Source organism: Ziziphus jujuba, chromosome 1 (genome assembly GCF_031755915.1).
Source record: "Ziziphus jujuba cultivar Dongzao chromosome 1, ASM3175591v1".
NCBI lineage: Eukaryota > Viridiplantae > Streptophyta > Magnoliopsida > Rosales > Rhamnaceae > Ziziphus > Ziziphus jujuba.
The window spans coordinates 29,962,102-30,106,280 of record NC_083379.1 but is presented as its reverse complement, the minus strand read 5'-3'; the positions used below and the strand labels follow the sequence as shown (position 1 = coordinate 30,106,280).

Genomic DNA, 144,179 nt, shown 5'->3' with positions numbered 1-144,179 from the left:
TACTTTCAAAGACCAAAAACAGTCCTTGCATTGTGAAACCTATTGCAAAAATTTTTCAGAATCAAATTGCGAAAGCTGTATTATAAGTTTGTATCCTTTGTATTGAACCCGACTGGGCCCTAAGCCAATTATCAACTTCAATTCTATCCCTTTACATTTTTCTTTTTTCTTTTTCTTTTTGTGTGTGTTTAAATCTACCCAATTCTCTTTGAGGGCATTTATAAAGTATTTCCTTTTTCCTTTAAGTCATTGAATTTTCGATTTTGCCGTTTTCCCAATATTCCAATGATCCACTCCAGCAAAATAAATAAATAAATATCAAAATAACTAGGAATTTTTAAAAAAAGATATATATATATATATAGTCCGTCTATGGTGCGGATGATCCTCATGCGGACCACAGTATTGGTGACAGTTTTTCATAGTATTAGTGACGATTTTCTAAGAAAACGTCGTTAATACTATGAAAAACCGTCACTAATACTGCGGTTTTCATGCGGACCATCCTCACTATAGAATTTCCGTATATATATATATATATATATATAAAGAGAGATACACAATGAAAAAAATCATTGGGCTCGCAGACATTAAGGGAGGGCGAAAAGGCATATCAGAGAAAAACCCTCACCTTTCCCCAAGAGCAGACCCTCATTCTTTCGTCCGTAGAATATCCTCCTCAACTGCTTTTATATATGGCCCAAAAATTCACTGCCCTAACTTAAAAAATATCAAATTTTACTCATACATAAGTTTTTTTTTTGGGGGGGGAAAAATATATCGTAAAATTAAAATTGTTAATTGGTCTTCTAACAACACAACAGATCCACTATTTTTTTATTACTTTAGTTTTCATACTAATTAATATTTGTCTCAAAATATTAGAATAATATATTGTTGTTGTAGAATTTTTTTTTTTTTATAAAACTTATCTATAGTCTCAATCATACTATAATTTAGTTTTAATATTGACCAATTTTTAATGAAATTTAGTGGTATATATATATATATATATAACATAAAAAAAATGAAATGATAAGTATATCAAATTGGTAATAGCGGAAAAAAGGAATTATCAAATCAGTATTTGTTAATTAATTTTTAATTAAAATTAATTAAAAATTATAGATAGTTTTTAAATTACAAAATTATCATTAAGGTTGAATATGTAACATGCTAGTACAGTTTATAAAGGGTTATTTATTATTTTTATAGTTTGAGTTTTGCCTTCAAAATTATATCCATAACCCTCATTTTTTTTCTTTTTTTTTTTTGGGGGATAACCATACCTCTCAATTTTATGCCTTACAAAAAATAAATAAATAATATAGTAAAAATAATAAGTATGCATTATGTTTAAGATTTGGAACACACTTTTATAATGGGTGATAGAAATTGCTTTTAAAATATTTTGTTTAAGAGAACAAACATGGATTATACTAAACAAATAAATAAACTCGGACGTAATGTGTATTGTTGTGCAAAATAATTGTACAGTGCATCATAATATATAGTCCATTGTAAGATATACTTAAAATTTTCGATTTTAAGCTTATATATATATAGTGCATCATAATATGTAGTTCATTATAAGATGCATTTAAATTTTTCAATTTTAAATTTATATATATGTATATATAACACTATGTTTATATATATATATATATATATATATATCATATATAACATATATTGGTATAATTTTTTTTTTTGAAAAATATATTGGTATAATTTATGATATCTGATATGTACTCAAGTCAAATAATGTAGATTATATATATAAATATATATATATATATATATATTTAAAAATACTACAACTCGTTTCCGATCCAACCATGCGAGTTGAATCGTTTTGGCCGTAATTCGGATGATTTCCTAAAATAAAATAAAAAAACGCGTGAAATTGGAAATTCAAAAAACAAGGGTTCAGCGGGGGAGGGAGCCGTAACGGTAAAGCGCGTGATAAAGGTGGGACGTTGGAGGCTATAAAAAGGCCTTTCAACCAAATTTAGCTCTCTCTCTCTTACTTGCTCTTTTTCGTCTCTCTCTCTCCCTGTGATTTTGTCTCTTGTTCTGAATCTTCAACTAACGAAACCAAGCGATCTTCGTTCTGTGTCTCTCCGATTTGCTCCGAATTATTCCTCCAATTGAAACAGAAAATGTCTCGCTCGAATCAGTATTCTAGGACACTGGGGAGTCTGATGGATCTGGTATTTCATCAACATGAAAATATATGCCCGGATGTTCCGCCGGAGAGACTTCTCAGCCGCTACTTGAACTACGGAATGTGGAAGATTTTGACAGAAGAGTTGGAGGAACTGAAGGAAACACCCCCCGCCATGGCCGCCGAGAGACGCAGAAAGATCCAAAATCTCATGGCCATGAGGTAGTTGTAGTTCATGGCGGTGGCGGTTGAAATTTAAGCAACCCATCTGACTAACGCAAAACCCTCCCTCTGCAGTGCCTCAACTGAAGCAACCTCTTGCTGCTAAACCCCATTATATTCTTTCTTTTTTTCTTTTTAATTTAATTTTTCTATTTTTATTTCTTATTGATGCAGGCACATGAAGGGGGTGGATTAAAAGGTTTTGCAGACTTAATTAGCTCCGTTAATGGAAACTAAAAAGGAAGCGTATGGGTTTAGGGCTTCACCGCACGATCTGTTCCACCGTAGGTAAATTCTTTCTCAACGATTAGCGGCGGAGAAGATCGACGATTTGCCATAGCCGCCTGAGAGACGCAGAAATTTAGATGCGCACTCTGATATCGATGGCGGTTGATGAAGCAACCGAGTCGCTCAAACCCTTGCCCTCTTTGCGGTACCTGAATGCCTTGGAGCTCAAGGAATTGCAAAACAGCAAAAGCCTTTTTTTTTTTTTTGATAATATTCCCCTTTTTTTTTATAGTAAATAAATCTTAATTCTTAAGTTCCTGTTTATTTAATCTTCATTCTTCTCATTATTTTTTTTTTCATTACTTAGTTTAATGAAATTGTTTTTGTTTAGCATAAAATGCTATAATCCAAGCTAAAAAATGCTATAATCCAAGCTAAAAAATGCTTCTGTTCGAAACAGCAGTGACTTAAAATTTTGATTTCCAATTGATCATCTAAAAACAAAGGAAAAAAAAAAAAAAAGCCTTAAATGATTTGATTTCCTCTCGGTTTGTGTACTTTGTCATCTGTTAATAAAGTAATTTCGGAGACCAAGAGTAAATGGTAATTTGTAAGTAAGGTGAAGGTGATGCACAAGTTTGAATTACTTGTATATCATATTTGTATTAAAACATAAATATAATATTAAGGACTAAGTATCTTCCTCTCTTTTCAAAATAATGATTGCTTTTTTTCCTAAATTCAAAATGATAAATTTCATTCATTTCATTATTTGAACCCGTTTGAGCCCCAGGTTCTGACAGCCTCAACCCCACCAATAATCTCTACAAGAATAGAGTGCACTAACAATATCCATGTAAAATTGAAGGTCGGGAATCAATGGAAGCATATAATAAGAATGTTCACGTAGTTCCTCCATAGCACGAAAGAATGTATATACTTTTTGATCTGCTTCGTGAGCATTTATACGACCTCCCTACCTCTCTGTTGGAGTACAGTTCTGTGCACAACTTCTCCAGCTGAGCTAACAAAGTAGGTTACCTGCCAGAAACAGAAGTATAACTTGGAGCTTATGCAGGAACTAATGAGCATTGCAACATCACTTGGATATTTAACTAGTCTACCATCACAGATGATAATGAAAAATTGCTTTGTTAAACTGCAGAAAACACTGTTGAGAAATTGGAACCCAGTTATTGTCCAAAGGACCCCATATTTCTCCGCAAACTCAATAATTGATAACCAATTGCAGAAACCAAGAAACACTCACAATCTCTAGCGAGCTAACCCTATGAAGAAGGAAGCCATTGTCCAATTCCCTAACCAAAGAAGAGAAAATCAGTAGACAGTTGCAAGGTATAAGCATAATAAGGCTCAAGAAAGGGAATACGACAGAGGCACACCTTCTAAATACTGATCTTCCATTTGCAAGAGCTAGGTAAGGTCCTTTTGCTATTGGGCCAGGGTTCCCAATGTAAGCAATGCCACCTTGATGCACATTGCTGGTGCAACCTTGCCCACTTATGTATGCATTCTGGATAAATACATTGATTAAGAGTCTGCATTTTAATCTCAATTTACATTTATGCAGATCTTAATTTTCAAAACGTAGAGTAACCATAGAATTTCTCCAATAAGTATCGAATATAAAGAAGCACTACCCCCTTACCACTTCAAACTTCATGAAAGTCTGGTGTAGAGTCTCAAAAACTTGCTTTGCTTCCTTTCCCTCGTCCGTTTCTTCACAAACAACCAGCGGATGGAATCCAACAGCAATGCGCCTGATTTACACAAAAACCTATACAGCCAATTAGCCATTGGAAAAATTAATTCATTTGACAAGTATCAAGCTAAGGAAGATGAATGGTTCGGCAACCTATCACCTTGCACACCAAACATTGTGTGCAACAGCTAAAATAAGATTGTAAACGTCAGGAGTTCTTCATGTCAAGATAAAGTAATTCTTGAAACAGAACCCCTTAAGATTGGAAAATTGAAATCTTATGAAAGGAGCAAAAAATAATTACTAAATTTTTTTACCAGTTACTAATGGTCGTTTCTAGTGTACTTCTTAACCAATTTAACTGATTGTTTCCGGTTTCACCTATTGATCCACCATGCACAGAATCCTTCAAGTTCAAAAAAGGTTCAAATAAGATAAAATAAATAAATAAATACATATGGAACAGGGCATACTGCAGTTGTTTTTATATTATCAACCTTCAACACTGCAACATTCAAACGATAAAGAAAGTCTCTATAGAGTGCATTTTTATTTATCTGTTACATAATCTGAATTCTGAAGCTCATCATCCAAAACTAGGTAGAAAAGACCCCTCTTGAATAGACCCATTGTCTAAAATCACAAACTAATTAATACATACCTGCAATAACCCAGTATTCACCCCAATTATGTCTAAGGTTTTCCCATAAGGCATCTTGACCTGCTTTAGGAAGTAACCCCTATCATGTTCCTTTGAAACTCTTGTAGTGTACCTGCATAAATTACTCTCATGACTACTGACTGAAGTAATAGAACCAGAAATGAAATTTGTAATGCAATTGGGCACTGAACTAAGCATAATAACTCAAGGAAGATGTTATACCAGGGAATCTTCAGCGATGAGAACTGCCGAGTAGCCTGAAAAGAATATATGAAGCATTGTTTGTCAGTAGTCAATAATCAAGACTCAAAACCAATGAAACCAAATGGATAACAAAAGAAATATTCAAGCATTTTGTAAGTTATTCGTAATTGCTAGGAAGTGCACCGAAACATGTATATAAAGCCAACAAATACATAGCATAACATTATCGATTGTTGCTATCCAGAATAATCGAGGTATGATATCCATTTCTTCAGAATAACATAAATGCATAGCTATCTATTAAATATTTTCCCCATTAACGGTTCCATGTTCCAATAAAACACAATAGAGTTGCTTTTCACTTCAAAAATAACGATCTTACATTCTTCATAAGTGGATCATCTACCCCAAGCTCACTAATGCTCACCACGAACCTTGCCTTGTAAGCCTTTGCTACCATGTCCACCTAACATCAACAGAAACCAAACCAAATAAGTTAGCAATTAATGAAAAGACCGATGGGGAAACAAGATGGAGGATGTGGAAATTGGAACAAAATCCAAGTTACGAGCAAGGAACAAGAAACAGACCCACTAAATTGAGAAACAGAAAATTAACCACAAAAAAAAAAAAAAAAAAAAAAGTCAAGTCAATGAACATTAAAACTCTTGATTGACATAACCATATACCCAAAGGGTAGCTTTTATTCTGGTTAACAATACAAATGAATCACAAGACCATACTAAAGCTCTAAATTGACATATTACAAATCTAATTTGACTTGAACTTGTCTGAAAAACTTAAGCAGAAAATTAAGCTACTAAGAAAATGATCCTGAACTTGAATGCTCAAAAGTCACAAAGTTATATTGTATACTCAACATCAGAACTACCCCTATAAAAGAAAATAAATCCACATGATAACCAAATATTATAAAGATTAGCTTGCAAGCAAAAATCATCTCCAATGAAGATTCAAAATTTCAAATCTTCTCAAATGTAAATGTCTGAGATCCTTTCCTCAAGCTTAAACTGAGCTTCAAACAAACCGTCATGTTTTGAATTCATTCATGCCCCAAGTACCACACCCTGATAATAACTCGTGATAAATATTGGATCCAGTTGTAACAAAGCCAGTTAGCCTGGTATAAGACTAAGGAGATGAAAAATCCAATTTCGTTAATCATCACAGAACATACCTATTTATATCGGCTTTGAACCATAGAAATAGAATTCATTCTATCATTAACACTTATCAGAGTGACATTCTAACCCAATCGAAGGACAATAGCCCCCTTTCTTTCTCCGACAAAAGTAAAAGAACAGAGATTCTTTCCAATACCATGTCACAGACACAGAATCTCAGAATTAAAGGGACCCAGGAAAGTAGCCTATGCAAACTGGCTAATATGGTGTTCTTTATATTTTTGGATTTTCTCAAGCCGCATAAAACTAACATAATTTTCTTTTCTTTTTTTTCTGTCTCAAAGTTGCTTCACATTTCCAAGCAATCGAAGGGTATGAACAAAACCTCGAATCCACCAAGATAGCATACAAATAAAATTATATTAAAAATACATCCCAAATAACCAAACCCACGAGCACCCAAAAACAAAAAGGAAATAGCATAGGACAGAAAACAGATAAAATATTTGCAAGAAACACAAGTAAACATGGAAGACAGTTGAGAAACCGACCTGTTTTAGAAGGTGGGTCTGTTGATTGAAAGGTCTGAAGCCTCCTCTAATACTTATAAAATAAAGATCAAGAGGTCTACTCTCACTTGTCTTATTGTACAGGAACTTCTTCTGAGGCTGACCCAGTTTAAGGGCAAGGAAAAGAGCAAAAACCAGAGACAGCTGTGCAACCAAAGTAGGAAGCCAAGATGGTTTATCCATTCCAACACACAAATATGTCAATCTCCCCTAAAACTCCCTCTGTTCTGCTGGTAGTGAGTTCTTCAACTGACAGATCTGAATGTGTATATAATCTAATACCCATACAAGATTTCCAAGTGCACATTATTGTTATACGACAAGAGTTTCCAAGTTTTAATTATTTATTTTCACTTGGCCACACCCCAAATGACAATATTGCGAATTTACGACCAAGCCAAATGAAGCCAAAAACTGCAAAATGCATCAAATCACTGAACATCAAGATTATAATAAAATGAATTTCAGCCTAAAAGTTTGATTAATATAATATATATATATATATATATATTTGGTGGATATATATATCTACAGACGGTGTTGGTTGGATGCGTTATAAAAGTAACATTATCTGTCCCTTTCTCGTCTGATGAATAAATAAACAATTAATTAAAATCTAGGTCTTCTCGTCTTATGAATAAATAAACAATTAATTAAAATCTAAGTCTTTCTTTTCTCTGATTGGTGTGCAAGGTGACAGCGCTTAAACGTGACATCAGTCTCCCTACTTTTCATCAAATTTGTAAGAGAATAAATGAAGATCGTCACTTACACTTTGAATGTCCATTTGCTAACTTCCGATTTTAAATTATGCAATAACATGAATTTTGATTCCAAAGTTAAAAGAAAAATACCAGAAAAATCGAGCTTAATATGTTGGTTTATGACTTGATAATGCTCATTTTTCTAACAATGTTTTTGAACAGCACAAAAACAGATCAATAAAGCAACCCGTCAATCTGATTTCTTCTCTTCAAGTGCCGTTTCAGGGCCTTGACATATCAGTCAGGGAAAAAAAAAAAAAAAAAAAAGAGAGAGATAGAGAGAGAGCTTTCTCCATGAAAGTAAAGGCCTTTTCTACAAAAACCAGACGCTGTAAATGGTAACGTTGAGTTCATATGAGCAACTGATACGATTTTTTATTTTTACATTCCACACACTAAATACTAATTTCACTTTGTGATCAGTAATGTAACATTGCGTTCACAGTAAAATGAATCATTTTGTGCTGCATCTCATACATTTTCACCCATTCTTTGGTTATTTTGTGGAGCAATGAAAACACCTACATCAGATGATCGAGGCACAAATCCACTCAACCCAACCTTGCTTCTCTTCTTAGTACCTGTGAGGGGAAAATAGAAATAACCAATATAAGAGAAAATATTACAAAAAGAGAAATTTGCAAAATATATTTAGAAAAACCGTTGACTTTTGTTATGTAGAAACATGTTTAACGGTTTTTCCTCAACCAAAAAAATAAATAAATAAATAAATAGGAAATGAAATAATGCTGGATATCATGGCTTTTAGATTTACTTGAAAGCGTAAAAATGTATATTATTAATGCCAAAACCTACACAGGCATCAGATACGTAAACGAAAGAGGGGCAAGGAATACAGCTTGGACATAATATGTTTTTAGATTAGTAAGCACATTGAGCTCAATAGATTAATCTATCAAGGCAACAAAATGTTGGAACATCTTTGATACTCGTTCCAGCCAAAAAAATCAAAAATGAAATTGGACAATCCCAACAAATATGATTCCTTATGCCAATTACTAAACTCAAAATAACAAATAAAGGTAAGATTTGATTACACAAAAAAATAAAACATCATATCAGATGCTTATCTTTTTTTATTCTGCACTCCTGCTGTTGGCTCACCCTAACATAAATCAAGATTTAAAAGGCCCTAGTATCAAAATCTAAGAAGCTTGTTCAATGGTATTTGGATACAAAGGTTTTCCTAGATTCAAGTTGAAATGACACAGCCACAGGGTTTCTTAGACCTTAGTCCATAAGGAATCTAATTGGAAATCCATTGAACTACGCAATAAGTCAGCATAAACTCAAGCACACCTAACCATATTCCGCAAAGCTCTTTTAAAAATATGGCATGGCATCTTTATCACATCTAAGAGCATAAGAGGTAGAAAGTCATGCGATGCATAATGGCATGAAAACTAAGGCAACAGTCAAATATGATACTACAGGCTTTGTTGTTGTTGTTGTTGTTGCTGTTGTTATTTTAATTTTAATTTTTTTCCCTTTAAATATAATTACTTCACTGAATCTTTTATGAGTCCAATGAAGAAAGGATAAAGAATGGGATCCCCTTAAGCTTAAGTAAAAAATTTATACTCTGACAAATAATAAAAAATCGATCCCCTTGAGCATTATAACGTTGCCTTTCCAGCATGCTGAACTCGTTACCCAAAGTGACAAGGTGAACCTTGAACGAAAGTTCATCCCTTTTTCTTTTCCGGGCACGATTGCAGAAAAACATCGCAAAGGCATCAATAATCATTAAATTATCAGCTGGATGTTAGAACTTAAAGATAAATAAGACAATACTATCTAGAGAGCTTGAAGATACCATTATGGGTTGACAGATAAAATTGCAAGGATTCTTGGTTTACAAGTTCCTAAAACATCATATGGATACTAAAGCTCTAACGTTTGATCGAAGGGGGATAAAACCAACCATGGAGGAAAAACCTAGTATATAGTAATCAAACTTTAATCATGTAATCAATACTCTAAAATATTGATCGAGTAATTGATACAAATAGGACCTAAAATTCTGAAAATCTGACACAACAAATAGGTTGATAAGTTGAGGAATGAAGCTAATTCTACAATAGTCCTCTTGGATTGGCGATGACTGAAGAACTACAATAGTAAAGAAGTTCAATGTTCAACTACCATGCCTTTGAAAGAAATAAAACCATCGCTAATAAAAAGTATTATTTACCTCTTCAGCAAATTTTATTAGAATGGTTGTGCGAGGTCGCTGCTGACCCTCCACAGGTACAAAATGTGCTGTTACCACAGCTGGAAAGCCAGCACCATCCAAAACACCCTTCAAAGGACAAGGACATTCTCATCAGAGCTTCGAACCACCAGATTGTGAATTACAAAGAAAAGAGAAAATGAGACACTCACCCTTACAATTCCAGCAACAAATGCCCCACAATTAAATGTCCCCATGTCTTTTGGGATTGAAATAAATCTACAACCCATAATTGGTATCAGTCGGACTAGCATTAAACTATGCCTTCAGACCAAGCTCATTGTAAACTTGTAATAGTTATAACTCATTATCATCACTCCAGAAAATTCGTTACCTGTTCACAAGGAGCTCCTTCTCACTAATCATGTACTCATCTTCATGTTCAGTGCCTTTCTCAAGTGAGTCAGCTACCTAACATAGTGACAAAAGAGAAGGTAAGGTAATTGCAGAATTTTCATACTTTATGCTTGTACAAACACCAAAGAAGTTAAAAAGTAATGACTTACAAATAAACAATTGCTTACCTGTTTGTTAAAAATAAAGGAATATGTTTATAATTCGTAACATCAACAATCAATGTCTGGGTATGGTTCATAATGTTCATAAATACTTTCCTATTTTCCTGATGATATCTCAATATATTTTGGGGAATGTTAATTGCCAGATTCTGAAGTGTTCCAGAATTGGGGAAAAAAACATTTATGACAGCACTAATGCACCAAAATCAGAAGATTATGAAAACGAGGAGCTTAAAAACATGATCACATCTACTTATGTAGAGATAAATCTTCCAAGCATTATTACCTCTAAAACTTGAAGGCAATCTCTACTGAAGTTACCAAAGTCGAGATAACAGAAGGTAAATGGAGGCAGAAGCTTGATTAAACAGAAAAATAACCAAAATCATGACACACTGTTTCCAGTAAATAAGCTGTCTTTACAGACTCCTTTAATACATATTAGATCCACACACATAATATTAATTTATGAGTAATACGCCCCTTGTGATCATTCCATAACCTTCTTTATGCTACCATTGCCTGGCCAACAACTCTTATAGTAGTATAGATTAATGAAAATTATACTCATAAAAGTCTCTCAAAAGGTAAACATAGCTAAAGCTTTTTGAATGCACAAGTAGCGATTCTGACAAGGGACAAGGCAATTATAGATTGTTTTTAAGGTTTTAGTGAAGTAAACTAAACATGGCGAACAGCTACTTGAACCTCAACCAAGTCTTAAAGATAAATTTAGCAACTTCTAACAAGCCCACCAAATAAAATGCAGAATTTTCCTCTACAAACTATAAACAACAGATTAACATCAGTAAGCACAATACCCAATTCAGTTATGTGTATGTATGCTTGCCTCCATATTACAACCATTGGTCATCTCTTTAACAAACAATTAATGAAAAAAAGGAAAAGGCAAAACAGAAGCTTTTACCTTCCCAAATAACACCTTCCACACTGTGCTGTGTACAAAAGATAGAATACCCAACAACCGTGTCTCCCTTCTGTTTCCCTGTGGTGTCAAAAAAGCATCACCATAGCATTTGAGTCAACATCATTTATAATACATAAAAGAGTTCCACACGAATTCAGTACAAGCATTCCTCAAACCCAATAAAAAAACATTAAGGTTTAAGTTTCTGGACTTCTAAAAGAATGCCCTAATCCAATCAGGTAACCATGCATCCAACATGAAAAAAATAATAGAAAAATGGATTATAGGCATCTGTTCATTTTTATTGTATGCATACTTATGCTATCACATCAACACTCGCATAAAGAACAAAACATTAAGTGGGACAGCGCAAAAACTCAACAATGACATCTGCATTGCATTCCTAAAATTGCTAAAATGGAGTTAAAAGAATCTCATGTTTAACCAAAAGCCGGACAATGTTAAAAGTAAAACTACAGGCAAAAAAGTTTTTTCCACTACCAATTGTTGTGTATAATATAATAAGATAATTTAATCCACTAAAATTATGTTTATGAAGAAGATTATGCATCAAATTGTAGCTGGTAGAAGCATCATCATAAAATATCAGCATTAAAACACAGATGAAAAAAAAAACCTTTTTTTGCCCATAGTAATAACAATAGCTCAAAAAGTCATGATTGACTTATGAGGAAGTCCATACCTTATCTCGATGGCAAAGGAGTTCCAGAACTCGAGCACCAACAGCATAGCCTGCATCCTCGAGCCTGCTCAATTTCCCTCAAATATTAATGAATTTTGACAATTCAAAGCGGTCAACATACAGAAAGTAAATACTGTTGTCACTGAATGTTTTTGACTCGTAATTTTGAGTCCATAAGTGCATATAACTAAAAACAAACATCATGGCAATTCAAATCACCTCCTTTCTAGCTCTGAAATATTGTCAACTTGTGTCTGATTGTACTGCACAAGCTCTGAAAACAAGAATGCAAAAGCACTCAAACTGACCTGCAATAAGCATTACACCAAATAGAGTCAACAATTATGTACCCAACCCCCAATTAAAAATATCCGAAATGATTTCATTGTAATTTAGAAGAGCAAAAAAATAAATAAATAAATAAAATAAAAAACCTAACGTCCAAATCCTAGCCTTAGTTAAGTTTAGTCCTGTACAATTTTCTAACATAATGCACCCAAGTGAATGGATCTATATACTTTGCTTGTGCTCTCTCATTTCTCAGTACTCAATAAACCAATAAAATGTGATCCAATACATGCAGTCATTTATTTTCAAACAGAAAAGAATGTGGGGAAAGAACAAATATGTAAATAAGAGCGCAAAACTCAGTCGGATTCCGATAACTATGTAAGGAAACATAATATTCAAATGAATGGCAACAGTGCATAGAGATACATTACCTCCTGTTTGCCCTTGCTGAGGGGCTTGTCAAGTACATTGGAGTATTGCTTGATCTTCCCAACCCCAATCATAGTTCACCTCTAATTTCTTCTTTGTCTAGCTCTCGTCCTTCTCAAAGGAGGAGGACCTGGTTTGGTTCAAGCGCCTGTGCAGAGATTAATAAAAAAAAAGAAAAATCAGATAAAATCATTTAGACCCCTTGAACAACCCAGTCTCATTACAATCCTTGATAAGCATTAAATTGGTCTTGGATTGGACAGGGCAAGGCAAACTTTAACATTCTGATGTGTTTGGCATAATGTTCAATGGACAGACACAACAATCTATATAATTCCTTCTTCTAGATAACATGTTATATTAAAAAAATTATCGGACAATTTTATAATTAAATAAGTAAAGAGTACAAGTTCATCATCTCAGTCGTGTAATAAATACTTGATTTATCAAATAGTTACTTTCACCGTTCCCCTCTTTAATAATCTTTGTCAAAACATCCCAATGGTTATATCGTTGTTTAGATCTTGGGTATCTCCTATTCTGCTTGATCTTGTCCCAAAACTCATATTCATCAACCAAAAAAAAAAGAAAATAACCTAAAGTCCATAATAATCAAAAGCAATCTAAAAAAGAGGAGTGATAAGCAAATCGCAATGCATAATAATAACAAGCAAACCTACGCCAAACCAACTTAAATCAAAGACACATCATAAATAACTAAATCATAAACCCCTTCCGCTTGGAAAATTATGATCAATACACAAGGAATCAATCTACAAGGAAAAATTTAGGGAATTCCTAGAGGAACCCAACATAAAGCAACATTTTACATCAAACCCAAATTACGAGTAAATCAGAGCTTTTTCAAGATAAACAAACTGACCAAATACGAACACAAAATTAACAAACTCCAAATTTATCTTAGAACGGCGAACACGAAAATATATATATATATACATACATATACATGATATACACATAAATACACACACACACACACACACACACACACACACACACACATATATATATATATATATACATATATACATATATACATATACATGATATAGACATATGAAACCATAAAAATGAAAGTTAAAAATAACACACAGAAGCGGCAAAATCACATCATGACAGCCATAACCAAGTATCAGCAACCTTAACCCCATAAACCCAGAAACCCCAATCCGTAAAAAAAAAGTTACCTGAAACCCAGAAGAAGAAATGGGTAGATCAGAAAAAGAAGTCAGTCGATAATGGAGGAACAGTCAGAACAAATGGTAGATCGGGAAGTGGGATGGTTGCGAAACGAAGGAAAAGAGTGCGGGTGAAGACCCAATAAGACTCATAAGAGGCGAAGATGAACCACTCCGACGACTGTAGCTTGTGACGCCCTCACGACTGTCGTACGGATGTCCGGTGCTTCACTGTCTTCGCCGAACCTTGTTGCGGGTTCACATAAAAAGACATGAGCTTGGTAAATATTGGTTTACCTCATGATTTACTTGTCGAATATTTTTATTTCTTTAATTGTGTCCGTGTGTATATATATATATATATATATATATATATATATCTTTTGTAATGTGAGCATATATCTTTACCACATAAATTTAATTTATACTTTCTTTTTTGAACAATAAATTTAATTGTTACTTGAAAATATAATTAATTGTGAATGTTTGTTTTTATTGTTTTTTAAATGCTTTATGTGTGATCACAAATTTTATACATTTATTTTTCAATTAAAACTTGAAATATATATTTGTTTATTAAAAGAAAATAAAAATATAGGAATATAGAATTGGTGAAAAAAAAAAGAAATGGAAAAAGAATAATGCGTCATTTCATCAAAAAAAACAAAAAACAAAAAACAATGATGAGCCGTTTTCTTCTTATTTATTTACTTTTATTGTTTTTGGATTTCCTTCATCTTTGAAATAAAGAAAAATACACTTGCGGTTGCGGTTACACTTTATTTGCATGGTTAAATGAAATATATGATAATATTTTTCATCATCTATTATTAACTTTTTAGTTGTATAATTTTTTTTTTTTAAATCTAGGTCTAGTAAAATATTATATAACTTATTAATATGATACGAATTCATAAAATAATTTATAAATTTTGATCTATAATATTGAATTGATTTCGTATCAATATCATCTAATAAGACTCATTAAAAAAATAGATAACGTTTATCCAATAAACTTGTCACACCCATTAATATAGGATACTTTTGTAATTATGTATTATATAATAATTTTATATGAAAATTTAAATAATGATATATTGTTTTAGATTTAATATTTTATAATAGTTATTTTGGATTTTAAATATTGATTCAGTTTGTAATTTTTGAACATTTTAAATTGACAATATATTTTTTAGCTATCATGAATGTTTAATATGGGTTTAATTTGTAAAATATTGAATTGACAATTATTAATACATACGGAATTTTATAATGTGGATGCTATTCTTTTTTTTTTCTTTTTTTTTTTTTAAATGTTTAACTTATCAATAAACATGTCCATTTGATCCCTTTTTTTTAAAATAATAAAAAGGTTCATTTTATAATTTTGGTATCTAACCTAAATTTATCATGTATGCTGAACGGATTAATAAGTTAGGTGATTGGTTATACAAAAACTTAGTAAATAAATTTAAATCTGCATATCTCAATATGAAAGTTTAATGGATCATATTTAGGTCAAGAAAATCTAATACGAAAATGATACGAAATGATCTGAACAAGGTTCAATATGATATGTTTTACCAGGCGCACTCGAATCCAAAGGACCTTTCAAGCTACATGAACAGAACTTTTTAAACTATTTTATAGGTGAACCCTAGAAGGTAATATATTTAAAAATAGCTAACCTTCTTTTAGTAAAGATCTCGGATCCAATTAATAGGCTTATTCTTGTATATTAGTTAAATGGGATTTATCGTTAAATGAGCTAATTTGGGTATCTAATGGTCCATTGTTACACAACGCTTCTGTCTTGCTCCAATAGCATAAATCCAATAATTTTTACTTACTCTAAAGCAAGTTTAGGTTCAATACTACTCCACTAAAAGCCCAAATTTGAATTTTAAAATTAATAATATTCATATTAAATATATTTTTTCTTTTGTAAAATATCAATAATTAATTGGTAATATCTTATGTTGATTAATTAATTATTTATTCTTTAATGAATCCAATCCATTAGCCAGGTTGAGTCTCAAAATCACTTCTTAGGGCGAAAAAAGCCTTTTAAAAAAATAACATATTCAATATTGCCTAAGATTTAATTCTTTTTCATAAAAAAATATTCTTAATTAAATCTCACATGATCCTCTCAAAAATGATCATAATACATTCCATTATTTTATAATAAATAAGACAAATTATTTAATAAAATATTACAATATAAATAAAGTGTCCAACTTTATTTATCAATTGTGAGATAATTTTTTAATTATGAGAACTTAGGATCATATCTTTTATGGACTTATCCATATAATTACATATTACATAAATGGATTTTATACATAAAATCTAATGTACACAAATATTTGTAAAAATAATTCAATAGAAAATATCAATACAACTTATCTTGCTCCTAGAGCACAAATGTAACAAATTCTTAATCATTCTAAAGTAAATTTGGGACTCTTTTAAAATCCATAGAATTTACTTCTTGAAATACTTAGGTTTTTTGTACTGGGCTATAGCGTTATTGTTGTCACAATTTAAGGTAATAGGTTGACTTGCATGAGATATAATTTGTAAATCATAAATAATTTTCAAGCCATATAGGCAGCCTTAAAGGTCGAGTTAAAGACACGAGTCTTCTTATTACTCTTCTAACTAGTTGCTCATCTATTCTTGATAAACATATGACCTAATGTTGATCTACTAGAATCAATACTCTATTGAAAATCTGTATAACCAATGATTTTCAAACTTCCACTAAAATACACCAACATATAATCTTTCATTATCTTTAAATGCTTGAGTACATACTCCACTGTAGTCTAAGATTCCACTCCAAGGTCTGTTTGGAATTGGCGCACTATTTCCATTGATTAACAAATATCTAACCTATTACACAACATGGAATACATGAGATTACTATGTGATTAATTTTTAGAAAAATTAATTCTACATTTGAAGGGTAAGATACTCCTTTTGGAGTTCTCCAAGCACAAACTGATTATTATTTTGTCAATGTAGGAAGGTTGTGATAAAGTTGACATCTTATTATTTCAGTCACAAAATTTTAAACCCGAATCTTTCATATCAAAATAATTTTCAAATATCTCTTTATCATTGATAACAATTTCACGTTGTTTATGTTTAGAAAGACATCATCTATATAAAGAACTAAAAAAAAATCTATTATTGCTCCTTGAATCTTTTTGTGCACTTAGTCCATCAAGTGATTGTATCATTGAAAATATATTTTTAGGTCTAAGAATCCCCCCTCCCCTTGTAATGAAAAAATAGTTACACTTTATTTCTTAAATTTTTTATGTTGATACTTTGGTTTTTAAAGTTCAATTTTTGATACATTTTGGCTATTAATGTATTTTGATCTTTAAATAATTTTTTTTATCTACTTTTTAGCAATTTTGACAGTAAAAATACGTAAATGGTACATAAATGTATAAACCATTTTATTTATTTAAAAATTCAGCTAAAAAAATACATAAATGAAGAGTTTATAAATTCAATATGTATATATATATATATACATATATACACACACACACACAAGCGCATATACACATTATATTAAAAATACAGATTGAAAATATAGATATTAAATATATATTGAAATTAGTTATTTTATATATGCATAATAAAATATAATTATTAGTAAGTTTATAATAATTTAATATATTAAAAAATCAAAAATAGTAAATAATTAAAAAAAGAATAAATTGAAAAAGAATTTTTTATACACAGATTTTTTTATTTTTTTTAATAAAAAGGAGGAAAACAATAGCTGAATTTTTTTTTCCCCAAAAATGCTTATGTTTTTCATTTATATGATAAGTACATACGTAAATACATATATTATATGTGAAGTTGAGAGTGTTTTCAATGAATATATTGTCTAAAGTGTATTTAAATTTTATATGACATTTTTCCCTAATACATACCATAAAAAAAAAAGTAAATAAACCATATGACCATTTTGCCTTGCATAGATATTGAACTGAAACAATTAAGGCCATCGATATGTTTTTATAGTTCATCTATTTTTTTCAGAGGACACGTTGCTCAAGGAGAAAAATTCTATGCTGCTTGGGCCACCTAGCTCTACAAAGACCTCTATTCTTTCGACCAAAATAAGTATGATTTTTTTTTTTTTTTTGATAAAAGAGTAAGGGAGAGTTACTGTCACAAAAAAAAAAATTTTGAAAAATCAAAATATTGAACTCGAAAAAATTATTTTACATCGTAAAAATGGAAATAATAAAAGATTAAATTTTGAAAAAAAAAATTTAACAAAAAGAATTTTTTGCATAGCAAAAATGGAATGAAAGCATTAATGGAAAAAAAAATTCTTTACAATAGTTGGTGTTTATCTCTTGGAAAGCGTTGTATCCCCCAATAAATAGACATATTTTTTTTTGGTAGTTTTTGCAGCATTTGCTACACTGCCACTCGAACTGGGGCAGGGAAGGGACAGAAGCATGGGCTGCAACAGCCACGCCAATAAATAGACATATTGTATCCTTGAGTTTTCAGAATCTTTCATCCTTGAAACGTGATGTAGATGTGATATTGCAAGCATGGTAAATCAACTAAATGATAACAAAATATTTAACTTACTGAGATATAAAGTATAAAATTACAACTCCATTGATGGTATCAAGTTGCCAAACTTGCAACCCTATACTTCTTAGGTAAGGTGTTAGTTGTAACACTACCATCTCAACAACACTTCATCATCCAAATTAAATATTTCAATTTAATTGCCAGCATAGGCATTGCAGATTGAATTTGACATACATTTCGGATAATTTGAAGCTAAAACTTGCATAGAATTACATAGAATTGTTATTTTTCGAAAACAAACAATCACCATCCAAATTCAAAATTGGAATAAATATAAGTTTCGCATCTGAATAGATTATTAATTTTCGCATCTAAATCGATTATTAATTCGTACATTTTATATGCGATTACATGTTTAAATCCCAAATATCTATGAACCATAAAAAGTTCACAATTTATGGTTTCCACTAAATATGATATATGTGATCTATAATAATTAGGATCCCCTAAATTTTGTATAAGTTCCTTACACTTGATTCATTGAGAAGACTTGTTAGGATGAATATCATAAACATCACCGCTGCTGATTACATCTAAAGACATGATATTCCATCATGGGTGACACCAATAATGCAATCTTTTATAAAATATAGTGTTCATAAAATAACCATACTTACCTATTTCTAAATAGGTCTAAAATTCATCACCAAATTCCAGATATTTCAGATAGGCTATTGCATCCCAAAATTCTGAAATTGCAAGGACTTCAAAAGATCCAGGGGAAGGTTCCTTGACAACACAAACTTGGTAACCAGTCTATCGAATCTACTATTGGTGAACTTGGGAAGACGAAAGATGGTGCCGGAGAGTGGGCTTACTACTTTTAATAAAGAGTTGTTTAAAAAGAATAAACAACCATATGAAGATCAAGCATGTTAGCTTAAAAAATAAATAAATAAATAAATGAAGATCAAGCTAGTTAGAAAAGGTTGCATGGATTGTAAGGATGAGTGAAAGTTGGAGATTTCATTGGTGATGATATTGTATAAAAGCTTTTCTGCGCTAAATAGTATAGTGTGGTGTGAGGACTTACAAGTAAGCAAGGAAGTTGGTGGTTGATTTGCAGGGTTCGACTTTCTTCAAAATGATTCAAAGTGAAGGAATTCTGTAATTCCATGACTTACAGACAACACTCAACCAAATATAATCAGAAATCGAAACCAGCCTGTCTGAGATTGATTGTAAGAGATCTATAGGAATTGAGGTCCAATCTGATGATGAGGTTGAAGAAGAGGGTGCCCTTTTTGCCATTACAGAAACTTAAAAATCCAAGATAGAAATTTCTATAAACAAATTGGTCATACATATTTTCATATATATTGTTCTTATGCTGATAAACAAATGAGGTTAACGCAGTCACACCCCCATTTATAATAAAATTAAAATTAAAATGCTTACGATGAGATGAAAATTAAAAGGTTTCTTATCGGGACAGAATTTATTAATGCTCAGTTATAAGTATTTTTTCTTTCATAACACCTTTAGTAGATCAATAGCTTTTATTAAAGTTTATGAGGTAAAAGAAGATCTTTGATCCAAAAAAAAAAAAGAAGTAATAGAAATTCCATACACCATGTGCGTAATAATAACACAAGAGATGGTTGTTAAATATACACATATTTACAAATTACAAAATCTGAACAAAAAACTATATAAGGAAATTATAAACTTTTGACTATTGTTTTCCATAAAATTCCTCATATATATGGCCAAGTGTACATGGTAAATGCGCAATATATATATTCTCCAACAGTGTAGACGTAATTAAATTCATTGCACCATCTAATTATAATATATTGATTAATTTGGAAGATGAGCATTGCTTTTTTTTCCCCAAAAAATTAACTAAATTGAAAAATATGTGATTTACTATAAGATTTATTGATTATCCTCAATGTAAATGAGAATTATTATTTATGTGATATATAATTTTGAATGGTTAGCTGAGCTGTATATATATAATGTTTTTATTTTCTTTGAAATAAATTAATAGTAAGAAGAATAATATTTGTATTTTTTTAAAAATGTTTGAGAAATAAAATAAATAAGATAATTTTTTTTAAGGAAATCAAATATATTAATAAATCCATATTAAAAGAATTAATTTTTTTTAAATGAAATATTAAAGAAAGTTGATTTGTTAACAAATAACTTACCAATTTAAAGTTTAATTATGTATAATTTTAAAATAACATAAATAATGTGTCATATTTGATTAATTTGCATATATAATTGGACGAGTCTACAAATGACATGGTAGGCCAAGCCTATCATGTAAACAAACTCTTTCAAAATAGATAGCCATCCTATGTCTATTTTTATATTAGCTCGACAATGTGTTTGACAACCATTGGAGTGTTTTTCTTTCTTTCTATTTTCATTTTTTTTTTAATGGCACTTTTCTGGATGTGTTAAAAGAATTTTAGCAATGCTCATAATGCATTGAAAATGCTCTTTCAAACATTGACGTGGGATCCACACACCAAATTTTGCACAATAGATATACAAAGAATTCTGCAAATAAAAGTGCTATAGCTGAGCTCATGAGCCTGGACTTCAGTTTATGTTTTATCAAAAGGTTAATGTATTTTGATAGTCTCAACTTATAGAATTTTACAATTAAGGCTATAAGCTTTCAAAATAAGCAATTTAAGCTTTCAATTTTTCAATTTGTTGCATATTGGTCAATCAACACTAATGAGGGAAAGTGACATATAATTGATGTTGTATTGTGATGCAACATCCTTTGGATTTGTTTGATATTATAATTTCATTCCATATCTCAAAACCACTAAAAGTTAAACTTAAAAAACAGTTGAATGACTAAAATTCTTTACAGTGGACTAAAAAATAAAGTTTAACAACTAAAATGCCAAAAAACAGAAAGAAAAAAAAGTTTAAAAGTTCAAAATATAATTGTGGATATAATCTAGAGATTGAATAAACCCATTTATATTCTCAACTATATAAATGCTGTTGATTAATTTTAGCATATGAATACCTGGATTAACAAGTAAGCACAACTGACTAAATCCAATTTTGAAGGGAAAATAGAACTGTAGCACAAGTGCATTAGAACTAGTCTGGGAAAATAGAACTAAATAATCCAAAATTTTACAGGTTCAAAATTGTTTTGAGAAATTGTTTTAAAATTCCCTTATTCCCATTATTTATATCAAAACACCACAAATAAAAAACTCAGTACGATGATATAAAATTAAACACCTAAACTAAAAACCTAGCAAAAGAAATCAAACACAAAATAGCAAAAGAAATTGAAGAAAGGATTAAAAAAAGGAACAAAAATCATGTAACCAAGAAAAATTTATAAAAAATAATCCGAAAAATATTGAACAAAGCATGGGATTGGAAGATGAGAAGAGCAAGTTGAAAAAACAGGGGAAAAAAAATTCTTAGACTTACTTGTGCAAAGGAGAAGAGATGATTGATGCTTCTTTGAGAAAGGTTGGAGACAGATCGAAGATGAATGAGAAAACAAAAAACTGTTAGGAAAAAAAATGACTATAAAAGAAAGCTGATACAAAGAAAAAATAATAAAAAATAATTAAGAAAAAAGAAACAAAAGCACCTTTGCAGATCAGTTTGAAAGATTCATAAGAGATTCTAGAGTTGGAATCGATATGCTCTTCTCTAATATGTTACAAGATTGTGGCCTTGTCTATATGTGTGAAAGCTTCTCTTGGATTTTGGCATTGAGTGGAACGTTGCGATGTATTAGCTAACACAACAGATTTATGATGTATTGCTAATAGAGGGTAGGCCGTATAAAAACTTATTGAGGGTATTAAGATATACAATCCCTTTGCAATGCTAAACATAGTGGTGAATTAAACAATCCAAAATAAGGCTCTAATACGAAGCACTAAAAAAGGCTTAGGAGTAATATCTTGAGTGCCAATGAATTTCCCACATCTTACCCATGCCACTATGTATCTCGTCCATAATAAATTTGCAACATGCTTCCACAGACATTGTAAGTATGGCTACGAGTGACCTCACTTGTAAAGAAATCCCCTCTATCTTGTAGCTATTAGTGGCTCGATATTTAATTTTATTGGCCTTTATTTTGTCTTCAGGCAAGGTACCATGTTAGACATATGATATGGTGGGCTAATCCACTCTCTATTTTCCTCTAGAAGCACATAGTTGAGTTCTTCCTCTTTAATACTTAGGGTTTTCAAATGCTCTCAATTGGTATCATGCTAAGCAGTGAATTTGGTGGTGAAGTTGCAAGCTTTTCTACCACATCAGCGAATGTAATTTTTTCACAGGTTATTTACTCTAATTTCCATTGCTTGAACTTGGCCAAGTGTACTTTCTTTATGAAAGCTTGAAGTTTCTCTTACGGACCAATCTGGTTTTCAGGTTTATTCTGTACAATATATATTTATGTTTTTGGGGGTTGGTTGTATTATGTTTTTAGCTGCTCTATCTGCTTACCTCTTGTATCAATCTTGATCAATAAGATTTTGCCTCTCCTTTCTCGTGATTTTTTCCCGTCAAGGGTTTTCCACATAAATCTATGTGTTTTGTTTTCATTCTCGTTCTTCTATTGCTATTATTTCTGTCTTATTTTTGTAATAAGTGGCATCAAAACAAGGTTTGATTTCGATAATGGCAACTATGAAGTATTATGGCAGGTCAAGCTGTGGGCTGCTCTTACGCAGATGGATTTGGAAGATGCGCTATTAGGGTTTGATAAGATACCTTCGTCTTGAACTATGGAGGAGAAACAGCGTAAGGATCGTAAAGCCCTAACTCAAATTCAACATCATCTCTCTAATCAGATTTTGCAGGATGTCTTGAAGGAGAAAACGGTCATTGCATTATGGCTAAAATTGGAGCAATTGTGCATGACAAAAAGTTTGACTAGCAAATTGCATCTAAGACAACGATTGTATTCTCATCATATGTCTGAAGGTACATTTTTGGCTGACCACTTAACTGTCTTTAAGGAAATTGTTGCTGATTTAGAGGCTATGGAGGTCAAGTATGATGACGATGATTTAGGGTTGATTTTGCTATGTTTGCTGCCTTATTCATATTCGACCTTTAGAGATACAATTTTGTATAGTCGTGATTCTCTTATTCTGGAAGAAGTTTATAACTCTTTATTCTCAAAGGAAAAGATGAAATAGCTTGTAGTAGGATCTGAGACTTAGGCAAAAGGTCTCGTTGTTCGAGGCAGGACGTAAGAGAGGAATTTTGGTGGTGATGAGAGAGGCAGATCAAAATCTATCAATAAGGGAAAGGTGTGTAAGTACTGCAAGAAGAAAGGGCACATTAAATCACAGTGTTATAAATTACAGAATAAGAATAAGAATAAGAGGGCTGTTGCTAATCAAAAGGGAATACAACCGGACAATTTTGATCAAGCCAGTGTTGTAGAAGATAATTACAATGATGGAGAGCTCATTGTTGTTTCTGATAATGACTCTAAACCTTGTGATGAATGGATTCTAGATTCTGGCTGTACGTTTCATATATGTCCCAATCGAAATTGGATTTCAACATATGAAACTGTGTCTAAGGGTGCTGTGTTGATGGGAAATAATGCATCTTGTAAACTAACAGGTGTTGGAACAATCAGGATTAAGATGTTTAATGGAGTTGTCAGGACATTAGGGGATGTGAAACACCTCCCAAATCTGAAAATGAATCTCATCTCATTGAGTACTCTTGACTCGAAAGGGTACAAATACACTGGTGAAGGTGGAGTTCTAAAGGTTAGCAAAGGTGATCTCGTTGTGATGAAAGGGCAGAGAAAATCTGCCAAGTTATATGTCTTGCAGGGCTCTACTTTTATAGATGATGCAGCTGTTGCTACGCGTTCTTTGTCAGATAGTGATGTCACTAGACTTGGCATATGCGTCTTAGTCACATCAGTGAGAATGGTATGGTTAAGTTGAGCATAAGAGGACTTATTGGTGGCTAGAGTATTAGTAAACTGAAATTTTGTGAGCACTGTGTCTTTGGGAAGCAGAAAAAAGTCAGATTTGCAAAAGGCATTCATGACACCAATAGGATATTTGATTATATACTTTCTGACCTATGGGGACCATCTAGAGTGCTTTCTAAAAGAGGTGCTAGTTATATGTTGACCATTATTGATGATTTTTCTAGAAGACTTTAGGGGTTCTCTCTAAAACAGAAGAGTGAAGTATTTGCTACGTTTAAGGATTGGAAGACTGTGATAGAGAAGCAAATAGGGAAGCAGATAAAATGTCTTCGCACTAACAGTGGCTTGGAGTTTTATTCTGATGAGTTTAATGTCCTATGCAAGTCAGAAGGAATTGTGAGACATCATACGGTTAGTAAAACCTCACAACAAAATGGTGTTGTAAAGCGGATGAATAGGACTATAATGGATAAAGTACGGTGTATGCTTTCTAATGCTGATTTACTAAAGTTGTTTTTCTCATTAATCAGTCTCCTTCGACTATTATTGACAAAAGGAATCCTCTAGAGGTATGGTCTGGTACTCTCGCAGATTACTCTGGTTTGAAGATTTTTGGATGTCCTGCATATGCTCATATTGATAATGGAAAACTAGAACCTAGATCTGTTAAGTGTGTTTTTCTGGGTTATAAGTCTAGTGTTAAAGGATATAAATTGTGGTGTCCTGAAACCAATAAAAACATAATTGGTAGAGATGTTGTGTTTGATGAAAATGCTATCCTACGAGATTTACCTTCTAGTGACTATTGTGATACAAGTCATCAGAAATCAAGTACACAGGTGGAGTTTCAACTTGGGTCAGAATTTACATAAGAGTTTTCACCTCAGCTTAGTTTAGAGATACATGATGATATTCTTTCTACACCAACACCTCTAGCACCGCAATATTCTATTGCTAAAGACAGGCCTAGAAGTGATATTCGACCTCCACAAAGGTATGTTGAGGCTGATTTGGTTGCCTATGCTTTAAATGTAGCAGAGAATATTGATTCAAGTGAAAAACCTTCTACTTATTCAAAGGTAGTTAGTTGTGATGATTCTGGCATGGGGATGATTGCTATGCAGGACGAGATAGAGTCTCTTTATAAAAATAGCACATGGGAATTGGTGAGATTGCCCAAGGGTAAGAAAACTGTTCATTGCAAATGGGTGTTCAAAAGGAAGGAAGGGACACTTGGAGTTGAAGAAGCTAGATATAAGGCAAGACTAGTTGCAAAGGGTTATAGTCAGGTTTTGGGTGTTGACTCCATAGATGTGTTTTCACCAATTATAAAGCACAATTCAATTAGAGCTTTGCTTGGTGTTGTGGCTACGTATGATTTTGAGCTTGAGCAGTTAGATGTGAAGACAACATTTTTACATGGAAGACTTGAGGAGGACATCTACATGCAACAACCAGAGGGCTTTGTAGTTTCAGATAAAGAGGACTATGTGTGCCTATTGAAAAAGTCCATTTATGGCTGAAATAGTCTCCCAGGCAATGGTACAAGAGGTTTGACTCATTTATGATCTCTAACGGTTTTAAGAGATGCTATTATGATAGTTATGTTTATTTTAAGAGGAATGATGATGGGTCATTTGTTTACTTATTTTTGTATGTGTATGATATGTTGATAGCAGCCAAGGATAAAAGGGAGATAAGAAAAGTTAAAGCCCAACTTATAAAGATTTTGAGAAGAAAGATTTGGGAGCGGCAAAGAAGATTCTTGGAATGGAGATTCTTAAAGATAGACAGGCAGACAAATTGTATCTAAGTCAGAAAGGGTATATTGAAAAAGTTCTTAATAGGTTCAATATGCAGAATGCCAAACCTGTTAGTACACCATTAGCAGCTCATTTCACGCTTTCATCTGCTTTATCTCCACAATCAGATGATGATGTTGACTATATGTCTCGAGTTCCATATCCAAGTACAGTGGGATCTCTCATGTATGCTATGGTTTGTTCACGTCTAGATTTGGGATATGCAGTGAGTGCGGTTAGTGGATTCATGGCGAACCCTGATAAAGAACATTGGAAAGCAGTTCAGTAGATTTTCAAATACTTGCATGACTCTTTTGATGTTTGTTTGCAGTTTGAAAGGACTAGAGATGGAGTCATTGGGTATGTAGATTCTGATTTTGCTGGAGACTTGGATAAAAGAAGATCTCTCACAGGGTATGCATTTACTGTTGGTGGTTGTGCTATTAGTTGGAAAGCTACTTTGCATAATACAGTTATGTTATCGACTACTGAGGCAGAGTCCATAGCTATTACTGAGGCTTGTAAGGAAGCTATTTGGTTGAAAGGACTATTTGGTGAGCTTAGTGATGATTTGCATATTACCACAGTTTTTTGTGACAGTCAGAGTGCAATTGTTCTCATGAAAGATTAAATGTTTCACGAAAGGACAAAACATATAGATGTTCGGAATCATTTTGTGCATGATGTTATTACTCGTGGTGATATTGTTGTCAGCAAGGTGAGTACTCATGATAATCCTGCTGACATGATGACCAAGACACTTCCAGTAGCCAAGTTTGAGCATTGCTTGGACTTGGTGTTTGTTGCTTAGCTTTGGCTTGAGAGGCTTTTGGGGAAGAGGATTGCATCTTTTGTTGAAGATTGGATTTTTGTATTTTTTCATTCCTTGTATGGAATTCATGTTAAGGTGGAGATTATTAGACTTGGTGATCTTAATTCTTATTGAGCCCAACCGATCTGGTTTTTAGGGTTATTACGTACAATATACATTTATGTTTTTAGGGGGTCGATTGTATTATGTTTTTAGCCGCTATATTTGCTCTCCCCTTGTAGCAATCTTGATCAATAAGATTTTGCCTCTCTTTGTCCGTAGTTTTTTCCCATTAAGTGCTTTCCACATAAATATGTGTGTTTTGTTTTCATTCTCATTCTTCTATTACTATTGTTTTTGTCTTATTTTTATAACAGTTTCTTTTGCTTAGTTTGGTAGATTGATTTTACTTGATTTCCAACAAGTTGCAAATCACTAAAAATATGGATTTCTTGAATACACATGGTGTGAGCTAATCGCAAACTCGCTATCAAAGCTGCATATGTTGACTTATTGTTTGAGGTCTAAAAAAAAACCTCAAAGCATGTTCAGTCTTTGCCATATCTTGATTGGAGGATGTAAAAATGATCCTAGCTTCACATCCTTGTCCTTTAGCGACATCATCAACATGAAGAGTTCAAATGCCTTGCTTCACCAATCCCTCAGGATATGTTTTTTGGAAGGTAAATTTAACCACAAAGTCAACTAGTACTTACCCTTTATAAGCAGAGTGGAGAAGTTAGTTAATGTCAAATTCTCCTAAAGTTATAGACCATTTAATCAATTTTCCTTAGAAGTATGATTGTATAAGATTTGTTTTAATGGGTAAGTGATCAAAATGTGTATTTTCATGAGCTTGAAAGTATGATTTTAACTTCTTTGTTAACATTACTAATGTCAATACAAATCTCTCAACCTTTATGTATCTTTGTTCAATGCTCATGATTGCTTCGCTAACATAGTATATTGGCTTTTGTACTCCCCTTGCTTTTTTACCAAGGTTACATTAACTACATTATTTGACATAGCTAAATATAACATAAGCATTTCTCCCAATTATACCTTTAATAATAATGGTAAGCTAGAAAGGTATTGCTTTATTTCTGAAAATGCTCTTTCGCATTCCAATGTCCAATGAAAGTCTTTAACGTTGTGTAATGCCTTGGAAAATGGCTAGTATATGTCAGTCAATCTGGATATAAATCTGTTCAAGGCTGTCAATCTCCCAGTCAAACGCTGCATTTCCTTTATATTTTGAAGAGGTCTCATATTGATGTCAGATTGAATCTTTACAGAGTTGGCTATTGTACGTCAGTTATGTACCCCGAATCCTAAGAATTTCTCTAATACAACTCTAAAGTCACATTTTCTTATATTCAACTTCAATTGTATTTTGGAAGGATGGTAAAAGTCTTTTTAAGGTGTTGGATATGGTCTTCAACTTGACAATTCTTCGTTAACATATTTTCAATGTAAGCTTGCATAGTTACACAAAAAACAAGGTTGCAAACATCTTGTTGACCGACATGGATACGTTACACTAGCATTTTTAGACCAAAAGGCAATGATCCTATGATAGTAAAGACCCCTAATTGTGACAAAAGGCAGTTTTGTCTTTGTCATCTAGGGACATCCTAACTTAGTGGTACTATTTACAAATGTTATAAGTGCATTCTTAGCAGTTGAATCAATAAGTTAGTCAATTTATGGTAATCGATAACTATACCTGGGATAGGTCTACTTGAGATTGAGGTAGTCCATGCTCATTCTCCACTTTCCATTTTCCTTTTTCACTAGCATCACATTTGCTATTTAGAGAGGATAGTAAATTTCCTTGATGAATCCCACCTTTAATAGTTTATTTACTTCTTGTTGAATCACTTTATCTCATTCCTAGTTAAAGGCCCTTCATTTTTGTCCCCCTAAAGTATGATTTGAATCCACTTATAAGTAATGTACCATCATTTCATGACTGATTCTTGGCATGTCAACTTGCATATTCTAGATCAAGTTAAACTAATTGCAATTCCTCGGTAAGTTCGATTTTCACTTTTAGATATTGCTTGGTTGCCTTGGACTCTCCTTCTTAACTAATGTTAAGGTGAATTTGGGAACATATGGCTTCTTGAAGGCCAATGCACAACAACTTTTTTAATCATATTGACCGCCTCTTTGCAACTCCCACATAGGCTCCCATAAAAAATTTAATAAGGAGATGGTACGTGGAGGCTATTGTTTTGAGATTGTTTAAGGTGGTTCACCCCAATATCAAGTAGTAAAGATGACGTCCCTACTACTAAGAAATTTACCATCCTAATAGCTTGGATCACCTTACTTCCTATTGATATAAGCAATATTATGGTCCCTCGGGGCTTGACATTACCTCTCACAAACCCAATAAATTGAGCATGTGTTGGCTTAAGTGTAGTAGTTTTCAAATTTTTTTTTCTTTTTTTAATACTTTTAGAAACAATATGTCAGCAGAACGACCACTATCCACCAAAACCCTATGCATTTTATAGTTGGCTGGTATCATAGTAATCACCAACATATAATAGGACTCATTTTCAATAATAGAAATGGTTGGAACTTGGGCACTGTAGACTTTATCAAGAAGTGGGCTTTGGTTTACTATGAAAATTTCTCCATAACGAGCTCTTTGGCTTTAGTCTTTCTGGCATTATGGGTATTTTCCCTTTCTCGTCCACAAAATATAACTTTTATCTCATTGTAGATTAGTTAAGATGGTTGAGAATGAGATAGACCTAGTGGTGGCAAAGTCATTATTGCCTGGAATATTTATCAAACCCATGTTAATGCCTAAATGCTTATAGTGCATATTGGCAACATATGTTTTCAAATTCTTTGTCCTAACCAAAGCTTCTAGCTAATTTTTCAATGTAACACATAGATCGGTGGTATGCCTGTAATCACAATGAAAAGAACAGTATTATGATTTATCCCTATTTAATGATGGATTCCTAAATAAGAGTGGCCATTTTAATATATTCATGCATCGGGTAGCAAATAACAGTCTTTCTGGAGGAACTTTTAATTGTGCGTACGCATCAAATTTGCTCAAAGGTACAAAGCTTTCATTCTGCTACATATTTGCTTCCTCATTTCTTTTTTTTAGTTAAGTCTTTTTGTTTCACCTTACTGGCAACTTGATAATCGTTATGGCACAACATTATTTTTGCACTAGTCTATTTTTTAATTAAGGGAATATTTCACTTAGAGCCCTTGAGGTTTTGGATAATTTCAAAATCATCCCTTAAGTTTTATAAATATTAACCACACCCCTAGTATATAACATTGTCATTCTCTCTCCTACATGGTTGTTTAATTTACTATTATACCCTTAAAAGTTACATTTTAAAATTAAATAAAAATTACAAATATAATTTTTATCATATATAGTTATTTTGTTAAAGTTTTTTTTTTTTCCTTTTTTTCTCTCTCTTATCTTTTCTTTGCTATCCTTCGTATTCTTTCCTTTTTGTTTTCTTTTGTGTTTTCTTCCTTTCTTCTTCTGTGTCTATTTGGCAGAGCTTTTTTTTGGTTCAAAAGCTCTATTTGAAGGCCAAAAATTTTTTTGTTAAAAAATAAAGGTGTTTGGCAAAAGTCAACAAGCACTTGTTAATAAAAAAAAAAAACTTTTTTAAACTGTTTTAAAGAAACCCAAATTAGAATTTATATGTTTTTTTAGAAAAATTCTTTTTTTTTTTTAACTTATATGGAAACTAATGAGCATTTAATACAACTATTTTAGCTTATATAGAAATTCATTGAGCATTTAATATAGTTTTTTTATTTATAGCCAAATACTTATTAACTTTTTAATAATAATTCTTTTTCAAAAATATCTATTATACAAAACTCTATATACTAAAGTTTTATTTTCATCAGCTATACCAAACGGACCCTAAGTCTTACAAAAACTCATTATGTATATTAATTTTTCTATATTCATCTATCTTTTTTTTTCTTTTTTAATTTTCATATATATTTTTTTTCAATCTCCTTTTTATACAAATAGAGGTGTTGGATTGTGAAGCAATAGAGGATCTGTGCCAAGGAGGTCTGAGATGGGTTTGAGGATGGAAGAGGTTTAGGGAGACCAGATCATGTGAAGTTTTGATGATGGATTTGAGGAAGACAACGAGGAAGGAATCATGCTAGACTTGGAGAAGATGAAAAAGTAAATCTATAGGAGCGATTCTGACTAGGTATAATTGAGTGTAGACAATTCGGCATCAAATTAAGGTTTTGATGTCTGATATTGAGTTAAAGATGAGGATCAGTCAATCAGATTTAGCTAAGTTTAAACTTTTCTTTTTTTTTTTTTTTGGTAAATAGATTTAATGGTTTTGTGTTTATGGATTTAATAGGATAAGTATTAATATTTGTGTGGATTTTGATTGAAGAAAATACTGAGATCTAGAGAACTCTCTACTGAGTTTTTATTTTTTTAATCTGTTTTTTACAAGAGTTAAGGTCAAGGCAGTTTTTTTTTTCTCCTTTTCTCTAGTTTTTGAAATTGCTAAAGTGAAAGAGGCGAGAATTAATGAAGAAAAAGCTAAAAAATTCCTTTTTTTATTGCACATTTTTCAATATTATTATCAAATCATATTTTAATTGTAATCAGTGTGCAATTACAAATATGTCCATCCTCCATTAAGTTTAACAGATTGTAACTAACAGTAAGAGGTGTAATTAATTTTTGTAAAATATGAGGATTGTTTTTGAAATTATCCTAAACCACAAGCAATCTAAGTGAAATGTTCCCTTGAATTAACCAACTCTTCAGTGTTGATGTACTCCTCTACATGGTTCCATAACTCAACATAGGCGACTTCTTCCCCATGTATTTATCAACTTTTTGGATTGTGATCAACCTATCATGGTTGACATTACTATAGGATTAGCTGGATTCTCGACCTGTACTGGTTTTCTGTTGAAACTGGTCACGTATTCCTTTAACCTTTCATTCTCTACTTGTTATAGTGACATTAAATGAGTCATTCGCTTCCTGGCAATCTTGTTCCTAGAGAAGTGATCTAGAAAAATTGATAGTAACTATGCAAAGGAGAAAACTGATTCAAGTTCAAAGCTCTATAACCACCTTCTGGTAAAACCTGTTAAGGTCAAATGAAAGGCTCTTCACAGAATCAATCGGAAATCTCTTAAGCTTCAAACAATCCACATAATTCTCCAAATACTCCATTGGATCTCTTTCATTGTCACACATCTCCATGTGCAGGATCGTAATCCACTTATCATGGTTGACACTATCATAAGATCAGCTGGATTCTTATCTTGTACTAATTCTCTATTGAAGTGCGTCACAAATTCCTTCAACCTTTCATTCTTTGCATGTTACAATGAAATCAGATGAGTTATTGGCTTCCTTGCAATCTTATTCTCGACAAAGTAGGCTAAGAAAATTGATTGTGGCTATGCAAAGGAGGAGATGGATTTAAGCTCAAAAGCTCTAAAACCACCTTCTTGCAAAATTTGTGAAGGTCAAAGGAAAGGCTTTGCATAAAATCAAGTTAAGAAATCCCTTAAGCTCTAAATGATCCACGTAATTCTCCAAATACTTCATTGGATCTCCTTCACTATCAAACATCTCCATGTGCAAAATTTCCATATGACTTTAAGTTATTGCCATAAGTATTTCTTATAAGAAAGGTGATGAATTGCTGTCATATCGCTCTTCTTTGTACTCAGCATCCTACTCTTCACTCCCCTAGCAATCTGTTTTAAATGTTTTGACTTCTTGGTGCTCACCTTTCCTTTCTTGTTGGATTGTAGCAAATTTTGTGTGAGATGATTCTGATTCTTCTTCCCTTAGGGTTTTATGGCTTCAATCATACTCTACTTACCTTAATGAAGGCCTAATTTCACTTTATGGTGGCATCATGTCCCAATTTCTCCATAAATCGTATTCCATCAACTGGCAGATCTCCTTCAAACCTTTCCCATCTTACTTTTGCTTACATTTATGCACCGACGTGACCCGATATAAGAGCCTTGCTCCCTCAAGGTTTGGAGAATGACTTCAAGTATGCACTTCATTTGATTAACTCTACACTTTTTCACGTCGGACTTTGTTCATCCTTGCTATAGCTAGGATCTGCAATGCATTCTTTTGTGAACGATCATTTTTACTTCTTCCATTAGGACGTTGATTCTTCTCTTCCTTCTAATAACTCATTTTACTACAGTATCCTCATCTCCTTTTATAAGATGCCTATCTCTTTACTCTCTCTTTGTTTAGAAACCATGTAGAAAAGGTTCCCACAAACGTCACCAAATTGTTAACACTCAAAAAATTATCTCCTCATTTATTCCACATTTCCTCTTAAATATCATTTCTAAATTTATCTTAGCTGTTGGACTTTTATCTTTTTTTCTTTCGGGCATAAATCTAATCTCATTTAGCCCATTTTTTCCTTTAGGGTTGTAATTTAAACTGGGATCTGATGACAATGAAGATTCATAATATTTCTACTTGTCATAAGATTAATATAACGTGGCAAGCTCATTCTTAACCTCCTAGAATCGCGCTGTCCTCTTTCCGTGTTTTCTTTTGACTATACCTCCCACAACAGAATACATGGAATACCCAACCTAGTTATTCATATCAACACACCTTTATATATATATATATATATATATATACATTTTTTTTTTCAATTTTCATGTTGCTACAAATAGAAAATATAAATTAATAATTAATAACATTGTTTACCAAATAAATATATAGATTTCACGTTTATGTCACTTTCATTCATCAATTTTCTTCATGTTGTATTTATTTTATTTTCCTTATCCTTCTAAAATTCTAGTTCAGCTTTATTTGGAAAAAATATGTTTGATCCTATTCTTTTTCCTCATTATAGGTTCTTAAACAAACAATTTAGTAAAATAACAACATAATAATAATAATAATAATAATTTATAATATCTATATATATATATATATATATATATTTAGGATCTTAAATGTGTACATACCAAAGTGTAAAAAACTTGCTATTTGTATTGAAAGAAGGTCAGTTGCTTCTACTTATTATTAATTTTTTTTTTTTAATACTTATGCTTAGTATGTACATAAAGTAAAATGGTATTTTGTATCTTTATGAATTTTTACTGCTATTTTCATAACTAGTTTTTCATTTTTGAGGTTACGTTTTCTAGCCTTTTAGTGACAATATTTATATTGCAACGAGAAATATAATTTTGTTACTATAAATTTTATATTATATTTACAAGCCAATGAAAGTCTATGAATGTAATCAAAATCCTTTAAAATGAAAATTAAATCTATAAAAGTCAATGAAAGTCTTTCATAATTTATTTTGTAAAACTCTATAAAAGTCTATCAACTTTAAAAAAATCAGTTATTTAAAAAAACCTATAAAAAAATTTTAAAATCTAGATTGAATATACTCTATTAATAATGTGACAACATTAGAAGTCAATTATTTTACAAATGAATTTATTATTAAGAGTTTATGAAATAATTTTTCTAAAAATTCATCGTTCTCGCTCTTTTTTTTTTTTTTTTTTTCCCTCTTCATATGGCATCTTTATTTTTTCAATTTAGAGAGGCTATTATAAAGTTACGAAAACAAATATATGACTTTTTCAAATAGAAAAGAAAATATTTTTAAAAAACTTGTTAGAGATGGTGTTTGATCATAAATTTTGTTGAAGAATATTTTCTAGAAAAATTTTTGGATACTCATTATGTGCCAAGCTGGATTATATGATGGCACTTTGAGAAACACTGTATCTCATTCAATCTCATCATTTAAAAAAAATCACCTCAATCTCTTCATATATTTGAAGCAGTTCTAAGACTTCACTCATTTATATATATATATGTATTTATATATAGTATTTTTACTGTGTGGACCATATAAAAAATATATGCTTTTTGGAAAAAAAAAAAAGTGTCGGCTTTACTGTGTACGTGTTTATACACAGTAAAACCGATTTTTTTTTTCAAAAAGTATCGAATTTTGTTACGGTCCGCATAAAAAAAATCCATACCGTAGAATATCCCTATATATATATATATATATATATTTCTTTTTCTTTTATCTTCTTCCTATTGGCTTTGTCATTTTCTTCCATAACAAAAAACCGAAGATCTAACTTCAATACTAGATTCTCTCCTTCAAAATAATTGCCAGCAAGAGAATATCTCTCCAAATTCTAGATTGAAGATCATCTACAAAATTGTTAATTCCTTTTGCATGCCCTTTCTTATTTAGGGTTTTCAAATCGTGCCTTTCTTTATGGTGTATTACTCTTTATCAACATGAGAAATCTTTTAGAAAAGCATGACAAGACTTAAAAAATGATTTACAATGGATCAATTTTAGAGCGTGTATATTAAAAGAGGAGAATCATTAATTGAATGTAGAGTTTAGTTTTTTATTAAAGTAAATATTATTTATGACAGTTCTGCTTCTTGTAAATGATTTTTTGAAAGGATGAGAAAATTACTTACTATTTGTCAACCTTCTCCATTGTGGGAGGAGGTAGAGTTTAGTTTATTCTTCGAAAGAGTTCTCAATTATGCATCGACCAGTAGAAAGAAGATAAATTAAAATAGGACTGAAGAATAGAAAAACGATGTTAAAAAGTGTAGACAGATTGAGGTGGATTCCTTTAAATGATAGTGTGACACATGGCGCTACGGCTTCGCACACAACGTGTACCAAGAATTTCTTCATTTTCTAAATTTAAATAATAAATAGCTCAAAAAAATCAAAGATATAAAAATTTAAAGGTTTAAAATTATTTAATAGTAACATTTAAATATCATGATTATTTGGCACCAATTAAGGAATATAAGAGTAAAATAATACTATTTTAATTTTTCAAAATATTTTCTAATTTAAATGCTCAAGAAAGTCAAAGATGTAAAAATTTAAAGGCTAAAAATTATTTAATAGTAATTTTACATTTAAATATAATGATTATTTGGCACCAATTAAGGAATGTAAGAGTACATTAATATTTTAATTTTTTAAAATATTTTCTAATTTAAAAACCATAATTTGGTGTATATCTTAACTATTATAATTTATTATATTGATATAATAATAAAATAATGAAATTGTTTATTGAAAATATGTTCTCCACATAAAATGAGAATGTTGACGAGAATGTTGACGTGCCAAATATTGAAATGTCATCTTAATTAATCAGTTAATTAACACTAAAATTCTAGTTAGGCAAATACCTTTAACACCTATCATATCATTATATATCTAATATAATATGGCAACTTTTATTCTAAAGAGATCAAAGTTGAATAAAATAATAAAGGCACATTTAAATATTAAAAAAAGAAAATCTAAATCCTCAATTTTTGTTTCTTGATGGGGGACCAACGAACCAAAAAGAAAAAGGTACACATCCAAAAATTGAACTCATAAAAATTGAAAAGCTTATGGCTTATCTTCTATCATTTTACAAATCTTTTTTTATTTTACAAATTTAACGTAATTAAAAATGCATTCGATAGCTAATTTAAAATATAGGACTTGAAAAAGTAGTAAACATTTCTTAAAATATTAATAAATTTAGAAAATATCCGAAAATAATTAATATATATATATATATTTATATTTATATATAGAAATATTTTATCATAAAAGAGAGCCTAATGTCTTTTGAGAAACTCTCTTGATTGGTTATGCAAAACCTCAAATTGGTATCATGGATAGTACCTATTATGGAACACCTTATATTGGACCAACTGATAATCAAGTCTTTAATGCTATCTAACAAGTTTTGGGAAGAGGTCAAATGAATTATCAAAGAGGTAGAGGTCGTGGACCTTTTGGAAGATTAATGGTTAAGGTTCCAAACCTACACATCAACTTTGTAGTATCTTTGGTCATACAGTTGCTTATTGTTAGCATCGATTTGACATCAAATACATGGGTGTGCCCTCTAATGCTTCTCAATTTGATATAGCTCCACAATTTAATCCTCATCCTCACCAGTCTTCACCAAATTTTGCTGTACAATCAATTACTTCTCACCATTTTAACACATCCTCTCAAATTTCATCTTTTTCGCCACCTACTACACACTATCGTGGTTTTTTACCTGTTTTTCAACCTTCTAGTTCATTTTCTCAACCTCAGTTGACAACTTCAATACATTCATCACCACTTCCAGCATCACAACTACACTTTGACTACTCTTGACCACCCACAATACAACATACTTCTTAAGGTCACATGTCCTATCGGCATCCAATTCTTTGTACATCACCAGTTGCTATGATTTCTTAAAAGTTTACTGGAAGTCACCCTACTGCTTTAATGGCATTCTCAGATTTAGCATGGTATCTTGATATTGGTGTTACTGATTTCTATTGATAGCGATCTTTACTATAGCAAATAGATTACAAAGGTCAAAACAAATTGATGGCTAGAAGTGGTCAACTTCTTGACATCACACATATTGGTGACTCTTTTGTACCAACTTCTTCCAATACTTTCAAGCTTCTGAAGGTGTTAATTGTGCCATAACTGGCTAAGATATTGTTAATTATTTCAAAGTTAACTAAAGATAATGATTTAGTTGTTGAATTCACTACTTCATATTGTGTACTCAAAGACAAACTAAGGAAACCAATACTCAAGGGTATGCTTGAAAGAAGGCTGTACAAGTTGTTGCTTCTCTCTTTCCTTCTTCTTGTCCATTTTCAGCATTTGCTTCTTCAATACTTAAAAGAATTCATCTACTTTCCCCATCCTTTCCACACATATATTTTGTATCTATATTGGACAAGCACTTCTCCAATTCAACAGCTATTGCAGTTCTCACACTCTCTCCAAGCACAACCTCTATTGTTTCTACTCTAATAAAAGGTGTAGTTGATTTTAATATACCGGCTAGAAATACTGAAACTTTCTCAAGATAATCAACAACTATTCTCTCTTCTATTTTGTTAAATTGTTCTTTCACTTTTCATTCTTGTTCTCAATGTACACATTGTACTCAACTCAATAATAATAAAATCCAATTTAGTTCTATTCTCTATATTGTTTCTCCTCATTTTTTATGTTCTAACTATTTCACTTCTACTATACTTACTACTAATTATAATGTTCATTTTGGATCACTTCCAAATATTTTTTCTTAAAATTCTTCTATTCTTTCTTCTTCTACTATAAAAGAGAAATCCAACTTACTTCCTAATGTTGTTGTTTCAGGTTTTCTTGCTTCATCTGATTCTATATCATCTTGAACTTCTCCAAAATCTATTGTTGATGTTAATATTTTACATTGTAGATTAGGACATCCTCTGATTCAGTTTTACATAAAATTCTTACTCTATGCAATTTATCATCTTCTAGGCCAATTCTTTTACTTTTTGTGATGCTTGCCAATGTAGTAAGCAACATTTAGTTCATTTTTCAGCTTCTCATTCTTGAAGTTCAGCTCTTCTTGATTTTATTCATACTGATTTATGGGTGCCTATTCCACAAGTTTTCAAAGATGCTTCTCGTTATTATATTCAATTTTAGATGATCATACTCGTTATATGTGGGTTTATCCTTTGAAACTTAAATCTGAAGCTTTTTTGCTTTTCTTAAGTTCCCCACAATGGTTGAGAGAGCTTTTGATAGGAAAATTAGAATCTTACAATCTGACTGGTGAGGTGAGTACCGATTAATAAGCTTGGTAATCAATTTAGGCATCCTTGTCCTTATTTTCACCCTCAAAATGGTCAAGTTGGCTATAAACATAGGCAAATTGTTGACATTGCTCTAAATTTACTAGCTTATGCGAAAATGCCTTTTGTATATTGGTGGGATACTTTTCAATATGCTGTTTTTCTTGTGAATGATTACCAATTCAAGCTTTAAATAATTAGATTCCCTTTTAGCTCTTATTTAACAAGCTTCTTGATTTGATTCTTTTTGAGTTTTTGGTTGCTCTTGCTATCCATATCATTACGATGATTATAAACTTCAATTTTATACAACAAATTGTGTATTCTTAGGATATAGTCCAGATCACAAAGGACACAAGTGCCTATACCATAACAGTCGCATTTATATTTCAAATAGTATCAAATTCAATGAACTTGATTTTTCTTTTGCGATGATCCAAAACTTACTTATGTTGACATTAAATCTACTTTTTTTTCCATATATTCTCACTCTTCTTTGTCATCAGATTCTATTTCTATTTAGCCACTGTTTATTGCTACTAAAAAACCTTCAATCACTGTTACTTCATCTCTTCCATCTTCCACTATTCCTCCCTTAGTTATTCAGCTTCCTATAGACCACTTACCTTCTTCCTTATCTCCGACTCCATCTCAACCTACTCCTTCTCTTCCAACTGTTTCCCAATCATTCCTTATTTCTCTTCACCACCTAGTTTACCTTTACCTTCTTTTCGACCTTCTGCTTCTATCACTCTTTCTTTTGTACGTCCTATGATAACAAGATCTAAAGCAGAAATTTTTAAATCTAAATTTTTTTCAGCTACCAAGCATCCTCTTCTTACTTGCTTTGTCTCCACTATCATTGAACTTACTTCAGCTACTCAAGCCTTAAAAGATCCTCAATAAACAATAGTTATAAATTTATAATATGTAGCCCTTATTCACAATAAAGTTTAGACCTTGGTTTCCTATGTTCTTGGTATGCATTGGTTGGCAATAAGTGGGTTTTTCAAATTAAATATAAAATTGATGTGTTTGTTGAAAGATTGAAAGCTCGTCTTGTAGCTAAGGGATTTCATCAAACTTCGAGACTTGATTATAATGGAACTTTTATTCTTGCCATCAAACTTGCCACCGCTCAGATTGTTTTGACTCTTATTCTCTTTGATCATTGGTCAGTTCATCAATTTGATTTCAATAAGACTTTTCTAAATGGTAATTTAACTGAAGATGTTTATATGGTTCAACCTGAAAGGTTTGTTAATCTTCAAGCTTGAACTCATGTATGCAAGCTGACTAAAGCCTTGTATGGACTTACATAGGTTCCTTGAGCTTGGTTTGATAAGTTCAAAAGTATTCTTACTGGTTTCGAAATCCATAATTTGCAGTCAGACACCTATTTATTCATTCTCAAGTTCAATACAACTTATATTGATCTTCGTTTATGTTGATGACATTTTAATTACCGATAACAACATATTACATTGCTCAACCAATTGCTCAATTGAATAGCATTTTTAGTCTTAAAGATTTAGGTGAAGTTCATTACTTTCTCGAGATTGAAGTTGATAGAACAACCATTAATTTTGTTCTCACAAAAAGGAAATACATTATAGACTTGCTTAAGAAAACAAGGATGAATGGATCCCTACCAATATCAACACCATTGTCTACAAGTAAAAAGTTATTTTAATATGGTAGTGATCATTTTCTTAAACCAATGCTGTATTGCAATACTATAAGAGCTCTCCAGTATCTTTCTTTTACCAGACCAGATATCTCCTTTACCATTAACTCTTTAAGTTAGTTTTCACATTCTCCAACAGTGCATCATTGGGAAGCTTGTAAGAGGGTTCTTAGGTATCTTCAAGGCTCTCTTCATTTGAGTCTTAAGTTGACAGGTAATAACAGGTTATGGGTTCAAAGCTTTGCTAATGTAGATTGGGTGAGTAATTTGGATGACAAACGATTTGTAAGTGGCTATTGTGTTTATTTTAGCATAAACTTAGTGTTGTGGAGTAGTAAAAAGCAACATGCAGTAGCTCAATCTAGTACAGAGGCTGAATATCAAGCTTTGGCTCACATTACTGCTGAAATTTTTAGGCTACAAAACCTGACTTCAAAGCTTTAGTACAATATTGATTGTCTTATCATATGGAATGATAATACAGGGGCAACCTCTCTTGCAATTAATGCAGTTTTGCATACTAGTGTAAACCACATTGAGCTTGATCTTCACTTTGTGAAAGATAAAGTTATCCAAAAATCTCTTGAAGTTAGGTATATACCAATTGAGGAGCAATTTGCAGATATCTTAACAAAACCTTTGGGCAAAGCGAGATTTCTCTCAGACAAAAACTAAATGTCGTTGATCATATTTTTTCTATTAAAGATAATTAGCTCCCTTTCCAGTTCTTCTATGTTTGATAGTTCTTCAGCAGTGGAGGAATTTGGGCAAAGAGCTCAAATAGGAGGCATGTTGAGGAAAAGTTCAGTCATGTGAGCTGTTGGTGTTGGCATGTGCTAGCGTAATGGAGATCTATTACATGTGCTTTATTAGTCTAGTTGGTTGTTTGTTAAAACTAAATGTGAGATAGTTTGTTTTAGTTGGTTATTAAGCCTTGCTAGTTGTTCCTTTCTTATTGGTTCTTTGCTTTATCTTGGTTTTATCAGTTCTTTACTGTCATTTTCTAAGAAAATAAAAAGAATGATTCATTCTATTCTTGAATTTTCTCTCTAGAACTTTCTTTTCTTCTTTTTCTTTCTTGTAAATCATACAAATCCTAACTTACTTTATCAATTGTAGCTCTTAGTACTCACATCAACTAACTCCATGGAATACTTCTTTATGTTTTCACTAAGAAGAGAGGGTAACTTGAAATTAGATTCAAAGAAACACTTACATCTCCACTTCCAAAACAACCAGCATCCATTACAAAAAATAGCCTTCCATTTAACATTTTTCTTCCCAATAATCATAACAAAAACACTATTATTCTAAGCGTTGAATTTAAACCAATCAGAAAGATTATGATTACAGAAATTACCACCTACCTCCAAAGCTCCCAAAGATAACAAAATTCCTTTAGCAATTCTACAATCTCTTAGAATATAGAGAGGATCTTTATTAGAAGAGCAATATATTGGACATTTGCTCTCAGAACTAATATGCTTCCTAACTCTATTAACATTAGTTAAGAGTTTATCTTGAATCATTAACTAGCAAAACATCTTAACTCATGGTAATACATCCACTTTCCGAATGTAATAACAATCTCTAATATCATGATTCAACAAATTTTCGATCTAAAAATAAGCAAATTTAACAGTAAACATACCATCCAAAGTTAAGCTCCAAATCATTTGATCTTTTAATATCAGTAGCAAGAGCCATAGGCACACTCGTAATTTCTTGAATTGCATTCCTTGAAACAACCTGAGGTAATGTATTCAAATTCCCAATCCCCACTGAATCAGCTCCTTAAATTTGAAATTCCAATTAATATTGAAATTTTCAATAGCAAAATCCTTTAACTGTTTACCATTGGATTTGGTGTCGTACCAAAAATTAAGAGACTCCCTGTTCCCATGTCTCCAACTCAACTCCTACGAAAAGCTTCATTCCCAGCCTGACTCCATTCCATTGACAAGATTGAGGGCCTCCATCAAACCAAACTTTCTAGAAATAGGATCATAATGATGTCTAGACTTTAAAAAATGCGACCAGATATTAGAATCATCTTGCATGAGTCGCCAAGCCAACTTCGTCAATAAAGCTATGTTCATCACATTAGCTTTCCTAATATTATACATATTAAAATAATAAACACATTTATTTTTATAGATATATACTATTTTTAACGTATATTAGATGTAAATAAGAATAATGTTTGCAATTTTCAATAATAATTTTTTTCTATTTATATATATATATATATATATATCATATTTAACATTTATTTTGAAGGTGTTCCGGTTTAAAATATTAGAAAAAAAAAAGTAAAATTTTCATTGTTTAGATCTCAAGTTATGTAAAATCAAAACAAATAAAATAAAATACCAAAAAAACAACCTTCAAATGTAAAGTTATAGCATTGGAAGTTTAAACCCTTTTAAAAATTTTGCAAAGTCAAACCTCTTGCAAACTCTTTTACGAATTTTCAAAATAATTTTATAAAAGGATTTTTGAACTCATTCTAAAGTTTTGAAAAATCTAAGTTTTTCATTGTATAGATTTTAAATAGTAATATGGAATTAAAAGAGAAAATATTTGGCTTATGGCATTTTGAATTTAAAATTTTTATGAATTTAAGAGGGGGTTCAAAATTTTTAATCCTTTCTAAAAAAATAACCAACATCAACTACCATCAAAACTCTGCTTGTTATGTGCAATCAACTTCAAATTCAATAAAAAACCTTCCCACAGAACCAAATTGTTGATAAAAGAAGATAAATGGTCGGAAGAGAGGCTTTGCGGTAGCGAAAGAGAAAAGAGGGGCAGCGGAGGTGAACGCAAGGTGAGGAAGATGGGTAAACTTCGATAGTGAGAGAAAATGAGTTTGTTTTCTAAAAACTTTGATTTTTAATGTTCAATGGTTTGATTAGTAAGTTCACTGAAAAAAGAAAGAAAGTTAAAACTGTATGATTTTCAAAATCCATTAAAAGAGATCATACATATAAATTTTAACCTCATTATTATTACTAATAAAAATTTATATAATGTAAGTCATTTTACAAAATTTATAAATGTCAACATAAAAAGAAATTGAGACGTACCAAAAACTTTTAGCTAACCAAATCGAGTAACATGATAATATTCTTGGTGACTTATTGTATTTATTTTATAGTTTTTTTTTTTTTTTGGGATAAATGTTATCTATGCAGGTTATAACGAGTGGTTACAACTTCAAAACTCAAAACATAAAATATAAAATTGTTATATTGATCTTTTTAAACCAAACAAGTTTTCGGCTTTTTTTTTTTTTTTAAAATATCAACAAAAAACCATAACCAAAAATGAAAAATAATAAATAAAAAAGAACCACGTTAGCAAATGATATTTAAGCAACCTCTTGGCTTAACAAATTAATTTATATTAGATAAAAATCTAATGCTTGCATAACCCAACTAAAAAAAGCAAAATAGTTATTTTTTATTTTTTTTATATGATGCAAAGTTCAAAGTTTAAATATTCACAATTTTCATCCAAATTTCTCTCATTTTTTTTTTTTTTGTTCAAGTGATCGAAAAGAAATTTAGATTCCAAATAAAAACAGATAGAATTTTCATAATACCTATCGAAATTTCTGAAATTTTACCAAAATTTTTATGAAAATTTACATCAAAATATCAACATCAAATCCTTAATTATTTTAATAAAAAAATCATAAATATTATTGATATTTAGTAAATTATTTTATCAAATTAATTTTAGTGATTTTTTTTTTTACCTTTTAATTATTTTTGAAATATTTAATGATATAGATAAAAGGAAATGAATTAAATTGAATAACCTTAATAAGATTTATTTATTGATAAAATATACATATACTTGTTATATATTTTGTATAAGATGAATTCATTAGAATCTCATAATTATAGATTAATGGTTGATTATATAAAAATGAAAAATAATAATATAGAAATAAAATATTATATATTGGTATTAATAGTATTTAAATCAATAACATTAAACAAATAAAAATAAAAAAATAATATAATATATTATACTAAATATTAAGGATAACTATGTTTAATACAATAACTTTATAGTTGATATATTAATAATAATATAAAAAATTATTAAGAAGATATTTTTGTAATAATTATTTTTTAGATTTTATATTTCAAAATGAGAATAAGGAAGAAACAGATAATTTTCAATTATCCAAAAATTCTATAAATATTGAGATAATATTTATGAAATATAATGTAATTGTAATAATTATTTTATCTTAATGAATAAATAAATTTTATCAAATATATATTTTTTTTTATATTTTTATTAATAATAATTTATTTATGATCATTACTATTAAAGTTAATTAAAAAAAATAATATCTATTCATTTTTTTTATAAATTTTATAATTAATTGATTAAATAAATTAATTTAAAATTTTACTAAAAATTTCTAGTTTTAAAATAAATTTTAATCATTTTTATTTAATATTTTCAACATATTTATTAAAATTTTTATATTTTAAACTTTTCAATATTTTTACCCATCTACTTAATACCCCAATTTTAAACCTTAATTCAAACCCAAAACAAAAAGTTCATAAACCATAACCGAAACCGAATGGGCGTTTGAAATTACATAAAATGGAAAATCGAAAACCTGAAGAAAAAAAAAAATAATAATAATAAAATAAGAAAAAAGGAAAATGAAAAGAAAAGGTAAAACAAAAACAGGACAAACTGAAACACATTCATACACAAGAAAAGAGCCTCACAATCGCCAAACTGCTTTGTTTCACTTCCGAAACCTCAAAGCCCTCTTTTTCTCTTAAACTCACTCTTCCCTATCAGACTCCTATCTCTCTCTCTCTCTCTCTTTCCCTCTCTCTCTCTTCCATCACATGGAGGATGACGACGAGTTCGGAGATCTTTATACGGACGTTCTTCGACCCTTTGCTTCTTCGTCCTCAACATCATCCACCGCTTTGCAGCCCTCACAAGCTTCTTCTTCTCCTTCAATCGCCCCATCTATCCACCGTCCGATCCATCTCAACCTCCACGGCGGCGACTCTGCGATCGCCAACGGAGCTTCCCAATCCTATCCCAATGTTCCTCGTCCACTCACCAACCAAACCCTAGTTACCTTTCCCTCTCCCGCCGCTGATTATGTTCTCGATAACAATTCGATCCGCCGTGGCGGGGTAGCGGACGACGAGCCCACTGGGGCTAGGTTTTTGGAGCCTGATGGTGCTAAATTGCGAGAGGCAGCTTTGGAGGATGCCAACTATGGCGGCGTTGTCGATAATGATGGTTTTAGACGGCAAGTGGGTGGCAAAGATGAGGAATTGATGGACAAGGATGTCAATTTCGATGTTGAAGAGGGAAATACGGGGATTGGGGTTGGGGTTGATGATGATGAGGATGGTATGGGTTCTGAGCCGGTGATTCCTGGGCTCTCGAGCAGCGTACCGGTTACAGAGAACGTGGGACCTTCTAGGAGGGATGGGAATAGCGGTGGCGATAAAGGTGATGAAGATTGGGACAGTGATAGTGAGGACGATTTGCAGATAGTGTTGAATGATAACAACCATGGGCCCATGGCTATGGAGAGAGGTGGAATGGTGGGGGCAGATGATGATGATGATGAAGACGACGAAGATGGGCTTGTTATTGTGACTGATGGCGACCCTAACCAGGCACTGGAAGAGCAAGACTGGGGTGAGGACGGGACGCAGACAGCCGATGGCGAGAGAAAGGAGGCTGGTGAAGGCGGCAAAGCCGGTGCCGGAGTAGCTGCGGCCCCAAAAGTTGGTTATAGCAATCATGGGTATCACCCATTTCATTCTCAGTTTAAGGTCAGTGTCTTAATATGATGCTTCAAATAGAGGTTTTTTTTCTTTTTTGTATACTGGGGTTTTGATTTCCCCCTTATTAGTTAGAGTGTAATTTTAGTTTGTAATGACATAGAAGATGTGAATTGTATAGTATTTTTCTTTTTTCAAGAGAAGTGCAAATTGATAATTGGGTCTTGTATATGCTACATAAATATATATGAATTTGGTAATTTGAATTTTTCTAGATGCTACAAAAAATATATGAAATGACTTCATTGACTGGAATTTACAACATTCAATATCTTAATTTCTCGAAAATGAGTGTTATAAGTGATGGAATTTACAATTTGTTGGTTACTAGACACTTAATGAAGAGTGATGGAGTTAACAATTTATTGGCTACTAGACACCTAATGAAGCTTACTTGTGCTGAAATTTTATTTTAAGTCAAAAGTGTATGCAGTTGCTTTTGGGCGGCTAGAAACTTCAAAATTATCGTCAACCATCAAATTGCGTAATCCTGGGTTGCATACTTCATAGCAGCTGTTATTTTTCTTCTTTCTTTATATATTCAACTCCTTGTAACCTTTAAATGGAACAAAGACACGGAAAAGAAAATTTTGAAGGTCAAGGTGCTTTTGGAGCTGTGTTTGAGTGCTCTCTGGTGCAACAATACACTTATTAAGATACAGAAACCTGACTGCATCGTCTGTTTATAAATGCTCTTCTTAAGCAATCATCCCAAATATTTTCTTAAACAAGTATTGGAAGGTTCAGTTCCTAGATTTCTTCACCATTGTTGTCATTATTATGATCATCATCAAGATCAACATTTTGTTAGGTTGCTTTGTCAAAACCTATTTGAGAAGAAGCTAGTTTTTTCATTTCCTCTAGGGTCATTAGTATAGGCTTTCAATGGCTTGTCGATAGAAAAAGCAACTGGAATAGGGATGTTAATGAAAATGAAGAACAATATTGCTGACGAAGTTTTAAACTACCATTCAAAAAGTGTCAATTGTTGCTGTGGTTAAAGGTGTTGTTGTTATTTGATCTATTTGCACAGTATATTTCTATGTTCAGGAACAAATGCAGATATTAAATTGCAGATAAAAGGCCACCATATTAAGTTCCCATCTTGCAGAAAATAGTTTCCTATTATGTAAACTGGACTGTCATAGTATTTTTGTTTATGTTCTTAGATTGTCTTGAGCTTTTGTTTTATCTCGTTCCAAACTATTTGTAAAGAGAGTGAATAGCTGCAATGATCTGAACTGATTTGAATTTGCTTATTTGTTGAACTTCAAGTTGAGCCAACTCTATTTGTTTGACTTCCATTTTTTGGATCAAAAATATTTCTCAGTGAGTTTTTGTGTGTAAATTTTTTTCTTTAATCTTTTTGTTATGCTTACAACAGTAGCTTCAAGTGGTGAATCTTCATAATTTAAGTTGTTGCTTCTTGTTTTAGTTCTATTACAACCTGTAAATCTTACATTCCATTCCATCTTGAATACCCTGCTTGCATGACCTACAGCCCTTTTACAATTGCTTGTCCTTGTTATAGAAACTGTGTTATTGAACAAGAAAGAAGCAGGTTTTGTGAAATGATCATGGAGATTTCCCCTCTTTCAGCCACTGCCACTGGCATTTAGATAAACTAGACGCTAATCCTTTGGTGCCTGTTTACCCCTGTTTCTCATTTCTTTACTGCCTGTGGGCTTTGGTCCTTGTACTTTTTTATGTTATGGACAAATGATATGCGATTTCATGAGCTGAGCTAAATGAACTATTGTTATACTTGCTCAAGAACTCCTTTTTCTTTTGTAGTTTTGGGAAATGACCCTTTTCTAATATTATCTTGCCTACATTATCTGCATCCATTTCTCTCTCTGTTATAGTCCTTGAATCTCTTTTCTTTTTTTTTCTTTTTTTCCCTCTCTTTTTTCTTTTTGCTTACTGGATGAGAAGTGTGACCTTAATTTCTCAGTCATTATTGGATTGATGGTTTATTGATTCCCATAATGGGCCTTTTTTTCACAGTGTTTTTGCTGTGCAAAACTTATTGTTTAAGTCTTAGTGGTTTTTTATTAAATAACTTCAAATTCAGTTTTGCAGTTGTAAGATATGTTTGAAGAAAATATGCTGTGACCTCTACTAGTTTTGGTAGTAATCCTTCGCATTTGTTTTGTGTTTTCATGTAGTATGTGAGACCTGGCGCAGCACCAATGCCTGGAGCAAGTGCATCTGCCCCTGCAGGTGTCCAAGGTCAAATTCGCCCACTTGTGAACATGGGTCCTATAGCTGGTCGAGGCAGAGGTGAATGGCGACCAACTGGATTGAAAAATGCTACTGTAATGCAGAAAAATTTTCATCCAGGTTTTGGGCCGGCTTGGGGCAACAATATGGCAGGGCGAGGTTTTGGAGGCGGACTGGACTTTACACTTCCTGCACATAAGTAATTTCATTTACCTGAATTTGTACAATTTATTCTCAGGCATTTGGTGATATTCTGAGTTTCTTTACTCCTTTCTCATTCTTCTCTCCATCTCTCCACTTGCTTGTTATTTAATTATTTATATGCTAATTTTTTGTACCTAACACATGAGATTTGGAGGAAGGATTAAAAATGTGAGGAAACAGTTTTCAATCTTAAAATGCAGATGAGATATGGAGGAATTAAATCTAGTAAACATTACTGGTGAGGCCATAAACTACCTATCACACAAAATTGTGAGGAAACATTTTGCTATTCCTTTTCTCTTTACCTTACAAAACAAATAGAGCTTAAGGGGTTTTGTCATTCCTCATAACTGGCATACTTTTCTCCTGCTCTTTAAAGTTGCAAATCTATTAAAAACAAGGTCAAAGTTGATGTGGTAGGAGCCCTAAATTATGTAATGGAAATTAGGTCTTAAATATGATCTCATTTTTTGGTTTTTAGAATTGTAAATTGCTTTGCATTCATGAGGGAATTTCCACTATGTAACTGTATCATGCAACCTCATCATATTGATATTGTTCTTTGCTTGTTAGCGATTATGTCCTTTTTTTTTTGGCCCGTATGATGGTACTTCATAATTTATTTTAATTTGAATGGCCTATTGGAAAAGTTGGTGCTTACACATCCAGTTTGGAACAAGATGTCTGCTTGCAGGGTTTATTGGACATTTGTTAAATCAATTAAATGTGTTTCCTTTCATGTCACTTAGATTCCATAATTTTTGTTTTCAATACCATTTTTGTGTATTCCTTAATGTAAGCTCGACAAGAGGTCACCTTGTGTATTTTTTCAGAGATGTTGAATAATTGTCAAAAGCATCTTCGAACATATACTCTGTTGCTGAATGTTAATATTGGGTGTCAGCTTCTTTGGTAGGTAGTGTCCCATTGCAATCAAGAGTATAGAGTTTAGAATGATCGGTTTATTGTCACAGTTAGATAAATAATTGATGTGCCCTGGCTTGCTTTGGGTAAGACATAGATGCTATATATATAGATATGTATTAATTTCTGAATCTCTTTCTGTAATTTTTTCCTTTGCATTTTGGTTCTTGTTTTGAATTATTTATCTGGTAGATGAGGCAATATCCTATGGATTTACTAGATTTCTTCACTAATGTATGGTGACAGTGCTGGAGTTTACTGTCTGTAAGTGGCTTGCAGTTATTTATATATAGCTTACAAGATTCATCTTATTTGGCAAGCACCTCAGCTAAAAAAAATATGAGTGAAATGGATGCTGTTATTGATCTTCTTAGTGATGAAACCTTTGAAATCAGAAAACAAGTTGTTGATTATGATTGCTTATGTGTTTCTTTTAATGATTTCAGGACTATATTTGATGTTGATATTGATAGTTTTGAGGAAAAACCTTGGAAATATCCTGGTGTTGACACATCCGACTTTTTCAACTTTGGGTTTAATGAGGACAGTTGGAAAGATTATTGCAAACAGCTGGTAATTTGCTAAACTTTAAAAATAGAATCTATTGTGTAAACAAGGACTAAGAATGCCTCTATAATTTCACAGGAACAGCTTCGCTTGGAGTCCACTATGCAAAGCAAAATTCGTGTTTATGAAAGTGGACGAGCTGAGCAGGTAGCAGAGTGCCTATGTATATGGATCTTAATAAATCCTATTGTATTTCCATTTTCTCTTCTACACCATCTTTTGGTAAAAAGGTATAGGATACCATTTTTGATCCCTAATTGCATCATGCAGGAGTATGATCCTGATTTGCCCCCAGAGTTAGCAGCAGCAGCAGGTATTCATGATGTTCCTGCTGAAAATGCAAATCCTGGAAAGTCAGATGTTGGGCAAAGTGATTTAGCTAAAGCACCTGCTCGTATCCGACCACCCATAGTATGTATATCTGGCTTATGTATTCGTCATACTCATTACTTATGAAATCAGTTGTATTTTTCTTGATTTCTATGTTTATATTCCTTTAGTTTCTTGTTGTTTGTATTCTCTATTTAAATTAAATTGCTCTAAACACAACAAATACTATTATTGTTTGCTAGTTTAGATTCTGCACTGAGTAGTTTAATTATTTCCAACCAGCCAACTGGTAGAGCAATACAGGTGGAAGGAGGTTATGGTGAGCGTCTTCCTTCCATTGATACCCGACCACCCCGAATTCGTGATTCAGATGCAATCATTGAGGTACTTGATGCTTGTGTCTAAGTTCATCAATTTATGTGTGTCTGATACTTGTGCGAGAATGCAATTAGATTAACTGTATTTGGTTATATAGATTGTCTTGCAGGACTCTTTAGATGATGATGCCTCTGCAGGAAATGGTATGCCAGATGGACCAGACAATGATTCTACAAGAGAGGATCTTGGAGAAGGTAATATAGTTAACGAAGAGAATGCACAGATGGACTCTGAGTATTTTGACAACTTTCGCGAGGCATCTAATGGTCGGAAGAGAGAGCCAGCTGGAGCAAGAGTTCCATTCCTTAATTCTGTTCAAGATGACACACCTGATGGAGATGGCATTTTATCATTCCCTCCTGAGGCACCAGTGCAATATGCTGGTTCCAGGGGCCAGACACCTGTTTACTCTGGTGGCAGCTTTGGGACTGCAAATGAAGAAAGGTATATGACACTGTTGTCCAATCTGCATTTCCTTCTTGATACTTCATTAATATCAATCTATCTGTTATTGTAATATTATATATTTTCAGACTCTGCCTTTTGTTTTCCCAGTGAAGGTTAACCACTTAATTAAACCCTCTTTCTTTACATTCTCAAATACAGAAACGATAATTTAGTATGTTAATTTCTCCGTATCTTTTTCTACAATATTTCCTCTTTTTGCTTGGTTTTAAGTTTCTGGAGAGCCATTTTTGTTTGATTGTCTCTGCAAATAGTTAATGCAGCTAATCTAAAATATGGTGCATTTTGAAAGAATTAGTGCCTATCCCAAGCAACATTTTTTGGGAAGAATGTACAGAGAAATGGTTGGTTTCCATTTTTGGTTGCTCAACCTTCTTGAACCATTTCAAGTACACAAAAAAATGCTTAGTTTTTGCATGATTGATTATGTTTCTGCAAAAAAAAATTAATTCAATCAAGGAGTTTTTTGATTATTTATTTTTTTAATTTCTTTTTCGCTGACCTCTAGCGGCTTGATTCTGATTTGTCTTGGATAAGATAGTGTCTAAACTTCATTAACACCTTTTAATTCTTTTCTGGATACAGGCAAACAAAGGGAAAAGCACATGACAAATCTCCTCATATGACTCCTAGACAAAATTTAAAGGAGAAAAGATCTAATAATGAGGTAGAATACTCAGTTGAAAGCTTGGATGGCAAGCATACTCCTTTATCATCATCCCCTGCCACTGCTAGGGCTGTTCCTGAATCGAGTGTTGAGCTCAGAGATGCTGATTATGATGAACTTCCACTGGCTGATGGAAGCTCTGGAGTGGAGAAGGATGAAACAACTTCAAATACAATAACTGCAGTTGATACTCTTGAGGATGGAACTATAAAGAAACAGAAAATAAGTTCTCGTGTTGAACAACCCATCATCCAAGAATTTGATGATGGAGAAGACTCAAAGGCTGCAAGAAGTAGTGACAACAGCAGAGCAAGATCAGGAAGCAGCAAGGATTATCAGAAGTGGCGAGATGGGGTTGAGGAGGAAGTCATCCAAAGGCGTTCAACACGTGTGGGGAGTTTAAAGAGGCATCTTGATGAAAAAGAACAGAGTTTTCAAAGGAAAAGTCGAGATGGTAGACAAGAATTGGAAAGAAATCGCATGGTAGCAAAAGGGAGGGAGGACTCATATCCTTATCGAGAAAGCGATCCTAGCTTGGTCCATCATTTCCATATGAAAACCGATGGGTTAGAGAGGCGGAAGGAAAGGGACAACCCTGATGGGGCTTGGCAACGGAGAGATGATGATTCTTATAACAGCAGAAGAATTAGAACTGAAGAAACAAGAAAAAGAGAACGTGGTGATGAAACGGGATCCAGGCATCGGAGTAAGGTTAGAGACAGTGACAGAAGTGACAAAGATGAAGTTCTCCATTCAAGAAAACAGTTGGATAATGGAAGCTACAGGGTTTATTATGAGAAGGATGTTGGTGTGCGAAATAGGGAAAGGGATGATAGTTTGAAGGCTAGGTATGAGCATATGGATGATTACCATGGAAAGAGAAAGAAGGATGAGGAACATCTGAGGAGAGACCATATAGACAAAGAAGATATCTTGCATGGCCACAGAGAAAATGCTGGTCGTCGAAAACGAGAAAGGGATGAATTTTTGGACCAGAGGAAGAGAGATGAACAACAAAGACTTAGGGATAATGTTGATGATCACCATTCAGTTAGGCTCAAAGATGAGGGCAGGTTGCAGAGGGAGAGAGGTGACCGGCCGAGAGAACGAGAGGAGTGGCATAGGATAAAACCGTCTCATGAAGAAAGTGTATCCAAGCGAGAAAGAGATGAAGGAAGAGGCGTTATAAGGAGTGGTCGTGGTGCGGAAGACAAAGCATGGATTGGTCATGCCAAGGCAAAGGATGAAAATAAAGCTTCTGATAAAGAGTACCAATACAAAGAGACAGTGCGACACAGTGAACCATCTAAAAGAAGGGAAAGAACTGAGGATGAAAATTCTCATCATGGGGGACGTGATGATGGGTATTCACGTGGAAATCACATGAGTAATGAAGAGAGAAGATCTAGACAGGAAAGGACAAGTACTCGTAATGAGCGCGCTGTCAATGCTTCTGATGACCACAAGATGCATGACAGAAAACATAAAGAGAACATGAGGAGGAATAAGGAATCTGAAGCTGGTGATAACAGCTATTTTGTATCCTCCAAGAGAAATCAAGAAGACAATAGTGGCCAGAGTATTGAGCCGGTATGTCCCTTGCTTAAACGCAAGAATATAGGTCTATGAGGAGATAAAGAACAATTTCTTTCCGTTAAATTTGAGTTACCAGCATATATGAAATATAAATGCAAAATCTTGAGAATGAAATAATAAATTCAACCTGCTTTTTTTTTTTTTTTTTTTTGGGGAAACAAATAATTGTGCTCAAGCATTTTTCAGCAAGATTAGCATGTTAATTTAAGTTTGCGTGTGTAGAGATGTAGGGGGGTGGTAGACCAGCATTTAATTTCAAGTTTCTATTACCAGCAAAATACTAACAACAATGTAGGAGCCTGTGTGTTGACAGGACATGATGCAATTGAGCATCTTCTTCTTGGCTTCTCTCTCTCTCTCTCTCTCTCTCTCTCTCTCTCTCTCTCTCTCTCATGTTCCTTCATATCCTTTCTTCTTTCTAGATAGTTCTTTTCTCTCTACCATTATATGTTTTTCCATCTAGTATTCATCTGGAAAATCATTTCTTGTTGCACCCTTGATGTTTTATAATTAAGATGTTTGATGAGTTTATTAGGTAAACCTATATTGTTGCTTGTGACCGGTAATGGAACTCGACTTTTATAGATAAGATATGAAACATTATAGTTTATAGTATTTTTAATGAGCTAGCATTTTTACATAAGTTGTGACATGCAAGATGGTTTCTTTCGATAAATCAATAATCTTGTTTTTGTTTTTCTTCTTCAAAGCCAAAATTTCAAAATTAGTTGTATGGCTCAAGTTTCATTTGATATTACTCAGTGAGCAATTTTATGAATATCCTACCCAGGCAAGCCTTTAGGCTATGATTGTTGATCGATTGTCCCTCTATAAGTTATATTTTCAAGCCCTTGACTAGGTTGCAATGCTGAGTTTCAAAGTTGTGATCAAAGGCCAGGTTCTTTGATAACTTTCCCTACTTTTGAGCTAATCCATCTGCTAACAACTTTTACTGTGGACTTAAAAAGTAAGTTGCTTTATTACGACTGCTCTTTTAATATGAGAATGCTTATTTAGTATGACTAGTTAGAATATCAAAATGAATTATTTTGGAAGGCATGTTAAATGCTGTACACTGAATACTATTATACTCAAGGTTACATACTTCCATTTTGAGTGATGGAATGATTTATGCTTTTTAGTTTTATTAAATCAGTACTGAGAGAAACAATTTAGGCTTACATACAATGTGGACAACATTATGCATTCTATTCTATAACATTATTGCTTTATGATGTTAATGATACAATTGTAGCCATCAAAGTCATATTTTTTTTTTTTTTTTCCCTCTCTTTCTTTCGACAGATAAACTAAACCTTTGTTGAGTACAAAAAAGTAAAAAGTTAACTTCGTCTCTTCAGATTGGTCACATGGCACACAAATTTGCTTTGTTTATCTTTCTTGTTTTGGCGATGTTCTCAGTTATCTTTCAGTTTGTTGGCTATTCTTTTTCTGCACGTTTTATTTTGTTTCCAAAGTGGTGCACAACCTTGCAAACCAGATAATATGTTACATTTCCAATCTTATCCTAAAAATTTTATTCTGCTGGGCATCCTTTCCCTGGAGTCTGATTACATGTAATTCGGGTGAAACATCCCTTGGATTGCATGTTGGATGCTGGATTCCCAATAGAAATTTACTGCTTATCCTGATGGTTTTACTTGTCATATATTTATGCTGGGCTTCTGGCATCCGATTACATGTAATTCAAATGAAATATCCCATGGATTACATGTAATCGTGTGCCAGATGCCCAGTAGAAAATTACTGCTTATTTTGATGCTTTTACTTGTTTATTTATTTATTTTGGTTAGAGTATGAGCGAATTAATCCAGAATTGATTTTTAATTTCTACGCATAATTCCTTATTTGGCACAGTTCACCGATTTTACTTGGTGTTTTCTTTTTGATATATCACTGGCAGGGTGCTGACCAAGTGCTTCAATTTCAACATTTGAACAAGAGAATTTAATATGGGTTGAATTTATATCTTACCTTATTAGTAAAGAACTTACAAGGATAGGATCATGAAACTATGTGTTGTTTTCTAATTGGTATATTTAGCTTTGCTGACTGCTAATATGTTGAGACACTTATGGCTTTTATGGATCTAAGTCTATAAGGGTGGTGCCTTTTAAAAATAAAATTGTGTCATTGACTTTTTTTTTATTGGAATATATTATCTCATTTTTTATCACTGTTTTAACTTCATTTAATTCTGCATGTGATACCTGTTTCTTGATTAAAGGTATAGGTTTAATATTCTATGAGTGAAAGGGGAATGGCTACCCAACATTCTAGTGTTGGTTTGATTGAAAAAGGGGAAAAAGAAGAAAGGCAATTGTGTTTACAACTCGCACCATGATGATAGTTCCATGGAGTTATCCTGAGGAATTTTGCCAATAATTTATTATTGTTCGTTTGCCCTTGGTACTTTGGCTGTTTGTTGAGCTTCTTTCTCATTATTTGTTTGTTTTGCCATTTTATAGGGCTTGAAAGGCACCTTTGATCAAGGGATTGGTGAGCATGAAATTCCATTGCAACATCATTCTTCCAGAAAGCATAGGGAAGATGCTTCCTCAGATGAGGAGCAGCAGGATTCAAGAAGAGGGCGATCCAAATTGGAACGCTGGACAAGCCATAAGGAGAGGGATTTCTCCATCAAGAGTAAGTCGTCATCTGCCCTAAAGTTCAAAGATATTGATAGGAATAACAGTGGGCCCATAGAAGCTGGTAGGCTTCCAGATGAACCTCTCAAGCCAGTTGATACCGTTGATAGTCAACGTCCATTGGCTGAAGAGAGAGATGCTGCTGATCTGGAGGTTAAGGATGCTGACACAAAACCAGTGGAGGATCGGCACCTGGACACTGTTGAGAAGTTGAAGAAACGTAGTGAGCGGTTCAAGCTTCCAATGCCAAGTGAGAAAGATGCATTGGCTGTTAAAAAGATGGAGAGTGAAGCATTGCCTTCAGCCAAAAGTGGAACTCCTGTGGAATCCGAGATTAAACAAGAACGTCCAGCTCGTAAAAGAAGGTGGATTAGTAACTAAACTAAAATAAAGGAATTGCGTCGCATGGGTAAATCTCCTTATCATGATTCGTTGAAGTTTGCGTGGACTGCATGGACTGATTCTTCACTACTAGAATCCAGCTGGTCCATGATGCTATTTGCCCTACGATGGTTTTGTAGGGTTATTTTGATGGCCACATTACCTTTGTGGTAGCTATATCGCTTGTAATCATGGTGCCACAATATGCAATTAAATTTTATGATGTATATACTGTTGAATGTAACATTGATCTGGTCACTGATGGTGGCAGAGAATTGCTTTTAGGAAAAATTTCATAATTTGTAGTTCTGAGTCCATTTTGGGTTACCATGAAGGTAATCTGCCCTGGAAAATGCATCGATCAGATTTGAGTGGAAGCCAGGTCCCCAGGGATGCAAGGCACCCAGTTGAATACTGGCAAGCTTCAAGGATTTTGAAGATATTAAGAGAAGAACTGATGTACTACTAAAGAGAAGCTTTACCATATGTTTGAAGTCTATTTCACTGCTTTTGGTGGATGAATTTAGATTTTTATATGTTGTATCCTGTATTCTGATTATAGCGTTGAAACATTTTTGTTTTCACTTTGATTATTTTTGGCAGCAAGCCTGAAATGCATAAGGTTAGAAAGTTCTTTTTGTATCTTAGGGAACGACTGAAATTGAAAGAGCTAAAAAGAGTTACTAAAAATTTAATTAAAGGAATATAAAGAAGTAAATTTTGGTTTTATATAAAACTGTATGAATGTCTTACATATGATTGTGTGCTGGGCAATACTATCTGATATTATTAAGCATTTTCATTTTAACCCTTTGTTTTTTTTTTTTTTTTTCATGAACTTCATTGTAAACCTACTGTTATCTACTTATAATGTGAAGATGTGAATTGGTGAGATGTAGCACTTTTTCTAGACTAGGAATTGCATTAATTTGACCTTGAAAGAAAATATACTACGGACGCCAAGTTGTTTAGCGACTTGTGATTGGGTCCTCTTCCTTACACACACACACACGCACACACACGCACACACACACACACACACACACACAAAAAAAAGTGTTTATTTGTTTGAAAAATTAATATAAAAATAATCTTGCAAAGGGATGAGTTAAACAACTCAAGCTAAGTACCTCGCCTACCTCGCATATGATGTATTAAGATAGTAACAAAGTACTATCCGCTTTTTTATTTTTATTTTTTATTTTTCAATCAGGTCAGTTTTATCGAGTTATTACTAATATTAAATTAACATCAATTTAATTACTCGTGTAAATTAAGACAATTCAAACTAATAATAAGTGGAAAGATCCTTGGCTGTAGTTATATATATATATATATATATATAATGCAACTTTTTGTTAAAAAAATGTTTCCCTTATTCTAAAATTTTACAAGCAAATTATTTATTTATTTGTTTGTTTAAAAATTTATTAAACTTTGTTTTTTACGAAGACAGAATTTTTTTGAAGACAGAATATATATATATATATATATATATATATATAGAATATCTAGATTCCCACAACCACACCCTTTACAATTTGTGCCATTAATTTTTCAACTCATCAATTTAAACTTTGTTATAAATATAGAAAGAAATATGTGAGAAAGGAAAGAATAAAGAATATATTAATTTTATTTTATAGTGTGTTTCAAAATGATAGAGAAGGGTCCTATTTACAAATTTTTCCATGATATGGATAATTACCATAAAACAGAGATAAATAACTATGATAAATTTGAGATAATATACAAATTGTAACTATCTTATCTCAAGGGATAATAAGCATCCATATTTGATATTATCATGATATTGGTAATATTATAATACTCCCCTCCAGGTGCTTAAACATACATGTTAATACTACCTTGTTAAAAACCTTATCAAAAAAATCTAGTGGGATAACATCATGATAAGAAAAAAAGAGTACAGCTACATATGCTTCCCTTCAAGAAAATAAACTAACTTTACTTCAAATATCGTAATTAACACATTCATATTCTGTATAAAAACTTTCTAAATGTTGAACTAGAAGTGTTTTTATGAATAAATCTATAGGATCGTCACTTGAATGAATAGGATGAATGTCAATGAATTTACTTTTAACAAGTTCATGCAGAAAGAAATATTTCTAGGAAAAATGTTTGGTTCTGTCACTTTTGACGTAGCCTTCTTTCACTTGAGTAATATATGCCTGATTATCCTCGCACATCCCTTAATGTGTTGAATTATAGATCTTAACAATACGCATTCTCTGCTTGCTTCATTGATATGAGCCTAGGTCTACTTGCTTCTAAACCCGTATTATATTAGCCTGAATCATAATTAAGTTCAGATTCTAATGGTTACCTTAACTCCTAATCAATTTGTAATTAAAAACCTTGGTATATGATGAAGATGCCAATAGGTGATGGATGTCCTATTGATAAATCAAACTAAAACACTTGATTTCTATTAAGTGTTTTAGGTGTTCAAAGAGAACAAAGAGAATTCTTTCTCACAAATAAATTTATTTATGAATAACGTACTGAATATTATTGAGAAATAAAGCCCTTAAATAGGTTTTAAAAACAAAATAAAAACCCTAAAGGATTAGGTCAAAACCAGCCAAGCATAAACAATTCCTAATGTCGCCGAATTTCAACTTCATTTTCTAATTTAATTTGGATTAATTAATTCCTTTATTTTGAATTAGAAATTAATTAATTTACAATTGAAATAATAAAATATCAACTTTCCTAAGTTAATTTGTCTAGAAAATAATCAAATAAAAACCAAAATAAAAGATAGTTTTTTAAAACAAAAAGTCAAACTCAAATTAGGAAACTAGTTGACTAGTTGACAATTAAGCTATCTTTATCCAATCACCAGCTAGTTTAGGCTCTAAATCAGCTCCAATATGCCATGAGGATACCAAATAGGATTAATATTCATTCCCATACATTGACCCTTGATTGGAATAAGTCAAATTTGTTTGATCAACAAAAGAAATCAAAGTCAACACCAAAAATGAGTACTTTCGACCAAAAAGAAAGCTTATGCGCAGAAATTAAATTTGGATGCTTTTGCTTCTGCCTTGATATGATTTCATGGCCTCTTAGTGATATCAATTGAGTTCATAAAGATATTAATTGACTATCTTTATAACTAAGCTAGCTTTAACTAAGCTAGCATGCAGGTCATATTTTGTTGGGTAGGCCTTGGCAATTTGATAAGAATGTCATACATTATAGGAGAGAGAACACCATTGTATTTAAATTTAAAGGAAAAAAGGTTAAGGTGGAGCTATTAACTTCAAAGGCAGTGTTTAGAGACCAACTACAAATGCAACAAAGTAGGCAGGTCGAAAAGTTTAAAGAAAAGGTTAATATGGCACCCACGGCTTCATTGTCTATCCAAGAAGGTGGGTCTGAACTTGTTGTCCAAGGTAAGCATTCTAAAACTCAAATTGAGTGGAAAATCATGAGAAAGCCGAAAGTGGAGTGAGAAAAGTTGAAAAAGCCAAAAGTGAAAAACAACCTGAAAAAGCCAAGAGTGAGGTAAAGCAAAGGTAACCTGTGAGTGAGAAAGGAAAAGCAAGAAAAAAGAGGAAAAATAAAAAATTTTATCTTAGATTTGGGGATGTTAATAAGGCCATCTTAAGTAAGAAACCATTGCTGGTCGTGATTTATAAAGATGTATTTTTAAATGATCAAGCTAATCCTGAAGACTTGAATTGTCAAGTTCTATTTCTTCTCTTTTGCATGAATTTGATGATGTTTTTCTGGAGGAAATTTCTACTGGTTTACCACCTATCCGAGGGATTAAATATCAAATTGATTTTGTACCGGGAGCTGCAATTCCAAATAGGTCTGCATATAGAATTAATCCCGAAGAGACAAAGGAGCTACAAAGGCAGGTAAGTGAGTTGCTTGATAAATGTTACATTCATGAGAGTATGAATGTCAGGACCCATCCAAAATTTCTCACCGGAACCCTAGACAAGCCTTGGTCCCAGGGAAACTCTACCGGGATCAGGGCTTATCTAGGGTTTCGGTGAGGAATTTTGGACGGGTTCTGACAATGAATCCATGTGTTGTCCCTGTTTTGTTAGTATCTAAGAAAGATGGTTCATGGCACATGTGTATAGATAGTAAAGCTATAAATAATATTACCATTAAACATAGGCATCCAATTAATGATACGAGCCTAAGTTGACTCGTGCCTAAACCTGTATTATTTTAGCCCGGATCTCAATTAAGTTCAAGTTCTTATAGAAACTTTAACCCCTAACCAACCTGTGATTAAAAACTTTGGTATAATAAAGATGCCATAATAGGTTATGGATACCCTGTTGATAAGTCAAAACTAAAACACATACTCTCTAATGATGTTTTAGGCGTTCAAAAGAGAACAAACAAAATTCTATCTTACAAAATAATTTTTGAATATTATTAAAGGTGTATTCTTCCTAAAAAATAAGCCCTTAAATAGGCTAGAGTCACAAAACAATAAAACCCTAAAAACTTAGGACAAAACCAGCCAAGCATGTTAGATTCCTAATGTGGCCGAATTTTTTCTCTCATTTTCTAATCTAATTTTGAATAATTAATTCCTTTATTTTGAATTAGGAATTAATTAATTTATGATGAAAATAATAAAATAATAAATTTTCTAAGTTGATTTGTATAGTAAATAAATAAATAGAAACCAAATAAAAAACTAATTTCCTAAAACCAAAAATCAAAATCAAATTAGGAAACAAATTGACTATCTTTATAACTAAGCTAGCTTTGACCAATTTAAGCTCCAAATCAGCTTTCATATTCCAAATAGGATGATCATTGAGTCCCACACATTTCTCTTGCTTGGAACAAAGAGAAAATGTCAACTCAGCAACAAAACCCAGCAAAACCAGCCACAAAATCCAGCAAAACCAGCCACTTTTCCTCTTATGCGCACAAGCCCTTTTTCATTGCTTTTGATTCTATCATGGCTTGATTCCATGACCTTTTAGTGATATTCATTGAATCCATGAAGTGTTGGAGCCATTTCTTCTTGTCTAGAGTCCATATTTGCACGAAAACAGCTACCCGGGTCCGTATCGGCCTCCACAACTCGGATGCTTAAAATAGGCTTTGTATCTTTAGGTATGGACAAGCCCATTTGAGAATTGATAACTCGTTGAATAAAGGTAGCCAGATTGTCCTTAAATCTCTTAGCTTGAGCCCTAGTGATTGGCCCGAACTTCATCCGTATCGGGTCAGCTTCCTAGCGGGTTGTCGGTTGTGCGGGTTCAGGCGGATTCTGATCAAATGTATCTTTTAGGATTTTGATTCTTGCATTTTAAATGCTACAGGATCAAATGACCCATATAAACATGCAGTTACGACATCTATGAGATGCATATCTAGTTTTTCAAATGCTACCTAGCTAATAAAATATATGAATGTTATTGCATCCACCATAGGAGAATATGTCTCCTCATATAATTAATACCAGGTCTTTGTAAAAAAAACATTGAGCTATAGATCCAGCTTATATCTCACAATTTCATTTTTTTCATTTTGGTTTCAATCAAAAAGCCACCTGTACCTTCGGATTTAACATCTTGGGGGGTTTAAACTATAGGACCAAAAACTTCACATTTAGCAAACGGTTCGAGTTATGCTTTATAAAGCTATGATCTCCCATTCTAAGTCACATGTTGAAGGAAGGACATCTCTTCTTTATATCAATTGAATATTCTTGTATTATTTTGTTTTTACCTTTGTATGCATGTAAACTTATCATTGGCCAGCATATATTATATAAAGAACTATATGACATATACTATATAAAGAATTATATGGTGCACCGATAGGGTAGTCACCCTCTACACTATCTCTTGGTTACTGTACCTTAATATTATATGGTACCAGAGTTATTTGACAAACTATCATGGCTACTTCTCCTAATTTCTCGATATCCACACCAGCCTTGGTGACTCAAAATATACCACACCCTTTTGCTATCATAGAAACTTTACCTTGGAAACTTGATAGAACTAACTATTTGGTATGGAAGTCACATGCTCTTCTTGTGATATGTAGTTATGGAGTTGAGGATCACATATCCAACCCAAATGTAGTGCCATCTCAATTCTTAGAATTTGAAGAAGGTGGAATAAAGCACTGAGCTCAACCTAGCACATGATGCATGGAAGAAACGAGACCACTTTATTCTTGAGTTGCAAACCATAAAAAAGGAATGTATGACTATTAGTGAATACCTTTTTAAAATGAAAAGTCACCCTTTGTACCATCTCTTGGTTACTATGCCTTAAAATTATATGGTATCAAAGTTATTTAATAAACTGTCATGGCTACTTCTCCTTATTCCTCAATATCCACACCAGCCTTGGTGGCTCAAAATACACCACACCCTTTTGCTATCATAGTTACTTTATCTTTGAAACTTGATAGAACCAACTATTTGATATGGAAGTCACATGCTCTTCCTGTGATATGCGGTTATGGAGCTAAGGATCATATATCTGACCTAAATGTAGCACCACCTCAATTCTTAGAATTTGAAAAAGGTGGAATCAAGAGCATAGAGCTAAACCCAGCACATGATGCATTGAAGAAACAAGACCACTTTGTTCTTGGCTGGCTGAGACAATTGATCTTGCTAGAGCTTTATGGGTATGCTATCAACGTAGAAAGTGCTTATGATCTATGGAATGCTTTATAAAATCTATTTGCATCTTAGTTGAAATCAAGAATTCTCCAACTTCTGAGTTGCAAACCACCAAAAAGGAAGGTATGACTATTAGTGAATACCTTCTCAAAATGAAAAACACTGCTGATAACTTGGCCACTTTCGATCAAGTAATATCAGAGTCAGATCTAATCATGTACATGCTAGCTGGCTTGGATCAAGAATATGATCTGATTGTGTATAATATCTCAACAACCGAAGGAGACAGATCCATTTAGAAAGTTCAATCTCTTCTCATGGGTTTTGAGATGCGTCTTGAAATGTTCTCTACTTTAGCCTCTGTGAATCTCTCTCAAGCACCCACTTCTCAATCATCTGTAAATGTTGTCAATACCCAATAACCAAATGGTCAAAAATCTTCTAACTCCAACAAATAGAGGAAATTATAGAAACTACTACAACAACAATCGTGGAAAAGGATGTAATGGATGGGGAAGAGGAAGAAACAACAGTGGCAAGCCCATATGTCAAGTACGTAGAATTGCTGGACACATTTCAATTCAGTGTTATCACCAATTTGACCAAGACTTCCAATCTTTGTACAATCGACCAATGATAGCAACTGTAGCAGCGTCTTCGTCCACAGTTGTCGATTTGAATTGGTACATGGATAGTGGAACGACTAATCATGTGGTTATGTATCCATCAACAGTTCCTTACAATGGCGACTATAAAGACAAGGATAAATTTTTTGTTGGAAATGGTAAAGGGCTAAAAATCTCCTATATTGGTAACATTGTTATTAAAATTGGTTCCTATCCCCTATTTCTAAAAAATGTTCTGGTAGTTCCTGAAATCACCAAAAAGCCATTAAGTGTGGGTAAGTTTACTTTGGATAATAATGTTGTTATTAATTTTGACCCTTCGTTTTGCATTGTGAAGGACAAAGGTTTGGGGAAGCTTCCACTCAAAGGGAAACTTAAGGATGGACTCTACAAAATGGGTGGTACTCATGGTTACGCACAGTTAGAGGATAGAAAGCTTTCTTTATTTAGTCATAGTCATCAATTTTTAAACAAATCCAACACTAGTTCTACTAATGCTGATGACCTTAGTTTTTTGGTTTCCAATATTAATATTTTTCACAAAAGACTTGGACGTCCTTCCAAGCGAGTTTTAGATCTTGTTTTAAATTCTTGTAATGTCAAGTTCAATCTTAATTAAAAACTATGCTTCTATCAGTCTTGCCAATATGGAAAACACCATCAATTTTCTTTGAAAAAAAAAAAGAAACCAAAACCAATGTCCTATTAGAGTTGGTACATTGTGATATTTGGAGACTAGCCCCAACCACATCAATAGAAGGATTTCAGTATTACTTGGTCCTTGTAGATGACTTAACCAGATTTTCTTGAATTTATCCCTTGAAATTCAAAGCCCAAGTTTGTAAAAAATTCATTGAGTTTCAAACTCTTGATGAAAGACAATTTGATTACAAATCAAACGTTTACAAAGTGATGGCATCTAACTCCCATTAACATTTTGGTTTGTCTCTCCTTGCACAATCTCAACTCCCATTAAGATTTTAGTGGGAAGCATTTGAGATTGCAGTGTACCTCATTAATTTAGTACCCACATTTGAGACTGTCTTTGAGACTACTTCACCCAACCTTCCTTTGCCACACCAAACTAACCCACAAAGTGACAACGTCATTAATTCTCCTCTATCCAAAGTCTACCATACTTTCGGATATGCCACCTGTCCTTTCGGTCATTGATTTAAATATACCATCTAAAGCGACAACCCACACTAAACAAATTTCTTTAGAAAAGCCTTATTGATCCGTTCTAAGTCTCGTGCTAATTAGCCACATGCACAACTTGTAGAGAATATTCAATCTACTCTCACTAAACCAAAAGGTATTGAAAAAGCCTTGTCTCATCCCTAATGGAATCAAGCCATGGAATCCGAGTATGATGCTTTACTCAAGAATCACACATGGTCTCTTGTACAGTCATCTCCAGATCAAAAATTAGTAAATAACAAATGGATCTTTAAGATCAAATGTCGCTCTAATGGATCAATGGAACGATGCAAATGGAGGTTAGTCACAAAAGGTTATAGTTAGACTCCAGGGTTTGATTTCACAGATACATATAGCCCAGTAGTCAAACCATGCACTGTTGACTTATTTTGACCTTTGCTATCTCCAGTGGATGGCCAATTCAATAGTTGAACATCAATAATGCTTTCCTAAATGGGGACATTCAACACATCCAAATGATATGACACAACCTCAAGGGTTCATCCATCCTCAATTTCTTAATCATGTGTGTCAATTACATAAGGCATTATATGGGTTACAGCAAGCTCCGTGTGCCTGGTTTGACAAACTCAAAAATTGGTTCTTAGCATGGGGATTCAACAGCTCTAAGGCAGATAACTCTCTTTTCTATTTCAATAACTATGGTCGATTTATTATTGTTTTGGTGTATGTGGATGATATTCTTGTCACAGGTAGTGATGGATCTCTCTTTAGGTTTTTAATTTCATCTCTACACTTAAGCTTTGCTCTAAAGGATCTAAGCTTGCTTCATTACTTCCTTGGAATTGAAGTACATTGAGATAAAAAAGGTATGCATTTATCACAATCTAAATACATCCATGATCTCATGATTAGTACAAAGATGATTAATGCAAAACCATACCTATCTCTTGCTTTTCCTTCTTTACATTTGTCTCGTTGGGAGGGGGACCCATTTGATGATCCACTTTATTTCAATGCACAGTTGGTGCCTTTTAATATGTAACGCTCAGACAACTTGAAATTTCCTACTTAGTTAATTAGTTAAGTCATTTTCTTCAAGAACCAATTGTGACTCATTGGAAGGCATGTAAAAGATTACTTTGCTACTTGAAAGGCACTCGTTCCTATTGTCTCCAACTTCACCCATCAACTCGGTTGGATATCATAAAATTTTTCGATATCGATTTGGCAATCAATCCAGATGATCGAAAATCAATTAGGGGTTATTGTGTCCATTATGGTGGCAACTTAATTTCTTGGTCTTCTTGGAAACAAAAAGTAGTGGCATGATCCATCACCGAATTAGAATATAGAGATCTTGCTTTAGTGACCACAAATATTGCTTTGGTGTAAAATATTCTTCAAAAATTGAGCATTCTACTTCCTCAAATTCCAGTTATCTGGCGTGACAATATCAGTACAGCTTCCTTGGCTGCCAATCCTGTCTTTCACTCAAGGACCAAACATATTGAATTGGACTTGTACTTTGTTAAAGAAAGAGTGCTCAATAGATGTTTGGAGATTAGATACATTCCAGCTCTTGAACAGAAGGTTGATATTTTAATTAAAACTCTAAGTATCACCAGGTTTACGAAAATGAGAGAAAAGCTTAAGGTCTTGCCAACTCCCTTTCGCTTGAGGGGGATGCAAAGCCATTATCTCCTATTCTAAGTTACATGATGACCATTAAAGCAATGACATCTCTTCTTTATATCAATTAAATATTTTTGTTTTATTTTGTTTTTACCTATGTACATATGTAAACTTATCATTTGCCAACATATATTAGATAAAAAAACAATATGGTGCACTTTTAGGATAGCCACCCTTTACATCATCTTTTGGTCATTGTGCCTTAAAATTATATGCTTGAATTGCATTTTTCCATTTTGACCAATCATTTATGCATCTGCGCTCCTAAAGTAAATTTGATTCATGATCCTCTTTTTTATTCATAATTTTACTGGTCATAGAATATGAAAATATGCCGTCGATGATTATATCATTACGACCATAATTCCCCAACTTTAATGTAACTTAATGAGATCTCAACTTCTTCAATATATTTAGGCACCAAATCTCTTTTAGGGAATTTTCCTCCTTTATTTTTCATTAAGTGTATTAGCTCTTTTTTTTTTTTCAAGGGGTTTTATCTTTGGAACTGATAAATTTATCTGCTTCATTAGTATCATAGACTCATTGGTAGCTTATTCAATAGGAATATCACTCTTTACAGGGACATTCATAGTTGGTATATATGATTTAGTCACCCTTTTTGTATCAATGAATGTATCTGGCGATTGATTACCTAAATCTTGTAAAAGTATACTTTCTTGAATTTCCAATTCACATTAGTTTTTTTTAGAATAAAAAAAAGATAAACATGATGCATTGCAAATAATCTCTCTTTTTAGCTCTTTGTTTACTCTCCCTAATGCTAGGAAAACTGTTTCATCAAAATAACATTAAGCAAATAAGCAGTAAATATATCACTTGTCATGGATTCAAGGTATTTTATAATAGACAAGGATTCATAACCAATATATATACCTGACCATCTTTGAAAGCCCATCTTTGTGCATTATGGCAGAGTAATAAGAACATATATCGAGCATCCAAATATTAAAAGATGGGAAAAATTTAACTTTTTAGCAAAAGTTAGTTGTAATAAAAAGTATTTATGATAAGTTGTTGGCTTGATGCATGTTACTGTTGCTAAATGCAAAATTGCATGCCCCTATGTAGAACTATGAAGTTTTGTTCTCCTCAATAATAGTCTAGTGATTAATTAGTGCCGTTTAGTAAATGATTTTACCAAACCATTTTGGGTGTAAACATGGACAACAGAATGTTCAACATGAATCCAAGTTGATATGCAATAGTTTTTAAAGGTTTGAGATATAAATTCACTAGCATTATCAAAACGTACTGTTTTGATTGTATGATAAGGAAATTACGCTTGCTATTTGATTATCTACATAAGAAATCCAGCAAATGCTACATTACGAGTTGACAAAAAAGACATTTGTGACTATATACTAAATGATCTCTTAATATCATAAAGTATTGAAATGGTCCACATGTATTCTTTCAAGAAGTATTTGAAATTCCAATCCAATTTTACTTTGTGATGCTTTAGTGATCAATTTGCCCATAGAAGGAGCAACGAAAGAAAATAAATATGTAAAAAATCTTCTGGTCTTTTAATGGATGTTGACAAGACCATTCTTGGGGCCCTTTTTTGGATACCTGATAATGTCTTGTCTAGGAAGCCTTACTGAATCGGTATTGAAAGATCAGTAGTACCTTTTCATAAATTGGATATAATCAACAATATAAATAAGAACAAATAAGGTATTATAAACATTTTTAATAGAAGTTTCACAAAATTATTAATCGAAGATAATATAAAAGTCAAACACATTAGATTAATTCACCAGAACAATCTAAAATGTACAAATGAACAAAAGTAAAATATAAAAAATGCTTAATATAATCTATATATCAAAATTCATTCATTAGAGTGCATAAGAATTCATGAAAAAAAGAATATATACTATCATTGGAGTCAAGGGAAAAAACAAATACATCTGCAGTAGACTAATGTAGGAACAATGAAGATATCTGGACGTGATGTACGCAATCGGAAAGCTGAGGCCTAGAGGAATAGTTTAAAATACAAAACCATGAGATGAAATCAATGATTGAACAAGTAAAATATTATGAAAATTTTGTTATTCTTAAAAAAGTTATTTTTCTCAAGACTTCGCTTTAATTTTTTGGCCTGTTTTGATAAACAGTTTTCACAAAACTATAATTATCCCAAAAATATAATAATTTCAAAAACCAGTGAATAAGGAAACTAAAATCTGATAATATCCATCACTTCATAAATAATTAATACTTTTATAAATTATAATTTATAAGTATCGGTAATAAAAAAATCTATAAAGCGTATCAAAATATACTATATTCGTAATCTATCTATAATATTCCCATGTACCATATCTATTACCATAATCTATTGCATAATCACAATCAGCATCCTTGTGTGTCATCAACTGATAGGGGAGGGGGAACTGTCAATGCAACCATTAGTATCGAAGATTGAGAGTACATGGTCAAATAAGCAAGCATAATCATAATCAAATAAATATATATCCATAGTATAGAATGGTATACAATAATTTACAATCCAATACCCAACTCATAACAAAAATATTTATAAACATTTATCAAATAATACCCGTAATCATCTATATATATACTTGTATAACCATATAGCAAAATTTATTTACACCAAACATTCATTTTAATATAGCATGGTATGCTAATTTAAAATAATTCTTTCATAACATGCAATAAAGCATATAATTTAAATAATTCTAGAAATAATAATAATAATAATAATAATAAGATAATTTATATATCATATAAAATCAAATACATAATTTCTAAAGCACTTTCACAAAAATAAAATACATTCACAATCACTCTTGATTCGTAGTCAAATTGCCTTCAATCTCCATCCTGATACTTAAAAAATATCCAAAGTTTTCCAATTAGGTACCACAATTCAATAAAATAAAATTGTGTGTACATATTCATTGCCAAACTCATTCCCACAACCTTGTAATCCCAAATCCTTGGGTCAAAACCTAATTTTTTGAAATTTTTGGAAAACTTTAACCTTGGAAATTAGGGTTTTTCAATTTAGGGCCTAATTAATGAAATTGAAGCATCCAATAAGTCCTATTAAACTGCAATTACACTTTTTCAATTCAAATTTGGTCCTCGATTGTCCAATTATAGTCAATTTTATCCAATAAATATCCAATTTACTTGGTTTAACCAAAAATTAGACAACTACCCAAATGGTTTCAAAAAATTACAAATAATATATTGTTGGAAAGCCCATGAGACAAGGATTACAATAGTGAACTCAACTTGCTATAATTACATCGTTGTGGCAGAAAAACCATCAAAAAGTTGGTGCAAAGCTTGTATCTTCCAAACACAAGAGAAACGGAATGAACAACACTTGATATGAATTTAGAAATGTCAAAATTAGATTAGGGTAGGGTTTACAATGGGCCTGGGTTGGCTAGAAAATGGCTAGATCGGAGTTTGGCCAGAGTTCCACTATCAACAATGGTGATTGCCAACCCAAATGGTTTAAAAATTTAGTCATAGACTCATCTTGAGGTGGGCAATCCTTTTGGGCAATGGATGTGGCATAAAATGGCATAAAAATGGCCAAATCTCAACAAGAAGCAATTTTAAAAGCCCAATAAAAATACTAGATGTTTAAATAATTCCGAAGACATGAGAAAAATAACAAATGGTTACTCAAATTCTAAATACTACAAAAAGTACAAGATATTCAAAAAAAAATTTGAGAGCCCAAAAAATATCAAATATTTAAAAAATATTATATGGTAAAAAAAATTTTGAGAGTACGACAAAAATACTATATGATAAAAAAAAAATTCTAGTAACCTAAAAAAATACTAAATGGTTAAAAAAATTTCAAATACCAAAAAAGATAACTAATAGTAAAAAATTCTTAGAGCTCGATAAAAATATCAAATGTTTTTTGGGCTCTTAAAAATTTTTTTGAACATCTTTTTTTTTTTTTTTTTTTTTTTATGTTTAGCTCTTGGCACTTTTTTTTAACTATTTGGTTTTTTTGGCATTTAAATTTTTTTCAACCATCTAATATTTTTTTAGATTCTTAGAAATTTTTTTTAATATCTGGTATTTTTTTAGCTTTCAGAATTATTTTTCACCATATGATTCTTTTTGGGCACTTGAAATTTTTTGAATCATCTAGTATTTTGTTTGAGCTCTTAGAATTTTTTTGAATATATTGTATTTTTTTCAATCTTTTAAGAATTTTTTAACTATATGATATTCTTTTTGGGAAACTTGAAATTTTTTAACCATCTTGTATTTTTTTGGACTCTCAAAATTTTGGTGAACATCGAATTTTTTTTTTTTTGGCTCTCTAATTTTTTTTTATCAAACATTTGGTATTTTTTAGCTTTTAAATTTTTTTAAATATCTGGTATTTTTTGAACTTTCTATTTTTTTTTTTTTTTGAACATTTGATTTTTTGGGGCTCTCAAATTTTTACTGAATTTTTTAAATGGAAATTTTTTTTAAATAAATTTAAAAAATCACATTTAGAGCCTTACAGCCTCCTATATCTAATTCAATTTTAATTGAATTAGACTAATTTATAAAAATTTTAAAAGTAGATCATCAATGTAACAAAATTAATTTAAAGCCTTTGAAACAAAGTTATATAATTTTAAAAATTACTAAAATACAATTATCTCAAAAAAAAAAAAAACACAGACCATCTAGGCAAATAAATTTTTAATACATAATTGAAGCAAAAATAAAGAAAAAATTTGAAGCAAGTGGGACAAATATTTTCCTATTTATAATAAAATTATAAAATGTTTATTTGTAGTAGTTTTTTCATTTAAAAAAAGAAAAAGAAATTATAAATATAGTATAAATATAAATTTTGGAGGCATAGGCATCTCAGTCAAAACTCAGAAGGAGTAACGTAATGCCTATGATTTAAACCGACAGCGCTCATTAATTGCGATAGCCCCCCATTTTCGTCTCTTTCATATCCGATCATCGTTTCCATACTTAAAGCCGGAGCTGGTGTTGCCTTTAAAATCCCACAAGAAGAAAAACCCCAATTTTTTTATCAATTCGGATCGTCGATTTTCAAAACCCTAATTTCAGGAAAAAAAAAAAAAAAAAATGTATCGCAACCCTTTTGATCGATTCCAGATCTTCGTCCAATCTCTGGACCTCGAAATTTCAACCCGAACCCTAAGCTTGACCCCAACAGAATCCCAAACAATCCGCGACCTCAAGCTCTCTCTTTTCCCAAATCATCTACCTTCCCGATCACCATCTTCCCTCTATTTCACTCTCAACGGTAAGCCACTCGACGACTCTTCTCGGATTCTGGGTTCCCAAATCGCTCCTCTATCCACTCTTATCTTGCGTACCAGAGCTCGCGGAGGTGGCGGCGATGGCGGCGCCACTGGTGCCGAGTCCCGTGACTGCTACCTCAACATGTACGCCGAGAAGAAGCCCGATAAAGTCGACCCAAACGAGCAGAGGCTTTCCAAATGGCAAAATTGCGCTCTTTCGAGCGAACCCTTGAAAGAGCCCTGCGTGGTGGATTTTCTCGGCAACGTGTTCAATAAGGTGTCGCTCGTGGAGGCCTTGTTGGGGAAGAAGATGCCCAAGGAGTTTGGGCATATAAAGGGTTTGAAGGACATGATCAATATTCAGCTTTCTGCGATTCCGGGTATCGATCGCGACGGCGATGGTTTCAGTGCTGGGGCGAGGTTTCAGTGTCCCATTACAGGTCTGGAATTCAATGGGAAGTACAAGTTTTTCGCGCTGAGAACATGTGGGCATGTACTTAGCGCAAAGGCTTTGAGGGAAGTGAAATCTTCAAGTTGCCTTGTTTGCCATAAGGAATTTACAGAGACTGATAAGATTGTGATCAATGGGAGTGACGAAGAGGTCAAGGTTTTGAGGGATATGATGGAGGCTGAGAAGGCGAAATTGAGGGAGAAGAAGTCGAAGAAGGTGAGGAATGGTGGGGAAGTTGAGGTGGTGAATGGGGATAAGGGTGTGGCTGTTGATTCCTCGAGGTTGAGTGGTAAAAAGCATGGTATTGACAACAAGGCTGGCGAGAAGGCTGTGGCTAAGGTAGAAGGGAATGGAAAGGTTGCTAATGGTGCAAATTCTTTGAAAGGTGCAGCTAATGGTAATGGTGCTGTGAAGCGGTTCAAAGCAGCAGATATAGCACCTCCAAATGCTAACAAGGAAGTGTATGCATCCATATTTACTTCGTCAAAGAAATCTGATTTTAAGGAAACATTTTCTTGTCGATCTCTCCCTCTCGGTAGAAACTGATTTGGTGTTATAGGAGTTGGAAATTTACTAGTGTCTTGTTTGCAGAGTTGTCTCTCGTATTTCAGCTTCTGTTGGAATACAAATTTCTTTATATGCAAATTGGCATCTGGATAACATTGTATCAGATCTTCTTGTCTACAAAAACATAATCCTTTAATGTAAAATATTTGTTTCCATGGCCAAGGTTGGATAAATTTCTTTTAAGTTTGCTACGATTTATTATTTGGTTGTTTTGAGTTTTTATATGATGCGTGCTTCTTATATCATGAACAAACGAATCAAACATAAGAATGGCAAAGCATAAACGGGATTTTAGTTTTTCCTTGCCAAATGTTGTTGGTTTTCTTATTCATTTGTATACTGTAGACGGTTTGTGCTGAAGAGGAGCTCTGTTGAATGAGCTCATGCCATTGCATCAACTTGAAGGTTTTTCTTTCTAGTTTTTATATGCTTCCTAATGTAAACTCGAACCCATTGTTGGCTACTGGCATTTGTGAAGGCCGTTAAGCTGTTTTGAGCACCACTTCTATGTTTCTGTTATTAAAGTGTCAAATCTTATGATGGGGGAGCCATGCTTGGAATTCAACGTGGTCTTAGTTTTGTGCAAAGCCCAAATCTATATTTTTTGAGGCAATTCCATACATATATTGGAATGTAAGCACAGGTATTTTGTCGACGATGAAGTGAGATTTTCTTTATCAAGGGAGGTAGCGTTGTTTTATCCCAATTGTTTACATACATATATGAGCTCATATATGCATCGTGCATGTTTAAATAGAGAACTGGTAATAATTTTACGATAAGGTGATCTATTGCACAGAAGTTTAAATATGCTATTAGTTTTCATATGTTACATTAAATTTTCTGTAACTTTCTGGACTTTAGGTTGTTTTTTGGCTCTCCTCTTTTTTTCTTTTTTTGATGTTTGATTTTACTATCATATTAAGATTGTAAATCTATTTTCTACTATATTTCTAACTCTGTAATGTACTGCTTCCACCACCACCACCCCGCCCCCCTTTCTTCCTGTTTGGAGCCCCCTAGAAAGTAACATAATTAATGGTTTTCAAGAGAGTTTAACTTATGGAACAAAAGTTGTGGAATATGAGCCTGTAATGCTTGATTTGTCTGCTATGTCATGTGGGTTTATTTTCTAGTGAGTTGTTATGATAAGAGTGTAACATGCTACTATGATTCTACCCTCTTAGTTTTTTGGCATTAGATTCTACCCTCTGAGTGAATACGTGGTGCCGCTGTGAAGTGCACTATGTGAGAGGAAGCCTCGTTGCTGCGTGAGTATTACTAACCAGGTGCACCCCGCTCCTCGTCTGTTTTGGCTCTGAAAGGCACATATTTGTTATATTTAAGATTTCAAAGCTTATTATAATTGATCTTTTTTAGCATATGACAATGGACAAGTGAGATGCATAAAACTTTGAAATGCGTCTTAACAGTAGTCTGATTGCAACAAAAAATAAAACGTATGAATGAATACATTTAGAGAAGTTCAAAAATATTGAGTAACTAGGTCAGTTCCAGTCGATTTTTGGGAGCAAATAATCAATTTAAACTTTGTTTTGCAACAATCTGACATGAAAGTCAGGGAGAGTTAAAAAATTTGTATACCTTGTCTTTGTATATGTTTAAATCATTGAGTATATATCTAAGCTACTAGAGATGATAAATATGTAAGCTTAGGATTTTTTCTTTTGTAATATTTAGGGGCCGGTTTCATAAAATGAAAATGAAAAATTGAATTTTGTATTTTATAAATTAAAAATGTTCCTAATGATACTTTTTTTTTTTTTTTGGGCAACCCTAATGATAATATTTTTTTAAAAAAAAAATTAATAATAAAAAGTTTTGTTTTATTATAGGTTAAATACTATACATTTCTATATGAAATAAATATTTTGCTACTGAAAATGATAAAATTGTTTATATTTGTACATATATTTGTTTTCAAAATTTTCCAAATACATTCAAAACGTCTTGAGATATCTTTAAATTCATCTTCTTTTTTTTTTTAAAAAATTTGTCATTGTACTATATATTTCTTTTTTCGAATTCTATATCTTAAAATGTGACTACTACAATTAAACATAATTTTAGCAAGCAATTTGTAAAATGAATAACAGTTTTACAAAATGATACATAACATAACACACCCTATACTTTTATTTATTTATTTTTTTTTTGGTGGTCAAAGCACCCCTGCATGAAACACTATTCATAATATTCATTGAATATAGTTTTAATATATTTTTAGAAAAAAAAAATCTTTATTTATTTCATACCCATTCTTTTTACAACGATATTCCAATGCTCTTCTTTTTAGATCAATTATACTTTTTATTTCCAAACTTGTTATTTATTCCAAATTTATCTTCTTCTTTTTCTTTAACAAAAATTTAACGCGACTCATTAGTTTTCTTTTATGGGAATATAACTGATTTGTTTACTTTTATATTTTACTACCGACTGACATTTATTATTTCCATCTAAAATGTTCTACATATTTTGCTCTATATTCTTTTCCATAATAAGAGAGATACCAAATAATAATAACAAACAAGGTTTAAAATTTTCGGTATCAGTGGAAATATCAAAGGTTCAAAATATGAAAATTTCTATGGAAATACAGGAAAGTATCGAATATTGATAAAAATGCATAAAAAAACGATGAAAATCTATTTTAAAAAATAAAAAATTTTGTTAAAATTTTAACATTAGCTTAAATAATCAATTATCAAATTAATTATAAAAAATACAAAAATATTGAATAGATATTATATTTATTTTAATCGATTTAATTTATCGTAAGTGTTAACGATTATAAATAAACTATTGTTGATAAAAATATGTAAAAAATATATATATTTGATAAATTATTTATTAATTAAGATAATACAATCATTACAATCACATTATAGTTCATAAATATCATCTCAATACTCATAGAACTCTTAGATAATTGAAAATTATTAGTACTTTTCTGGTTTTCATTTTAAGATGTGAAATGTGAAAAATAATTATTAAAAATTATATCTCCTTAATAATTTTTCATGTAGTTATCAATATGTCAACCATAAAGATTTTGTATTAAATACAGTGTATTTAATATTTAATATAATATATTTTATCATTTTTATTTTTATTTGTTTATTGTTATTAATTTAAATACTATCAATATCAATTCAATATAATATTATATTTTTAATATTATTATTTTTTATTTTTATATAATCAATTATTAAGTTGTAATTATGGAATTATAGTGAATTAATTTTATATAAAATGTATAGTAAATATATTTATTTATTTAATCAATAAATAGTACTTATTAAGGTTATTAAATACAATTCATTTCATTTTATTTATAGCATTAAATACTTAAAAACAATTAAAATGTTAAAAAAACTATCATTAAAATTAATTTGGTAAAATAATTTACTAAACATCAACAATATTTTTGAAATTTTTATAAGAAATTAAAAAAATTTCATGATAGTTTCAAAATTTTCATGAAAATTTTTGAAAATTTATATAGAAATTTCTAAAATTTTGATAGATATTATAGATTTTTCAATCAAATTGTTAAAAATTTAATATAGATATTTTGACAAAAATTTCTATCTACATTTTGGCAAAATTTTTAAAATTTTAATAGATATTATGGAAATTCTATCTGTTTCTACTTGAAATCTAAATTTTATTTCAACCTTTTAAAAAAATAAAAAGTTTCGAATATTTCAAATCTTGATAAAAACAACGTGAGAGATACATGTAAATTTATTAATATCTAAAAATTTAATTTAAAAAAAATTGAATATAATGATAATTTATTTTTCTTTGTAGATAAAAGATGCAGCCCTACATATACCTACCAAGAAGCATTAAATAAATAGTATAATTTCCTTTTAAAAAATTAGAAACAAAAAAAAAATATATATATATATATATATATATATGAATAGTTCTACGACAACGCATTTTAAGAAAATATATATATTAATTATATTGTATATACTGTATATATATATATATACACAATAAAAATAAAAATGATATTTTTTTGTAAAAATTATCTGTTTAAATATGGTTTCCATACGAATGGATCCGTATAGTAAAAAATATATATATATATATATATTTATATATTATATAAACAATCATTTTAAATAGATAATAATGGATGTTCAAAAAAATAAAAGACGGTAAGTGTTAGATAAATTAATTCAATTTTTAATATTTTTTAAACGGAAAGAATTTTTAAAGACGCTGTCAAAAGGTAGTAAAAGTTGATATGTCATAATTAAATATTTAATAACCACTAAATAATGAATAAAAAAATAAGTTATATTTTCAAAAAGGAAAGTGTGTAATAAAAAACAAAAAGGAAAAAAGAAAAATCCATCAATAAAAAGCACGAGTCAGCAGAGCAAATTTCTGACAAAACCCCCACTGTCTATCCGAAACCTGTTAAAAATGTAAGGAAATAAGAAGGATTATCCGAAACCCAAATAACCCCAAAAAAAGAAAAAAGAAAAAAAAAATTAATAATAAAAAAAAAACTTCCTATGAAGCTCCTTTTTCTTCCATCTTCTTCTTCCCGATCTCTGTAAAATCCATCTTCTTCCTTATCTTAGCTATACCCAGAAATTAAATAATAAAAAAAAGAAAGAATTTCCTAAAAGAATACCTGAGTTTTCCGGATAAGCACCAGAATATTCCCTTTTCATTCTGACAAAAACTGTCCCGCGATTCAATCATTTCTCAAAAGCTTCAAATGGGTTTTTCATTTCCTTGCTATCGAGCTGCTTGATGTAAGGTCTTGTATTCTTATGGTTTTAACATATTTGATTGTTGATTGCTTGGATTTTGGATGATGGGTTTTCTTTTCTGATCTTTTTTGGCTTTTCGAGATCTCGTTTCGATTTGGTTCGTCGTTTATTTGGCTTCTTTTTTTTCTTTTTTTTTCCTTCCCTCTTTTGCATATTTTGGGTTTTTGTGGTTTTGTGGGGTTTTTGTGATTTGCTTCAAAAAATTTCTGCTACTTGGTGGAGGAGAATAGGGAAAAAAAAAAAAAAAATGTTGATTCTGCCTAAAAGCGATTCGATCCACATCAGGGAAGTTTGGGAAGATAATTTAGAGAGTGAGTTTGCATTGATTCGCAATATTGTAGATGATTACCCTTATGTAGCTATGGATACTGAGTTTCCGGGTGTGGTTTTGAGGTCCGTAGGGGATTTCAAGAACACTTATGAGTTTAATTATCAAACCCTTAAGGCTAATGTAGACCTCTTGAAGTTAATTCAGTTGGGTCTTACCTTTTCTGATGAGAAAGGGAGGCTTCCCACTTGTGACACTGAAAAGTACTGTGTGTGGCAATTCAATTTTCGCGAGTTCAATCCCAGCGACGATGTGTATGCCAATGACTCCATCGAACTTTTATCCCAAAGTGGCATTGATTTCAAGAAGAACAATGAGAAGGGTGTAGATGCCTATAGGTTCAGTGCGCTTTTGATGTCGTCCGGGGTCGTGTTGAATGATGCTGTTCATTGGGTGACATTCCACAGCGGGTATGATTTTGGGTACTTGCTCAAGCTGCTTACTTGCAAAAATCTTCCAGATACGCAGGCGGGTTTCTTTGACCTGATCAATATGTACTTCCCTACACTTTATGATATCAAACATCTGATGAAGTTCTGCAACAGTCTTCATGGTGGGTTGAACAAGCTTGCTGAGCTGTTGGATGTGGAGAGAATTGGTATTTGCCACCAAGCTGGTTCGGATAGTTTACTCACTTGTTGTACTTTCATGAAACTGAAAGAGCATTTCTTTAGTGGCTCACTTGAGAAATATTCTGGTGTATTGTATGGTCTTGGTGTCGAGGATGGATAGAGAACTCTTTGAAAGAAAATGAAAATTATGGAATAATAATAAAAAACAAAAAAATGTGTTTGTTGAAGTACATGTGTGTGCCTCATATCTTGGTATGCTTTTTTGTTTTTCCTCTCTCTCTACTTGCTTCTTATTCTAAGTTTCCAGCTAGGGAAGATAACAGATTCTCAATGTGAATTATGATCACAGTTTCGTTGTTTTTCCGAGGGCTTGCACATTCTGCTGTTTAGGGATGATACTTGTAATTGAACATGGTTATTTTACCATTTCATTTTGGTACTTGGAGAACACAAGGAATGAAAGATGTAGTGGAGGTTAATATTTTTTATAATCTGCTTTCCCTTTTCCTTCTGCTTTCACTAACCAAATGAAGCCTATCATTAAAGGAAAGTTTGTATTCTCACACTTAAATAATTTTTTCTTTTGGACACGGGTTGGGACCAATCATGGTGCGGAAGTTGGAAAGAAAATATAAGTAGATATAGCCATACAGGGAAGTAATTTTAGCTATGCCGGACTACCTGTTTGTGGATTTTTATAACCTCAATGAGACTACTCTCGCTCTTTCTCATTACCTTTACTGCAATCATTATGTGTCTCAATCGCACAGTAACATGGCCGTAGACATTCTTTTAGGTTATTTGAATCTCCTGTATCACGCGGGTGATTGTGAGCCTTAGCGTTGTGCTTACTCAACCAAACATGGCACAATTGATTTTTTTCTTTTTTCTTTTTTTTTAAACTATGTCACAGTAGACTTAACATTATATAATATCGTCTCTGAAAAAATTTGTTGACTTTGCACCTCCATTAGTTGTTAAATACTTAAAGGTACTGCAAAAGGCTGGCATCCTTGTTCAGTTCCAGATGGTGGTTCCCTCATATAAATTTATGTTCAATTTTTTTTGGATATATTTTATTTGAACTGCCATATAACATTGGTTAATAACTTTTTTCAATTTGATTGGTGAAGTTATGATGTATTTATTGTTGCATATAGCCATATCATTTATATATTTTACTTTATCTGTTAGAATTTCTCACTGAAAGTTAAAGGAGTATAGCCTTGTGACGACAATTGATATTTGCAGTCCCATGTGTGTAGAAAGCAATATTTGATTTTGAGGCCATCTGTAAGGTGGGTAGAGAGTGTTTTTGGGTTGTTTTTTTTTTTTTTTTTTTTTTTTAATTTAATTTTTTTTTATATTATTTTTAAATAAATTATAGTGCATGTTTAAGCTTCTGTGAACCTTCAGGCAGTTGAAGTCTGTCTTATGTGTTTGTCTTCATTCTTGTGTATTACATTATTATGAGTAGAAGTTTGCATATTTTCAGTAGGAAAGCTTATGGTGAACAGTGTAGAAAGTTTCAGTTTAAGGATTTGTAATTAATTTTGAGAATAACAGAAAAGCAGATTGATTTGGTGAGTTGACAGGGAATAGAAAAGGCTGATGAAAAAATTAGTGAGGAGTTAGAAAGCTTTTGGAGATGTGATAATTTGAAACTTTATGACACCTTCATATCTACATGAGAGTCGCAGAAATGTGCGAGTCTGCCATGTAGGTAGACAGTTGGAACTAATTGGGAATCATGTTTACCTTCATATGAGTTTTTAAGATGGTACATTGATTGTAACTGGAAACGATGAGAACTCCTCTGTAAGAATCTAGTTGTGAGGCAAATGGAGCATTGATCCAGGGATAAGTGGTTGTCATAGAGCATTGATCTAGTGCATGTTTAAGCTTCTGTGAACTTTCAGGCAGTTGAAGTTTGTCTTATGTGTTTGTCTTCATTCTTGTCTATTACATTATTATGAGTAGAAGTTTGCATATTTGCAGTTGGAAAGCTTATGGTGAACAGGGTAGAAAGTTTCAGTTTAAGGATTTGTAATTAATTTTGAGGATAACAGAAAAGCAGATTGTTTTGGTGAATTGACAGGGAATAGAAAAGGCTGATGAAAAAATTAGTGAGGAGTCAGGAAGTTTTTGGAGATGTGATAATTTGAAACTTTATGACACCTTCATATCTACATGATGAGTCGCAGAAATGTGCGAGTCTGCCATGTAGGTAGACAGTTGGAACTAATTGGGAATCATGTTTTACCTTCATATGAGTTTTTAAGACGGTACATTGATTGTAACCAGAAAAGATGAGAACCCCTCTGTAAGAATCTAGTTGTGAGGCAAATGGAGCATTGATGCAGGGATAAGTGGTTGTCCTAGAGGATGAAATTGGCCCTAATTGGAAGCAGGATAGCCTGGATAGGAAGCTTGTATGGAGCTTTAACTAATATCTTCTACTCCATCCAATCCTCAGGTTAAGGTATTTATTCTTTGATAAAGATATGGAAACTTTCCTAAAGACTGCTTATTTCAGTAGTTTATGTCTGAAAATTTCTTCTGGTTTTCATGCATAATTATTGGGGAAAAGGCTTGATGATTTTGAATTTTCAATGACTAAAAAAGTTGTTAGTGAAACACCAGGTTGTTCCTTTCCATCAGACCAGATATGTAATATTTTTAGCAGTTGGTGAGCCATTAAAGCATAACTGGTGCCCCATCTGCTACTACTCTTCTGGGCCTCTTCTTAATTTTGATCTTTTAATTTTTATGGACCCATTTTAGCTTTGCTTCCTGATATATATATACATACATATATATATATATATATATTTTTTTTTTTTTCTTCCCTAACATTTCTTTTTTATATTATTTAACAATTCATGTTAACATCATATTATTATGAGAAAATGACATCATTGCACCCTGAAGTTTATTGGGGTTGACATTTTGCATTTAAAAAAAAAGAAAAAAATTTGACAATATACACTCCGAAATTACAAAATCTTTACACCATTGGTCCTCCTATTAAATACTAAGTGAAAACATGGTGCAAGGTGCAAGTTATATAGTTTAAGATGCAACTGCAAAAATTTCCAAATAAAAAGCAATGCAAAATAATAAAAAATAATTGAGAGGATTATTATTTTTTAATAAGTTAGTAAAAAAAAATTCTAAAAGAATTTTTTTTAAATAAAAATAAAAATATTCATATACAATCAATATTTTCAAAAAATTAATAAAAAAAAAACGGATAAAAAAAATTTGAATTTGTATAATAAAAAATAGCATAGATTATTATAAAATGCAAATGTAATTTTTCAAAAAGTAAAAATAATAAATTTGTGCATATTTTAGAGATAAAAAAGAAAAAGAAAAAAAACATAAGACCTATAGAAAAAGTGAAACCAAGTACATTTCTAAAATATAAAAGAAAACTTTGAAAAATTACTTTTACAATATGTTATTTTATTATTATATATATTTTTTATATTTATATTTGTTATTTACAATGATATTTTATAAAAAATCGTTATCTTAGTTGTTTATAAAATTTAGTATAATTAAATTATTATAAAAATATAATATAACATATCTTTGTTATATTTGCTATTTATAATATTTTATAAATTATATTTTATTGGTATTATAAAATTTAACAATATTATTGTTATTTTTATATAAATATTTATAATAAAAATATTTTATTGTAATAAATATTATAAATATTTTAGAATTTATGAAAATTAATTTTATAAAAATAATTAAAACTATTTATAAATTAACAAATATTAATTTATTTTATAAAAAATATAAATACAAATTATTTATTATAAATATTAATTTATAAAATTTATTTGTTAACTATACTATTTTATAAAATATTTTATATAAAATATTATAAGAATATTGTTAAATTAATTTATAAAAAATCAAAAAGAAAATGACTAAGCCAGAAAAGAAATTAGGAAAACCTAACCAAGTTGGTTCCCTCAAAAATCCACTGAAAAAGCCAAAATATATATATAAATTAATTTTATAAAAACTATTTTAAAAATTAACAATAATATTTGATAAAATTTTGTTATGATGTGAATATAATATATATATATATATATATATACATATATATAAAAGAACATATTTTTTAAAATAAATTTTCAAAGTTTTCTTTTGTATTTGAAAAATACTATTCACTTTTTTTTTTTTTTTTGGTTAAGCCTTTTTTTTTAATCTCTAAAATATGCACAAATTATTATATCTATTTTTTGAAAAATTACATTTATACTTTTTATAATAATCTATGCATTTTTTTATTTTGCATATTCAAAATTTATTTTTTTTACATTATTTATTATATGCAAATATTTTTACTTTTATTTTTAAAAAATTGGAAATGTAATTTTTTAAATTTTTTTCACTATTTTATTAAAAAATAATTACCATCTTTAATTTTTAAAAATTTTTTATTTGAAAAATTTTACAATTTGTGCGCTAAATTATATAAAATTGCACTTTGTACTTTAGTTTCTGTTTAGCATTTGACATAATGACCAATGATGTAAGGGTTTTGTGTGTTTTAGAATGAAAATTGCCGAAAATTTTTTTTAAGATGTGAAGTGTTAACTTCAATAAAATTCAAAGTACAACAGTATCAATTTCTATATTATTATTATTATTATTATTTCTTCATATGTTGTGAATCTCTTTCGGAATCATTCTTTTTAGGTTCCATGGAGATTGCAAGCTAGATGGTTAGCCTGTCTTTTTTTTTGTTTAGAGCATTGTTTTTTTTTTTTTTTTGTCTCACATATTTATATTGAGGGTAATCAAGTAGCGAATTATTTGATCAAAATGGCAATTATGGATAATTTGAATGGATCATTCACTTATCGTGTGTTGCATTCCTGCTCTGCAGGCAGATTTGATGGGAGGTTTTTGTTATTAGTTTTGTAATTAGTGTTGTTCTTCTTTAGAGTACATTTGTGTTATTTTTTCTTTATAATAATATTTGGTGGATTGTTGGGTGGCAACGTAGTTGGGATTCAACTGCTTCATCTTACACCTTATTCTAATTAATAATTTTTATTATTATTACATATTATTCTTATTATAGAGTTAGGATGTTTGACTTGAAGAAGGGCCTTTGTGGCTTATGCACTCCTTCAAACGGATGTTGAAAATTATTATTTTTCAAAAATATAATATTTTATTAAAAAATTAAAAAAACATACAAATGTTTGAAGTTTTTGATCATTTAAAAATATAATTTGGGTGTCTGAATTATTGAATAATATAGGATTATAAGAACTGTGTAACTTATTGAATATATTGATCTTGAAAGAAATGAAATAAATAAAAAGAAGAAGTAATATAATGATATTGGTAGCAAAGTTTTAAATATCTAAAATTTCCATTGAAATTTCTTTGAAATTTTCATTTTTTTAAGGGGTCAAAAAAAATTTAAATCCTAAATAGAAATGAGTAGAATTTTCATAATATCCATCGAAATTTTTGAAATTTCACCAAATTTTCATAGAAATTTCCATCAAAATATCCATATTAAATCCTTAATAATTTGGTTAAAAAAATTCATAATATCCATCAAAATTTCAAAAATTTCTATGTAAATTTCTGAAATTTCATGGAAATTTTAAAAATATCTATGAAATTTAAATTTTTTTTTTATAAAAAAATTCATAAATATTACTATGTTTAATAAATTATTTTATCAAATTAACTTTAATGATTTTTTTTTACATTTTAATTATCTTTTAAATATTTAATAATATGAACAAAATGGAATGAATTGAATTAAATAATCTTGATAAGTTTTATTTATTAATAAAATATATATATTTACTATACATTTTGTATAAGATAGATTCATTAAAATCATATAATTACAAATTAATAGTTGATTATATAAGAAAGATAATATTATGTAGAATTGGTATTGATAGTATTTAAATTAATAACATTAAGTAAATAAAAATAAAAAGATAATAAAATATGTTATACTAAACATTAAGGACAGTTATATTTAAAATAGGATCTTTATAGTTGACAGATTAACAATTACATTAAAAATTATTAAGAAGATATATCTTTTAATAATTATTTTTTACATTTCAAATCTCAAAATAAAAACGAGAAAGAGACCAACAATTTTCAACCACCTAATAATTTATGAGTATTGAGATGATATTATGAAATATAATGTAATTGTAATAATTGTTTTATTTTAATTAATAAACAAATTTTTTAATCAAATATATATATATATTTTTTTGCATATTTTTTTATAATAATTTATTTATGATCATTATCGCTTATTATAAATTAAATTGATTAAAAAAATATAGTATATATTCAATATTTTTGTAATTTGTATAATCAATTTGATAATCAATTGATTAAATACACTAATTCTAAAGTAAAAATAAAAAAAATTATTTTTTAAAATAAATTTTCATCATTTTTTGTAAATTTTTATCGATATTCAATCTTTTTCAATATATCTATGAAAATTTTTGTATTTTGAATTTTCATTATTTTATTCAATACCAAAATTTTAAACCTTAATTGCTAGTGAAAAAATTGATGTTAACCCGCTTATTTGCCTCAATGATGGAAAATTATATTATATAAAAATAAGTTTACCTAACTATCGATGTACTTGCATGTGGTTTTACTTCTACAAGAATTTGATTTTTCTGTACTTAATTTGTATGTTATAAAATTTTTGACAAGAACAAAAATCAAATATATTCTGTTGGCGATTATTACTTAAAAATAAATACAAGCAATTTTAAATACAATATTGTTTAGACTATGTATTTACCAGTATTGCTATTATTTTAATAATGATAACAAGTGTAATTTTAGTGATTTTATAGAGTGATTGGAGGCCGATTGAAGGGCTTGAATAAGACTATAAAGTTTATTTTTTGGGACAGACCATTTATTCCGGAAGATTTTAAAATAATGGGTAATTATTTATAGTTAATATTTGAATTTGAATTTAAAACATCTTTAATTGAATTCAAATTTAAAATTAGGAATGACAATTTTCCCCGAATGATCCTAAGCCTGCAGTGCACCATCTCTAACGGGGTGATTTTTTTCCCAAAAATCAAGTTTGCGGGATGAACTCGGAACAATAGTTTAAAACCCGATTCGGGACCAGGCCGGAACATGAGCTCGGAACAATAGTTTAAAACCCGATTCGGGACCAGGCCGGAACAGGAGAATAAATATCCCAGCTCGAATTCGACCTGGTATATATATTTATCAATTTTTTTTTTTATAATTTCATTTTTATTTATGTAATGTAGACCCTAACAAAAACAAAGCCCTTATTTTCTTCTTGCCGACATCCCCTTCACTTCACAAACACTGCACTATTCACCAAGCTGCCGCCGCTGCTGTCGACCACCACCCACCTTCACTTCACAAGAATCACAGCCCCAACCTCGACACCTAGGTAGGATCTTGTGTCTGTTTTCTTTCTTTTTTATTTTTTCCTTTTTTATTTTTTTCTTGTTTCATTTTTTATTTATTTATTTTCTTCCTTCAAATTTTCTGAAACAAGGGCTCAATGCTAGTTACTTCATCTAGTCCACGGGCTCCTCAATTTTGGAAAAGTGTGTGTTTTGTGATTTTATTTTGTTTTTCTTATTCTGTTACATTTGTGTGAGTTGCATTCCATGCAACTAGAAGCCCCCCATTTTGGTTGGAAGCGGACTTCTGTCCCCTTGGCACTCTTGGAATTTGGAACCAAACATATTATGTCAAAACAGAGCAATAAGAACGTATGATTTGTGTAAGGTGTTTCATGGTATTTGTGTTTCGACTCCGTTTTATGTAGTGTGAAAGTGGAGGGGAAAGGGGCATGGGCTTTTGAGCCCAATTTGTCTTAGAATTCAATTGTGGATTGCGTTATTTAGTCTCTCAATTTGTTTTGGACTTTGCCAATGATATGATTATATATATCAATTAAAATAAAAATAAAATGGAGAAAATCGTCCTCCATCGTCTTCATTGGGAAATCTTCATCTCCATCCCACATTTAAAGAATTGTGGCAAACCTTAGGGATGGGATGGAAAAATTCCTTTCAGAAACTGGGATGGAATTTTAAAAATCGACCCCATCCAACCTTGTTGATGTTCCTACTCAAAATGGCTTTAATTCCCTCAATTAAATGGAGGTGATCTTAAAATTGGTTTTATGTGGACAAGTCCTAATGAAGGCATGAAGTGTATAAGATTTTGTGGAAGGCATAAATCATATAAGATTTTGGTTAAAAAATCTACATACAGTTGAGAAGTCTCAAGTTAGAAAACTATAAAAAGGAAGGCTACATTATGAAAAAAGGATGGCTACATTATGAAAAATGATCTACCTCTAGACACATTAAACTTTCAACATGGAAATCTCATCTTATAGTCTCTTTACAAATATCTAGACTCACTTTATCAATTTTTATTTTTTTTTAAGCAGTTTTTGTGGTGTCCTTGTTTTATCATTTATTTAAATTTCTACCATTTTCGTTTATAAATTTTAATTTTATTAAAGTCTTATTTGTTTAAACAACAAAAGAACTTTTAAATTGTTTTGTCCTCTACAATTTTAATAAAATTGCTTGATATTAGTTACATATTTTACATATTTAATTTTATTTTTCTTATTTCTTTTTCTTTAAAAATATTTTAATTTTGAGTTAGCATATTTACATCATTAGACACGGTGCTGGAAAAAATATCCAATATTTTTTGGCACGCCCAATGAATACATCTAGAAAATTGAAACATCCTTTGAGCAAGTTTATCAAGCCGCCAATAGCTATGGAGATAGGCTAGCTAATCAAGCCAATAACCATCAATCTTACATGTCCCCGTGAACATGGAACCAAGTTCAGGTTGGGGGCACCATCGATGTGAGTTTAATGACCCAAGCTGGTTGAATAGTAATTAACTACCAAAGCAACGGAGATCCAGATAAACTTGTAACTCATAACTAAGTAATTAACGATTTTCTCTTAGTTAAGAAGGAAAAGACCTTGCATGCAAGTAATATGGTCAAAATTTTCTAAAAAGTAATTCATAGATTATGTTTGATTGAGAATTTGGTCAATTCAAATATTGCCAAGTCAGATAACAATAGGACCAAATCTATATATGGTCATGTTAAGGAAGATGTTGCTGATCATATGACTAATGTAGAAAACGCCGAACATGTGGCTAAGAAAGAAAAGATTGATTCTGCATCAAAACTTGTAATTTTGATAATCCTATGGCTAAGATTGATTTTTCCATCATTAATTTTGTAAACAGGATCAAAAAGGCCGAATTATGATCTATATTTGGTAGGAACAAACGGAGACTTTAGATCTTTACTAACCAAATTGTCTTTCACCTGCCTTAGATGTAGTTCGGTGGAATAGGCTGACATATGGTCACTCATGTTGGCCTAGGTTGGCCACCTCTTCTTTATAAAGTAGAAAATTATAAAATAAATAAATTTTGTTTTTTATTTTGTTTTGCAACAAAAATATAAAGTAGTGGAGTGTTTGGTAAAAGAAAAAGTATTGAAGAAAATTGATTTTCGAGAATTAGTTTTTTGGGATTTAGTTTCTAAATAATGTGTTTATTTGCGATTCTTTTTATAGTGTTTGGTTAATTATAGAAGAAGATAAGATTTATAAGTAATTAAATAAATTTATATATTAAAATTAAATGGTAAAATTGTATTTGAAAAAATATGTAAAACTAATTTGATAGTGAATTTTAAAATGATACTTCTTTGGAAGGATTCACTTTCCTTTTCATTTTTCCACATTGTGATATTTATTTTCTGTTAGGATCCACAAATTTCTTCTTTTAAAATTTTTCATACAAAAAAAAGTTTTACGTTCTTAAAAAATTTTAAATTTTCAATAACTTTACCATTATTGAGGGTAATGTTTGAACCATCTATTTTTTATTATTACATTATTATTTTTAATGATAATAAATGTAATTTTAGTAATTTGATAGATTGATTGGAGGGGTGAATAAGGTTATCAAGTTTTTTTGGGATAAACCATTTTAAGACAATGAGTAATTATTTATGGCCAAGATTTAAATTCAAATTTAAAAGTATTTAATTGAATCCAAATTTGAAATGGTTTTAATTCCTTAATTAAATAGAGATGTTCTTGGAATCAGCTTTATTCAAAAAATTTCTAATAAAGGCATAAATTATATGGGATTTTGTGGAATTTCTATATACAACAAAGTAGCCAAAAGTTTATAAGAACGAAGGCTACAATATGAAGAATGATCTATCTCCAGATACATCAAACTCTAACATGGAAATCTTATCTTAGAATCTCTCTCTACAAATTTCTAGAATTACTTTGTCAATTTTATTTTTTTCAGCAATTTATATTGCATCCTTGTTTTATCATTTTTTTTTAAAATTTCCACCATTTTATTTAGTATATTTTATTTTATTAAAGTCTTATTTGTTTAGGCAACAAAAGAACTTTTATATTGTTTTCTTCTTTACAATTTTGATTCAATTGTTTAATATTAGTCAGATTTTTTACATATTTAATTTTATTTTTCCTATTTCTATTTCTTCAAAAATATTCTAATTTTTGAGGTGATATGCCCATCGTTAAGAGACATGGTGCTTGAAAAAAAAAAAAACTCAACAAATATTATTAAAGCTTACTAAGCACATTATGCATGAACCAAATTAGAAGTGAAATAGAAGAAAATCAACATCAAAAAGATTTTTTTAGATATATTGGAAACTAATAAATAAAACAAGGTTGTTATTATATATTTTATTTGTAAATTTTCCTTTTCTACGGTGAAACAAATTAAAAGGAAATAACTCAAAGAAGCTCCATATCTGCGACTTTATTTCAGTGTAGATGTGCCTTGCACTAATTTCCCAATCCTTTGAAAGCTTGTTTAGTTTAAACTCTTTCAATATTTTTACTTTGTAAAAAGCTAACCAGGATTTGAAGATTAACAGCAGAGGTTAATGTTGTGAATGCCCACACTTGAAACTAGGATTAAGAACACTTTTTGAGATTGCTTAACAAGCACAAATAGAAATGCTTTACCACTAGAACTATCTTTATCGTGGCAGCAAAGGTTATTGTTAACTGTTTGTCCTTGAAAATCCACCTAAATAGTAATTTATTTATTTATTTATTTATTTGTTGGACAAAAATAAATTATTTAAATTGATATGTAAAGATCTTAAATAAATTAATTTCTTCTCCATTCAGATAAAAAAAATCTCCATATATGTTTTAATTTATTTGTTTTTTTTTATTATTTTATTTTAGGATAGTGACTTTTTTTTTTAACCTTCAATTTTAGTATACTAACTTCGTTTAAATCTAAAGGAGAAAATTAATTAGCTGAGTTGGCATTTAAACATGGTTACCATCTATCTATCCATTTCTTATAAATGAAGAGAGGAAAGAATTCAAATACTGTTAATTTATGACTAATCAATATATATATATATTGAAAATTGTCCTTCATACATGTATATGTATAAATTTTGGTTCACCATAACTCTTCAGTTATTCAAATATTCCATACATTAATTCAATCTCCAAAAGTGAGAGAGGCATAATCTTTTTCTTCAATAGACATGATTTTTAGCTTTGGACAAAGCTATGACAGTGAATTTTTCATGTGTCACTTCATAACTAACCATCTCATATCTTATTAGCACCGTTTGTCAAAACAACTTCCACAAATTTTAATTGTTGCTTTATGCTCCTAAATTTATTTTTCCTGCTGCTACGATTACTGTACCCTACTTCAATAATGCATACTATATTTATATATATATATATATATATATATATATGCTGTTTAGTTAGATCACGTGTGAGTATACTACAATTTTTATATTGCCGTGTATTATATACATTGTGATTGCTTAATAAAAATTCTTCTAAACTTCATACTTCACTTTCTAAATACAGCAGTTAAATGATAAAAACCATCACTAGAAGTAAATATTGTAAACGAGTTAAAAGTATTTTGAGTAACTTTTGAAATATATTGTTAAGATGAATTCAGCTCGTTATAAAATTTTGCTATATTCATTATAAAACATTGAACATTTTATTTCTTAATCTTCTTTTAATCACTTAGTGATTAATACATTCCATTTATTTATTATAAAATTGAATATGAATAATATTTAATTATTTATTCTAATTATTTATATATTTAAAGTTTTATATATTTCTATATATATATATATGTCAACTCCTGTGAAAGAGGTAATAATAATAATGATTAAATAAATAAATAAATCCTGTGAAGGGGCTTTTACATTAGATGAGCAATACACTTGCTTTCATGATAAGTACTTTAAAGCAAGAGTAGCTCGCACATTATTTTAGTCTTCATTTATTGTTTAAGATTGATTTAATTTTTGCAAGTCCAAGCAAGAAAATCAAGATGATCCCAAATCCATATGCACCCCTAACCATCAATTTTAAAGCTGAGGGTTTGGATTCATTCCATACATTATTCCTTTTCTAATGGATTTCCAATTATATTAAGATTTCACTCTATAATTTCTCATTCCTTGTGAATATCTCAGTGAAGAAAAATAAAATAAACGAAAAACTACAAAAAGAACTCCATTTTCCCAAAAGCCCCTCATCTAGCTTAAAAGTCATTAGTTGCATGGTACACGAGTGTGATTTATCTATGAAGTTACACCAGTTAAACGATGATACAGTAATTAGCCAAAGCTCAAGCATGGCAAAGATTGGAAAAAGAAAAGTGAAGAAAAATATATTGGAGCATTTTATTTTTTCCCCAAGTTTGAGGGGAAAAATAAAAACTAAAAATCGAAAGAAAAGTGGAAGGATTAGAAGTCCTTACGATCAAGCATGTCTACTAAAGTCAATCTTCTAGGGAACCTTGGGGGAAGCCTCAAATACATAGCATCTTCAATCTGAATTGGCATATGTGTTGCTACAATCACAATCCCACCCTTCTTTCTGTGCTCTGCAATAATATACTCCAGCAACTTCACCCCATCATCATCCAATGCAACTGAAGGCTCATCAAGCAACCAAATTGGCCTTTCAATTGCCAGCAACCTTGCAAGCTGCACCCTTTTCCGCTGGCCCATCGAAAGCATCCTGGCCTTCTCTTTCGCCAATCTGCCAAGCCCCATCAGCTCCAAAGCAGGTAAAGACTTCCCTTGCTTGCCTTCGAGAACTTCAAACCACTGAACATTGTCAAGGACTGTGAACTTGTCCTTAATGGCATCTTTGAGGGAGAGCCAGTTGAGCTGAAGCTTGTACTGATGGAAAATTCCCGACTGCGTGATGTCATGACCATTCCAAAGGATCTGTCCGGCAGAAGGCCTGGAAAATCCAGCTAACATTCGAAGGAAGGTTGTTTTGCCTGATCCATTTGTGCCTGTAAGAACTAGTGATCCACCATCATGGATTGACACATTAACGTGTCTTAGGATTTGCTGGGCATTCCTCATACAAGACACATTGTCGAGAAGAAGCCGAGGCAGTGGTGGTTTTCTAAGAGACATTTAGGGATTCTGGGCTCTTTGTTGACGTTTCAAAGTGTATAATATTATATTGTCTACCAGTAAAAACCGCAGTCTTATTCACCGGACAATTCCTGTTATTGCATTGACCCAAGAAAAAAGAAACAAAAAAGAGGATCAAATCAAAACCCATTTCTATAATTGGAGAAACAAAAAGGATAATGATCAATGGAAAATCTCTAATTTCCAAGGCACATGCAAGGCTTCCCAAAATGATCAAAATGAATATATGCAACTAATGGAGATCATAATAAGAGTTTCAGATCATATTACAGTTAAGAATAATGGTAATGATTTAGAGTTTTCAGTGACACTTTAATTCCTAATTGGGTTTCCTAGTAGATTCAGTTTCCTTCAATTTTTCATCCATTGAGGAACACCAAAACCCACCCAGATGGTAACAACTCTGTAACACTGACTGAGTTTTCTCAAATCTGTGCTGCCTAATAAAAGGGTATGCATATCAGTTGGAGATAGTAATTAGAAAAACCTATTTCGAGACCTATTTCAAGGAATAAGCAATTATCAATACCAAAAAAATACAATAATAAAAATAATAGTGACAGGAATAGTTGTTATTAAAAAGAAAATCAAAGAAGACGAGTGTGGTAGCTCAGTTAGTACGAGCACCACCACCTACGCTTACTACGCTGGGTTCGAGTCTACCGGGGGGCAAGGGGTGCCTGGGGGCATAGCCAAAAAAAAAAGGAAAAAAAAAAAAACGAAGGGAAATCAAAGAGAGAGATTGAGAATGACAACCACTAACCGGAAAATCAGAAATCGGCGAACTTCGACCTCCGTCAAGGAAAATTTCATCGGCCGCCGAGCTTTACAAACGAAGAAGAGCGTCGCCGCCGACCGTCGATTACTGGTTTAGGAGGTGTCAGACGCCGCAAGAGCGAGGGTGAAGAAGCTAAAAGGCCGCCTTGGCTGTTGCCCATGCTGGGCCGAAGGTTTTACCTGTCTTGGATTGTTTAGATGAAGCCCAAGACTTTTGAGCGAGTATGGGCCCAAAATAATCAACCCAAGCCCGTTAGTCCATCCCATCAAGTTTAATGAAGAAGAATCTAGGGTTTATGAATCGTTTTTCGTTTCGTTTTGTTTGTGTGGAATTTATAAGAGCTCGCATTTTGCATTCGGCTAGTCGAAGTTGAAGCTCGCTTTTCGCATAGCACTGCAATTTCCAGATCGGTTATAATCATCTTCATTGTCACCTTCGAGGTAGGTCTCTCTATCTCTTCCACGAATTAGTTTTTTCGTCTATGTCTATGTTTATATTTGTATGTATTTATTTTACTTATTTGTTTTATATTTAATTTTGTTAAAGCAATGTTTGAAAATGTTATAGTGAGAGTGGATCACTTTGGAACTTTCAGAATCTTGATTCGAAATTAATATGTGGGGTTTTTGAGGTTTATGGTTTTTTGGGTGTTAAAAAATTTTGCTTATTTATTAATAATATTAACCTGTAAATAAAGTAAGGGTCCACAATTTGAATTGATCTGCACCAAATGCGAGTGGGATTGAGTGATAATTCATTGTTGCGTTTTGTTAATGTGAAAGTTACTTAATTTATTGATTTTCATAAGAATAAGGAAAGAAGACTGAGTTTTTGGCTACTCATATATCCCAGTCCTTCTTTTCTATGATTTCCTGAGATTTTTTTTTTTTTTTTTGACATAAAGGTTTGTTTCTTTCCCTTCTTCTTCGTGTTTGCAGAGTTGTTGATCCAAAGGCTATCAGCAAAATGTCAGGGTATGTTCCTTTAGTTTTGTTCCAATTGTTTATTGCCAATCCGTCTTAGTTTTAGTTGCATCATGTTTACAAATTTCAAATGAAAATTATTTATGCTAAATCTCTGTGTAAATTGTGAATGACGTGTAACTTGTTTCATCATTCATGGCTTTTTCACATCTATAGGAAACGAGAATTTAGAATTGCCCAGTTTTCTGAATCATATCTAAGCTAATCTATATTTCTTTTATTATTATTATTGTTATTATTATTATTATTATTATTATTGGAATTTATTTGCTTCTTTACTAAGACAATTTTAGATGTTATATTGTGGGGTATGTCGTGGTTTGCTCGTATTGATAAGTTGTACAATGCTTATGGAATCTGTCATTCCCATTAAGCTAAAAAATCCTTTGGTACAAAGATTGTGCTAATGGTGATCTATGCTGGTACAATCATGTTCTGACACTCAAAAGACTTTTTGTTTGAACTCTGGTGCTGATTTGAATCAATTTTATGAAGTGTAATCTTACTGAAGCTTAACAACTTTGAACCTTGTTGACTTATACTGCTTGTACGAACTTATTACTGGATGAGATATATTTAAAAATTTATATCATTCTAGTTACTTTTATCTCTTTAATTGCATATGTAAGATTTCATAACCTTGCTTTGTAAGTTGTTACAAGTTAACAATCCTTGTTCACAATTGTCAGCTTATAGCTTGCACTCAGGAGGTCAAATTCTAGTTTTAGCTGCATGACATACTTTCTACGCTGGTCTATCTATCCTATTGATTAAAATTTGTATTTTTCTTTTAGTCCTATGTTTATTTGTCGAACAATCCCTCTATGTTTTCTCTATGTGTTTCATATATAACTTGATTTCATGTATTGTTAATACAGAGAAGAAGTTGCTGTTCCGGCTGAGACTCCTGCCCCAGCCCTAGGTGAGCCCATGGACCTCATGACAGCCTTGCAACTTGTTCTAAGAAAGGCATTGGCTCATGGTGGCCTCACACGTGGACTCCATGAAGCAGCAAAAGTTATCGAAAAGCATGCTGCACAACTCTGTGTTTTAGCTGAGGATTGCGACCAGCCGGATTATGTTAAGTTGGTGAAGGCATTATGTGCTGATCATAATGTCAAATTGATAACAGTTCCTAGTGCTAAGACACTTGGTGAATGGTCTGGGGTAAGTAGATTCACGTTAGTTTCTGATCAAAGTTAAATTCTCGTAAGTTTTGAATTTATTACTCTCAACTGTTGCAATCTTCTACTTTGGGTTCCTGTTTCCGAAGAAAGTCATTGGGGCTTCTTTCTGGCGGATACTCTTTCTAACAAACATATCCAAAAATTGCACATCATCTATCCAGTTTGTCTTTTTTCTTGAGGGTTCTATTGAACTTGGAAGTCTTAAAATTTTTGCTAGACTTTTAATTCTATCTTACATTGTTTTTTGTTGGTTTGTATACGTTGATGATGTAATATGCTGAAATATATTTTTTCATTATGCTTTATTTATTTTTTGCGTCTCCTATGGCAGTTGTGTAAGATTGATTCAGAAGGGAAAGCGAGAAAGGTGGTTGGTTGTTCCTGCATTGTTGTCAAGGTATGGAAACCTTTGGGTTTACATTCTTATTTTTCAGTTTCAATATTATCCCTTCCAATTCATACAGCATTGAAACCTTTAGGTTTTATTTCAATTTATTCTCTGATGGTGTTGCAGGATTATGGCGAAGAGACAGAGGGTCTCCACGTTGTTCAGGAGTATGTGAAATCCCATTGAAAAGTGGAAATTGGATAGAAGAGTCCATTTTTATGTGAGAGTAACGTGTAGTTTTGAGATTTCCTATTGTATCACTTTTGATAGTAGGGACACTAAGTAATTGGTCGAACAGAATTTTGAGATGAGTGATAGGTATTCCATGCTTCAGTAGTGTCTTTTAGCAGCTTTTCAATTACACAACCAATATATTCTGTAGCTCATTGAGGATGCAATTTTCATGTTCGTGGCTTTCTTGTGGCTTGTTAAATGAGGACCATTTCGTGTTTTTGCCACTTTTTTGAGCAATGAGTTGGGCTAGATATAACTATAAAAAGTTTACAACTTGGTTCCCTATGAGGATATATATTTTATTTAAATGTCTAATAATTTATACTATTTTGAATAACATTAGCATACATTAAGTGAGACAACTAACAATATAATTGAATATATTTATGATTATAAAAAGAAAACCATAACTTAAAATGTTTTAATGGATGAATCGTAACTTATTCACCACTATTTAATTAGATTGAATAAGTGGTAATGGATTCAAATAAATTTAGTTAGACAGCCTGAATAGAAATGGATTATTCTGGTCAAGAACTAAATATGTCTGGGTCTCTGAGGGGCCGAGCCATTCATGTTGTGGAGAAAAAGATAAATATTTACTGTGGAGTCAAATTGGGAGAGGGTCGGTTCTGTTGTAAGCCCATCTAGCATGTATACCTCATATTTGAAAGAGTATTATAATGAATGAATTTTTTAAGTTATTTTATTATGTTATAGCTTCACTTGCAAAAAGCTACCATAATGTCAAGCTAGAAACATTAGCCCCTAACCTGAGACAATTTAGTAGTAAAGCCACTGTTCTTTCACTGAATGATCTAATTTGAATCCAATTTCCCATTTATATATATACTAGATATTGGACACGTTTGCCAGGGTCTATTAACCTGCACAAATATCCTGGATGGTATTACATTATCCATTCCTTTGTTTGGCCAAAAATAGCGAGAATGCAAAAGTGCATAAAAAGTTGGTGGGCCCCACCCAATTATCCACTGTAGACCGGATAAAATAAACCCAAGTGGGAGGTAGGTTTAAACTGGATTAGTTGTTTGCTTTTTTTTTTCTTTGCTCGGAAAGTCAATAATTAACTTTATGCCATGAAAATTTGGAAAATTTAAATTGATTGATTTTTGTTTTTTTTTTAAACGTTGTTTTTGTTGCCTTTTTTTTTTTTTTTTTTTCCCATTGTATATTTAAAAGTTCATAAATGATGCTTTTTTTTTTCCCCATGAAGTTTTTTTTTCCCCTTTATTTTCTTTCTTCGCTACTGTAAGTTGGAAAGTAGAGACTAATTTTTATTTTTTAATGTAAATTTTTTCTTTTGATTTTCTTAATATTATTTAACATTATCATAAATAGTAATCAAAGCTTAGTTTAATATATTATGGTCAATCTTTTTATAACTTCTTTTAATATTATATAATTTGAAATAATTTAACTACTATTGTAAATAATAATCATAATTGTATTTAATATATTACGGATAAGTAATTATTTAATATAATTACATGAATAATAATAAAAATTAATTTTATCTAATGTACTTATCTCTAAAAAAAATCCATAAATAATAATAAAATATCAATTTTGTCATTTTTTTGTTAAAACAATTTTTTTTTTTTTACAAAAAATTATAATATAGTACGATTCCATATGAAACGTTGTACAATATTCATATAAACATTACAATACAGCACATTACAATAGAGTACAGGTTAAAATAGTTCTGTGCCCATATATAATTCAAAGAGTATACTTCTATATTAACCATTTATGTGGTCATTTTATTTTTTAAATATTTACAGAAACTAAACCTTTGGTTCCATTTTTACTCTTTTTGTAAGGTTTACAATCTCTCTACCTACTGTCACAAATTATTTTCCATTCCTATAAATTAAATTTTCAACTACTCCATTCATCTTTCATTTCTATCACGAATATATTTCATTTCATTGATGTACTTTTTAGTCTTTTTCCTTTTCTCCATCCAAGATTTACACCTTTTAAATTGTTAAATCTTCAACTTTTCTTGGTAGGAAAGGTAGGTGTGATTTAATACGTTTGCATAAGGTGTAGCCCAATCCAATGGCTGTTGTCCATCCAACATCTACATCAAGAATGGGTCATTAGGATTGTGAAATTATGATCCAAAAAAAGACAATTTAAAATCAAGGGAATTATTTGAAAGAGAAAAACTTGTGGCTCAAGTAGAGGACCATTTTGAAACCAATGCTTCATCCTCTCTACACCACCAAAATGCCTGTGATTTGTGAACCACAATTACTATCAACTACCTCGCATGAGAAGCTTTATGCACCTTCTCCTTTTTCTATCAACCCAAAATTTATCAAATTTGGAATTTTAGCTACTATTCTAATTTGGAATCTTCCATGTGGGTCGAATATTCACTAATATGCCTACTGATAAAATATATGCACATGTAAAGCACGTCAATTAAAATTCACCACACGTACAGTAAGATATATGAAGCTTATGACTTTTAGTTTAGATGCACCACAGTTTTCCATGTCCATTGGTTTAGGTGTACGTTTTTGTATTTAATTTGGCCCACAACTTTATAATTAAACTTTTGAAAACCATAATTTTATAATCGAACTTGTGAAAACCGTTGACATTAGAATTATGGAAAATATGTGATTTGGAGACTGACAAGAAACTTATACAAATATAATAAAAAAATTTAATCTCTTATTAAATGGACAAAAAATGGGTGATAGATCTTAATGTATAAAAAACTATAATGTCCACCCAAATTTTTACTCCCAAGTGAATAAAAATTTGGCCATGCATATCTATATCCATTTTCCAAAGTTAATTCCATTTCTGCCAATTTCTGTGAGAAAGTTCTTGCAAAATTTCAGGGAATTTAAGTTCTTGGTACCAAACAATGGGAAAAGGAAAAGAAAGTAGAAGTTGATGATGACAATGTAACAGAGGGACGATGATTTTGGCACAATTTTTTATGCGAATGTTAAGTATGGTCACTGATATAACACTTCCGAAGGGTAGAAGATAAGGCCCTCTTGGACTACATCATGCCCATAACCAAAAGCAATGATAAAAGATATAAAAACACATTTGCTGCTCACGTATTGCATTGCACATACGTAATAGTTCCATTCTTCTTGGAATATATAAAAAATGAAAGTTTATTTATCCGATACATATATATATGTATACATATATGTATATATGTATGTATGTATATATGTATAATGTGTATATATATATGTATATATATGTATGTATACATATATGTATATATGTATACGGAAATTCTATGGTGAGGATGGTCCATATGAGTACCGCAGTATTAGTGATGGTTTTTTATAGTATTAACGATGATTTTTTAGAAAATCGTCACCAATACTATAAAAAACCGTCACCAATATTGTGGTCCGTATGAGAACCGTCCGCAGCATAGACAGACTGTATATGTATATATATATATATATGTATGAATGGAAATCTATATCACTTCCTTTCCATGTGTGTGATGGGATCCATATCTTCTGCCACTCTTTTCTATCTAGCTACTAACGATGATAAATCTCACATTATTTTTAAATAATAATAATAATAATAATACAAAGAAAAAATAAACAAAACAGATAGATAATAACCCTTTTTTTTTTTTTTTTTGGGATCAGGTAAAATTCTATTATTGATATAACATAAATGAAAAAAAAAAAAAAGTAGAACAAAAATCTCCCTCGTAGGTGATATAGTTTGTATATCCATGTTTTTGTTATTATTATTATTTGTATTTACGAGTATTCATTTACTTGTTTTTTTTTATTTAAAAAAAAGAAAAAAAGAAAAAAACTGATTAGACAATTTTCAGAACCAAAAACATATATAATCATATGCTAAACTCTTCCAACTGCATGCGAAATTTGGACGTCCTCCATCTTTTAATGCAATTGAAGGACAAAATGAACCAATAAATAAAAAGCAGGCTCATATTTTATTTTTATTTTTATTTTTATTTTTTTAAAAAAAGTGGAGATTAAGTTGGAGATCAAATTAAGCCACAAAAAAAAACCATAAGCTCCCCACAAAACACGTTCCCAATCCAACATAAATCTAGCTTTACCGATGGAGTATTAATTAATAAACCCCCATTAACTACGGCGTTGGGTTAGAACCCTGCATTGTTTCATCAGCTAATTAAAACTCAAATAAAAGAAAGAAGCACAAGGAAAGGCAAGAAGGAGAAGAAAAAGAAGAAGAAGAAGAAGAAGAATATTAAATGGCCCTACTAATCAGTTTTCAACAAGTTTTAACAAATGGCATAAATTTTCCATTTTCAGGTTCTAATCCTTCTCAGTTTTTGCTGCTTTTCTATATATTAGTTGTTCTTTGATTCTTTATTTGTCCCTTGACATGATATGTAATTTATATATTTTTGCTTTATATGGACATAAGAAATTACGAAAATGCGTTTCATATATATTTGCTGCAATGTAGTATAATCTACTTGTTATTATGATCATACTGGAATTAAATTAAATTTCTTGCATGCCTTGTCATGGAATAATAATCTTATATGTGAGTTTGGATTTAATTTCTTGCCTGAGTATATATATCATAGCTAAGCTAGCTATTAGAAAGATTTTATTTCTTGTTCACAAATTCTTTATTATTCTCAAGGGATATAGAAATTTGAAGATTGTTAAAAGCTAGCTTAAAGAAAAAGTACTGGTTTACATTTTTAAGTGTAGGGTGTAGAATTTCTCAATAGAAAAAAAAAAAAAATATATATATATATATATATATACACTTTTCAGAATATCCTAAATGTTCTCTTAAAAAATATTTTTTGATATGGTTACATAAATTCTTGTTAATTTATAGTTCCATTACTTAAAATTTTACCAATATTTCAGTGGACAGCTGAAATTCTTTTACCACATTAAAAAGGAAAAAAAAAAAAAAAGTTACTCTCTAAAGAACTATTGAGGGATTTTGTCAAGTTTATGCCTATCATAAAAATTAAGAAAAATAAATAAATAAACACTGTAAAAAGGACAATTTATTTTTTAAAGTTCAATTACATAGAGTAACTTAATAAATAGTTAAAAATAAACTTTATGAAGAAAAAATGTTAAAAAAAAAAATAGATAAATACGTCATGAATTTTTTAAATTGAAATATTGAAGATGTATTTTTGAATTGAATGTCTTGAGTAAACAATTGTCATAAACAACAAGTATCATTTCAACTTTTATACCATGTTGATATGAGTCTGCTTTTCAATCGGAGATGCTCTACTTATATTTATATTTGTTTTTATAATATTGACTTTACTAAATTACTTTAGACAGGGTGTAAATCTACCTCTTATTTGCCCAAAAATCGCCTACTACTCCCTATTCGTTCATGCAAAACAAATTCAGGTACGCCTTTTCTTTATTTGATAAAAAAAAAAAAAAAGCTTTTTATATTAAGAAAAAAAAAACCCATCAAAGTTCCAATCTGCATATTTGGAAAAATTAGCTATTCCAATACACCCGTAATAATAATAATAAATAAATAAATAAAATAGAGTATGACTTCTTGTAATAAAATGACAAAAAATCCAACTATCAAAATGACAAGAGTTAAAATCCCATATTTTTGGTGGTGGTTTTCATAATCAAATTTTTTTTTTTTTTTGTTTTTTTACCATCTTCATAAAGAGATGGAGGAAACAAGGCTAACTAATTTTTGATTTTGTGACTGTTGGGAAAAGACATCTAGTGGTCATCATTGTAAATATATCATAAAACCAAAGTGCAAAAAAGGAACAATATTTAAAAAAAGGAATAAAAAAAAGAAGTTAAAAAGTAAATGCTAACTTGGCAAACTTTGAGCCACCTAACCAACCTCCTTTGTCCCTCAGTCTGTCCCAGAGTAAGTGTGGCTCACCTTCTTCTTATATGTGCACTTCACAAATCCTACCAAACCTGCATGAACCACAAACACCAAACACTCTCTTTTCCACTCTCTCTAACCTCTTCAAAAAGAGAAAACATCAAGAGGATTTTTTCCATTTCTAATCTCTCTTTTGAATCCCCCTACAAATTAAGTTCCTAGCTATTAGCTACTTGGTTTTCTTGTTTAATTTTCTGGGTTGTGTATTTTTTTTTTTTTTTGGCTTGACAAAAAAGAATGGCTGGGACTGGAGTTTTTGCAGATATATTAGATGGGGATGCGTTCAAGTACTACTCTGATGGAGAATGGAAGAAATCATCTTCTGGTAAAAGCGTTGCAATTGTCAACCCCACTACAAGGAAGACTCAGTACAAGGTTCAAGGTGATTATAACTATACTATATGTATATATATAATAGTTTTTGTTTTGGACTTGAAAAAGTTTTATGTTTTTCCCATGGTTGAAATTGAAGAACTATCCTCTGTTTTTTTCTGCAACAGCTTGTACACAAGAAGAGGTCAACAAAGTCATGGAAATAGCAAAAACCGCACAGAAATCATGGGCAAAGACTCCTCTTTGGAAGCGAGCAGAGCTACTTCACAAGGCAGCTGCTATTCTCAAAGAACACAAGGCTCCGATTGCAGAGGCACTTGTCAAGGAAATTGCAAAACCAGCTAAAGATGCAGTCACAGAGGTGTTCAAATTGTTTTGGTTTTCCATTCTTTTTTAATTGTTTTGGAAGGTATCATTAACTGAGTTTAAAATGTGTGTTTGATATTTATTTGTTTTTTGGGTTTTCATGTAGGTTGTGAGGTCAGGGGATCTGATATCTTACTGTGCAGAAGAAGGGGTAAGGATTCTCGGAGAGGGAAAATTCCTGGTGTCTGATAGTTTTCCAGGAAATGAGAGGACAAAGTACTGCCTCACTTCCAAGGTATATTGTTTCTTCCTCTTCTTGCTGTTTCTTTGTTTAAGTTTTCGAACTGGGGATAATTTTGAAGCAGTAGTCACAACATTGACAAAATCCACAACCCCACTATTTATTAAACTTGTTACAACAGATAAACTACACACGTATGTATAACAAAGTCATAAAAAATGGTTTAATGGGTCAGAGCTTAAAACTGATCTAACCAATGGCCATATGTTGGGCTATAAAGTCTTTGATGTGTCATATCATGGCCACTTGTTGGTGGCTTTATATGCTTTCATCACATACTAACGGAGATAACTATGTTAACTGCAAAAGATACTAAAAGCTTTGCCTTTTGTAACTGAATTCTCTCTCTCTCCCTCCCTCCCTCTGTTTTTGTTTAGTTTACTATTTATTTTATTTATTTTCATTCTCTGCTGCATTTTGCCACCATTTTCTTGTCAATTTTCTTTTCATCTTGCCATTAACAATGAAGCATGGAGTTTGCTAATAGGTCATATGATAAAATTTAAATCCTTTTAACCAAGGTTCTAGTATGCTTAGGTAAGACTTAATTAAAAGAATTTGCAGACTCAGAAATATGCCTTGACCTAAAATGTACAACTTATATGTAGTTGGGTATCAGATTAAACTTGGCAATAAAATCTATATACATTGTGTTAATGTTTCTGGCTCATCTAGCGTCTTGTGCTATGAATTCTGACTTCTTCATCAATCTAGGATGGTTATTCTAGGTGCTTCACTATACAAATAAACAACCCAGTATCAACATCTGTTAAAAAGAGCTTAGCTTCCTCTCTCAATACTTGCATAATCCAATTTGGTCCCAACATTCAGCTGAGGTTGATTATTTTGCCCATGACACAATGAATGCATCATGGCGTATCGATCTACACACAGACTACTAGGTTGAGTGATAGAGCAGTTGCAGTACCTTGAATTCCACATAAGACAAATATATTGAAAGGAATTTAATTCCATAATGTTAAACTTTAAAATATATTCTATAATACTTTCTTTTGACCCGTTAAACTGGCATTATTTGATAAGGTTCTTTCGAAATACAACAGCAGAATCATATGGTAATAGGATGTGCTTAATATAATTATAATTTTTTTTTTTTTAAATATAATTTTGCAAGTTTCATGATTTCAAGTGCATGTTAACTGCAGATTCCACTTGGGGTGGTTTTAGCAATTCCACCATTTAACTATCCCGTTAACCTTGCTGTCTCAAAAATCGCTCCTGCATTGATTGCTGGAAACTCCCTTGTGCTCAAGCCCCCAACTCAGGTATCATAATGTTATGCTTGCTTTTGATGCTTTGCAAATCCTTTTCTTCAGATTGATGCTGTGCTTAAGACTGATCTAAAACCCGTGATACAATGTAACACCTAAACTTTATGTCATTAATTCATATGCAAAAGAATATGATCATGGCAAATTACATTCTCAGTGAGACTAAAAGTATGAAGAAATGATGTTCAGCAATTCCATAATATCCTGAACTCACCGTTAACATCCTTCCAGGGTGCTGTTTCTTGCCTCCATATGGTGCATTGCTTCCACTTAGCTGGATTTCCCAAAGGCCTTATTAGTTGTGTCACTGGGAAAGGATCTGAGATCGGTGACTTCCTTACCATGCATCCTGGGGTGAACTGTATAAGGTAAGCCCTAATCATCTTTCTTTCACACCAAGTAAGGTCCTATGTTTCTTGGTTGGTTATGTGAATTACTTAACCCTTTTGCATTTTAATATCTTCTCAGCTTTACTGGTGGAGATACCGGAATTGCAATTTCAAAGAAGGCAGGTATGATCCCTCTGCAGATGGAGTTGGGAGGAAAAGATGCATGCATCGTGCTTGAGGATGCGGATCTGGATTTGGTAGCAGCAAACATAATAAAAGGAGGTTTCTCTTACAGGTAAAGAAAATTTGAGATTGTACTAATTGTTGCAGACTGATGTTAGTATATATCAATTATCTAGTTTTCCTATGATAAAAAATATTTCTACTAAATATAATATGCTCCAAATTTTAATACTGAACTAACATGATATAATACATTTGTTTGCTCAATTACCAAATCTGCAACAGTGGACAAAGGTGCACTGCAGTCAAGGTTGTCTTGGTGATGGAATCGGTTGCTGATGCACTCGTTGAGAAAGTGAAGGCCAGAGTAGCAAAGTTAACCGTTGGGCCACCAGAGGATGACTCAGATATCACTCCAGTTGTTTCAGAGTCATCTGCAAATTTCATTGAAGGGTTGGTTAAGGATGCAAAAGAGAAAGGAGCAACATTTTGCCAGCCATACAGAAGAGAAGGAAACCTTATCTGGCCTTTGTTATTAGATCATGTTAGGCCTGACATGAGAATTGCATGGGAAGAGCCATTTGGACCAGTTTTACCTGTTATTAGGATCAGCTCTGTTGAAGAAGGAATCCACCATTGCAATGCCAGTAATTTTGGACTCCAGGTATTTTTCTCTCCTTGATTTTCAGATTTATTGTCGTTGGTCGAACCAAATTAAAACATATTTTGATAGATGTGCTACTTCATCTCCTTGTTGAGTCAATCTGTGTCATTATGCTTAAAGATTGTTTCAGGGAGCAACAAAGTTACTTCTGGAGTCTGAAGAAAATTGCTAATTTGGTGTTAGCTGATATAACTACCACTACCATAAACAAATTTCTTTTTCTTCTTCTATGGGCAGAACTTAACATTCTGCAACATATACTCAAATTTGAAACCTATGGATATACCATTGGCAGTTGCATACTATGTATATGTTTTGTTATTAATCACCTTAATTATGAAGCAATTACATACTTTAAGCACTATAAGAAATTAGTTTGGATCACTCTCTCTCTCTCTCTCTCTCTCTCTCTCTCTCTCTCTCTCTCTCTAATGTTTATGTGGTTGATAATAAAAAAACTCAGGGCTGTGTCTTCACAAGGGACATCAACAAGGCAATCCTAATTGGTGATGCAATGGAGACAGGGACGGTCCAAATAAACTCTGCACCGGCTCGTGGACCAGACCATTTTCCATTTCAGGTGAAACTTTCTCAAGAAAATCTACAAAACTGATTACTATACTCTATACAAGCAAATATACAATACGACCATACATTTTATGTGAATCCTAACAAATGCTAGCTTTGACAAACAGGGAATTAAGGACAGCGGCATTGGATCACAAGGAATCACCAACAGCATTAACATGATGACTAAGATCAAGAGCACTGTGATCAACTTGCCAGCTCCTACTTACACCATGGGCTAGTGGTATAAAAACCCCATCGAGGAATTATGAATAATCACAACTAGTTTAGAATCTTCAGCAGATTAGTGAAGTTTGCGATTTAACAGTCAGCGGACTATAAATATTATGTGTTTAATTTTCTTTAGTAATTCAAGATTAGAAAAGGGGAAAAAAAAAAAAAAAAAAAGAAAAAAAAAGAAAAAGAAAAAAAGAAGAAGTGAATAATGGGGATAGTTTTCATCAAACGGCTATATTATGTGCTATTTTGATGTGTAAGAAGCTCTAAAAGAATGGTATTCTGGTTTTGCACCGACTTATGTTTGCATGTAAGCCAGATACATATGTAAACTTTCAAAGAATGTATCCCCCTTATATTGTTTATGTGCAATCTATTGTTTCTATTTTGTTCTTTTTTTTATATGGGGGGCTTGATTTATAGCATTTCATGTCATGCACATGAAACTATGATAATAACTTCATAGCATTACATATTATTTTTTTTAAAAAAAAAAAAAAAAATGGGGCTAGTGTATACCTTCATAGCATTGAATAAAAGGATGAAGTCATATTGAACTTTCAATTTTTTGGGGCATAAAATGGGTCCAGTGTACAGAGGCCTATGGCTATGATTAATGGGGGCCGGGACATCACTACTTAAACATGGCCCAATTGTTGAAATGGTTCAGTCGTAGGGTAAAATTAATACCATTATTATCTTGTAAAATATTAAAATTATCACTTTTAACGTGTAACATTATTTACCTAAAAAATATTTATCAAATGACATGAAATCATAATATTGTCAACACATTCATATAATTAAAATATTAAAAAAAAAAATTTAAGATGCATAACTGAAACTCGAATACTAACCATAAAATATTATTTTTTTATATTTTTGATAAATAAATTTGATGATATAAGACTTTTAGTGTTACTATAAAATTAAATACTAAATATGAAACAAAGGTAATTACTTTTTGCTGCTATGATTTGTAGATGAAAATTGTATTTTCCATCCTTCCCAATTTTAACCTATCCTTATATTTTTCTCAAATTTCTAACATTTCATTTTTCCTTCCTATCTTCTCCAATTCCTATTGAAAATATATGAGTTTATGTACGACTACCAAATTTTAAGTCCATATGGGATATTCATGTATAATACAAGCAGTCTGTTTTGTTAAGGAAGATCATCAAGTTAACAATGTTTATGCATATTTTGTTATGTACTTATAAGAGATACTATTAATTGTCACCATCATTGATAATTGCCACTAAAATTTTTTGCTTATTGATAATAATTTATTGTGTTTGTTGAAAAATTAAAAAAAAGAAGAAGATATAATTAAAATAATTTGAACCCATAACACATGTTAGTTAAATTGCTATGTTATGGAGTCCTCTAATAATGGATTACCAAAGGTAACCAAAAACACATGTATTTCATTTTAAGCATACAAATACAATGCATTATAAGCTACCTTGACTAAAATAATCACCGCCCAAAAAATAAAAATAAAAAATAAAAAATGGTGGATCTGCGTTAGTAACTAGCATGCGCAACATGCCATTTGCATGCAAATTGCAGAAAGAAGTCAATATTGGTAAAATATATGCTTAGCCATATGTGTTAAAGTGTAGCTTCTCATTTATTTGTTTTGAAACTCTTATCCCTCTGTCACAGTTACAGAAAGACGGTTTTGATTTTAATATTAGTAATCAAAATTGAAAACTTTGGACAACTTTTGGAGACCCCAATATGATCTAACAAGGTCTTCGTAGCCAAACACACTTCCTTCATAGTTTAAATATAATTGACACAAACCCCACTTTAGCACACCATGATTGGTTAAATGTTCTTTCATTGGTCTAAACCAAAACCCATTCCTTTTCTCATCCATATATATATATATATATATATATATATATAGTCTGTCATGGTGCGGACGGTCTTCATGCGGACCACATTATTAGTGACAGTTTTTTATAGTATTGGTGACGATTTTATAAGAAACCATCGTTAATACTATGAAAAACAGTCACTAATACTGCAGTTCTCATACGGACCGTTTTCACCATAGAATTTCCGTATATATATATATATCTTTAGTTATAACAACAACAACAACAACAATAATAAAAATAATAAATAAATTGCAGAATTCCGATTGCTGGTCTAAACGTTTTTTAATATCCCAATTTGCCGTATTGCACTGCAAAGACAACTTTAACAAGGTAATTACTTGTACATTTTCTTGTAGATCTTCTTGATACAAAGAGTCTTTTTTGAAAAATTAATACTTGGTTGAATATTGGTGTTTAATCCTTTTGTCAATAATAGAAAGATGCTAAAGAGTTCCTCTTTTTTTTTCTTTTCCCTTTTATTATTCATTGATTCTTAAACCATATGATAAAAATGCGTACCTTTTTTTCACTGTTTTATTTTCTTGTTATATATTTTGGTATAATCCAAGCATTTTTCTTTTTTCTTTTTTTTTTTTTTGGGTGAATTGGTATAATCCAAGTTGAGTATGTGTTTGGATGACTTATCATTAGTCATATTAACAAAAATAATAAATAAATTTCTCAGTGGAAGCTCACAAGGTGGGTACTTTTTATCGAATATTCTTGGCTTGTACGACATGACCCATGTATATAAAATTCTTTCTCTCATTCTCTGTTTCTCTCAAAGATTTAGAATTTTTTTAGATTTTCCCAGAGTTGACCACATTATAAACAGTGAAACGCTATTCTCTTTGCAGATCTCTCTTTCTTTTTTAGTTAAAAATTTGGAGGGCACTGAAATTTCTGTGGGATGTTGTATATAATGTTGATATGTTGATTGTAATTTCCTTTATCTTAAGATCAGGTAAGTGCCTAATTGTATCCTAATAGGTCTAGCTACCTCTGCCTAGAGAGCTATCTTACAGCTAAGAAATCATATATTGATCTCAAATTAATCCCTGATTGAATATAGGTAGATTTGCTAACTACTTATTAATTAAAGGATTCCATATTCATCAAGTAATAATTCTGTTCCAAAAGTCAAGTTTGAGAACCAGCTGTGGTAATAGAATTCTTTGGCCATTTTATTAAATGCTAAATGAGAAAATGAGATTTTTTTAACCACAAGCCTAGTCCAACGCAGAATCTGGATTTGACATGAGATGTCATTTTTATGGTATTTTATTTATTTATTTATTTGGGTAATTGGAAGTGTATAGGGCTTAAGTTTAAAAGAACCAAAACCAGTTCATTTTCATCAACTTCCTCTTAACAGGAAAATACTTCAAAACTTATTATTTGTTTAACTAGAAAGGTGCACGCACGTCTGAATTCTCAGTCAGGGAAAATGGAACAGATTATTCAATTCAATTATAAAAAAAAAAAAAGGGGAAAACAAATCTTCTGATTATAATGTAAAATTGGATTTGAAATCTTGATGCCCAAATCTAATTCCTCATATCTGCCAACTCAAAGTTGGCGTAGAATTATTTTTCTAGGGGGTGATTGACTGGGAATAGGGAGTTGGAATTTAGAATTGGACATTTGGTAAAGACAGCTCGCTTTCTTAATCCAACAAAATTAAGTAAAAGAACCATGCTTTTGTGTATAATCCCAAAACATTAAAGATAATCTACTAATAGTCTTTCAAAGTTTGGTTGAAGATTAAGTTGAAAAACTAATATATTCTACTATTTTGAACAGCTTTACACTGTTTTCTTTTCAGCAAATGGCTATTTAGCACATATTTATTCATCCTTCCTAAAAATGTTATGCTTTGTAATGGCAATATATATAAGAATATTTAAGATAATGCAAAGTTACAAACTCTTATACAATATGATGGACTCTTTCTTTGTTGACCTTTGTCATTCTCATAGTGATTGGAAATGGAATTAGCTTAGCATATATTAAATTATTGTACATGGCAATGACAAAGTTAGAATAAAACTGTCTTATGGAGTCCATTTACTAAAACAAATAAGATAATCATGGTATGTGAATGCAGGATAATGGGTGGTATGAAGTGTAAAGAGAGCCTATCACCTGAAGAAAAGTGGGGGATGTTATGGGTTCAGGAAAAGGACATATACCTACACCTTTTGGGGCCTTGTCATGTTAGAGAACCCATTCCTATTTCCTAGTCTCTCAAAAAATAAAAAATAAAAAAGAAAAAATGAAAAGAAAAGAAAAAGAGAAAAACTTCCTCTATTTACTTAATTTGGTTGGATTTCCATGGCTTTCAAAAGCTATTTCGCTCTACTTTGGCAAGGAATATTTATTATTCTGTAACCCATCTGCATTACATTCCAACATTGTGTATTCAAATCATGTCTTGATAAGGATAACTTGGGAATTTATGCTGATCTATATTTTAAAACATAGTATTTTAATTTTTTATGATCTTCCTATATAACCCTTTTTTGGTGTAGACAATATTAGTTACATAACAAGGTGAAAATAAACTCTAAAATGTTGCATCAAATACATTTTGGGAAGATATTGCTGTTTGAACAACTAGTGTTTGTTTGATTTTATATAACAAATTTTTGAAGTCATTCTGACTAATAAAGATTTTAGGAAATTTCATGAAAGGAAAGTCTGAATTGCTTTGGAGCATAATTCATGGCTTTCATTGAAGTGTTTTTCCTGGGAAAACATCGTCTTGGTGGCCAATCTTATAATGATTCTATAATATTTTGACAGCAGTGACTGTATTTCTTGACATATATTACTAGTTTTTCAACGAAATCCTCCGTATGTTGCTCAATTTTGTTCCAGTAACATTGATATCTTTTTTACCACATAATTGGCGTCCTATAAGTATGGAATCAGAGCTTTTGCCCCCACTTTAGCATGGTTTTTTCTAGTAAAGCTAGCTGATTAATAATGAGCAATTAACGTCTTTCCTTTTCTCCTTTATTTTATCTCTTTGTTATGTCAAAAATAAGATAAATATATACAGAGCTATATAATATATAATATAAATATATAAAGCTATATAGTATATTAGGAATAAGTTTCCATCTTATGTTAGGAGCTAATGTGGCCATGCTAAAGTATCAAATTTGGGGTCCAAGAAAAATAGATTATGAAAATGAATGTTTACAACATTTCCATATGACTTTTGATAATAATATAATAGGTGTTTTTATGAAGGCCTCAGATATCAGAAATTACTACTAACTGTTAATCGTTAGGAGCACCACTTTGCATCTACATTTTAGAACTTATAGTGTAAGAAATTCTTACATGAAAGAAATAAGACACAATGAGAAGAACAGAGTTTTCTTTTCGGCTACAGCAAATCTAACCATTCCTAGCGTACTTGATGAGAATAACAAATAATTAATGAGGTTCAGTTTGATAAAAGTTTTTTTTTTTTTTCTCATTTTATATGATGGTCATTTATCGTTCATATATACTTGATATTTTAAATAAAATTAAAAAATAATAATAATAATTAAAAAAAAAAAAACTTACCAAACAAGGAGCAAATTTTCAGTACTTCGGGAGTACCAGCTGATTTAACCAAATTTTTTTGTTTTTTTTTTTTGGCCAAACGAGAGACAAGGGAAGGCAAATGTAATTCAAAGAGAGTTGGAACTTGTTTTAGGGACGGAAGATTGTATAGTGTGGCATGAATCAGTATGAATCATGATGCATACAGAGTAAGGCCTTGTTTGGCCATGCAACTCAAAAACCATTTCCTCTTTTCGAGTTACATGCATAGCCAAACAAGGGCTAAACCTCTTTTGGGGATAGTATTTCAGTAAAATATGACCAAACAAACAGACCCCAAGCTTTTGTGTTGCAGTTGTTATTTGCTTTGCTGGAAGGGGAAGGTATTGACATATGTTTATTATAATGATTTCATAATCTATAACAATATTCAATTCATTGATTATTTTTTATTTTTTTTATTTTTTAACATATAGTTTATTTATATGATTGTTGAATGTGATGATCTTAGACAATCTCAAACTCTGATCCATGTTGCTACGGTTGTGCAACTTAGAATTATCCCATGTGCTTAGTTTTATTGGGAAACTCATATACAAACTGAAAAAAAAAAAAATATATATATATATATATATATGTATAATATATTCCAAAAGGACACTGACATTGTACAAACGCATTCATATGTATATGTATATATATTTGGAGATTTACACTTTGGCATTCATTAATTAATTAAAAAAATGATATGATTTTAGCAAATTTTGATGGGGAAAATAATTAATGCACTTTCTTGGAAAGTTTGTCATGTGAAATAATTGGGAGATTATAACACAGGATATGTCTTTTTAATCCCAAGCAGCTTGTACTTCCCTGTTAAATGGATGTACATCAGAATTTTCAAAACCATTATTTAATTAATTTCTTGAGATTCCTCACCCATCCAATCGTATAAACAATTCCATGATACAATGAATATGAGCTTTAAACAACTAAGAATGGGGAATGACACCTATTGCTCAACATTCACAATATTGTGCTTCTACTACTTCTACTTAAATTATATCTCACTTTGATTTGTTTTAAATATTAATCGAAGAGACAAAAATAATCAAAGATTTCATAGATTATTGGTTTGGTCTTGGTTTTAGCAAACAATTGAATTTGGGGCATGAGTGGTTGAAATTCCTTAAGAGCAAACAAGAAGATCATTTAATATATAGTAGTGTTGGTGATTAGCACTGCTAGTGAGATCTTATGTATATGTTTTTGTTGTTAGTTTAATGTGAAGTGAGATAAGGAAGAGATGGTTTGAGAGATCGCACAGTATCTTGAGCTAAAAAACCAATCATGTTTGCACAGATACTAACCTAAAGAAGCCTACTTGTCAGATTGAACAAGGTCATGTGTGTGAATTTTATGTATATGCTTTTGTTGTTTGTTTAATGTGAAGTGAGATAAGAAAGAGAGAATTTGAGAGATCGCATGGTATCTTGAGCTAAAAAACCAATCATGTTTTCACATATATATATACTAATCTAAAGAACCATATTATCTAATCAGATTTGAGAATGAAAAAAATAAAATAAATTATATAATTTCATTGGGAAAACCAACTTTCTATGAAATTCTATTCCAATTTTTTTTTTTTTTTAAAACTATGAAACTCTAGTTAGAAAATAAAATTCAAATAAAAATAGAGTAAATTACACAAAATTTCTCTAAACTATTTGGCACTTACAAATATATATTTTTTAATCAGGTTATAATAAATTTTTGCTCTAAAAATAAGGAACATATCAAACTTATGCATAAAATTAACAAATTTCAATACAATCGATTAATACGACACCAACTCGTTTGCCTTTTTAAAGGTTTGAATTGATACTAACATGTTGGAATGATAATAGGTCAACCTATTAGTAGCCGATTGTATGAATGAGTTGACCCATAAATCAACTCATCACACATTAAAAAATTAGTTCTTTTTTTTTTTTGTTTTCGAAAATCCAAAGTTTTTAACTTAACAGAAAATCATAACCATAACTTTTAGTTCATATTGATATACCGCATCATAGAATTTTCTATTACAAATATTCTGCTTTGGTGCTAAATCTTGATATGTCATAATTAATCACATTGATATAAATCTCATTTATATATACATATATATGTACTATGTACATATTATGTTTGTGTTTTTTTTCCGTGTTATTATTATTATTTTATTTTATTTTGTATTATCTCTTGAATATTTATTTTGTAATTATAATTATTTTTTTAGTAAAATGATTAGTCAAACATAATTTTTTTATTGATTGTATTCATTTAAATATTTTTGCAATATTTTTTTATTTTTTTAAAAATAATTTTATAATTAAGTTTAACGTGCTAACATATCAGCATAAAATTTTAAAATAAGGTTTATATAAAAAAAATTAACAAGAACAGGAGCCAATACAAGATAAATATTATATAACACGACAGCTTATCATTTGACCAATCTTATTTAACTACAAATAAATTTCTTAAATTATTAAAATAACAAATAAACCCTGATTATGTATAACATATTGCCTGCTTCAAACCAAATACATGTTAAAACTTATTTCAATTTGACAAATATAAATTTTTGGTATATCTATTATACTATTTTCTAAATAATTTAGTCCAAAATATTTTTATTATCTAAGCATAAAACATGATATTTTCGTGAAAAAAAATATTTTAAATATATTTTCTTCAAATTAAATATTATAATTAATATATTCGTTAAAAAATAAATATGTAAATATTTTCTTCAAAAACTATATAAAATAAAATAACAAAATAGTAAATTGATTATTTGTATATATAAATAAAAAGGTTTTAAAATGTTATTTTAGTCAAATATATAAATTGACTAATATATTTTAATAAGATAAATTGATCAATAGTTTGACTATTAAAAGGCCAAACTAAGATAAAAATGCAACATACGAGAATTATAATTACAGAGAAATTTACCCAAAATTTAAGGGGAAAAAAGAAAAAAAAACCCAAAAAAAAAACATTATGCTATCCAATTTCGAAAATTGAAAGATAATTTGTGTGATGGGCACCAACGAAGTCGCCGAAATTGGGGTGAAAATTAAAAATAAAAATAAAATAAAATTGAAAATGAAACAAAACTGTGACGGCTAAATGTAAGGAAAGTGGGGTTTGCAGAAAAGAAGTTTCAGGTGCGAGAGTATATAAAAAGATGATCCTCGCGGTCTGAGAGATACACGTTGAAGATAAAACAGCTAATTGTTTAAGGTGGATTAGATGACAATATGGGGATAATAATGATGATTTTGTCTGTTATACGAAAATTATTAGTAATTGAATGTGGGCGAGTCCGCGTGCTATTTTATACGAGGGCGTTTTCGACAATTCCCCACATCGTTTGAAAGCGAAACCTTATGACACTGGCCGACCATGCCCGACCTTTCACCCAGCTATTATAAAAAAATAAAAAAATAAAAAAAACAAAAAGAACTGCAGTTGCCAAACCCCCCACTCGACACTGCAGTGCGTGGAGCCCACTCCCAAAAATGTGTCTTACTCCTTTCTTTTTATTTTTTATTTTTTAAAATTTTGAATGTATGCATTGGTTTTAAAATTTTGGCATTGTTTTACTTGCGAAATTGCAAACTAGAGTGATTTGATTTCCATATTAAAACTTTTTTGAAATATCTATAAAGGCTAACTAGCTTATTGATTACTAATTACAATGTGAAAAATTTTAAAATTAGATAAATTTCCTATTCTTATGATTATATTAAACATTTTAAAAAATCAATAATATTATTTTATTATTTGATAATATAAAATAATTGTTATATCATTTCATATTATTTTTATATATTATTTAATTAACTTTTAAAAATAATTTCTATCTTAAATAAATTCATTTACTTTCAACAAATAAGATGCAAACATGACTTGTGAGTTGAAACTTATAAATTAGTATATTTATATTTAATAATCCATGATCAGTTGAATATCATTTTTATTTTATAAAGAATCAGTTGGAATAGCATTTAATAATACAATCAACAATAGCACAAGAAAAAAATATATTTATATATATATATATATATAATATCTTTTTACATTAAAAAAACATTATAAAAGTGGTTTCGATATGGAATAATTAGGGAAAAAAAAAAAAAAAAAAAGAAGAAAAGGGAAACAGAAAAGAAAAATATAAAAACAAGTCACGCGCCTCCAGCTCACGAGACAGAAAAATTTGTAAGATGAAATGACGAAGATAGCCCAGGTATGACCAATAGGTGAGCCCCACCTGTACCTGCAGAAGAAAAAGAGAAAAAACAAAGAAAACCCAACAAAGAAGCTCTACTTTTGCTATTTAATATCTCCCATAAAGCACTTTAAGGCCTGAAAACAGAAAACACATAGTTTTCCTTTCAGCTCATTGTTCATAACCCTCCTCCTTCTCTTTGAATCCCTTCTCACAAACATTAACGCAAATGCTTTTGCTGCACTTCTTCATCCTCTCTTTATCCTCACTTCCTCCTAATAATTTCTAAACCCTAGAAAAAAAGCTTTCTGCTCGGAAAACCATAACCCATCTTTACAAATTTGATATCTGTTCTTTTTTTTTCTTTTTTTCTTTTTTTTTTTTTGTTCTTTGCTTTCTCGATGCAGCCTTGTAGCAGAGAAATGCCCGGGATGAACTCTCTCCTAAACCCATCTTCTCAAATTTCTCTTCAAGAACTCCAACAGCAACAATCGCAGATTCAGAGCTCTCAGATGCAGCAGCATCAGATTCACAACTCCCACTTCGAACCCACTTCCCACGATGACTTCCTTGAGCAAATGCTTTCGACGCTCGGACCTTCCTCCTGTTCTTGGGCCGACCTCAATCCTGCCGTGAACACTAGTAAGGCCGCTCCATGGGATACCATCCCACCACCCCTTAACGGCTCCGCCAAACCCAGAGACTTGTCCGACGAAACCGCTCCATCAAGCCACGAGAATGTTGGTTTCCCGTACGACGAGTCGGTCAACTTGGCCTCCAAGTTCAGGAACCATCAGATCAGCGGCGGCTCCAAGTCGGCCACAGCCACCGCCGCGATGCTTCTCCACCACCAATTGATGATGTCGAGGGGAGTCGCCGGCGCTGGGAGCTCTGGTGGTGGGTCGGGAACCGGGGAACCTGGGCTTTTGCAGATGCCGTTGTCTTTGGGTAACGGAGAATTTGACCGCTCCCACAACGACGTCGGCGACGGGTCGTCGTTCAAATCCCCCACTCCGGTGAGTGTTTTTTTTATTTTTTATTTGCCATAATAAAATTGGCGATGGCAATATCGTAAAATAATGGCGAATTATGAGGGAGTCGGTTGGTTTTGTGATTTATTTTATTTTTTTGCGCAGGGAGGTGACGTTTCGGTTCAAACTCTGTACAATGGGTTCTCTGGATCACTGCATGGTGCTGGCCAGGTCCCGAACCAGCCTCCGCATTTTCAACATCCTCAGGCATGTCTTCATCTATCTACATATTGATTTTCCCTATCTATAATTTTTTTTTTTAAAAAAAATTTTTGTTAATGTTAAAGAATTTGCTTTTTTGCTTTTTGTTTTTGGGTTTTGATTGACTTTTTTTTATTATTTATTTATTTTACAGGGAGGTCAGATGCAGGCGCAGAACTTTGGAGCTCCAGGTCCAGTGATGACTCAAGTTCCGGCAAGCGCTTCGTCTGGTGGTGCACCCGCTCAGCCCAGACCCAGAGTTAGGGCTAGGAGAGGTCAAGCCACTGACCCTCACAGTATCGCCGAAAGGGTACGTCAAACTTCTTCTTCGTCAGTCTATTTACAATAATCTATTTGGTTGTTGAAATGAAACCGAATTTAAAAAGAAAAAAATTAAATATGAGATTTGCGAGAGTACTGATTATGTTATTTTGAGTTCCATTCATTGGAAAGCTAAGTAAATTTTTTTTTTTTTTTCCCTTGCTAAAAAGTGGTATACACTGACTGACTGGACCTAATGATTTAGTGCCCTTTTTGTTTTCTTACGGTTTTTCTGAGCAACCAAACGGATGCAATAATAGAGGCTTTGTTTGTGTTGTTGTGTGTATTGGTTTTGTTATTCTGAAATGCGATGTGTGGGGTTTGTTTTGTCTTTCTTGGTTACAGCTGCGGAGGGAGAGAATCGCAGAGAGAATGAAAGCTCTGCAGGAGCTTGTTCCCAATGCCAACAAGGTTAATTTTTTTTTTTTCACTTTTCCCAAAAAATTCGCAATTAAGAAAACATAATTTGTCATTCAACAAGCTTCTGAAAAATCTCGGTTCAGTTCCGAGTGGGAAAGCTCTGTAACCGCCGGTTCAGAGTGCAATTGTAGAAATTCCACGGGGCCATTTTGGTCCTTTAGGGGGGGAGGGGTCGTCTGGTTAATAACCTAGTATTTGTACAACAATGGCAAAAGTGTGAATGGAATGACCTGGGGGGGACGCGTGTGAGAGAGTGGAGGTGTTATGTCCTAGGTGTCACACGTGTCGGTCATAGAATGCGATTGTCATTTTGTGTACAATGTTACGCTGGTGTACATTTAGCGACTCTGTATATTCATTTTTTTTTTTAATTTTAATTGTTTTTTTAAATTTTGTTAGAAATTAATGATAAAATATGTAAAAATGTTCCGTGCGTACTTGAGAGGAAGAAGATAGAAAGCATATAAGGTTGGTCTCAAACCGTACTCCAGCACTGAGCCAAAGCCGAAGGCCCCCAATGAACATGGCACTGGGGCCGGGGAGGGGACATAGCTTGAGCTTGCCTTCATTCATTTTTATTTGCTTTGCATTGTTATTAAGTTATATATATATACATATATATATATAGAAAGAAGATAATTATTTGATTAAAAAATTAAAAAAATGATGATTTTTTTTTTTGGGCGATTATTTGTAAATAAAATGGCAGACAGACAAGGCTTCAATGCTGGATGAGATCATCGACTACGTAAAATTCCTCCAGCTCCAAGTCAAGGTAAAAAACTTCTTCCCTCTCCCCTTCTATTTTTTTAATCTTTTATTATTTGTTTACTTCTTTGTGTTTTTTTTTTTTAATTTGTTTATTGTTATTTTTAATTATGTAAGAAAGAATAAGGGAAGGAATCTGTAGTTGACATTGTTATAGAGAGAGAGAGAGAGGGGACATATGAAATTATTATTATTATTGTTAATTATTATATACAGAGAGAATGTGAATTTTGATATGTTTTATTTTTATATTAAAATGGAGCAGGTTCTGAGCATGAGCAGGTTGGGCGGTGCAGCTGCTGTAGCTCCCCTTGTGGCTGATATATCCTCCGAGGTACCAATTACACATTCAACTCCTTTTTATATTAATTTTTATTTTATATATATGTACATATATATATATCATCTTATTATTATTATTATTATTATTATTATTAGCCATGAAAAACAGAAAACCCATTTTATAGATAAGAAAAATGTGTATTTGAAAAAATGAGAAAAAAAAAAAAGAAAAAAAAAAAGAAGAAGAAGTAGAAAATGTGGAATGCATTTTTGTTTTCGTTGTGTTGGTGTTTTTTGGTTTCACTTTCACCTACCTCAGCTGGTCATGAAAGCCCACTCCACTCCACTCCACTCCACTCCACCACCCGCCCAGTCCCACATCATCACAATACGACAAAATCAAAAGCAGCACGCGTGCCCACTTTCTCAGATTCCTCTCTCTTTCTCTCTCTCTCTCTCTCTCTCTCTCTCTCTAGCTTTTTATTTTTTATATCCATTTCTATCTCTCTTTTTAAAAACAATCGTAAATATAAATTTTTATTTTTTTTATTTGTTTTGTTTTTATGTGGTGGTAGGGAGGCGGAGACTGTATTCAGGCCAGCGCCAACGGAGGGACAATGGGACGCAGCACCACCACCTCCAACGGCAACCAAACGGCGTCGTCGAACGACAGCATGACTGTGACTGAGCACCAAGTGGCCAAGCTCATGGAGGAAGACATGGGTTCCGCCATGCAATACCTCCAAGGCAAAGGACTTTGCCTTATGCCCATTTCCCTCGCCACCGCCATCTCCACCGCCACGTGTCATTCCAGGAACCCAATGATTAACAACAACAATCATCCAACCAACAACCCCACCTTGGCATCCAACGGTGATGGGCCCTCCTCCCCCAGTATGTCTGTTCTCACCGTCCAATCCGCCACCATGGGTAACGGTGGGGCCGATGGCTCTTCCATCAAAGACGCTGCTTCCGTTTCCAAACCATGAATGGTGAAACGGTGTCGGCTTGACCTTTCTTTTAAGTCAAATGACAAAACAAACCTCAGAAAATTATTAAACTTTTAAAAAGAAAAAAAGAAAAAAAGTAACAAGCGGACTCTGGAAGTCCCAAAGCCGTCCAAAGTCTACGCAAATAAGGCTTGAGAGACACTTTTGACGACGCCGTATTTGCGTAGACTTTGGATAAAGCTAACACCTCAACTCAAAACACATTTCAACTCACCTCAACTACACCGCCAATACCAACACCTAATTCTCTATAAAATCCTTTTGTATTTTTCTTTTTGTTTTTTTGTTGTTTTAGGGTTTCTTTTTTTTTTTTTTTTTTTTTTTGAATTTCATTTTTTTTTAATTTCAATTTGGTTATGTAATGATGCTATGGGAAGAATATGTAATTTTGCGATCATGATGTTTTTTTATGGAGTATTTTAGAGTTTAATAATAATTACGGAATTATTATGCTTCAAAACACAAAAGCTATACCTACGTTAAAATGGAGTTGCAGCTTTGATAGCTTTCTAGGATCTGTTTTATCATTTTTGGTAAAGTGTTTTGCTTTATGTCGTTTTGGTTCTGTTTTTACTTTTGAATTTTGAGAGAGAGAAAAAAAAAAAAACAACTTTTTGTTATTATTATTATTATTATTTAATTTCCTTAAGCAAATTTTGTTAGTTTCGAAGACTTTTGGGAAAGCATTATTATGATGTAAATGGTGGATTCGATGTGAAGTCAACGACATGTCGCATGCTTTACTTTCGACTACAAAACAGAGCAAATGGTAAGGGATCAAGAGTGGTTATGATTTGCAAACCTTTCCTTTTTTTTTTTCTTTTTTTTTTTGGTTTTTTGGGATCTTTTCTCGTTGGATTTGATATGTTCAACTTAGAAATTCTAAGCCTCCTTTGGTGTGTCCAAACTCTTATAAAAAAGCTTGTAAATGCTGAATTCATTTGTAGAAGAACGTGTTTATATATTTCTTTCAACAGAAACTAAAACTTTTTATAAATTTCAATTGTATTTTTATGTAAAGAGTATTCAAATGCAATCAGATTTGGGTTTACAATTTCCATAGTTAAGACAATTTGTGACAAAAAAAATAATTTTAATTGGAATCTACTTAATAGGAATTTAAATGATTTTACAAAAACATATACAAATTAAATTGACGGACACATATCTATAACATTTACTCTCAATATGAGTTTGTATTTTTATTGAACCCAATTGTATTTTAATTGAACCCAATATTATTATATACCCACTCAAAAATATTATAATTTATGAGTTTGGATGTTATGTGGGTGGCCCTTATTTTTGTCCTCTACACATGAAAATTAAGTAAGCCTTTTTATTATCATTTTTCGTATATATATATATATATGCATAACAGTATAAAAATGGTGGGATCGTTGGATTAAGTCACCCAATTGACCATTACTTATTAGTTGTGGAGGTCCTAGTCATTCTTCTTCCTCTATATCTATATATATATATATATATATATATATCAAACCCTACTTTGTAGCCAAGTATACTTCTTACTTATTATTATTATTTTGGCTAAATATTATAGCAAGGAAACTTAACGACCGCATATTACTTCGTCCAAAGAAAGTTATCCCCCTCATAAAATTTTTAATAAAGAACAAAACGTCACTATCAAAGTTGGCATTTTATATAATTTAATATTAAACAAAGTAGAGTTTGCGTTTGGGTAAGTTAAGTTTGATAAAAAAGTGATTTGGAATTCTTTGTTGGCCAAAAAGCAAATATAAGAAGCACATCATCTTTTGCTTTTCTACACTCTATTTTTTATTTATACATATATATTTGTTTGTAGAATATGTAGGTTGTAACTAAAGGAAGAAAATTATAACATTATAGAATATATGAATAATACTTTTTTTTTTTTTCCAAAAAAAAAAAATAAATGGGTGTTAGGTCACGAAACATGAAGACAATAATCAAACAAAGCAAATAGAAAAGATTTGAGAGTGAAAGATATAATATAATAATATTATTATTTATAATAATAAAATCGTGGAGAGGGAGTGGGTAGCGACTAAGCACAGAATTCTTGTGTGCTGCTCGAGCGGGCGAGAGTCGGCCCACGCAATATTTATTTATTTATTTTTTTTCGGCTGAGTATGTATAATAAGGCCCTGCTTGGTTAACTTTGTAAGTCCCAGTCTCGGTTTCAGGCGTCTGGACAACACGCTTTGTTACATTTCCAGAGTTAGTCAAGCTCCACAACATTTCTCGTCAAAAAAATTAATATTACATTTGGATCCCTAGATTTGTGGAAATTATAATTCAATTTTCTAGATTTTCAAAATCACAATGAAAATAATTGAAAAGGAATAAATGGTGTTATTTCAAAGGATATGAATGACACAATAAATAGTGATAATTTTAAAGTTAAGAAGAAGTTAATGATAATTTTAAGATTAAAGGGATTAAATTATATTTAAATGAAATTTGGTGAATGAGATTAATTAAAAAAAAAAAAAAAACTCTTTCATGTTTCCTTCCCTTATCCATTTGGCATGATGACGTCAATCCAACGTTTATCCACGTGTAAATTATCTAGTTTTTCATTTTATAAATCTTTACATGATACTTTGATAACTTATATGAAATTAAATTCTTGCTTTAAAAAATTTCAATATGGTTCAGCTGATGGGATTATGATTATAATAAGTAAACTAACATAATAATTTTAGAAAAAAATGATGAGAAGGATAGTACGAAATTTAGAAGAAACTGAAAAAAAAAAAAAAAAAAAAAAAGAAAAGTAAAGACAAACCAATAGGGTCTGATTACTTGTAGATTATCTCAAAATTCATTTCCATGACACAGAAGCTGTGATTATTGTAGCAAATGCATTTATTATACAATTCCCTATTCCGACAAGCCAAACTATTTATTCACCCCAAAAAAAAAAAAAAAAAAGCCAAACTATTTGCATTTTAGAAGCACATGCAGACAAAAATAAAACACCTAGTAAATCATGTTGAAAATAAAACAAATGGTAAAAGTGAAGCAGAATTACAAGTATCAAATATAAAAAAAACAATAATAAAATAATAAAAAATTATTTAAAATTTAGGATAGTCTGTTTAGTTGGATCGATGCATACAAATGCACTGTCTTTAGAGAATATACACCTCATTTTGCGCTAGATTATCTCTCAAAATACAACAATTCTTCAAAAATATTGTGTGTAGATAAGAATTTACACGAACTCCTTAAAACATCTGAATGCTATATATATATATATATATCAAAAATATATTTGATAGTAGTAAAATAGTTTTTGTAAATTTGTAACTTGATAATAAGAAAATATAAAGGATTCAATGGCATGTTTGGGTAAAGGTAAAGTTAGTAAGAATCTAATTCACTTGGGAAAGTGATAACTTTTTTTTGTTTGGATACTTATTGTGAAGTGGAGAAGTGTGGGCCTAAGGAATTAGATTCCCATCGATGTAAGAAAATATATGGAAAAGTTATTCCCATCTATATAGTTGTCATTTTAAAAATCCCAGGAAATATAGTTTTAAATTTTTTTAAAAATACATATTTATCCTTAATTTATTGTACAATATTAAATTTAATTACTTTTCAATCCCAACTTTTCCATTACTCACCAAACAGATCAAGAGAAAAAATAATTCTCAGAAAACTAAATTTCGGAAATCAATTTTCCTCTTAACGTTGACACTTCCCAAACACCCTACAACAGAGTAGTATTTTTTAGAGAAAAAAAGGGACTAATTGATTTTTAATATTATGTGTATCTAAATGGGAAAGAAAACTCCTATTTATAAAACTGTAAAATATGGCCGTTGATTTACTTGGTAGAATTTTAGAAAATAAGTTACACAAAATTTGCAACCAACTTAATGTTATAAAAACTAGTAAATAGGTGCTAAAATATAGGAAAATCAACTTTGACTAAAACTCTAACTGATATCTAATAATTTTAAAACCACATGTACTACTGAGTAGGATTTATACGTTAGTCTACATTGCTTAAAAAGTGCAACCTTACCAAACAAGTGACAATTATCCAATTGATAGGAAAATAGTTTGATTACAGGTACAACTCCTAGTTAAAATCCATCTAACTTATAAAGAAAATATAAACAATATAATTTTAAATAAATTTTAATAACGATATTAATAATTTTTTAAATCAATTATAACAATCCCACTCATGATTTAAAAATTATAAAAATATATTTTTATAAAATAAATATACTTTAAGCATTTTTTACTGTACAATAGATTTGAGTGCCTTCTGGATTTGAATCAATACTTAATATTTATAAGTTTCCTTATGAAAGAACCAGTGAACTAAATCTTAAACTAGACTCTTTCAATTAGATTTTCACTTACAATACACACAATAAACGGAATTTTTTTTTTTTTTTTTTTTTTAGTTATAGTTTGGTTTGCACTTGAATGGTCATGCATACATATTATGTATCATGGGTACTTTTAGAAAGTAGCCTAATTTCCTACGATAGCAATTGTACTACAATACTTACTTAGGTGAAACCTCCAATGATAGTATGTGATCGACTTCGTGCAAAAGTACATGCCTTGGTTTCATTCAAAGTTATATTCTTCCTATGCTTCATAATTGTTAAGCATTATTACCATAAGAATGAAACCAGAAAATTTTCCTCGATTATAAAATAGTGCTTCATAGTCACACTCCTATTTTGTTCTTACACATTTAACCTTCTTTATAGGATCTTCAATTACAAAGGCTAGGTGTTAGGTGTCCACTGTGGTGCTATATTCATACACTTCAGTTTCATTCCCTTTGATGATTCAATAACTTGCCTATACGCTAAGCTTTTTGTAAGTGGATCCACAATATTCTTCCCAGATCTGAAAAAATTAAGAGAAATAACAACATATGTTAGTAATTATATTTAACAGTTTTATGTCTAATTTTTATATGTTTCCTCTTCTCATTATTATTTTTACTCTTTGCCTTTGAAATAGTTACATGACTATCACAATGCAAAGGCACAATAGGAATTGGATAAGGCAAAATTGGTATGTCTGTCAGAAAACTTCTTAACCATTCAACTTCATTGCTGGCAAGGTCAAGAGCAATGAACTTAGCTTTCATGGTTGACCTCAAAATTACCGTTTGCTTTGTTGACTTTCATGCTGCTGCACCACCATCTAAAGTAAAAACATAACCACTGGTAACTTTAGTTTTATTTGAATTTGAAATCCAATTAGCATCACAAAAACCTTCCAAAACTGCAGAAAAACTAGTATAGTTAATACTATAATCAATTGTATCTTTAATATATTTAAAGATATTTTCTATAGCAATTTAATGATTACTATTAGGATTAATAGTATACCTGCTTAATCTATTAATAGCATAAGATATATCAGGTTTCGTGTAGTTAGGTAAATAAATAAAGGAATCAATAATTTGAAAATATAAAAGCTACAATATTGTTAACCTTTTTTTTTTTTTTTTTTTGGGTTAACTTTGAATTATGATCAAAAGGTATAGATACAAACTTCATATTATAAAAATTAAATTTTTTTAATAAATTTTCAACATAATATCCCTGTGTCAAAGTAATACCTGAATCACACTTTATTAGTTCCATGCCTAAAATTACATTAGCAATGCTAAGATTCTTCATATCAAAATTGTTAGACAAAAATATTTTTGTATCATTAATGACATTCAAACTTATACTGAAAATAAGAATATCATCTATATATAAACAAATAACTACACATGCATTTAATATAAAACACATTTATCAGCATCATTAATAATAAAATCAATAGAAATAATCACACTATCAAACTTTTCATGCTATTGCTTTGGTGCTTGTTATAAACCATAAAGGGATTTGACTAATTTACAAACATTTTTTTCTTGACCAGGACTAATAAAACCTTCAGGCTGGTCATGTAAATTTATTCATCTAATTCACCACTCAAAAAAATAGTTTTCAAATCCATTTGTTGAATTTCTAATTTATATATAACAGCCAAAGCAGTTAAAACTTTAATAGTAGTGATTTTAGTGATAGGAGAAAAAGTATCAAAGAAATTAATATCTTTTTTTTGTTTAAAACCTTTTACAACAAGTTTAGCTTTAAATTTTTCAATGGAGACATCAATTCTCAAATTTTTTTTTTCTAAAAATCCATTTGTGCCCAATTGTTTTACAATCAAGATAAAGGTTAGTTAAAATCCATATATTATTGCTCATTATTGAATCCATTTCACTATTGATAGTTTCTTTTCAAAAATGAGTATCTAGAAGACTCATGACTTTATTAAAAGTTTTAGGGTCATTTTCGATTAAAAAGGTTAAAAAAATCATTTCCAAAATTTTTCTCAACTTTATTTCTTTTACTCCTGTTAATTTCAATTTGATATTCGAAAGGAATAAAATTAAAAATTAAGTTTTCATTAACTTGTTTTGAAATTTTATCTTTCATTGGAAATATATATTTTGAAAAAAAGTAGTATCACGAATTTTATAATAGTATTCACAGAAAAATAAAAAACATCAAATTTTAATATAAAAAATCTATAAGTTACTATTTAAAAAATAATCAATAAAAACACAATCAATGGTTTTAGAACCCAATTTTCTATTTTTGTTCACATGAATACTTCCTTTTACAAAACATCCTACACTTTAAGAAATTTCAAATTGGATTTTCTTACTTTTCTGAAACTCATAAAGAGTTTTTATCAAAACTTTTATAGGGAATTCTATTAAGTATTAAACATGCAGAATGTAAAGTTTCATCCCATATATTATTAGGTAAGAATTTACCATATCAAGTAAAGTTTTGATTTTCCTTTTAACTACACCATTTGATTATGGTGAATAAAGCCAGTTATATGATGAATAATACTATGCGATTCACAAAATTCATTCATCTCAATAGAAGTATACTCATCATCTCTATCAGACCTTAAAATTTCATTTTCAGCCTTATAAACTTTAAACATATCAAATAATTCACTTTTAAAATGAATTAAATAAACATAACAACATTTACAGAAATTATCAATAAATGTAATAAAATTACGGCTATAACCATGAGTCAAAATATTATTGCAATCACATATATCACTATGAATTGATTGTAATAATGTAGTTTTTTTTTTTTTTTCCAATAGATTTAAAAGGCTTACTAGGCTATTTTAGTTGATCACAAACATCACATTTTTCAGAAATAAAAAAACATTTTGTAATAAAATCTAAATTTATCATTCTGTTAATAGAATTGAAATTCACATGCCCAAGCCTACTATGCCAAAATTAGAACATTCAACATTCGCAATAAAAATATAAGAAATAGACAAACCATGAATATAGCAATTGATAATATGAAGTTTAAACAAGCCACTATGCAAATATCCTTTATCAATAAAATAGCCATTCTTTGCAAATATAACTCTCTTAACTCAAATACAACTTTATAAACATTTTGAACCAAAAAAAGAGTACAAATTAAAATTTTCTTAATATCTGGAATGTCCTTAACACCATCTAAAACAATAGAATTGCCAGAAGAAGAGTGAAATTCCACTTGTCCTTCTATTATTCAAGCCAAATTTTCATTTTCCATGCTTACAGTTTTTGTGTTTGATTCCTGATATGAAGAAAATAATTTTTTATCAAAACATATATGAATATGAGCCCTCGAATCAATCCATTAGTCATTTGATTTAAAAATAAAATTCATTTGTGGGCTAAAAATAAAATACCCATTAACATGAGAGGAAGAATTTGTCTCTAAGACATTTGCTTGTGGTTTTGTGCCATAAGATCCTTGAGTATTTTGTGTAACTCCTTTTTTGAAAAATCAATCTTTGGCCTTATGATTCATTTTGCCACAAACCCAACAAGAGCCAATTTTTTTTTTCTGAATAATAGGTTTACCATTTTAATCATAGTTGTTGGCATTTTTGGTTTTTATTAAAACTAATTTTCTTAAAACCTTTGATTTTTGGTTTATGCAAATTTTCAACAATATGGGCTTTGGCTTGAAATTCATTTTTAGAAGATTTTAAAATCTCACGGTGTTTCTCTTCTATCCTAAAGCAAACAAGCAGTTCATTAAGAGAAAAATCTTCGATTTTTTATTTCATAGTTCTTTGAAAATCAAACCACGACGAAGGCAATTTTTTAATCAAAGAAGCAACAAGTAAAGTATTATCTAAAACAATACCTTTCATTTTCATATCAAAAATGGATTTACCATCAACCATATGAAGGACAAGCTATTTTTCGACTAAATATCTTTTAAACCAAGTTCCTCAGCTCCATATTTTTATTCCAAAGCATTCCACAGTTCAAAAGCAAATTTAGTAGAACAAAAAATATATAGATATTTTTAAAGAAAGCACTCAAAATTGTACCATGGCATAACATATATACACACACACACACACACACATATATATATATATATATATATATATATATCAAAATCATAAGTAGCAGAAATAATTTGAAAAATCCTTACTAGAATCCTTATCATAATTCTTTTCAGAATCTAAAAATACAACAAATTTAGAAGAACCAACAATTTTAGAGACATTTTCCTTTGCGTTTGAAAATTTAAGAATAACAGAATAAAAACCAAAAGTAGTGAGCAAAAATTTCATTTGCTATTGCCAACATTTAAAATTTTGACCATAATTTTTTTTAGGTTTGCAAGAAACAGAATCAACAAATGCCATAGTAAAATAAGATGCAATAGAAATAGAAATTCTAATAGAATATTGTTTCTAAGAATGTTGAAAATTAAACAAGTAGTAAAAATGAATTACAATTATAAATATCAAACACCAAACTACAACAAAAAAATAATAATCAATTATTCAAAGTCTAGAATGGACAGTTTAGTTGGATCGAGGCATGCAAATGCGCTGTACTTAGAGAAGATACAACATCTTTTGCACTGGCCTGTCTAATGTTTCTCTCCTAAGATACAACTACGTTCATGAATTTTGTGTGCAACTAAGAATTCCCACGAACTCGTTAGAACATTTATAGTGCTCAAAATATAAAAATATAAATATATATATATATATATATATATATATATATCAAAAATATATTTGATAGTAATAAAATAGTTTTTGTAATTTTGTAATTTGATAAGAAGGAAATATGGAAGATTTAAAAGAAGAGTATTTTTGATAGAAGAAAGAATAATTGATTTTCAATGTTGTGTGTATCTAAATGGTTAAAAAAGCTTCTATTTATAGAGCTGTAAAATATAGCCGTTGATTTACCTAGCAAAATTGTAGAAAATAAGTTACATAAAATTTGCAATTAAGTTAATGTTATAAAACAAGTAAGTAGGATTAAAACTCTAATTGATATCTAACAACTTTGAAACCACTCGTACTGCTGAGTAGGATTTATACCTTAGTTTACTGTGCTTAAAAATTGCAACCTAACCAAGCAAGTAACTATTACCCAATTAATAGAAAAACAGTTTGACTACAGCTACAACTCTTAGTCAAAATGCATCAACGTATAAAGAAAATATAAACAATATAATTTTGAATAAATTCTAACAATAATATTAATAAATTTTTAAATCAATTATAACAAATCACACATGACAATTTGGATGATTTCAGTTTGTAAAATTGGAATGCTTTTTCAATATTAGAAAATTGGAATTCTCACCCAGTGCAAAATATTGAGTTGTGAAAGTCCATTGTCATCCGAAATTGGAAGAGATGTATACAAGAAAGAAAGAAAAGAACTTACCCAGAAATAGAGAAGAAAAAGAAAATCACAAAAACACCGCATAGAAAGAAAAGAGTTGGAAGTAGAATTGAAAATGCTAATTTCATTAACATACGGCTAGGCAGTTGCAACGTTACTCCATATGCTTTATAGAATATTTTAAGAACAGAGATGAAAGGTACTTTAGCAGTATTAATCAGCTGGAAGCATCCAAAAACATCCTATAATTGTTTAGATTACTAGTAGGTGCACCATTCAAGACAAATCTGGGTGTCTGGTCATCCTCTCTACCTCTCGTTACAAAGCACAACATGACAAGAACAGAGAGACTTTTTTTGTTTTTTTTTTTTTGGGTAATAAGAGGGAGAGATTTTGGAACTAATATTGGTTAGCATGAAGTTTAGGATTAATTACAGTTTTATACTTTTAGCTTGTAGGATTTTATAATTTACGCTCTCAACTTTCAAATGTAGTAATTTAAATTCTTAATTTTTTTTTTTCCAATGCATATTGATCTAATCATCAATTTTTCCAAATAATTGATACTGGTTTTATTCATAAACTTGTTTCTATTATGGATTGAAAGCAGAGTTTGTAAGGAAAAAGTTTCAGATATAGATTATGTATAAAATTGTTATCAATTTATTTGGTCAAATTGGAATTAAACGAACTTACAAGAAATTAAAAAATTGAGAGTTTTAAAACTAAATGTTTAAATTATAAAATTTTATAAATTGAAATATAAAAATGTAATCAGCCTCAAGTTTGTATCTCATATCTCAACAGATCTTATGGAAAATTGGAAATCCAAGTAAAATGACATGTTCAGAAAGAAGCTGATGGGTGGGTATTAAATGACATGAAGTCCACTACTTAATTGTCAAAATTCATAATTGCGCATTCAGCCTCCTACATTTGAATGGGATTTTATATGAGTTTTAAACAATATTATCTTGCTCATCCAAATACATACTACAATAAGGCAGTCAAAGCAATTTACATCCACATATAGAATAATTATATTAGCTGCCTGCCTGGTTCAGATTTGCAGAACATATTTTAATTACTATAAAAAATACATAAAATTCTAACAGCAAAGTAGCTAGATGTGTTGTTAAAAATACATTTGATTAGTTTTTTTGACATGTTTTACATTGGTTTTTTTATCAAAAGTAACACAACCTCATGTTTTCTGATGATCTATTTAATTCTGACCAAAACAAGAGAATGCATCATAGAAAAGATAAATGGTAAAAAGTCGAGGAAAACAGAAAACTTTCCTAAAAGGAAAATCAATTCCTCATGGTACCATTTTGAAGAACAAGACGAATGAAAAGTTTCAAAGAGACGATAACAGTCACAACTACTATTTTTCATACTGTGGAAAGAACAACAGCAGAGAGCAAGGAGGAAAAAAGCAGCGCATGGTGCAGGATACATAAATATCATTTTCCATCTCCTCGAAAGGTGGTAATATTAGCTAGCATATATATATATATATATATATATATATATATCAGGATCGTGCTCAGAAGAAATTGACATAATCTAAATACCAATTTATCACCAATGATCCACACATCCTCCAGCTTTTTTGATGCAGTCGTCTCATATCTTAAGGACAAATCTCCTAATTAACCATTATATTTTTCTCTAACTCGCCTTGTACTCGAAATTTTGCCCCCCCCCCCCCCCCCCCCCCCCAAAAAAAAAGGGGGATAAAGCCTACATAACGCCGATTTAATAAATGGTGGGCATCGTCCATGCCCATTCGGTAACAATAAATTAACTTATTATCGGATATAGTGGATGATGCCCACTGTCAAATGCGTGTTCATGCCCATCACAGCGAACCTGCATCTATATATACATACGTATATACATTTGGAAACATCAATACTACCTTGGTAGGAAGCATAATTTGTTGTATTGTTCAATTCCGTAAGAGTTTTAAAATCTCATAAAAAAATTTTTAACAGTGCCAGTTTAAAGCACCCTTTAAATGATTATAGAACGGTGGCCTTCTAAAACATCGACATCAATCTTTCCAATGCTCAATTCCAACAACACTTTCTTTGTAGCTATAACCACGTCAAAATTTGATGAGTACCTGCAGGTTTAACTCTCTCTCCAACACTTTCTTTGTTTTATATAACTCTCAAAAACATATTTTGCAACATAATATATCAACTTTATATGGTCTATTTGTTTATGCAATCCTTGAACCTTGGTTAAGCAAGCATGGATTTGCTTTGACAAACATCAGGCAAATCAAGAAAACAGCTCTACATTGTCATACTTGATTCAGACACCGAGAGATCTATACATACTCCAATAAATTGGAAATCTTGTGCTGCTCAATGACCATAAATGGACAGGTATAGAGGTTCATTATTCAGTAATTGACTAAGCTGCTGCTGTCCATCCCAAAGGTTGGCCCCCTTATTCAAGTGCTCTTACTCTACTACCAAAACTTGCAACCCTCATCATCACCATATGTCTCAACTTATTGCTTGTAAGGAGGCCAGAATGGATAATAAGACAGCCGATTCAGGGAGTTCATTTTGTGGACCGTTCACTAATATACTGGTTTGATACATAGTTTACATGACTAGCCTTCAAAGCAAAAGGCCATCGCATCTCTCCAAGTATTAGTACGAATGACCAAGTTCCAACGTGTCCCCATTTAATTGTCTATGCCCCATCAAATCATACTGTACTCGCACTTTTAATCACCAATTGGATGCAAAATCCTTCATACCTTAGGTAATTGCTGCCCTGACCTTCATGGCCGACAAACAAAGAGACACCTATAGAGTGAATCTTTCAGAAAACAATAACGAAACAGCGTTTAGCACATTCCCCAATTGAATCCTAATGGACTTTAGAAATTTAATTTCGTACAGATATGGTCTTTGATATCGTAGGTAAGCTCAAGTGTAACAGTCATGATGGCTAAACATCTTCTAAAGTACTGTTTTCCGAGGACAGCTTATAAAGACATTCTGCTTTTTAGATCAAGTCCCATGTATTCTATTCAAAAGTTCGCCCTCTTTTATCAAGAAAAGAAAAATACTTTCCTTGGATTGTGCTTGTTCAAAGCCTTTTTAACTTGCAAACTAACAGCCCCCACAAAAAACATAAAGCAACTAATTTGCATTATTCTGGATACTACCATATCATGACAATCATGTTCAGGCCATGATTTGATTTCTCAGCTCCTCTCTCTCTCTCTCTCTCTCTCTCTCTCTCACACACACACACACACACACACACACACTCACACACAAGACAGATTTCTTTTTTTTCATTTTCTTTTGTATATCCATAATATCCAACAATTTATGTTCAATATCACGCACAACTGTGGACTATCACTTCAATCAAACTTCCAAGTACGACACCAAAAAAAAGGACATCTAAATGAAGGCTCCCACATTTGAACCAAAATGCTTAAAGAGACAACCATGTCAGTCACCTAGTTCTATTCTACAGAGATATAGTAAAATTGAGTCACTCTACATATAGGCTAAACGTTTAACCTGTAGAGAGAATATTGTACCATTGCCCATTGGAGTACTTCAGCATAAAATAAATCCCATCTTTCCGTGTTGTTGACGGGTTTGATAACTGTCCTCGTACACTTTACAATGGTCTGCTTTTAGCATCAATAAGAGACGACCTATCACACTTTTCGAAAAGAAATCACATAGCTTGCAAGTTCAAAGTTCCAATCATAAAATTTCTATTTCACAGGCAACATGGGAAATATATTAACCTCCCATGCAAATACAAATAAGAACTTAAAAAAAATAAATAAATAAATAAAAAAAATAAAAAAAAAAGGCCCACATAGAATGGAACAAACTCATAAAGCAAAAGTCCAAACCTGAATTAACGTGGAAATACAAGCATTGTACACTTGGTTTTCCAACGATAAGGAAAATTTAGACTAGGTATTCAGAATCACAGACATGGACCGTAGAGTTAGTATGACGATACTTATTTCTTCATGCTAGGACAGAAAACACATCTTTTCATGTCCAGAGGGGGGAAAATAATTTTTCTTTCCCAATTTAGTCCCCAATGCCATGAAAAGAATAGACACCAAGAAATTAACAACATCCCAATGTAAAAATGCTGCAGCAAGCTATAAGTTCATTCTAGAAGCACTTTCTCTTGACTTGAATGGCGATATTCACCCAAAATTTTACCAAGATGACAGTTCCACCATCACCAGGGGCCAAAGCGAAGCCTTATACCCCTGCCAAAATGAATAATGAGGTAACATTCACTTCAAAAGTCCTAGAACTAATTTGCTTCTAAGCTTCATTCCTATTATAAATATTTTATAGTACCTCGATTCAATCATTCCTTGTAAACTTAGTTAAATACACATACATACATACAAGCATCAATATATGAGCATAAAGTAACAACGTAAACTCTTCTATTATTTGATTTTTTGGAAACATTGTAACGCATTCAGATTGATATTGCAAAACAACCATGAAATTTAGGATTTTTAACTAGTCAAAGCATTTTATTTTAAGTGTTAAAACTATACTTCTGGTTCAGTCATCACTGTACAGCTGCAAGTTCATGAGAATCTTGAAAGAATCAAAACACTCTAAAGTCTAAAGCCGACCCAGAAAGCCAAAATTCCATAAGGAAAAAATATCAAGAAGCGGTAGGCTTGAAAGTATAAGGCTGTGGAAGCAACAACGGACCTCTTCTCGATTCTTTATCATCCAAAAGCCTCTGTACCCTTCTGTTCTTGCAGTACTGTCTATCGAAGTGGTTCACCTAGCATCTCCCAAAATCCAATGCAACAGAAAAATGTCAAAGACCGCATCTTTATGACTCAAAAATCAAAACCCACATCAGAATTTGAGAGGAGGAAAAAAAAAAAAAAAAAAAAAAAAAACACCTTACCCACGAAGCTCGGCACAGTTTTTCAAATTCGGCCCTCGAAGCCTTGCAATCTGAGGGGTACAAGAGCCCCACAGATGCAATTTCAGTAGGTTTCTTGTCCGTTTCCTTCTCTACACACGCATAGAAAGCATCGCGAGCCTATAGAGAAAAAAAAAAAAAAAAAAAAAAAAAAACCACCGAATAGCAAAGTACTGGTAAGAAAAAAAAAAGAAATAAACAAACCCAGAAAATTAGCAAAGGTGGAGAGGAAGAGGACCTTATAGCAAGCTTGTCTGGCTTCAGCGAGCACGTCGGTACGGATATTATTGGGGTTTCGTGTGGCGTAAGCTTCCTGAGGCTGAGCCATGGCGCTTTGCCTCCCGAAACAAGAGCAGCTGCTTCTTCTGCTTTACTGATTTCGACCTTTTCTCGAAAAGGGGTTTTGGGGTTACTGCTGCTGCATCTCCAGTGTTGTGTGACTGCTTGGGTTTAGATATGCGTACGGATCTGACTGGGCTGAGTTTGAGTTCACCATTTGCCCATGTAATTGAGCCCAAAATCTTATGGATCGGATTTTAAGCCCTTCTTTTTTATTTTCTTTTTTTTTTTTTTTTGAGTAAATAGATTTTAGACCCTTTCAATCGTAATGAATAATGATATTTCCATGTCAAGAGGTTAAAATCGATCTCTTGAACATTTTGCAAATTCGTTACTGTTCTGTTGGTGATGTGGTGATGATCCGCTGCTAAGGCGACAAAGATTAATTGGCATGTTTAAATTTTTTTTCCCCCTTAATATTAAAAATCTTACATGCAAAAATAAATTTAGTAATCAATTAAACTATCATGTAATATGTAAATTCCAGTGCTGAAGGTAAATAATATTATCTTGTCTTTAGTATACGTAGATTTGATAATATATCGTGTTAAACCGTATTTGTATCGTATCAACCCATTAAGTTTTCATGTGAAATAAATAAACTCAAACCCATTGATTAAATTATCATATAATTTGTCATCCGATCCATTAACCCATTAAGAATATATATAAATTTGAAAATTTAAATTTAATTTAGTTTTCAAATAATAAAATGATGTTTTAAAAAAAAAAAATCTTGCAAGAGACTTATTTGTTTTTATATTTTTTAAAAAATTAAATTAAAAAACAATCAATCAATACATGTTTAATAATAAATTAAATGATTTTAATATTATAAAACTTATATAATTATAAAAATACTCATTTTTAATAGGTTTAATGGGTTTATCATGTATTCTAATGTTTCATCTATTAAAATCCATTAATTTATTGGATCTTTTTGGGTGCTTTTGATATGGATACAATACGATATTGCCAATCCAAATCCGTAAATTATTGTGTAGATTCGTATCGTATTATCGTATTGTATGAGATTTTACCATACTTAAGTATCCATTTTGTATATTAAAAAAAATAATTAATAAGTTAGTAACATAGAATATTGATTTAGCCGTCAAAGTTAAGAATAAGAATTAGGAAAAGTAAAGTGTTTTTTTTTTTTAAGTGCTTTTATTCAGAACCCCAATGAGATCTAATTTCTCCACCAAACTTTCTCAAGAACTAAATCAATTGAAAAGTTTTGTTAGGTTCTTATAGAACTCTAATAATTATATTCTATCCCACATTCACAAAACACATTTTTCTTTTCCTTTTTTTTTTATTTTTTAATCTCATTAAAATTCTCTTTAAATCTTTTTTTCGAGCACTATTTAATTTGCTTCTCTTTTTACTATTAAAAAACAAAACAAAAATCATGCTAAACACATATATTAGTATGACAGCCACATGGATCTATAAGAAATGTTTTTGCTATTTTCCAATTACAAATTGATAAACGAATATATAGCTACATCACCATATATATATATATATATATATATATATCATCCTTCTGTTTGTGGGCAAAAGAATCTGGACTTCCATGAGAAATAGCAGTTTTGTAACAGGTCTGATCAGCTACATCACATCAAACAAGGGAAAATAAGACGGGGTAGGTCCATAATTATGTGAAAGTTATATACGTTAAAATATAATTACTCAAAACGAATATATGTTAGTCTAAAGTTTTATTATCCTAGAAGATGGAGAGGAAGATATCGTGAGCGATAATGTGTACCTTTTAAAAATATGCATTAACAAGGATACATGTGTTGTTACTCAACATACCCAAGGCTCCATATCTAAGAGAAATTATTATCTGTATATGTATAATCAAAATCAATAAAAAAAAAAATTAGCTATTATAGTATAAAGAATAAAATTTCGATTTCTAGATATATCCATCTAGAATTAAAATTCAAAGAAATTTTATTTATATAGATGGATTTAGCCAAGAGATGACTTCTCTTCGTAAAACAATATTTGCTCTACTTGGGTACTTATAGATCTACAAGGATTGTTTCCCAAAATTCAATAAATATCTCTTACTAGAATAGAAACACTTCAAATCTAAAGAACAACAAAAAACAATGAAACAAAGTTTGATTTTTCTAAAATACACTTGCTAATGTTTTTCAATACATTGAACTCCCATATGCTATTTATAGATTTCAAAAATTCATCAAAAAGAAACATGACAACACAAAAAGTAGTCCTAGTGGTTGGCTAAAAACATTGATTAGAAGAAGACACACAAATTCAAAGTTTGGAAAAATACACAACTATTTAGATTGAAGTACACCATTGTAAGTTTTCATAACCCTAACAATATATGCTATAAACCTTTGGTTACCAGTTAGTTAGGGTAGTTTCCTATAATAAACTAGTTTTGCAGTTGTATTAATACCAGCTTTCATAGTTTTTACTAAACCTACTGAATTGTTGGAGAGAGAAAGAGAGAAAGAGAGAGAGAGAGGAACCTAGTAATTAAAGTTGGTTTTGATGAGTTTATTGGTTCTATGTTCAGTTAAGGAGCACTATAGAGAGGGCTACCAAGGATCCATATAGAAACATCACTACTAGAATTGCATTAATAAATGATGCAATAAATACGTCGTACAAAATAAATAATGAAGTATCGCACAGCGTCGCCTAACATTCTGTTGTTAAATCCATAAGACAACAAGGGACGCAGTATGAGAGTCGCCTATCTTTTAGTTTTTAGCGACACGTATTGACTTTTAGCGACGCATTCTATCAATCCACTTATAGCGATGCATTATTTAGCGACGTTTCACCACAATGTCGCTAAAAATATATTAGTGACTGTTTCATATAGTATTGCTAAATATATTAGTCGCTAATGAGTCGCCTCTTTAGCAACGCATTAATAGAGTTGAATATTTAGCGACACATTAATAGAGTCGCCTATTTAGCGATGCATTAATAGAGTTAACTATTTAGCGACGCATTAATAGAGTTGCCTATTTAGTAACGCATCGACACTTTTAGCGACGTATTATTTGTTAATCCGTCGCCCTTTCTTTCTTTTTTTTAATTTTTTTTTAATTTTGTGAAAAGTGATTAAAATAGTAAAAATATAAAAATAATTAAAATACAAAAAAATGAAAAATAGCTTCATCCAAAATAATTAGAATACAAAAATTTAAAATAAATATTTTATCATAACAAATTAATTATCAAATAAATTAAATATCATCTCATTGACATATTTTTATATAATTTGTTAACTATTGTATTTTTCATAACAAATTTAATATTAATTAAACTTCCATGAATACATACTCATTGAGATGGAAGTTGACGTACTCTTTTTGACGATATTACACCTTCATACTGCATATGGAAAAATTAAAAAAGTTATTAACACTTATGCAAAATAAATAAAATATTAATCATTATTAAATTTATAATTTAGTAAATATAAATTTAAAGAATATTACCATTGTTCTTAAGATTTGACGAGGCACATTTCTCCTCTCACAGTCATTACAAACGTAGTCACTCTCACATTCATCCTCATTATCATTTTCATCGATATTTGGCAACTATATGACAAATGGATTGTGAGCCATCGTAGTATCTCCAAGAACATCGTGTTCAACAAAAGTATAATGTTGTGGTGAAGTTAAAACAATAGACCATCTTGAATCAAGTTGATCTTCAACATAAAATACTTGTTGAACTTAGCAAAACAATGTCAAGTAATATCACAAATAAAATTTCTACAAAAGCAAGATTAATAAAACCCAATGAACCTAACCTGCGGTTAAAATGAAAAAAAAAAAAAAAAACCCACCTCATGACTCCGCTAACCACAAAGAAAAAAGAAACCCACCTAAGCGATGGAGAAAAAAAGAAGAAACCCAGAAAGTCATGAGGGCGACACAAAGAAATCCAGCTTCTCGGGTGATGACAACGTAGGCAAATGAAAAATGAAACCGGAAATATCTCACTCTTCAAGTCTCTCTTAGATTGCTTCCAAATCTAATATCTATTAGGTAGTGTACTTGATGTAGTTTTGAAAAAGAAAAGGGATTCAAAGGAACAATTTTAAAACGCGCTAAAAATTTTCAAAAAATGGCAAAAACGAGTCTTTTCTCCCAATTGCATTTTTTTTCTTTAATTAATTTTTTATTTTTCATCTACAAATAAAAACTGAAAATATTTCTTAAAAATGCGAAGCAAAATATTGAAGATTTCTGTTTATTTTTCTATTTTTCAAGTATACCTTTATTCTTTATAAAATTTACATGTCTTTCAAAAATTTTGTTTTTTTAAATTGAGAGAACAGGCGACGCATTCTCTTCAAGAAGGGTCACCTGTTCTTGAATTGTGGGATCAAGCGATACATTATGGTCCAAAAGCGTCGCCTGTTTTATTTTTTATATTTTCTTTATAATTTTTAAATAATTTTTTAATTGGTCATCTACAATTATATTCATGTAGTAATCCAATGAATACAAATTCCATTGATCTAAAAATAGAAAATAGTTTTGTCAATGCATTTCTTAATTATTCACATATATGTGTATAGACGAGACACAAAATATCTCAAGACCTAATTTGAGATAGGATACCGAATATAGAATTCTAATTCAACAAGCATTTATTGACCAATTTATCTACATAAGTATGTTAAATGAGCTTAACTTTCATGTGTTTGTAGTCAATGATAGTTTACTTGTTTTTAAAAATTGAAAGTCTATTAAATTGCTTTTTTTAAAAAAAAAATAAAAAAAAAATTGAAGGAAAAGGCGACGCAATTCGAATCTTTAATTGGTTTTGTTGATTGCTCATCTACAAATTAAAAAAAAAAAACATATTTGCAAAATTAAAAAATTACTAAAAACAACTTTTAAATTGAAAAAAAGTTAAAAATTGGTTGGGTGAAACAACGATGCAGTTGTTGACAAATGCGGCGCCTTTTCGTCTATTTAGTGACTCTTTCTTAAAAGATTGCATTGCCTAAAAGTATATTAGTTATTTCTTGTTATATTATTACATCCAAGTCATTTGGCCTAGTGGTGTGGTGATCCCTTAAGAATATAGGAGGTCCTATGCTCAATTCTTGGCATGGCTCTATTTTGATTTTATTTTTTTTATGGGTTTCTAAATGTTTAAACAAAAAAATTGAAAAAAAAAAAAAGGCAACGCACCCATTCTTAAAATAATGTGTCATACGCATTCTTAAAATAATGTGTCGCTTAACACTATATTAGCTAGTTTTTGTTGTATCATTACAAGTCATTTGGCCTGGTGGTGTGGTGATTTCTTGAAAGTGTAGGAGGTTCTGGGTTCAATTTTTGTTATGGTCCTATTTTGATTTTTTTTTTATTTTTTTCTAAATATTTAAACAAAAAAATTGAAAAAAAAGAAAAAAGAAAAGGCAACGCATTAAACAAATGCGTCTCCTTTTCATCTATTTGGCGACGCATTCTTAAAATAATACATCGCCTAACACTATATTAGCTAGTTTTTGTCATATTATTATATTCAAGTCATTTGGCTTGGTGGTGTGGTGATTTCTTGAGAGTGTAGGAGGTCCTACGTTCAATTCTTGTTATGGTCCTATTTTGATTTTATTTTTTTTATGGATTTCTAAATGTTTAAACAAAAAAATTAAAAAAAAAAAAAAGATGACGCATTTGTTGAAGAATGTGTCACCTTTTCATCTATTTGGTGATGCATTCTTAAAATAATACATTGCCTAACACTATATTAGCTGTTCTTATTGTATTATTTTATATATTTTTTTTATGGGTTTCTAAATGTTTAAACAAAAAAATTAAAAAAGAAAAAAAGAAAAGGCGACGCATTTGTTGAAGAATGTGTCGCCTTTTCATCTATTTGGTAACGCATTCTTAAAATAATACATCGCCTAACACTATATTAGTACGTCACCTGTACAAAAAAAAAATAAAAAAATAAAAAAAATAAAAAAACTTAACAAGAAAATAGGTGACGCACAATCTAACTAGTATGCCGCCTATTAACTATATATATATATAAAAAAAAAAGCTTAGTTTTGGCGCTATAAGATTTTTACTTGTTCTTTGTTATTGAAATATAATTAGATTGATTAAAACAACTAAAAAAAAAAAAGGTGAGGAGAGAACGGACGATACACAATATAAATAGTACGTCAATTGTTAACTACATATATATATATATATATATAAACGTTCAGTTTTAGCACTATAATATTTTTACTGGTTATTTATTGTTGAAATAAAATTAGATTGATTAAAAGAACAAAAAAAAAAAAGGTGAGGAGTTAACAGACGACGCACAATCTAAATAGTGTGTCGCCTGTTAACTATATATATAAAAAAAAAAGCTAAGTTTTGGCACTCTAATATTTTTACTGGTTATTTATTGTTGAAATAAAATTAGATTGATTAAAAGAACTAAAAAAAAAAAAAAGGTGAGGAGATAACAGGCGACGCACAATCTAAATAGTGCGTTGCTTGTTAACTATATATATATATATATAAGAGCTCAGTTTTGGCGCTTTAATATTTTTACTGGTTATTTATTATTGAAATAAAATTAGATTGATTAAAAGAACTAAAAAAAAAAAATGAGGAGATAACAAGCGACGCACAATCTAAATAGTGCTTCACCTGTTAACTATATAAAAAAAAAAAAAAAACCAGCTCAGTTTTGGCGCACTAATATTTTTATTGGTCATTTATTATTGAATTAAAATTAGATTAATTAAAAGAACTAAAAAAAGGGAGGAGAGAACAGGCAATGCACAATCTATATAGTGTGTCACCTGTTAACTATATATATATATATATATATATATATAAACTCATTTTTATCGATCTAATATTTTTACTGGTTATTTGTTGTTGAAATAAAATTAGATTTTTGCAAAAAACTAAAAAAAATTAGAAAGTAAAGGGAAGAGACCAGGTGACGCACAATCTAATTAGTGCGTCGCCTGTAACATATATATAATAAAAAATAAATAAAAAAACAGCTCGGTTGTATTACTCTAATATTTTTACTGCTTATTTATTGTTGAAATAAAATTAAATCGATTAAAAGAACTAAAAAAAAAAAAAGGTAAGAGTGAACAGGCAACGTACAATCTGAATAGTGCGTCGCCTGTTATTATATATTAAAAAAAAAATATCAGTTTCGTTACTCTAATATTTTTAATGGTTATTTGTTGTTGAAATAAAATTAGATTGTCTAAAAGAATTTTTAAAAAAATTAAAAAGTAAAGGGAAGATAACAGGCGACGCACATCGGTTGGTATTCATTTTTCATGAGTAGCATTTAAACATACAATACAATTCAGATAATGTGAAGTCGCATATCGGTTGGAAAAGGGAACGAAGCACGCTTTATAAGGTGGTGTGGATACTTTTCCTGTACGACTCGTTTTGACAAAACCATGCGGGTTGGGCCCAAAGCGGACAATATCGCATGGGGATGGACTAGGCTATTACAGATGGTATCAGAGCCAGTATCCGGATCGGTGTGCTAGCGAGGACGCTGGGCCCCAAGGGGGGAGGATTATGAAGTCCCACATTAGTTGGAAAGAGGAACGAAGCATGCCTTATAAGGTGGTGTGGATACCTTTCCCGTACGACTCATTTTGACAAAACCGTGCAGGCTGGACCCAAAGTGGAAAGAGGAATGAAGCATGCCTTATAAGGTGGTGTGGATACCTTTCCCGTATGACTCGTTTTGACAAAACCATGCAGGCTGGACCCAAAGTGGACAATATCGTTTTGACAAAACCATGCAGGCTGGACCCAAAGTGGACAATATCGCATGCGGATGGATTGGGCTGTTACAGATAAAATATACATGCAGTATTAATGGCGATTCTGATCAGCTCTACATTCAGCGATCTTTAATGGATGTATCGCATGTTTTTTTGTTTTTAACGACTTTTTGAGATCGACAGTTTTTGAATGTACTGTATATTTATTGAACCTAACTAAAGAGTCGAGAGGTCACACCATGGTGAACCTCTATTAATGGTACAGTAACAGGTGGAGGTGGGTTTGGGAATTGGAGTAATTTTACGCATTGATTTCTCAATTAATTGCATACAGGTTCGAGGAAGCAGCAAAAGCAGCTTTCATTCTTGAAATCTCTATTTATAGCATTTTGTATGTCAAGACAAATACATGGGGCCTGCCTGATTGATTCATTTTCTTGAATTTTCAATGCAATTTACCTTCACTGATGATGATCAGTACCACGTACCAATCTCCATTAATCTGTCCAGCTAGCTCACAACCGAGCTACATCAAATCGAAATCATGGTTTTAATGTTAGAATTTCATTTATTAATTTTTGGATTTTTTTCAACCAAAAAAAAAAGAAAGACTTTTTTAATGACTAATAAGATCCACATGAAGTAAGTTATATATATATATATATATATATATTATATATATATATATATATATAAGAAGAGTGTTTCCCATATAAAGCTTCTTTTATTTTTTTTTAATTTTTTTATTGTAAAATTATACTAAGCTTTTTAATAAATAATCTAAGTCGTTTAATCAATGTAAATCTAACTCTTCATATGTTTTAAAACCTGTAGACATTTCATATCCATATTAAAAAATGTATTTTCTAAAAGGTGCACATAGGTTCTGGGTTTGAAGGCAACGTCTCATCTTGGGATAAGATTTAGAAAATGTCAGTCAATGTTGTGTTCATTGCCTACCGCGTGCCTAGGTGCCATAAAACATTAGCCTTTTTCATCAATTTTTTTGTTTCCAAGATTCATTTAAAAAAGAAAAAGTTAAAAAAGAATTTATAAAAAACTATAAAAAATGACAAATGAAACAAAAAAAAAAATAGTGTTAAACAAAGGAAAAAATAGTTGGCAAAATCCTTTGGTAACTGCACTTAATAATTCAC

At 31.2% G+C, this 144,179-nt stretch overlaps 10 protein-coding genes across 16 annotated transcripts; 6 read left to right on the top strand and 4 right to left on the bottom strand.

Moving 5' to 3' along the window:
* Positions 1-3,507: 3,507 nt before the first annotated feature.
* LOC107426730 (uncharacterized) lies at positions 3,508-7,327 on the bottom strand. The gene is made up of 9 exons (XM_016036995.4): positions 6,902-7,327; positions 5,588-5,671; positions 5,224-5,258; positions 5,002-5,113; positions 4,658-4,746; positions 4,287-4,398; positions 4,021-4,151; positions 3,888-3,936; positions 3,508-3,658 (listed from the first exon to the last, which is right to left on the bottom strand). Exons 1-9 carry the CDS (start codon positions 7,100-7,102, stop codon positions 3,581-3,583), a joined length of 891 nt encoding a protein of 296 aa, XP_015892481.3. The 5' UTR covers positions 7,103-7,327; the 3' UTR covers positions 3,508-3,580.
* A 643-nt stretch (positions 7,328-7,970) lies between these two features.
* LOC107426718 (uncharacterized) lies at positions 7,971-14,337 on the bottom strand. Of its 2 annotated transcripts, none has more exons than XM_048480041.2 (9): positions 14,145-14,337; positions 12,809-12,954; positions 12,306-12,394; positions 12,087-12,150; positions 11,384-11,461; positions 10,272-10,348; positions 10,090-10,156; positions 9,899-10,006; positions 7,971-8,264 (listed from the first exon to the last, which is right to left on the bottom strand). In XM_048480041.2, exons 2-9 carry the CDS (start codon positions 12,878-12,880, stop codon positions 8,235-8,237), a joined length of 585 nt encoding a protein of 194 aa, XP_048335998.1. In that variant the 5' UTR covers positions 12,881-12,954; positions 14,145-14,337; the 3' UTR covers positions 7,971-8,234. The 2 variants fall into 2 exon arrangements, with proteins under 2 accessions (XP_048335998.1, XP_015892455.1); XM_016036969.4 differs by having other exon boundaries at positions 14,015-14,336.
* Positions 14,338-45,316: 30,979 nt separating this feature from the next.
* On the top strand, positions 45,317-57,489 carry LOC107426747 (FIP1[V]-like protein). Its single transcript, XM_016037018.4, has 9 exons — positions 45,317-46,434; positions 48,612-48,865; positions 50,241-50,367; positions 50,440-50,508; positions 50,632-50,772; positions 50,974-51,075; positions 51,167-51,513; positions 52,120-53,791; positions 56,287-57,489. The coding sequence occupies exons 1-9, from the start codon at positions 45,481-45,483 to the stop codon at positions 56,845-56,847; spliced, it is 4,227 nt and encodes a 1,408-aa protein (XP_015892504.3). The 5' UTR covers positions 45,317-45,480; the 3' UTR covers positions 56,848-57,489.
* Positions 57,490-71,885: 14,396 nt separating this feature from the next.
* Positions 71,886-73,479, top strand: LOC107426707 (uncharacterized). The gene has a single exon (XM_016036957.4). It carries the CDS (start codon positions 72,121-72,123, stop codon positions 73,294-73,296), a length of 1,176 nt encoding a protein of 391 aa, XP_015892443.1. The 5' UTR covers positions 71,886-72,120; the 3' UTR covers positions 73,297-73,479.
* Positions 73,480-77,737: 4,258 nt separating this feature from the next.
* Positions 77,738-79,270, top strand: LOC125419234 (probable CCR4-associated factor 1 homolog 7). Its single transcript, XM_048464758.2, has one exon. The coding sequence runs from the start codon at positions 78,388-78,390 to the stop codon at positions 79,198-79,200; it is 813 nt and encodes a 270-aa protein (XP_048320715.1). The 5' UTR covers positions 77,738-78,387; the 3' UTR covers positions 79,201-79,270.
* A 12,413-nt stretch (positions 79,271-91,683) lies between these two features.
* LOC107426741 (ABC transporter I family member 1) lies at positions 91,684-93,568 on the bottom strand. Its single transcript, XM_016037006.4, has 2 exons — positions 93,416-93,568; positions 91,684-92,723 (listed from the first exon to the last, which is right to left on the bottom strand). The coding sequence occupies exon 2, from the start codon at positions 92,629-92,631 to the stop codon at positions 91,945-91,947; it is 687 nt and encodes a 228-aa protein (XP_015892492.3). The 5' UTR covers positions 92,632-92,723; positions 93,416-93,568; the 3' UTR covers positions 91,684-91,944.
* Positions 93,569-93,729: 161 nt separating this feature from the next.
* On the top strand, positions 93,730-96,446 carry LOC107426723 (small ribosomal subunit protein eS12). 2 transcript variants are annotated; one of them, XM_016036982.4, is made up of 5 exons: positions 93,730-93,870; positions 94,369-94,404; positions 95,292-95,580; positions 95,932-95,997; positions 96,115-96,446. In XM_016036982.4, exons 2-5 carry the CDS (start codon positions 94,397-94,399, stop codon positions 96,172-96,174), a joined length of 423 nt encoding a protein of 140 aa, XP_015892468.1. In that variant the 5' UTR covers positions 93,730-93,870; positions 94,369-94,396; the 3' UTR covers positions 96,175-96,446. The 2 variants fall into 2 exon arrangements, with proteins under 2 accessions (XP_015892468.1, XP_060668468.1); XM_060812485.1 differs by having other exon boundaries at positions 93,748-93,870; positions 94,335-94,404.
* A 5,731-nt stretch (positions 96,447-102,177) lies between these two features.
* Positions 102,178-106,759, top strand: LOC107426779 (NADP-dependent glyceraldehyde-3-phosphate dehydrogenase). Its single transcript, XM_048467329.2, has 9 exons — positions 102,178-102,544; positions 102,663-102,856; positions 102,968-103,096; positions 104,269-104,388; positions 104,626-104,762; positions 104,863-105,018; positions 105,192-105,570; positions 106,034-106,150; positions 106,266-106,759. Exons 1-9 carry the CDS (start codon positions 102,400-102,402, stop codon positions 106,377-106,379), a joined length of 1,491 nt encoding a protein of 496 aa, XP_048323286.1. The 5' UTR covers positions 102,178-102,399; the 3' UTR covers positions 106,380-106,759.
* A 9,477-nt stretch (positions 106,760-116,236) lies between these two features.
* Positions 116,237-120,585, top strand: LOC107426758 (bHLH transcription factor RHL1). Of its 2 annotated transcripts, none has more exons than XM_060819831.1 (7): positions 116,237-117,128; positions 117,249-117,354; positions 117,503-117,654; positions 118,011-118,076; positions 118,795-118,860; positions 119,119-119,187; positions 119,711-120,585. In XM_060819831.1, the coding sequence occupies exons 1-7, from the start codon at positions 116,514-116,516 to the stop codon at positions 120,122-120,124; spliced, it is 1,488 nt and encodes a 495-aa protein (XP_060675814.1). In that variant the 5' UTR covers positions 116,237-116,513; the 3' UTR covers positions 120,125-120,585. The 2 variants fall into 2 exon arrangements, with proteins under 2 accessions (XP_060675814.1, XP_048337570.2); XM_048481613.2 differs by having other exon boundaries at positions 116,239-117,128; positions 117,249-117,350; positions 117,499-117,654.
* A 12,692-nt stretch (positions 120,586-133,277) lies between these two features.
* LOC107426691 (cytochrome c oxidase subunit 6B-like protein new16) lies at positions 133,278-135,306 on the bottom strand. Of its 4 annotated transcripts, none has more exons than XM_048467700.2 (4): positions 135,115-135,306; positions 134,859-134,996; positions 134,654-134,729; positions 133,278-133,578 (listed from the first exon to the last, which is right to left on the bottom strand). In XM_048467700.2, the coding sequence occupies exons 1-4, from the start codon at positions 135,202-135,204 to the stop codon at positions 133,505-133,507; spliced, it is 378 nt and encodes a 125-aa protein (XP_048323657.2). In that variant the 5' UTR covers positions 135,205-135,306; the 3' UTR covers positions 133,278-133,504. The 4 variants fall into 4 exon arrangements, with proteins under 4 accessions (XP_048323657.2, XP_048323660.2, XP_048323659.2 ...); XM_048467703.2 differs by having other exon boundaries at positions 133,278-133,613; positions 135,115-135,305; XM_048467702.2 differs by lacking the exon at positions 133,278-133,578 and adding an exon at positions 133,795-134,187 and having other exon boundaries at positions 135,115-135,305.
* Positions 135,307-144,179: the final 8,873 nt, after the last annotated feature.

What these genes read in the sequence shown, in the direction of transcription:
- LOC107426718 (XM_048480041.2), bottom strand. Translation starts at nt 12,880, where the DNA reads ATGATTGGGGTTGGGAAGATCAAGCAATACTCCAATGTACTTGACAAG. An exon ending in ATTTCAGAGCTAGAAAGGAG is followed by an intron (nt 12,151 to 12,305) that starts GTGATTTGAATT and finishes GAAATTGAGCAG; the next exon opens with GCTCGAGGATGCAGGCTATG. An exon ending in TAATAAAATTTGCTGAAGAG is followed by an intron (nt 8,265 to 9,898) that starts GTAAATAATACT and finishes TTCCCCTCACAG; the next exon opens with GTACTAAGAAGAGAAGCAAG.
- LOC107426723 (XM_016036982.4), top strand. An exon ending in CACTTGGTGAATGGTCTGGG is followed by an intron (nt 95,581 to 95,931) that starts GTAAGTAGATTC and finishes CTCCTATGGCAG; the next exon opens with TTGTGTAAGATTGATTCAGA. An exon ending in GTTCCTGCATTGTTGTCAAG is followed by an intron (nt 95,998 to 96,114) that starts GTATGGAAACCT and finishes ATGGTGTTGCAG; the next exon opens with GATTATGGCGAAGAGACAGA.
- LOC125419234 (XM_048464758.2), top strand. Translation starts at nt 78,388, where the DNA reads ATGTTGATTCTGCCTAAAAGCGATTCGATCCACATCAGGGAAGTTTGG.
- LOC107426730 (XM_016036995.4), bottom strand. Translation starts at nt 7,102, where the DNA reads ATGGATAAACCATCTTGGCTTCCTACTTTGGTTGCACAGCTGTCTCTG. An exon ending in CTTTCATGAAGTTTGAAGTG is followed by an intron (nt 4,152 to 4,286) that starts GTAAGGGGGTAG and finishes GTATTTATCCAG; the next exon opens with AATGCATACATAAGTGGGCA. An exon ending in GGGTTAGCTCGCTAGAGATT is followed by an intron (nt 3,659 to 3,887) that starts GTGAGTGTTTCT and finishes TGTTTCTGGCAG; the next exon opens with GTAACCTACTTTGTTAGCTC.
- LOC107426741 (XM_016037006.4), bottom strand. Translation starts at nt 92,631, where the DNA reads ATGTCTCTTAGAAAACCACCACTGCCTCGGCTTCTTCTCGACAATGTG.
- LOC107426707 (XM_016036957.4), top strand. Translation starts at nt 72,121, where the DNA reads ATGTATCGCAACCCTTTTGATCGATTCCAGATCTTCGTCCAATCTCTG.
- LOC107426691 (XM_048467700.2), bottom strand. Translation starts at nt 135,204, where the DNA reads ATGGCTCAGCCTCAGGAAGCTTACGCCACACGAAACCCCAATAATATC. An exon ending in CCAGACAAGCTTGCTATAAG is followed by an intron (nt 134,997 to 135,114) that starts GTCCTCTTCCTC and finishes TTTTCTCTATAG; the next exon opens with GCTCGCGATGCTTTCTATGC. An exon ending in AACTGTGCCGAGCTTCGTGG is followed by an intron (nt 134,730 to 134,858) that starts GTAAGGTGTTTT and finishes GGGAGATGCTAG; the next exon opens with GTGAACCACTTCGATAGACA.
- LOC107426779 (XM_048467329.2), top strand. Translation starts at nt 102,400, where the DNA reads ATGGCTGGGACTGGAGTTTTTGCAGATATATTAGATGGGGATGCGTTC. An exon ending in AGTACTGCCTCACTTCCAAG is followed by an intron (nt 103,097 to 104,268) that starts GTATATTGTTTC and finishes TGTTAACTGCAG; the next exon opens with ATTCCACTTGGGGTGGTTTT. An exon ending in AAAGGAGGTTTCTCTTACAG is followed by an intron (nt 105,019 to 105,191) that starts GTAAAGAAAATT and finishes AATCTGCAACAG; the next exon opens with TGGACAAAGGTGCACTGCAG.
- LOC107426758 (XM_060819831.1), top strand. Translation starts at nt 116,514, where the DNA reads ATGCAGCCTTGTAGCAGAGAAATGCCCGGGATGAACTCTCTCCTAAAC. An exon ending in TTTTCAACATCCTCAGGCAT is followed by an intron (nt 117,355 to 117,502) that starts GTCTTCATCTAT and finishes TTTTACAGGGAG; the next exon opens with GTCAGATGCAGGCGCAGAAC. An exon ending in TGGCTGATATATCCTCCGAG is followed by an intron (nt 119,188 to 119,710) that starts GTACCAATTACA and finishes ATGTGGTGGTAG; the next exon opens with GGAGGCGGAGACTGTATTCA.
- LOC107426747 (XM_016037018.4), top strand. Translation starts at nt 45,481, where the DNA reads ATGGAGGATGACGACGAGTTCGGAGATCTTTATACGGACGTTCTTCGA. An exon ending in AAGATTATTGCAAACAGCTG is followed by an intron (nt 50,368 to 50,439) that starts GTAATTTGCTAA and finishes ATAATTTCACAG; the next exon opens with GAACAGCTTCGCTTGGAGTC. An exon ending in AAAGTGGACGAGCTGAGCAG is followed by an intron (nt 50,509 to 50,631) that starts GTAGCAGAGTGC and finishes TGCATCATGCAG; the next exon opens with GAGTATGATCCTGATTTGCC.